Here is a 118,780-nt window from a genome sequence, read left to right as displayed (position 1 = left end):
TGGAGCCCTGCTCTTCCAATGTGACTGAGCGATGGCAAGGAGGGAGCTGGAGCTGAGGATGCTTTGTGCCCAGCAGAACAGAGAGAGAGATCTCTATCAGTCACAGCATACACCGGCAATTCTTTCCTGTAAGAGGAGCCTTTGCTGCTGTGGTTTTCACACTGTGTCACACACACCCCTGGGGTTTTGCTGACTGCTTCCGAAAGGTCCTCAAAATGCAACTATAAAACCCAAGCCAACTAGTGTTATGATTGAAATTCACTATCCAGGGATCAGTATTTCTCTTGGAAAAATATGAAAGCTCCAAAGAAGATGAAATTCATGGATATACACAATGGAATGATACCTACTGTGTAAAGTGAGTCTCACTCTCCCTTCATAAAACCAGCATCAGTCTGGGGAAATTCTGATCACACTGGGAATTACACAGGTGTAGGTATAAAGGGCTGAAACTTTTCCCTGGCCAAACTGCTTCAGCTCACGTTGTATGAAACATTTAGACATTGATTAGTAAAGAATCAAATACATTTTGTCATGCCATTTTGAGGGCAGAGCTATGGCTCAGTCCTAAGTCAGTATAAAGGCAAATTTGAGGAACAGCAAAATCAAGTTGTATCCCAAACAGCAATTCACAGTAAAGATTAAAGTTAAGTAAATTATTAACTCAGTGCTTTTAATAAGATACATTTGAGATTACCAGTCTGTGGAAGGAGTTCCATGAATTTTAGATTTCTCTTTTAAAGCAACATCGCATTACCCAAGTTCATAAACCATCAACCAGATGAAATCTTAGGATAGATTATTTTTGCACCAATGTAATTCTCTGTGCAGTGACAGATACTTCGGACGTGTTTTGTTTGTTGTTGTTGTTGGTTTTTTTCTGAAAACAGATTAAGAGCTCACTTTGCATCGCAGGTATTATGTCATCTGCTTTAAAAAATAAATCTGCAACTCCAGTCACAGGCTGGTAACCTCAAATGTAACATGTCACATATGTCTTAACAGATTCAACACCTTAATAATATTCAGAATTTTAATAATGAATTCGTCTTGGAATTGCAGTTTGGAATATGATTTAAAGTTACTTTCCCTAAAACTTTCCTTTAAGACATTTATTATAAAATTGAGCCATAATTTCCTCAAAATTAAAACAGATGACAAATTATGTTTGGTCCGTTAACAGCCAAACTTAGGGAAGGCTTAATGAAAGGCTTATGTGAGATATCGGAGCGAGAAATAAATTGGGTAGTAAATATATTATTTTTGTACTCAGTTTAAAGTAACGGATTGATCTCATTTTCTGCCCCCCAAAATTGTATTTTCACATATGACTCTATAAAACTTGACAGCTGTGAAGCTTATTTTTACCCTACCACTAATGGGAAAATTGCAACCACAGTAATCTCTGTATTTTCAAGTGGAATTGCAAGGGCCACCCTAACAAACTATGATTCATTGACAGTCTGGGGTAGAACACTTCCTCAGAAAATGAAATTAAATAATGGCTTTGGCTTCTCTTTTGCAACATGTGGAAACAATACATGAGGCTAAAGAAAAGAAAATAATTTGCAATTTGCCTCTATCACTTTGATAAATATTAATGATCTGCAAGAATGTCCACAGGAATAGCAGAGTTTGGCCAATAAAATCTCGTAGATTGTAAAGTTATTACAACACCAGTCTGATTTCCTGCATAATGTCATCCATGGAATGGCATCCAGCAACTCATACATTGAGTCTAATAACTTGTGCTCAGCTCTGGAAAGCATTTCAGGCAATTTCAGCTTGAGGATGGAGAACCCCATGCTTCTCTTGGTAATTTATTTGGGTGTCATCATCATAACTATTAAACACATGTGCTTTTTTCTGGTGGAATAATGTAGCTCAAATTTTCTGGCCATTGGTTCTTAAGTTTTTCCCTATGAGACTGTCCATAGTAGAAGGATCAAGCATGATATTTTATGTATGAAATGCTTATTTTGTGTATAGAAACAGGTTGTGCTCTTTAAATTCATCACTGTAAAGCATTATAACCATTTTGAGTTGTTTTCACTTTCCTCTCTTTCTTCATAGAGGTTTCAGAACAGTACACAATATTCCAGTATCAGCACTATAAACAAAGATAAAATCATTTTCCTGATTCTTCACACTACTTCCCAGTAAGGGTGGCGAAACACTGGCCCACGTTTCCCAGAGAGGTGGTAGATGCCCCGTCCCTGGAGACATTCCAGGACAAGCTGGACGGGGCTCTGAGCAACCTGATCTAGTTGAAGATGTCCCTGCTCATTGCAGGGGGTTGGACTGGATGACCTTTGAAGGTCCCTTCCAACTCAAACTATTCTGTGATTCTACGATTTTACATGAGCATGGATTATAAAAAGTATTACCTAATACTTATCTGTATTTCCACAGTGATGAATGAAACATTTCCCAAGCTGTTGAGGCTACTGCCCCAAAGTGCAAAATTTGCAAGAGTAACAATGTTGTAACAGAACATTAACTGTACTTCTGAATCTCGACATCTGTTCTCCAAATCTGGTTGCTTCTAGGAAGTGGTTAAAAGGTCTGGACTCAAAGATTTTGACAAACTACCAAATATTACATATTCTCACTGTTCTGCTAAAAGTAACCTGAGGTGATGCTCAAGCCTATTCTGTACCACTTTCTTAATTTTCTCTTAGGAAAGGCAGGCTGCTCCCTGTTCAAAAGGAGAGTTGGCTCTTCTGTGTATCAGCTGTGTCCTCAATAGGAACACTAAATCATAACTAGATGTGAGCTTTCCAGTTGTACATAACTTCCTTTTTTCAGATAAGAAGGCCAAAGGTCAGGAGGCCCTTACAGAACGTCATCTTGTGCTAATTCACATATGCTGAAGAAATAGAACTTCTTGTAGGTGTTGATGAAAATCATCCTGTTGCAAATTAGACCATATGGCACTTGAAAGCTCCCTCCAAAACAATTTGTAAATTACACAATGAGGGGGCCTGAATCAATTTAGGATTTTCTTTCATCCTGCCTCCCTCCTTCCTCACAACTCTGCAATCACTAAACATATGCTTGATTTTACTAAGATGAGTAGACCCATAATGACATCTGCTTTCCTCAAGACTAAGCCTCTGCAAAAGTATTTGCAGGATTGGGGCTAATTTGGCTGGCAAGATAGAAAACTTCACTCTGATTTCCATTATACTTGTTACCTGCCAGAGGCTAGAAATGTAAAGAGTTTTAGAAACTGTGTAACCCTCTGTTAAAAAAATTACGGTAGCTTAGCTATGTCAGATTGGAAAGCTATGAATCAGACGTATCCTTCTCTCCTGCTTACTGTTGCCCCGTGACTGGAACAACTTCATTTCACAAAGTACCAGCCTAAGGAAACAGGTCCAGATTTCGAAAAGGAGAGCTACTACAGTGACTGTGATCTGATGTATTTATTTCAGAGAGGGAAACCTGCATGTTGTAAAATGTACTTCAAGAATCTCTCTACTGCAAAGTGCAAAATAAAAGTCTGAGGTAAACATAGACTTTTGCCTGTGACTACATGGAGAAGAGACTGTTTCAAAAGCAGTGTGCTAAGTCCAAGGAGCCAACATTAACTTAGCTCAGCCTTCCCATAGATCTGTTTTCCATTACTGGCTGAATAAAAAGGATAGTTGCAGTGATCTTTTTAAGAATAATAAAGAATAAACAAGATTTTCATGTATCTAGTGACTGAGCCAAATTCTTGTGCAAATTTCAGCCCATGTAGCACTTGGCAGGGTCAGAGCATGAAGAGATAGTAAAATTCCCCTTCTTTTGTAGTGTGCTTAAAAAAAAAATCCACTAGAGGTATCTGCATTATTCCAGCACTGGCCACACCAAATTAAAAAAAATATCTGAAATCCATTGGGAGTGCAGTTAAAAAGTTACTGTGGGGTTTGCTTGTTGAACAGGAGCTATGAGAAAGAAAATGAAAATACTATTTCAGAAAATGCTGGAGGAGGCAAAAGACAGGTATCACCGAATTCCTGGATTCTTTTTCTGTTTCTGTTTCTCCTTAAATGAAAAAAAAAAAAAAGAAAAAAAAGTTCAATGACAGCAAAACCTGTAATATCCTCTGATATTTTAGTGAATACAAATGCACCAATGAAACCTACCTACTAACCTTTCTTTACTCTGAACTTTCATCTAATCCTAGATGCATATTGAGCATGCATTGCTTTGCGCTTGTGATACTGAAGTTAAGATATTTGTTTTCATGGTTGAGAGGGTCCTTTTAACATTTTCTGGTTTATTCCACTTAGTACAAGCTAATGTTTAACTCCTGTCTTTCTTTTCTATCATGATTGTGTTACATGTAATTCTTCCCACCTACATATGGCCGTTTCAAATTAAGTACTCATTCTAAGCCAGTCCCTTCCAGAGGGCCATTTCTTTTACTGGTGATCTTTTAGGGTAAGGTGAACCATTCTGTAGGGTTGTTTACCTCTCTTCAGTGACTATAAAGTCTAAATAACGAGCTCAAACAGCATGTGTCACTTCCACTTATATGAGACTATGCAAGATGACCCCACCATTTTCCAGGTAAACCTGTGAATCCTTTCATTTGGCCTTATGGTTCTGATTTCCCATTTGCATGATTTTGTTTCTAATCTTAAACTGTTGTCCCTAAGTAATTTTGTTTTTATTTTATATTTCACTCCCATTGAAGTACTACATCTAGCACGAACTCTTCCATGAAATTGCAGACTTTTATTGTCCACAGTGGATGGCTATTGTCACAGAATGACCCCCAAGAAAAAAATGTTACCATCAATGTTAACCTTTTGTACTTGGAGGTGTTGTCCAATTTAATGCACTCTCTGTACTCTTCTGTCTGCCAATGCAACATCTTCATTTACATATTTATTTTGAGGCACATTTTGTGTGTGTTCCTCATAGTGGCATTCTTTCTGTTTGGTATGACAAGCATTTATTGGAAACCTGTTCTCTCTGTGCCTTCGCTCTGACCTTATGGTCTGTGTGGATGGGACCCTGATCTTGCCTTTTTCTGTTTTTGTGTGCACTGGATTCCTGTCCAAGAAAGTTTGCCTACAAAAGGTGGAAACTTCTCATTATTTAATTAAGAACATAAGTAATGCCACCTTCAAACTTCATTTCTCAGAGGGAGATCTATACTGTTTGAGCACCATTTTAGGTACCCACACATTCGCACACAAATAAAGCACAGCTGCTAAGCAAAAAATGACATGCTACCTCCAATTAGTGAGATACAAAACCACGTTACCACATCTGAATTTCTTCTGGCATGCAGAGTATTTGATTTAACTCTAGTTGAGTATCTCTATATGATGCTGCTTTACCACAGCAGATCTTTTATAAAAAAATCTATTCAAAACATGGATTTTTCTAAAGTATTCTTAATGGATCTCTGTTTGAGGGAGCAATATAAATCAAGACATGCCAGCATTACCTGCATACAATTTCATAAGACTATACCCACCAGTGAAAGTCAAAAAGCTTTTCCCTGACAAGTTTGACAGATGTGAAACTGCTATAGAGAAGGAACATCCAAAAGGTAGTAATCTCAACATCAATTTTCATTATGATCTGAGTTTGTCCCCACTCTCTGAAATATATGGATTTGGGTCTGCTGCTTTTACTCACCCAAGTGACCATTTCTTATAAGAATAGTCAAATTAGTATAATTACATCCTTAAGTGCAAAGCCACTGTTTGTACACAGACTACTACACAAGTATGAGTTTCTGAAACAAGCATGGCTACCTTTCTATTGATTTTAATGATGTCAAATTTCAGTTTGACAACATCAAATTTTCAAACCCATTAAGAACCTAATCAACTAGCTGCCTAGAGATATTTCAGGAAGCCTTCAGGGCAGACAGACAGACTCACAGCTTTTTTTGCATGGAAACATCCCACCAGTAACAATGTAGGTTTGAACATCCAAGGAGAGGACTCTAGCCTTTGTTTTCAGAATTAATGTCCTTGTAACAATGGCTTGAAAAGAAGTATTGTCAGAAACTCTCATTTAAGGTCCTTGTGTTTGGATTTCTCGTAGACTCCTTATATTTTTAGATCGGTAATCTGGTATAACAAGGAGTTGCAATTAACTGCGAATTCCCTGCTGCTGAAAGATAGTTTTCTTAACAAAAATCTCTTCTCCCTAAGTGCTTGCTTGCTCAGTTACAGCAGTTTTTCAGCTATGGAAGGAATAATGGCCTTGCAGAATTGAGGTCCAGTAAGAAATAATGCCAGAGAGTAACAGCCTGGATCAGAGAAGGCAGCTGGCAGCCTGTGGGGTGATTTTGCTCAGTCTCTAACAGTTCAGACTTCTCCTACCAAGACTGCACATGCTTGGCCCCTTTCTTTGATGAGCAATAATCCCATCTAAATGAGTTGAGAGAGCAGCACAAATGGACAGCAGATGTGCCCAAAACTGGCATCTCTCCCTCCAAACTGTTAAGTAACCCTGATCTAAGTGGTAATGAGCCTCAGTGGCTGACAGTGTCTCACCCTGGTTTTCGTGGGGCTGATACTCCCTTAAAAAAAAAAAAAAAGAAAAAAAATAAATAAAAAAAGTGGTCTTTAATGTAAAATGCAACAGTAATAGCTTCAAGGGCTTGTTTCAGTGTCATTGTGGGGCTTACATTAATCCTTACATACTAACAAGAAAATTAATTACACTTATGAGGGCAGGATGGCATCTTCAGTGTCAAACATTTTGGCTGATCCAACGCATACTGTTCCCTGCAATATGTTTTGGTCTTCCTCGTGATACATCTTTTGCTGGCACAGGCAATCTGCAACAGAGACATAGCTGAAATGAAGAAGTTATTCCTATCTACTGTCCAGGAAAAGTGAATCCAGAGGCAAATTGTTGAGTATTTTATTCCATTCCCTTCCTGGAATAATTTATGCTCTTGAACATTCTTTAACGTAGAGCTAACAAGCAAGCTTCAGACTACATGAGTCTTTATAAATATTGCAGTTGTAGGTAGGCCAAGTGAAGATGCTAATTACTAAAATCAGCACCAGATTAAAGCAAACCAGAAGGAAAATCAGTTGAATACAACACCCTGAAGCACCATCATTTCATATTTCCATCTCTGTCCTTTCTTGTGCTGTAAAAGTGGAAATAAGCGTGCAGGACAAATGAGGGAGCTCTTCAACTGACTGAATGTACATGTTCAAAAAGTTTGGAAAAATAACAGAAAAATTCACACTAGCTCAGATTTCCTTTGCTTCTGTTTTCTGATCTGCTCTTTGAGCTAAACTTCTCCTAGAAGAGCTATAAAAAAATCCACACTGGAAATCTACAACTTTTACACTGCTTTGGGTCAGCCAGCTGGATCACTTGTCTCACACACTTTTCCAGCCATTGAGAAATGTTCTCCCAGAAATTCTGTCTGTCTGTCTTTCCTTACTAGCTTTTCAAGTGGGTGGTGGCCACACTATCATGACCCCACATACCAAATTTGTACAGTAGTCTCGTCTTCCTCCATTTCATCAGCCTACCCAGGTGAAAAATAGGAAAAAAAAGCCATTCTAATATTGTGCACCCCTTGGTTTCATTGCTGCCTATCCGTCACACGTAGTTATGAATATCATGGCTGAGTTTTCCCTATTAGAACTCTCTCAGGATGAACGTTAGTATTGGAAATTGATGTGTGGTCATGTATTCTGAAATAGGCTTACCCAACTCTCTTTTCCAACATAAATCTTCCAATCCCAAACATACTGTGATACTGTGATACTAAAACAAATTGCTCTGAGCCTTGCTGAAAATTGCTGTCATGCTGCTGTAGAAAAATAGAACACATGAATTTTCCTTGCCGATACCCACTCCATCCAACTCACATGGTTCTTTTCCTCACCAAAATGTACTTGCTTCAGGTAAATGGCCATGAGAATTTGAAAAGTTTGTTTTATTTGGCTAATTTGTAAATCAAAATAGTTGACTAACCTGAAGTATTAGCTTTGTTTGAGGAAAAAATAGCCACCTGCAAAAAAAAGTGAAACATTCCAACAAAAGTAATTTAAAACAAATGAGTGACTATTGGGGTTTCTAATGGGAAAGAAAATTTGCTGTCAGCTGCATTATATGACACCAGCAAGAGAATATTGGAGTCTAGCTGGTGAAGGATCTGGGAGAACACTGTTTGTCATATGAAATAGGAGACAGATGCTTGAAGAAAAACTAGAGCAAAGGATTGCAGGACTGTATAGTAAACGCATCCAAGGCATAACTCTTGTATAAAGTTTATGGGACTCTAAAGCAGTTGAAGTGAGTCAGACAAAAATAAATAAATAGTGCCTTATTTGGTAGAGACCGTAAAATTAACAAACACTTAGAAATAGTTTGTATTCAAACACAAACTTTTCTTCATATTTACTCGTTTAAGTACAGCTGAAGTTAATCATGTGCTTCCAAACTCTGAACATAGGATACAAAATCTTAAAATCTTTTAATGATTTGTGTGGTTTATGTCAAAGTGTTATTGTCTTGTATATTTGACTGCAAACATAAACATATCAATACATTTGAAGGCTAATACACAATGAGTTTTACTGAAAACACACAGAAATCAATAGGAAGCTTCTCATTGATTCTGATTGAGCCTGGAGAAGACTCAAAATCTGAAAAGCAGTATGGTAAATCTTGTTCTCATCAAGTTGGTAGTTACACTTTGTAGCCTCCACCAATTGCTTTCTGAAGAGACATTCCCCTCTTCTTCCCTTTATAGTGAATTACTGTTCAGCAAATATTTTTGCAAGCAAATCTGTTTGTAGCACACCTTGGCCCTTCAGACAAAGACTCCTAGGGTTTGTAGGAAACACACCAAGGAGATACATAACTGGAATAAAAAGCCATCCTTGTGCAGGATCAACTAGAAACATGGGGAAAACCAGGATTTGCCTAAGACAGGTGACTGCCAGAGGCAACAAAATTATCATGGCCCTACTGTTTATTTTGCTGGTGCCAGGGCCCAGGAAAGTCTTGCTGGTTGCTGCTGCTGGCAGAGAAGTTCATGGGGCAGCAGTGCTGCTCCGGCAGGGCACGGTGTCCTTGCTCCCCATCACCACCCAGTCCCCGGGAGCCACAAACCCAGCTCCATACAGCTCTCCTTACAGTTTTATAGCTCTTTCCACTCCTTTCTGCCCCTGGCACAGGACACAGCTCCAAATTTTGCTTATCTGGCTCAGACTCCGCAAAACTGGAGAGGCCTTGGACTAGTGCTGCCTTCAGCCACTTGTTCAGGACTTGCCTAACTGATCGTAATGCAAGCACCAATCTAATATCCAAATATAAACCAATAACACAGTCAAAATATTCTGAGTTTTTAGGCCAAAATTATACAGAAGATCCCATTTAATGTTACCAAGAAAATAACATTTAGAAAAAACTGTGTAGGCATTGCCTTGTAATGTTCAGGACCAGGTGACACTGAATTCAGCTTTAACAAAGCTGTACTTAATCTTAAAAGTGAGGAACAAAGTAATAACATGGGGCTCATTCTACTCATTCAGGAAGTCACATGCAGACTACCAGAAGAGATTCTGTGGTTTGGTGAATGTTAGCCAAGTTCACTTAACAAATTTTTGTATTTAAATACTTTTCAACCATCCTCAATAAAAGAAAAGAGCTGAACAGAAAATTGTCAGACTGGAGGGACTGCTCTTCACGTTTCTGAAAAACAGAAGACTGTTTCTTACTTAATTCACTCCCCACTCCCCATTTTATTTGTATGCATTTAGAGCAGTCTTGGTTGCATAACTGAAAATAATTTTGAATGCCCTTAATCATGGCAGAAGAAAAGAATTCCTGAAAGTGTGAGATTAGAGAGATGAGTTTTATTCCTGAGTCCTCCAAAGGCGCAAGAGTGTATTTTAGTATCAAAGCTCTGGAAGCCAGATTAAAGAACATACTTAATTATGCTATTTCTTTGATCTGCTTTCATAAGTGTAGCGTTCTCTCCTGTAATTATTTGCAGGTTTTCTGCACGTGGATCCAGATGCACACATGCTAAAGCAAGTGGCATCATATCATCACAAAACTAGAGTAAGCAAGGAATGAATCAGAATCCACTAAGGGTTGTCAGAGACAGTGTGGCTTAGTGCAAAATGACTTCAGACCGTACGAGTCTGGTATTGACTGGTCATGACACATATCTCAGGGTGTGGCTTTTTTGTGATATATGGCCCTTAATGTGTACCACAGGACTGGCTTGGATTTTGCAGAGGTTCAAAAAGCTTTTGCAGCGAGTACAGTTGTGTTTCTTTGGTGTGGGGAGTGCAGGGAGAAGGGTTGTGTAAGTTCGACTCCGTTCAAATTTATGAGCTTCATTAAAACCAGACAAACATCAACATTATTGAAGGACAAATCTGAAGTAGGCACTCCTTCCCCTGAGGGAGCCAGGGGACAGATTGGTTTCTAAACATCCCCTTTTTGTGCTCAGGGAAAGGAAAGAAACACCACAGCTGCAACTGGGGAAGCAATACCAAGCAGTCCCACCCCTTCCAGGGTAACCAGCTAATTTTCAGTTTGTTTCCTTCATACTATCCTAACATTACTTTCCCAAGTAACTGAGCAACCTCCAGTGCCTCACTGACAGAATAGTTTGAGTCACTGTTCGGTAGCTCTGGGTTCGCCACCAGCTGCAGGAGAAAAGTGCAGAGACGCTTCCATCCCGGGGCTGCACTGCCGCCTGATGGCACGTTTTCCACACAGCTTTCTTTTTACGCTCTAAGACTCCAAAAAGCCCACGATCAACGAATAGCTAGTGATCTGTGATACCGCTGTTAACATAATTCTGGTGAAGTCTCTTCTTGTGCCTGTACTATTCAGTTTTCTTATCAGCAAGGGATAAGGGAACACAGACTTGCCCATTTAATTCTGAGGAGACATAAAACAGAGGGGCAGAGGATGAGAACGCAGAGTTATTTGTAAAATAGGACTGAAAGAGGGGGTGTAAATCAGTGCTTTCTACCTGGAAACAGAGAGCAGAAACCAACAAAGAAAAGTCAGGCAGGGAGCAACGGGGATGGCAACAATCCTGCAGAGAAGAATCTGGAATTGTAGTTGCTCTCAAATGAGTATTATTCAAAAATATTCTGCCAGTGTGAAAAAGGCAGGTGTTACATAGAGCTGTATTGAAAAGAAAGTTGTGTGCAAGGTGCTGTGAAACACAACAGAGCAGAAAAGGGATGCCTATGTATAAAGCCTAAATTAAAAATGGTTTCTTTAAAAATCTTTCTATGTACACAGAGGTTTCACAAAGTATTTGTTTAGAGGGTTTGCTTAAGTCTTGCAGACATAAAGTCTAAGATCTTGATTCTGGATCAAACTATACGTTTATGTGTACCTGAAAGACATATATGATCTCAAAATGCAAAAGGACTGAACTGAATCACAGACATAACATTTCAGTTTTCATACCAATGAGATCCAGCAACAACAGAAAATATGTCTGTTTTCCTCCCAGTTTTCAAACGGATCAATGTTATGTTCAAATAATTCCACGGTAGTTTGGCTTATGCAAGAGAGTAAAATAACAGCTTCTTTTCCCTGGGAGTTTACTATGTAAATGAATACAGCCTCTTCTACAGCAGTGCTTCTCTTTATATTGTAATACTAATTACTCCTGGGACTAAAAAAAATAAAGTAACATAATGGGAGGCACAGAGAGGAATGGCATAAAAAGATAAATAATTCAAGCATGAAAAATGACATTATAACTTTACTGGCATCTTACTCCTTCAGTGTTTTCCAAATGATAATGCGGGAAAGCAATCAGAATGACAAACAAATCATAATTTCTCAATCTATTTTTCTGCAACTGCTAGAAGCAAAACATCTGGAAGATCCTAGAAAACTACTTCTCTTCCAAACTCCAAGAACTCCAAAGAAAACAAATCGCCTGAAGGATTTTGTCAGTGTGATTAATTGTTCTAATTCCCCCATCAATGCTGATTGCATGTGTCTCATTATTAAAAGTGACTTGGGAACAGTGTTGCTGTCTAAATCAGGAGCTACTCGAAAATGTAGGACAGAATGGGAATTAGTCAGAAGGGGTGAGAGGCAAAGGACCAAAATGGGGAGAGAGGTTTTTTTTTGGTGAGAGATGTAGAGGAGCAACATGGACCTGAAAAAAAGAACAGAGGAATAGTTACAAAAGTAACTTTGGCAAGATCTAGGCAAGGCAATCAAATGAGGTAGGGAAGGACACAAAGAAAAATGGGAGGAGATAAAACAAATGAAAATTCAAAAGAAGGAACAATGAGAGAAAAATGATTGTTCCTGCTGAGAAGTTTCAAACAGAGTGTAGTACATTTAGAACTGGAGGATGCATCTGGAGTGAAGCTGCTGATTCAGGTTTTAAAGATGGAAAATGAACTAAGGCTATGTCTGTTCTGTTTGATAGCTTAATTCTTTGGTTCCATTCCAGGACCTGGTCCCCAGTTGTTCACATCTGAATGTGTTCATCCACTTGTGTGCTTTTCTTTGGAGCTAACTGACTGCTTCTCTCTAGGAAGAAGCCAGGGCACAGTCCTGCCCGTGACCAGCAGGGATGAGGCTGTGCCACCACCCTTCCAAGCCAGTCCTCCAAAACAGAGCCAGCTCACCATGCCACCACAGAGATTCCCACACCACCAAGCATGCAGCCCAGTCCCACTGCGCAATGCCATTCAGGTGACACTTGGGTTGCTACACAGCCTCTGTTTACTTCAAGCTTTCGGAACTAAATAAACATGAGGAATAGTTATTTCGATTTAAGGGGCCACCTTACATTGCCACACAGGAGATCTGGGCAAGCGCACCACAGCGTAGATGCCCCCATGGAGAAAACGGGGCTGAACTGCTGTCACCACAAGCTGTTCTGTGGCAGGCGTTAGATCTATGGTGGCATGGGAAGAAGAAAAATCAGACAGAAAGCTTCTGACTCCCAGAATGAGGTGAGAATTGCTTCCATCTGGATGCACACGGATGGTGAGCTGGGGTGAGTCCTGAACACTGGATGCTCTCCTCCATCTTTAACATAACGTCAGACATTTGTAATAGCAGCTGCAGTGTGAAAAATGATAACATTTCAGTATCACACCCAGAACAATAGAAAACAATGAGTTTTGACCAACTGCCACGCACCACACCCTTGATGTGGTAATACTGGAGTCACACATGGGAAGGTGCTCCATTATGAAATATTACATAATCATCTTTCATTAAATTATTTTCTAGTGTTGTTCTCTGTTTATGAGTTTATTATGTTTTCCTTTTCATTGTTTACCTCATTCATGAATTAGCTTTCTGCATTAGTTTGTCTGTGGGACAATTTAATCATTTCAGGATGTTTTAAGAGTTTTTAATGAAGAAAACATATTAACGAAATAACATGAAAAGTAAAATAGTCACAGAGGTAATATAGGTCAATGCTTTACTATATTTCCAGGTAGGACAAAAATGGATCCTTTCCCATGAAAAATAACTATTTCCTATGGCTACTAGAAGTGTTGGAAATGTATCAATCTATAAATGCGTAATTATAAAAAGTGGTCCGCTTTTTTCTTCCACATGGAGAAGGAACAGGTAGATGATATAGAACTGCACTCTTCTGTAATAATAATATTTTTTCCTTTGAGCAGGACCACGTCCACACTTAATTGTTCACAGATCTCTTGAAAAATTTACTTCATTTTGTTGCTTAGTGAATAAGTGGCACATGAGTTTACCACAAGCTTTCTATCTCATGTACAGATACCTATGTGCTTCATTCTCTTGGTCTAAAGCAGATAAGCCTCATCTATAGAATGATAAAACTGCAGAATAACGCGGTGAATCATTGTTCTGACATGTTGTCACGGAGGCACCCCGAGGCTAGTTTAAGGGACAACAGGGTCCAAACCAACTTTTATTAAACCGGTGAGAAACAGGGTTTTAGCACTCCAAAAGTGACTTAAATATAGGTTCGGGTATCAGTTGAGGAAAATTATTAAGGGGCAGCAACTAGTACAACAGGAGGTCCACAGAGTGCATGCACGTGGCTTCACCCAAAACAATGCCGGAACCGCCCCTGAGTCCCAGAGGAGTACACACTTGCCTGAACACGGTGCGGGATTATTCTTAAAGAGATATAGGTACTCGTAGTGAGTACGGAAAGTGTACCCTCGCGATTGTGTGAGGGTAAATTTATAATACACTAGCAATCCTGCGAGGGTTACTTTACTTACACGTGCAAATATGCACGGAATACTACACGTGCTTATATGGAAGCACGGGAGGAAAATACACTCGTGACTGTGCGAGGATAAATTTATAATACACTTGCAATTGTGCAAGGAAATAAAGTTACACTCGCGATCCTGTGAGGAAATAATTTAAAGTACGTATGCAAATGTGCATGGAATATAAATACACCCGCGATTGTGCAAGGAAATAATTTTATACGTGCTTGTATTAAGCACGGGAAGTTACACGTGCATATGTGCACGGAAAGGATAAATATACTCACAATCTTGCAAGAAGTTTTATTCACACACGTGGCTGCAAGGCAAGCGGAGCCTTCATCCTGGGGAGGGGGGCTCTCGGCGGCAGCATCTTCAGCTCGCGCTCTGAGAGACCGGCGACAATGGGCCCAGTCTCGACGAGAGAGTCCCGTTTTTATACTGGCTGATCAGACCTGACTGTAGGCATTCTAGAAGCTTCTCTGCACCCCCACACCGTGTGTGGGGTGCCGCTGAAGCCTCCAAACATCCCCCACACTGGTCACAGGTGCCCAGCGGCTCACTGGCGCCTTGGCAATCCCTTCTCCTAATGGCCCTGGCCAGGGTGCTCTGGGGCCAAACAAAAGAAGCTGTTAGCCTCACACAGAGAGAGAGGGGGATGTGCCTACTCCTTCCATGATGAAGGAGGGAGGGGGAGAAAGGGGGGTTTGCATTCTGCCACACATGTATTGCAGGAAATTCTGACAGCCTTACCACCTCCTGCCAGTGCAAGCTACCTTTGCTGCACATCTCTCCAGCTCTGACCAGAGGCCAGTTTTCCAAATGAGATGTGCTAAAAAAATATGTATTAGCAAGTAAAAAATCTGGGTGCAAAGGATATGGGAGGAGAGGAGGAAATGTTACACGGAGTTAGTGCAATGGAGAAGGTAGGACAAGGAACAGCTTGTTCAAAATGACAGAGAGGGAAGAAACAGCACTGGGAGTCATGGGGAGAGGAAGCAGAGAATTTTGCTCTCAGTAGCGAAAATATATGAGGAAGCTGAACAAGGCCTGAGGATAAGAAAGGGGGTGAGCAGCAGGAAGATTCAGCCATACATACAAAGCACCATGTTCAGAGGTGCTCCTTCTCCTGGTTGGTCAATTTTCCCTCTTCACAGGAAAGCACCAGGGAAAGAAAATAGGTGCTACTGTTGCTGCTGGGGATTTGGGCCCCTTTGGATTCTTCAAATAGATGTTTTTTTTCTGCATATCTCTCCCAAAATGCAGCATCTCCAGTGAAGGGTGTCAGGAAGCTGTTGTCACCAGCCAGGTGGAGCAGTGTTACCATGAGGTGACCTCCAAGGCTCTGCTTCCCCCTGCCCATCTCCTGACTCTGTCCCTGGCAGGTTGGTGACACAGCCTGCTAAGGAATCCTGCCACCTGCAGACAGCAGAAGTCATTCCACCCTGGGTGCCCTTTGGCCTCACTGTAAACCTGAGTAGGCCAGGAGAACATTGGAAGTATTTATGTTTCATGAGTTGCACCAACATAACTGGTGTGTGCATGACCATTACTGGTGCACATGAATCCATCAGTAACCTCTCCAGTCCTGTGCAACACTGGTTGATACAGGTGGAGGTTGTGAACTTCCACACAGAGACAGCTACACCATTCAGAAGGAGCCTGGGACCCCTCTGGCTGTCGCAGTGCCTTGGCAGCCTTGGGGAAACCTTCACACAGACCTTCCGGGTAATGCTTTCTCTAGCTGCAGAACTTCATCTCTAGCAAGTCTGTAATTACTTTCCAAGAAGGGAAGTGCTACAGATTAAAGATACTCCAGGAAAAATGCCTTCTGAAACAACTTATCAATGTTTTTACCCAGCATTTTGTTCTCTTGGAGGCCAGCTGCTGTTGTTGCTCTTGCTGCTTCATGAACGACATCTAAAGCTGCTGGGTAGTGCAGAACTAACTTTAAAAATTCAAGCTTCTTATGAGTTGCATACCAAAAATGACTCCAGAAGAAGCACCTGTGTAGGCTTGCCTTTAGCAGTGTGTTAGCAAGAACTTTGTCCTTAGTGAGAATTGAAAACAGTACTACTTGTCTACTCACAGGTGGATTTCATGATAGCAAGTGACATTATTTTCAGATGTTTTAATCCCTTAGATGTGAAAAGAGGCAGCTTTAAATTGCTTCTTTTATACATTTCACCCTGTGCCAATGCATAGTGTAACCTGGAGTACCTACAGGGTAGCAGCACAAAGGTAGGATGCTGAGCACTGCCAGTGCTCTGCATTGTCACCTGAAGCTGAAGAAAGTCTGGTAATTTTCTGTCTTTCAGCATGCTGGTGCCAACTCTGGGCTTGCTTTTCTAACCAACAACTAACCAAATACATAAAGAGTTAGGCTTCTTTTTAACATGTCTGCAGAGATGGCTACCTGTCTTCCTGACCTCTTCCTACTCTGTGTTATGGAGAAGATGAGGAAAGAATCACATTGGCCGCTGGCATCCTGTGCAACAGAACAAGTAGGTAGCCAAGGAAGGAGGTGAACAGTTCAGTGGGGATCCAGCTGAAGCTGTGTTTCAGAAACAGAAGCCTGCTTTCTGTCCTCTGATGGACGCTGAGGTGTAGTTAGCTTCAGGAACATATTTTCAGTGCTAACTGTGCTTTAAGCATTTATCAGTCGTGCTGCAAATGTGCTGAGCTCTGTGCAACCCTCAGGACTCAGCAAACACAAGCATTTTTGGTGGGGGGGGTCCGAGGGGACAGGGGCAGTGTTGCTACCATTTAGCTGGATCAGTTCAGTGCTCAGCTACAGGGTTATGTGGGTGCTGATGTCAGCCCTGCTCAGGGAAGCAGAGCATGGGCAGGAGCCAACAGCCAGATGTGGAGCCAGGATGGCATGAGGAGCGGTTAACCTGGTTTGGGCACTCCTCTGCAACCCAGCGTGGAACCGCAGTGTGAACCTGTCAGTGGGTGGGAAGGGGAGGCTGGCTTGGAGAGGTCAGCAGATGCAATCTGACCAGAGGACTCCTCAACATTTAGTTAACTTAACTGTTGCACACTTCCCAGGGATGGGATGCCTATGAAATTAAAAGGTACTGTTGTATACTAACACTTTAGTTACTTAATACATGTACAAATGAATTAGGGAATGCTCTTTACGAAGACCGATTCCTGAATAGCACAGTGTAAAATGCTCGGAGCTGTGTCTCTGCCTCCCTATGCTGGAGGGGCTTTGCCAGGCACCAGGCAGAGGTGGGGAAGTGGCAGGGCTGGGGAAGAGGGGGAATGTTCAAAACACTCCTTTTCATGTTCAGCTGGCCAAAGACAGCCTTAATCCAGGTGCACTTGCTAGACTCCAAGTGTTTTGAACAAATTGATCTTTTGCATGTTTAATGATGTGGCCTTTCAGTGCTTAAAAGAGGCCAGCAAGAAATATGGTAATAGACTTTTTAGCAGGGCCTGTTGCAATAGGACAATGGATAATGGTTTTAAACTAAAGGAGGGGAGATTCAGGCCAGACATGAGAAAGAAATTTTTTACAACAAGGGTGGTGAAACACTGGCCCAGGTTGCCCAGAGAGGTGATAGATGCCCCATCCCTGGAGACATTCCAGGCCAGGCTGGACGGGGCTCTGAGCAACCTGATGTAGTTGAAGATGTCCCTGCTCATTGCAGGGGGGTTGGACTAGATGACCTTTCAAGGTCCCTTCCAACCCATACTACTCTGCGATTTCGTGATTCTATGACCGGCTCGTGAGGCCTTCTCGCCGATGAGGGATCCCGCTGACCCCACGTATCGCCCCTCCTCCTGGACACAGCCCACACACTCCCCAGAAAGCACCACGCAGCAGCCCGTGTCGGCCCGTCACTGCCCGCCGTGTCCCAGCTCCCCACCGCGCCAATCAGCTGCCTCGACGCCGCCAGGCCCCCGCGCATGCGCGCCGCCGAGGAGGCACGCAGGGAAAGGCGCCGGTCGGCCCACTGCTCGGAAGCGAGTTTCGGGGAGGCTGTCGGTTGGCCGGGGAGGCGGGCGGTCGGCGGTGGTGGCAGGGGCGGCGGCTGAAGGAGACTCGAGGACGGGGGTGCCGCTCCAGGCGCTGTCGCTCCATGCGCAAGATGCTGCTGGCCGCGTTCTCCCGGGTGCTGCAGGGTCCGGCCGCCGCTACGGCTGCGGCCGCCGGGAGGACGGTGAGTGCGGCCGTTACATGCCCGGCCAGAGAACGGGGCGGGGGGGACCAACGGGCTCGGCGGGGTGGCCCGGGGCTGTCGCGCGCTTCTCTATGGTGGGGGAGCGAGACGCGCGGGGGCGGCGGGCGCTGTCGGCGGGGCCACGCCAGGGCGGCCGGTACCGCCTCAGCTGTTAGCGTGTCGCCCGCTGTCACTCACCGGCACCTGGGCTGGCGCAGGCCCTGCCCGGTCACGGCGTGTCCGGGTACTCAGAGGCCGGGGCAGGGCTGGCGGGGAGCGGCGATTCTGGGCTCCGCCCGCTGGGACCGCACGGCTGCTGCGGCGGGGTCATGGGTTTGTCCTTTGGAAGTAACGCGGGCGTGAGGACTGGCGGCACGCGGGTAACCGGAGCCAGACCGGTTACTTGGTTCCGGCGGCAAATAAAATAAATTTAAAAAAAAAATAAAGCTCTTTATTTATTTTTCACTCAGTGTAAAAAACTGCGTGAAAATAAAACAGTTGCTGGGTGCAGGGTCTCGCTGCATAATCGCCCATTACAGATGCCCGGTACGTAGTGCTTTCCGAGCGCCGCGGCCGCTGCTGCTGCCCACCCGTGGGGTCACTGCAGGGGAAACGGGGGACGAACGTGCCTCCAGCAGCCCCGGCGTTGTGGCGGGAGGGCAGAGCGTTCCCGCGGCGGCGCCGGCCGGAGCCGGGCCGCTGGGAAGAGGCGGCTGCAGCCGCTCTGCCCGGAGACGCTCAGCCGCTTCCGTGCGCAGCCACCTCTTTGCTATCTTCCTCTTTAGTGCACTAAAAAAATATTTTGATTGATTTCTGAAACCCATTTCCTGGCACTTTGCCTAGAGTTATTTTATTTATTTGTATTTTGGCTGTCAGCACAGGTCAGATCCTAAACAGGGGATGAACATACTCTTCTTGTTACATTTGAAATTCAGCCATCTGACCTTTTTAAAGCCACTTCACCTTTATTTGTTTAAGCAATGGTCTCTTTTCACCTTTTCCTAGATTTTCTTTCATTTTCTTCTTTTTTTTTCTGGTGTTAGCATATCATTTGTTGTGTGTTATCTCTCATGTGGAAAAGATCTTTCTATGTGTATTGAGACTATGTAGAATATGTATCTGAAACTATTTACTAATTTACAAATAAGACCTCTATTTAAAATTTTCAAACACGGATGCCTAAAATTAGTTCCTTGCTGCAAGTACTTGGCTGGCTCCTGACATCTGCATTTTCTTGGAAGTCAAAACTAGATTTGGTTTGGATATCTTAACACAGATTTTTGGATCCTAGGGACTACCAAATATGTAAACATTTGTCTTGAATTGTTCCTGTGCATTTATATTGAAAGTGTAAATTAGCAAATAAATAGAAGCAGTCTTAATCTGTGAAGTAGTATTTTATAGCTACTTTGAGCGTATTGCAAAGCATGAAGACCGATTTCGGTGATGCAGAGCTTACCTGTAAGAAAGCTACCTCTTACAGTGTTCTAGTTGGGTAATCATTGGCTGACTTCTCTCCTAATTATTGCAGTCACTTACTCTTGTCTCTTTTTTTCTTTTTTTTCTCCCCTTCAAAATGCTGCCAACCTAGGGAGCTGTTAGTGAGGTAAGGTTTGAATTAGTTATGTAGAGATTTGTTTTTGACATGTGTATTGGCCATCTATTTAGAACTTTTGCTTTTATGTCATATGCAGGATGGGGGGTGGGGGAGTTGGAGCAGGTTGCCCACAAAGGTTCTTTCCAGCCTCAGCCATTCTGTGATTCCCAAACTCTTGATTTACTTCCAACTCTAGAAGTCAAATAGGTTTTTTTTCACTGATAATACTGATGCATTGTGGTAAACAGTGTAGAAACTTGGTTTATATTTAAAACTCTGTTTAATCTGATAATGGAGCAGGGGGAGGAGGGGGATCGGGATTGCTAAATCTAATATGCAACAAAGTAGGTAACTAGGATGGATTGAGAAATTTCTCCTGACTTTTCTCCAAGCTTTCTACCTATCAATCAGGCCTGTTTTGGAGACAGTGACCCAGACATTCTCAGACTTTTGAAATAATGAACCTTCAGTTAAATGTATGTAAATTCCATGGTTGAATGAGCTCCTGAAATGTATGTGTAACTTAAATAGCAATACGATTTTGCCACTAAAGATGTAGTCAGTTCTTTATGCTAGGACCACAGTGCATGCAGGGACACATGAGCATCGAATATGATGCTGCAGTGAAACTTTGTGAAATTATCTAAAAAGACCAGATGTTCATTAGTCAATAGCTTGTGCTTATTTTTTAAGACAGAACAGTAATGTATTTTTAAATGTCCCTCTTATCTCTTCCCTACCATGCTACCTCTTCTGTTCTGTATTTCATGTATACTCGGTGTGTCACCTTTTATGTTTGTAGGTAATTTTTAAGTAGTGGTCATGCTGTTACCCACTTAAGTGATACTCTGTGTTGTTATTGCCTTGCATCTTGAAAAGAAAGAGTGAGAGTAGTTCACATTCCAGAAATCTGCTTTTTGTTTGGTTTAGTTTGGCTTGTGTTTGTTTGGGGTTGTTTTTTTTTAATAAAGCAAATTCCAGTCAGCACAGAGCCATCAAAATCTGCATTGGCTGTCTCTACTTGTATAGATAATCTGGCAGATGAAGGGAAAAATAATTATTTTTGTGACTTTGATGCTCTTCACAATATTTTGAAATTTCTTGGTTTAGATCTAGACAATTAAGGGTACTACAAATATAAAATTGTGTTCTCTTTTTATAATCTTATTTTTAAATACTGTTTTTTAACGTACTTCTAGCACACGTATAAAATAGAAGTTCTCTGGTACTACAAGGATGTGTCACTGATGACTTTTAATTCACACATAATTTGGGAGTACTGTTAGAAATTATTTGAGAATTTACCCATTTTTGCTTGATAATTATAAATAAGTATTTCTCATGTTTTGGTTTTGTCTTTTTTTTTTTTTAAAGGCATCTCGAGTGATGGTAGCATCATCACGTAACTATGCAGACTTTGCAAGTGAAGCTACATTTGAAGTTAAGGTAAAGCAGCTGAATGCTTAATACTGACAGTCTGTGTAAGTGCTTGTAGATCTTGGCATGATGGAATTGCCCCTTTGCCTTTTTAATTAGAAAAATACTGCTTGAATTTCCGGAACCAAACGCCTCACTATTTCACCTGATCCTAAATGTAGCTGGAAGTACAGTGCTAGGCAGTATGTAGTAACATTACTTGTTTCTTAAAAATGTGAAGTCGTGATTCTTTGCAGCTGTGATGCTGCAATGCAGCTGTGAGAATGAAGTCACAGAAGAGCTAAAGAACCTTTCATGTTGTGAAGGGAAGACTATTAATGTTTTCTTACTACTTTTAAAACAAATAGTTGCTGTTGCCTGCCTACACTTCTTTCCATCTCTTTTTTGCTTATGGAGTCATGGGTGCCTGTCCCACATGTGCAGCTGATTGACTTCCATATAGGTTTTGGAGGAAAAAATATGACATAATTTTAATGCTTAACTTGGTGCTGCTTAAAAAATGTGCATTATATTCTGCCGACTTTCCGCATTGGCTATGCCTTAGGAAAAAACAGTGCTTCTATTGACAGTAGCTTTTGTGCTGGCTTTTCATTCAGGAATTTATAAATTCTGAAAGAAACTTTTACCCACTCTGTGTTGGTCCGTGCCTGTAAAGTATTAAAATTGTTTCACAGGCAGAAGGGAGGAAAAATAAGTTTATATGAAGAATCTTTTCTGAGTAGACACAAGGTTTAATGTTTGATCCCGTGCTGATTACAAGACTCCTAAGTTTCTGTTGTTACATGAACTCTGAGGCAGAGCTGTCCCAAGAGTAGCGTGCACATGTTATATCAAATTCATCTAGGTGTCAGTGGATTTGCTCTGGAGAGACTACGCTTAATATAAACCATGTAATATCTATAGCAGTACTTTGGCCATTTAATCTGCACTGACAGAGTGATTTGTTTGTTCTGTTCCACTGAACTCAACTGATTTTTGTTTTGTGTGGGTACCTAAATCGGGCCTAAAGTCCATGGTTTGGGGGGGAAGTTGTACTGGATACATGATTGTTTGACTGGCAAGGTGGCTGGTGCAACAGTGGTTTATGACTGCTCGTTAGAAGTGGTACTAAAAGAGGTGAAGTCCAGTCTTAGGACCAGATCTTACAAGCTGTTTCATGAAGGAAACTGTCTTCTCTCTTCACTAAGCATTCACTAAGCCAATAACTTGGCTCTTATCAGGTATTTGGCATGCAGCAACTGTGCAAATGTACATTTCCAGTATTTTGTTAGGACTTTAGTTCATCTGCTAGTACGAACTGCAAGGCTTCATTTCATGAGTGGAAATCTGTTGTTATTAAAAAGTAAAGCTTTCAATTCCCTGAATTTGGAAATAGTGCACAAACTTGACAGTTATTTTGACCCATGAGTTTAGGTTTTGCTGGCTTTCTCTTTTTAAAAGATATTAAAATCAGAATTTTAAAATAGCACTTCAAAAAAAAAAGTGATATTCATAAATAGGATTAATTACTTTCAAGAAATGACTACTTGTTCAACTTGGCAGAAATGTGACCTCCATCGCCTGGAAGAAGGCCCTAGTACCACAGCAGTGATGACCCGAGATGAGGGGCTCCACTACTACAAGATGATGCAGACCATACGACGCATGGAGCTGAAGTCTGACCAGCTGTACAAGCAGAAGATTATTCGTGGCTTCTGCCACTTATATGATGGTCAGGTAAGAATTTATTTTTTCCAAGAGGTTTTATATTGCCTTAGTTTTCTTAATTTAGGGACTTTATTCAAGTGGAGAATAAATCAGAACAAAGTATCTATGTAAAATGTCTGGTTGTAACTGGATCCATGATTTGCACACAAGGGAATCCCTGAGGTCTTGAGACACCAATAGGAAGAGAGAGAAGGCAAGGTGCAATTGAAGATCAGCTGAAGGTGAGGAATAAGCAACATATTAAGTTCAACACATTTGGAGGCCCACATCCTCCTCCTCAAGCTTCACTGATATTTTTTTGTTCCAGTGTCTCACAGGCCATATGCCCACTAAAAAGCAATAGCCAAGAGAAGGAACTTCATGAATTTGGTGAAACTTTGCCATCTGTCCATTTCCCCGCTTTGTTTTTGAATTGCAGTTACTTAGATGTTTCATTTGGGAGATGGGTGTAGAAAAATTCCACAGATCTTTGCAGCTTCTGGTTCCCCTCCTGGCTGCTTTTGTTAGTTGAAATCAGGACAGGTTGGAATGTAAAGCCCAAGGCTGTTGTGGCTCCAGCTTATGCAAACACAGACCTGCCACACCTTGGGATTTAAGGCAGTCTCCTGTCTCTGTGCTTTTCCTGGTTTCTGCTCATATTTGAAGTACTTGATACCATAACTAGCCTTGCCACACTGCTGACTGTGGAAATCGTGTGCTTTTCTGCATTTTTTTGTAACAGGAGGCTTGCTGTGTAGGGATCGAAGCTGCCATAAAGCCTACAGACCATCTGATAACAGCTTACAGAGCTCATGGCTTTACCTATACACGAGGAGTGCCTGTTCGAGAAATTCTCGCAGAACTGACAGGTTTGTGCTTGGTAAAGTGAGGATTCACATGCTGCTGTACTTGCATCAGAATTTTTAATTCAAATTCAGTTATGTTGGTACATGAAGTATAGTGTATCTTTAGAAGCAGTTTAGAGATGTAGAATAAATTGATTTCATAAAAAGTGGATGCAGCATAAAATTATAATAAAAACATAAGTCACACAGATTGTGCTGGTACTTCTAAAGCACAACTTTTGAAAATTTTTCTTGATACCATATGCGGTATTTGTTGTGCTATGGCAGATTGGGTAGATGGAGCTTGCTAGTGGTCGACGTTTATTCTCAATAAGACAGGGCATTACCTTCCCTAGGAGACAGGCTTGGATTTTCAGAATTAAACTGCTGAAGTCTTAGGAAGACTGGTAAACACTGTCTGTAATGATAAACTGAATTTTTTTGGAAAAATCGACTGTAACAAGAGTCTTAGATGGTGATCTAGACAGAGCTAAGACTTTGCAGAGAGAGAGGGTCATAGATGGAGCAAGGAAGAGAGGAGTGGATCAGCCTCTTGAACTCTTAGAGGTCTGTGAAAGGGTCCCAGAAGTGAAAAATGAACAAGGAGTTTGAAGGCCTTTGTGAATCATTGGTATAAATAACATCTTGATCCTAGAATTGGTATTCTTGAAATGTTAATACAGGAAAACACATTTTGAAGGTATAGAAGAGATATGGTTTCATATACTAAGAATATAAGTGTGTGTTAAGAATACAAGTTAATAACGTGCGTGGAAGCCCATAGTCTAGTGGATGATTGACTTTCCAAGTGTCACTTCATACTGAGAAGAGACTATGTAAGGAGATTGTCATGACTAAAGTCTACTATTGGCACTGAAACTACAAACATCAGTCATGATAATAATTTATTTCTTTTCACAACGTGCATTATCTTCTGCAGCATTGTGCCTAGCGGTCTTTTATTTGGGAAAGAGCATCTGCAGTACAGAGACTGCTGTTCCAAGTACCAACACTTAGGGCAAGTTTCTAGGGAGGAGTGCTGCTAGAGTGGATTTTTGCCAACAAATATCTTCACCGAACATGCCAAACTGAAAGACAGCCTGAGTTCTGATGACCATAAAATTACAGAATTCAAATGTCTTTGAAGGAGCAGGAAGCAGAGTCACCCAAAGACTAGTGGATACAATCCTAAAGGAAACAAACTATAAAGAAGGACTTTTATGGAGAATTGATAATTCCTTGGCAAACAGTTTTGTGGACATCAAGGCAGATCGTTCCAAGAAAAGTAGAAAGTATAGCAGAAAGTGACATTGGTAAAACCAGGAGTTCTTAGCTAAAATACAAGAAAGGATTGTACAAAAAATGGAGGGAGATTACTGAAGTTTAATTACAGTTAAGAGAAACAGTCTTCTGATTAAAATTAGATGATCATTTTTAATTATTATTACTTTTGCTTTACTTTGGCTCTAGCTGGCAGGATCCAAAAAAGCTAACATGAAGCCAATTCGTAAGCATATGAAAGGTAAAGCAAGACCAATAATAAAAAATGATCCACTATGAGAAAGAGAAGTACAAATTCCTGAAAGAGATCAAGCATACATCTTCTAAAAAGCAAAGGCAGAAAAAAAACAACCAAACAAGCTGTGTTTATTAGAAATAAAATAGAAACCTCTGTGGCTATTAACAAGACAGAGTAGAATGAGAAATAGAGTGGGTTGATGAGAAATTTTATGTTTTTTTAGATCAGCTCATTTAATAGGCTTGTTTGTAATGCTTCATGGACCACCAGCTTTCTCCAAACTACAACTTGAATAAATGTGACTTTTTGATGTTTATGATGGGGCAGGGTGGGGAGTGGTTGGTTTGGTTTTGCCTTTTTTTTTTCTATTTTTTTTAAAAAAAAAAAGGTCCTATCTGTAATTTTTACTTCTGGTTATTGTTACAGGGAAGTCAGGTGTACATTATTACAACTAATTTGGAACAGTGTTCATATCTTTTTTGCAGAAGCCAAAAGTAATAAAGACTGTAAATACTGCTTTTTACAGATTCCGTACATGAGAAACAGACCATGTTGGCTATTAAAAAAACCCCATATGCTTATCAGAAAGTGCTTTTTTATAGTAGGACACTGAAACTTCTTGGTTGGTTTTAAAATTTCTTCTAAATCTCATTCTGTATTTCCCAAATTATGTTTTCATTATCATTCTCTTTTTACCCCATCTCTTCATTGTTTTGTGACATATTTAACTGTAAACTCATTTGGGAGAGGCCATTGTGCCTTAACTGCACACAGATCTAATAGCAACAACATGGTCTTAGTGTTATTACCTCTAGGAATTGAATTAGCTGTTCCCATTTGCATAGTATTTTTTCCTCTGGGGAGAAAAATAAATTGCTTGTTCTTCATGTTTCAGGTCGAAAAGGAGGATGTGCAAAGGGAAAAGGAGGATCAATGCATATGTATACCAAAAACTTCTATGGTGGCAATGGTATTGTTGGTGCTCAGGTATATACATAACTTCTACTTTAAATCACAAGCTGAATTTGGCTTTTGTCCAGTGCCAGTGGTTTCCTCTTGTGTTTTGTTGTGTGAGCTTGTAAGGAGATACTGCTACTCTGTGGCTATTAAATCTGTTATGTCTTTATTCTGGTTTGCTCACCGTTTTGTGAACTGTAGCAAAAAAAAAATTGAGAATATAGTTAATGTTTAGATTTTGGCTGTAATACAGATTGGAACTAATCTAAGTGGGTTGCTAACAACTTGTTTGAGCAGATCTCTAGCAGTGTAACCATCACTTTACAGTTCATAAGCCGCCTATCTCCAACTGCTCTAAACGTTGTTCTGAGATGTTGGTTTGTCCTGTACTCTGTTATAGGTTCCTCTTGGAGCTGGGATTGCACTGGCCTGTAAATACTTCGGCAGAAACGAAATCTGTTTGGCTTTATATGGGGATGGTGCAGCCAATCAGGTAAACAAGCTTTGTCTAGTGGGGCTCTGTGAGGAGTGTGACTGTGGGTAATCAGTTTTCCTTCTGGGAGCTGTCAGCTCTGCATTTCCACCACGTGGTGGGAGAGCCCTTTTCACCCAGCCTGTGCAGTACCTGCAACCCAGGCAATGGCTGACATGAAACTTAGACTGAGGTGGTTGTATTGGGCTTCGTGCAGCGAGGATGCTTTATTGAAGGCCACTGGTGCTGAAAAAACAGTCCTGGGGAGAAGAGCCAAGGTACACCACCTGTCCTGCAGCCCACTGCAGTTTTTTTTAGCCTTTTGTTGTGAAGTGCTATTCACTGAGACAAACTTTATTTAGGTGGCTGGGCATCTTGCAAATTTCGGGTGCTAGCACCTCTTACTTGTGTTGTCTTCGGCATTTGAGGAGGAGCGTGTTTCAAGTACTGCGTAGTCTTCAGAAGGGTGATTCAGATCAACAGTTAAAAAGTTAACTGCTAGATACTCTTTCTGTATCAGGAGTGTAGGCCTGATGACCTTGGATTTTTTAACCAAGTTTTGTACCTGTGTAAAATTCTGTCTTTTCCTACCCTCTGTTTTGAACTCTGCCGTTGTTGCTGGAGCAAAGGGAAAGCTGCTCAGCCCTGCAGTGCTCTGGATACTCAGGGAGTGAGTAAGGCTAATGGTTCATTATGTGAACACTGCATGAGTCATGGGAGGAGGGGGTTTCCAGTTACTTTTGTTATCCTCTTTCCCATTACACCCTGAAGTCTCTGTGCTGTAAGGAGAGCTCTGAAGGATGGCAGTGACAATGACAGTGCTGCCAAATGGGGAGAAACATGTAACTTAGATTTCTGAGGATGGAGGCAAAGACAGAGCATCTTGCAGAGTTCTTTTGATATTCTGGCCAGTCTCTTCATGTTATCAGCGGAGATATTAAGCCAGATAAGAAAATGGTGGTTTAGAGTGTGCTGTTGATATAATTTCCCACTTTCAAAACACAGGTGGAGATGTCAGTTCTTGGTTTTCCCTGTCTTTGACTTAGAATAGCAAGGCTGATGCTGGCACTGTGGTCAAACTTTACTTTGCTGTAGTAGCATCCTGCCACGTTAATCAAATGTGAAGGTTTTTATGACTGTTGCTGAAATACTTCACTTAAAGCTGAAGGTTTTGTGCTACCCTAACAGAGATACTGACATAGGTTTAAAAATTAAGTTCTATAAACTGTTAGTTGAGATGGCAATTACCTTGTATAGTGTAGCTTCTCTTTTATTCCTGCTGACCTGCCACAAGGGGCCGGTTTCAGATTGCTTTTAGTATTACACTTTCTCCTAACTAGACCTCTGCAACTGGATGACTTTCAGTAGAGCCTACTGCTTGAAGGCTGAGCTCCCTGTCTAGATGTAACTTGCTCCTTTTCTTTCAGGGGCAGATATTTGAAACATACAATATGGCTGCCTTATGGAAGTTGCCTTGTATTTTTATCTGTGAGAACAATCGATATGGAATGGGAACTTCGGTTGAAAGAGCTGCAGCCAGCACTGACTACTACAAAAGAGGAGACTACATTCCAGGACTCAGGGTGAGGACAACGCCAGGTTTTTTTTTGAGGGTTGGAAGTAGGGGGATGCGTAAGCACACACCCACACAATACATACATACGCATTTCCTTGAATGTATTTATAATTATTTTTTAACTATAGGAAAATTTGAAACTGAATTCCTTTTGCACTTGTGGAAGTACTGGAACTGGAAGTTTAGGGTTTGGCATTTTTTTACTTTAACTTGTAGTTTCTTTTTATCAGGTGGATGGCATGGATATCCTCTGTGTTCGAGAAGCAGTGAAGTTTGCAGCTGAGCACTGTAGATCTGGAAAAGTAAGTCACTAATCATAATTTCTTTTCCATAGGTGAAATTCTTAGCCAGATTATTGCTACATAAAATGTTATTAATCTAGCCCAGTTTCTCCAGTCACTGTTGAAACTTTACTTGACCTTTATTTCCTTTTTTTCTCCACCGTATTGAACCTGTAAGTAATTGAGTGGTTCTTTAATTTTGTTAGAATTTATTAACATGCAATTAGTATTAACCAAGCATTTAAAAAAATATATGTCCTCATACTCTGTCATCTTTTTCCTCATTTCTACCCCAAGTTAATTTCTGTTGTGAAAGGCGTTCTGTCAGGCAGTTGTGTTCTTTGTGAAGAGGTTAATCAGGGAAGTATCAAATGAAGTAGTAATCATCCTGTATTTACAACAAATGGAAAATGAAGTAAAAATTTGTCAGTCAGCATTATTGTCTGTCACCCAAGCCTGCTACACTGGTTTTAAAGGTTTTTAGTAATTGGTGAAATAATGTTTGTGCTGGGAACATAAAACAGAAAAGGAAAAAAATTAATACAGAAGAATAACCGAGTTAAAATCTTAGAGGGAAACAACAGGCAATTTGAAATATTCTGAGTAATGGTGGAGTGTCATTGGAAGGGAAGATGTATAGTGCTGCTCAATTAATTAGAACGGGAAAATAAATGCCTATAATATCAACATATGCTTTCATTTGAAAAGAATTAAGTTTAATTTTACTAGTTGTTATAATGTTATGTAAATTTAATTCAATTTTTTTTCTCAGTTTAAGTCATTCATCACTGGTGCAATTCACCTATAGCAAATACTTGCTGCTCTAACAACAAATCGGTCACTCAAGGTAGTAAGACTCCGTGTTGTTTTTTCTTTTTAAGGGTCCTATTGTGATGGAGCTGCAGACATACCGTTATCATGGCCACAGTATGAGTGACCCTGGAATCAGGTACTGTGACATTCTTGGCATTCACTCAACACAAATAAGTATTGATGGTCAAAATCCTGAAATGGTCATGGATTCACTGTTTCAATCCACTGAAGTCTGTATAAAGGTTATGACCAGTCTGATCACTCATCTCATTGCTCAGCTGATAATTTGTGGTCATGTAAAACACTTGTTTTACTTGCAGTATTAAGAGTTTTAGTTTTAGAACAAGCACAATGTCAGTTAAATTTCTGTGCTTTCTGTTAATGAATTCTACTTTCAGTGTGACTTCATGGTGTGTTCAAGTAGCTTGAACTGAAAAGCAGTGTGGATTTTTTTAGTGGATTTAAAATCCTGCAAACTAAAATCATAGGCACAGTTTGGACTGCCCAGTCAAGTAGAACACTTCTCAAAAATACAAATATCCAGGTGCCAAAAAGACTTGGGCATTGCACCAGCTGACAAGCCTGAATTTATCTACATGAAGTAGAGGTGTATCCCCGTGCTTGGCTAGAAACCCAGAGTGGAAGTGTGCAGCAAGTCACCTAGAATCCCAGTAAGGGGAGGTTGGAAAGAGGCAGTATAGTCCCTTGTAGTGGCTGTCTCAGGCTGGGATTGCTGCCCTTTCCCCACCTACTTTATATTTGAGTTTGCAGCTGCTTCAGCTCAGTTGCCACTTAGAGCTATAAGCAGAGTTCTAGATGTAACTGTGCCACCCTGTGAGTGATGAATGTCACTGTATTTTTGTTGCATCCCTGACAATCCTTGGGTTACACCTTCCTTTAAAAGTGAGCTTGTGTCCAGAACCTCACCTCTATTCAAGGGTACCCCTGAAGAAGTTCATGTCTTTGCTTGTCTTGCTCCTAGCTATCGTACTAGAGAAGAAATTCAAGAAGTGAGAAGCAAAAGCGATCCCATTACTATGCTAAAGGACAGGATGGTAAACAACAACCTTGCTAGCGTTGAGGAATTAAAGGTATGGCTTTTAGTTGCTGTTTAAGCAAGCTCTTGTGCTTTCCAGAGCTCATTAGTGTGGGAATGCTCACCATAGGGCAGTGTGCATCACTTGTTCTTTCAAGTTTGTTTTAACATCACTTTTATTGGTGAAGGTGAGGTTTTGTTGCAGACCAGCTAATCAAGTTGCCCGCAACATTTTTCTGCTTTTGGGTGCCGAGTGTAACTCGGCAGTGCAAGGCTGTGTGTATGTATGACTGTTAGTGTTTCAAGTACCACTCTTGTCATATACTAACAAACATGTAGAAATCAAAACTACCCAGGCTTTCTTGCCTACCTAGGAAGGGGTTAAGTCTCTGAAAGGGAAATTATTGATAGTAAAAAACCCCAGTGCAGGAGTCAGGAGCTCTCTAAGCAAATGTTGTAAATACTTTCATCAACTCTTGTTTAAAAAAAAAAACAAAACACACTTTCACAGAATCAGAATTGAAAATGTTCCACTGGCAGTGAGTTACAAAAGGCAGTAAGGGACAAATGTTTAGTAGGAAGTAAGTTTTAACAGGTTTTTAATGTTTATAGACACAGTGTTAATGCTAATTCTGACCAATACTTAATCACTGCATTTAAATTCAAAACTGTGCTGCTTTTTCTGAGCTGCCTTCTAATAAACATCCATTTTTGGTTTAGGAAATTGATGTAGCAGTAAGGAAAGAGATCGAGGAAGCTGCTCAGTTTGCTACGACTGACCCAGAGCCACCACTGGAAGAACTAGGTCACCACATCTACTACAACGAGCCACCCTTTGAAGTGCGTGGTCCAAACCAGTGGATAAGGTACAAGTCTGTCAACTAAAGGCCTTTTTGTTGGCATAACATTCATAAGAATAAGTGAATGCATTTACAGGAAACACAAGGACTGAGAAACAAACCTTAAGCTTATTTAAAGTTCTTTCCAAAAAGGAAATGTGTAGGGAAATCTGTCTCAATGTGGATTTTCTTAAACATGCTGAATGTTGTTTCAGAAGGAGCTAAACTAAGAGAAAGCAGTGGTTTATTTTAAGTGCTATATGTTTGCTGGCTTTTCTTTGAATTGCTGTATGTGTTCTGTACAGTGGAAAAAAAAAATAAACTTTAACAACATTTATCTAGTAGTCTGTTTGCTTTGTTTCTTGATGACCCAGTTTCCAAAAACCACCAGTAACTAGATGTAAACAACACACCAGCACACACAGTAGTTCAGGGAGTGTAGCTTTAATACAAAAAGCTATATACATTCACCTATGAAGAGGTGACACAGGCTCTAGTATAGCCCCCTCCCTGCTCAAACCATTAGCCAGCAGAACTGTAAGGCATCTTAAGTTCACAGTTTTCACAATGCTGAAGCCAATTCAGATGTGTGGTACCTGTTTTGCAGAAAAGGGTTTTTTTCTCAGCTAATGCTTTTTATGATACTGATAGGCAGTTGACATCTGCAGTAGTATGTTGTAAGTAATTTGAGTGCATTGACACTGGCTTAAAAGCTGTTACTATTCACTGTGTGTTACACTGATGGTCAAACAAGCTACATAACTGTGCAAAACCTGCAAGGCCACTATACATAAATATATACATCTAATAATTTAAGTGGTAGGAATGTATCTCTCATTTGTTTATTCCCATTACATGTTCTCCTTCCAAAGTATTAACCTTCTGCACTGAGGTCTTCCCAGATGTTTGCCGGTAGTTTAATATTGCGTTCCAAATTCGGCAGAGGAGACCACCCCTGTATGAAGAACAATAGAGAACAGTTAGGGAGGACTCCCTCATCTCCATTACTTGAAAGTGAGCAAGAAGTAAATTCTAGGAATGCCAAGGATATACCAGTTATGACAGGACATGGAAAACAAAACACTACACTTCTTTAAGGCTATAGCTAAAATGACTTCTAGGTTAGCAGAATGACAACAAAAGGCCTTGAACCAATGTGTAGGAAAAACAAGTTCTTTAGCCTGTTTTCCATGTGATAACATCATCCTGAATGGTGCCGAAATAGCTCCCAGCCTTGATAAATGCCAAAATGTAGATGGCTTGAAGTACCTGAGGTGGAATAGTTGTGCTGTGTCAGTTAAGATGTGAAAAACTAACAGAAAATCAGGGATGAAATTCACAGTGGTTGCCACTGACCTCCCTGAAAAACTTCTAAAAATGTTTTTTTCCAAGCTACCTTTAATTAAGCTCTTAAGAATGAACTAAAAAGTCCTTTCTTACCGGAGATGAAGATACCGCAAATCATCTTTAGTGATATCATTAAGGACAGCACTTAGTGTATAATCTTCCTCAGCAAACTGGAAGGCAAATTTATTCCTAAATTAATATTCCTTCTTTGAAACCAAACTGCTAATTATGACTACAATGACCTTTTTTTTAAAAAAAAAAGTGATTTTTTTTTTTTTTTATTTTATTACCCTCTTGATGGCATCCAAGTCTGCTCCGTGTTGTGTCAGCCAGTGCATGAGCTCAGGGTCTGCTTTCTCTTTAAAAGTTGCTGCAGACTGTTGGGAACCTTTAATAGAAAACAGAAGTATGGGTTAATACACATCAAAACTAGGACAAAAGTGGTTTTCAGACTACTGAAGCTTAAAATAATAGACCATCCTTTAAACAAGCATATGATCCAATAGATTTGTGTACAACTAACTGTCAAAGTATGCAGTATCTCATACCTTCAGGTTTAAGTTTTAATCGAAGCCAGTGTAATTCCTGAGTTTTTTGTTCCAAAGATTGTCGTAAGAGGGCCTGATAATCTTTCTCCTTCTGAATAAGGTTTTCCAAAAGCCTGTTAGCATGAGAGAAATCAAACACAACCCTACTGTGAATAAATCCAGCGGAAAAAAAAGTATTTATCATTTTTAGTGACTACTAAAGGACAGAAACACTTAAGAGATAGTCTTAAGTAACATATTTTATGGTTTACACATTTCATTTTGGTTGTCTGAGACCCAGTTTAGTGGAGGCATTTCAAGGCTTTCATCTATGCAGAATTTAGTAGGCAGCTTGTAAATTCTGTTCCTGTTGTTTCACAGCCTCCCTGGGCAGAGCTGCTGCGTTTATACTGTAATTTACTGCTGAACAGTGTCATGCTGATGTTCTAGCAGGGACTTTCTGAGTACAGATTTACACCAAATCCATAAAGAATGGGACCTTCAGGTGTTTACACACTGGCAGCAGCCTACAAATGTAACCCATGAGACACGGGATGGGCTCTGCTTATGCTAATTTGTGGGCAGCCTGTCCTGTGAAAGCAGGACAGAGCAGCTTCTGGCCTTTCCTTGCAGGAACAGCTTGGAGGACACTGCCACTGGGTCAGGTGGCATCCAAGGAGCTAAGGAAGTAGGAATGAAATGGGCACAGTTGCACAAGTCTAATTACTTAACAGAAAAATCCAATATGACATTCTGTAATTAATTACACAGAAAAAAAATGTGCTGAAGGCTCTTGAGTTGTCAAACCAGTGCTACCAGCATATTCTGAATGCACCAGTATTCTTAGAAGGCCTGCTTTATCAGGAGGCAGTAAAACCAGGTGAGCAGTATGTATGTTATGTATGTACATGTCACTATAGAAAGCAACATCTGAGAACTTTTCAAAGACCACCTGAACCTAAATCCACAGTCTCTATAGGAGGGTTACCTTAAGGTCTCTTGTTTAAGTCTGCCCAGCTCCAGGCTAAGCTGCTGCTGAGCCTCGTGTGACACCACCGAATTAAGGGTGCTGACTCCTGATGTAACAGCGGTGGGATCCTCAGCCCTGTTTTGTTCAGTGGGCTGGTAACTGTCCTCTGCTTCCTCGCCATCCTTGTCCCCACCTTCAGTTTCTGATGCTGGCTCAAAGTGAGCTCGAAGCTCTGGCAAAATTAAACAGTGTAAGAATAATTTTTTTTTTTTTTTTTTGAGTCTGCCTTCAGGGTACTACAGTTTGTTTTTTATTCCTGTGGGTGGGGGAGTTTCAGCTGAGGACATGCCCTGGCTGCAGAATGTGCTTTCACAATACTGAGCAGGGGAGTAGCAAAGGATGATGTGAGCTGGACCACATATTCTCTGGCGTCAACTGAAAAATGAGTGGCACTGTAATAGCGCAACCATGGCACACCAGTACAGGTAGGTAGCTGTAGATTACAGCTGTAGAGATGAAAAATACATTTATGATTAATGCATTTTATTAAAGATCTTTTAATTAATGTAATGAGAAAAACTTGAAAGCTTGCTTTTTCTAAAAAGTAAAATTTTTTTTAAAAAAGGCTTTTTCCCCCTAATGCTCTGAACCAAAGAATTTATGAAACTTTTCTCTTTTTCAGGTAGAATTTCTAACCTCTAACTTCTCTCAGAACTTGCTGCAGGTGGCCACCCTTCCCAGCAAAGAATAGCTAGCATTCTTCTACAAACAAAGTCCTAAAAAAAAAAATCTTAAAAATTTGGCTGACTTGGCTTGAAAGCTAAAGCAAATTTGGACTGAAAGGGCTCACCATCAGTAAGTGCTCTCAGAACATTCTCATACTGGATGGGGTGCTCAGCACCTCAAAGAGTTATACTTATTCCTAGACAGTTCTTAGTTGTTTGTCCTTCTTGATGCTGGTGATTTTTCCTATTACCAATCTGTAGGCCAAAATCATACTCCTCATATTAATGCACTTCCTTCTCTGTATCTGTTCCATGGCTCAGTAATCCTTTTTCAGAACACAAAACCAGACCTGTGCAGTGTTACCCACCTTGGATTTCATTAAAATGTTATACAGAATCATTTTCTTTCTTACCAGAAAAGCTCCAGCCCATACTGAATTTAATCTGCCCTTTTTTTGTCATGGTTGGACCACACCGGTGGTGCAGCATCACTGGTTATCAGCTCCTCATTATCTGCTTTTGTACTGCAAGTGCTGCATTAATCCTCCAGATCAACACTTCTTTCTGTACAACATTCTGACCCTGTGCCTTTGATATAGTGGCACATGGGATACAGTTAATGGCATGCTGACAGATTAAATGTCTAAACTGTTCCAATCGCTGTAACTCTTTGATATGTGAACAGACACCTCGTTAAAAAAAAAAAAAATATATATATATATTTAATTTTTTTCAGCTGCTTTGATTTACCTGGAATAAGAATAGTGACTGCTGCTTGGACTGCACGGCGAATTATGTTATCCATTGCAAACATCCAGTGGGGCCTTATTAAATGATTTCTTAATACTTTGTTCACCTGTAAATAAATAAGCAAGTGAAAGAGCAGCAAACAACTATTGCATACACCCTCTTATGAGATACAATCTTGTTTTTCAACAGGTAGATGAAATTTTATGAAGTAACAACTGCATCAGTCACTAAAACCTTTTAAAGGTCACTAAGACCTTTGAAAGTCTATGCAATCGATTTTAGGCTAGAGCTTTCAAACCATACCCAGACTGTGACATTCAAGCCCCTCAACAGTACAAGGAGGGACAGCACAGTAAATAAAGGTGAGATCCAGAACAAACACTAGAGCTTGCAGTGAGTACATGGGCAGCCTGTCAAGCACCACTTCCCTTGGCTGCAAGGCCTGTCTGGGAGTGCCCACCTGAAGCTCGCTGAGGCACCAGCACAACAGGGCTGTGTGTCCAGCCCCATCTGCCCCTCTGAAGAGCTCGTCTAATGTCTACGGCCACACCCCAGAGTTCCTCCTAGACCGAGGGAACTTTCAGCACTGGTCCACAAGTTGCCAGGGAAAACCTGATCTTCAAACACCTTCAGTCTTTTCATAGTCTTCCATACAATCAGTCACCAGGGCTTTGTCTGCTCCATACTGCCCACATCCTCCCACCTTCCCCAGCAAGCACAGGTGCTTCTGAGGAACTGGGGAGAAAATGGCTGCTCAGCATGACCAGGGTAAAAAAGAAGGGTGAGGAAGAATAGAGAAGCTGCCCAGGAAGAATTCCCCTCTCTCCCTTCTCTAGGCAAGGGACCCACCGCGTCCTGAAATCCAAACAGCACCAGATGAATCTGATTGATAGAAGCGCTGTCAAAGTCCAAATCCATTTTCAACTTGGAAATGGTAGAAGCCATCACTCTCTGTTCTGGAGAGCGTATGAAGTCCCTTAAAATCCCAATAATTTGCTTGATGTGGGCCACTGAAAGCTGTAGTTCTTCAGAGCTCTGGAGAAAACATAATGAATGTATATCAAGTTAATCCCAGAGTCATTAATCATCTAACGGTCACACTACTATTTTTAGGGTCACAATTTATAGCTTTGCCTATGCATGTTTTACACTGATGTACAGAAATCACAGAACTTTTGTTTCTGGAAAGCCTTTACCTTCTACCTTTTTCTAACTACAATTTTGTATTAGTGATTCATATTTTCCATCAATAAATTAAGTCTGCTGCTATTGTGGCTGTCACAAAGGAAAGGAAGGTGGTTCAGATAACACACATATCTACAATGTACTGCAGAGGGCAGCTCTCCTCTATTAAAACAGCAGAATCAGTAAGAGAAAATTTTTTTTAGATTATATCCTTTTGATAAGGTGAATCTGGACATATATCTAATTATGCAAACATTTTATTTCCTTGAGCAAAAATTATGTTTATATATGCATTTATCATAATTCAGAAAAAGGTCTAAGATTACACACTGATAGGACTCAAGTGTTCATTCTATGATTTGTAGTCTACAAGCCCCACAGTCAAAGCCATCCAAATGCCTGTAAGAACAACAACCTGTATAATTAAAGGGAGAAGTATTACAGAAATTCTGGAAAAGAAATGGTTACAGCAGTGCTGTGAAACAGCTGGAGATTGAGGTAGGGCTCACTGTTACTATATGATCCTTCTTTATCCTGGAAAATATTTAGAGCCTTGGTTATTTCTGACTAAGATCTCACATATGACTTCTAGTCCTCTGTAAAGCTATTTTGCAGTTTAAGCTCAGAGCAGAAATTTACCCCAGTTGCCTCCGCAGCTGGAGCCTGTGGGTTTGAAAAGCTCGACAGGAGCCCCTGGGGTGTGGGCTGAGCCGACCTGCACTCCAGGGCAGCCTCGCAGGGGCAGCAAACCCTGCGCTGTGTGGAGCCGCTGGGCTCTGCTGGAGGTGCCCCAGGAGCCGTAGGACCCGGCAGCGGTGCTGCAAGTGCCTCTGTGCCAGGAGCAAGGGCTTGCTGGGGCATCACAAGAAGAGACAGCAGCCTCTCCTTCATGTACATGCGGTTCAGGGGAAAACCCATGGGCTTGGTAAGAACAGATAATGTCAGTGGAACATTAGAAGCAGATATCAAGAAGAAAAGGCTAAGCAGTCGTTACTGGTGCGTGGTATTGCTTGGCTATGGGTTAATCAAATGCACAATTTTTCTTGCTCCTCTTTACAGTCACTTCCCTCCACAGAAATCTACCGTAGCTTTTTCTAAGATTCATGTACTGTGTTCTTGGTCTCTAGTTTACATATGCTTTGAATTTAAAACTGTTAATAAGTTCCCTACCCTTAAAGCAAATAATATCTCTTACTACCTGGTGTTCCATTTCCATGTCCTTGAAAGCCACAAACAAATCACAACATAAAAACCACCCAACCCACCAACCTCAGCCCCCCAACCCCACATCACACGCCCCAAACCTTCCCCCTCAGAAAAAAAACCAAGAGCCCAGCAGCAGGCAAAAGGTGGAGTTTGCTATGCATTCAGAACAGCAAAGGGATCACACACAGGGCTCAGAGATCGAAGATATTCAGAAGGAAGTGAAATTACCTGTGCAATACAGTCCTGCAAATTGGAAGCAACTTTATTCTGTTCTTCCTTAAGGATTTTATAGAGGATCGCTCGGCGTTCACTGTCCTTCCGCAGCAGAAACAGACCAGAATCCTTATCCTCAAGGGAAGAAGAGGCGCTCCTGTCCTCCAAAGCCGAGCCCTCATCTGGCACACTGGGTCAGCAACCGGGTGCACACACAAGAGAGCTCAGCGTTAGCAACATGGCAGTACTGTCAGAAGCCAGGATGCTTCAGAGGTTAAAAAGTGAGTTGAACTACAGCAGTGTATTGATCAGACTGTTCAACACTCATTCTGAGACACAAGATGGCTCAGATCCTCAGCTGGCAAAAAAAGCCAAAAGCACGAGGCTGATTTCATTCAGCTAAGAAGCTGGCATTAATGTCACCCAGCACTGGTTCACTCTTGGGGAGGAAAGCTGAAAACTCTGGACTGAGATAACTATTATTTTTTTCTGGACGCATACAGTAACATACTAATTTGAAAGTATTGTTTTGTGATCTCTGAGCAGCAAAACTGTCTTTCTGCTGCCTCTTTCCCACATTTTTTCAACTCTTCTGTTAACTCTTGAATCCATATCCATTCAGTCAATTAGACAACTGACATTTCTTTGCTGGGAGCGGAAAAGTATCTAAATATATGGAAATCCTAAGGAGAAAGAATCATTGTTCATAATTAATGAATATAATGTATACAGACAATGCTTAAATTAACTAGTAGCTTGCCTATGTAACTCGCTTGCTGCTTAACATACCTGCTTATCTAGTAATTACGTGCAAAAATTGCCATCATAAAATAAAATGTGAATTAAATCCACATAATCCCTCGTGGGTGTCAAGCAACAAGCAAATGCTTTACCTTAGTAAATGGGAGATGGGATGCTTTGTCTGAATCTCTGAAATGGATCTCTTTGGCCTTTCGAAAAGCATGTCATGCTGTACATCAGAGTCTGGTGAAACGGAGCCATGCTCACTGCTGCTACTGCCTGCCTGTTCTCCATGGATTGGCAGTGGGAGGGATATATTACGATTATAATCTATGAACAGACATTGTAAAACATGTAACAGAACTAGGCAGGAAACAGTAATGTGCTTAAAACAGCTGTGATCAGTGATATCAAGACCTCATTTTGCAAAACGGTTGAGGGAGAAGTAACCTTGCTGATAGAAAGCAGCAATGCAACTGAAAATCATACTATGCATAAGCACTAAAAGGTGTGAACGAGCTAACTGCTGAACCCAAAGACAGCAAAGCAGCTAGATACTCATATGAAATGCCATTTGGGTACCTTTGCTTGCACACACACACACACACACACACACACATACACTCCCCCTTGATGCTGGTCTCACAAAGTGGTACAACTGGATATACAGCTGTTTTAAGAGCCTGAATCAAACCAAGATGTTGTCAGCAGCTGTGCCATCACAGCCTTATCTCTAAGCAGAGAGTAGTCTGCTACCTGCCCTCCTCGCCTCTGCCTGTGTTGACTGATGTATATTTGTTCCCTCTCTGACACCAGAGGCATCTGCCTCGCTCTCATGTCCCCTTGTCCTCAGTAAGGGTGCTCTCTCTCTCAGCATTGGCCTGAAGGAAATCTCTTGTCCCTTTCCAGTTCATCTTGAAAGTAAGAAGAAATAAAAAAGTAACAGATACTGAGAGTTTGCTGTCGCCCTCATTGTCAGTTTGCAGCTGCGTGATAGGAGAGATAAGGAAGAAGTTCTGTCAACTCAGAGTGCACACATCCATGGAGCTAAAATATCACAAAAGTTTTTCATGGTTGTCACTACAAATTATGCAGAGGCAGGGGAGGACGGGACCTAGAAGTTAAAAGTTATTCAGAAAGCTCTGACATACTCCATGGTACATGACTGATGTTCCAATGGCTGAGGTTTAAGCAGTCACAGAAATGAAACAGTGTCACCTTGTGATAATTGATTCAAGGTATCTCAGCAGTACAGAAAATTGAAAGTTGCTGTCTCAGGAGTAAGGGCTGAGATTTGCTCTGGGCTGCCTTTATTATTGAAAAGAAAAAAAATGATAGAGACAGGATGGAAAGATGAGGACAAAGCTGAGGAAACTGGTGGTGAGGGAAACAGCAGAGGGAGGAAACAGTGAACTGCTGCAGCTGAGACTGTGGCAACTGCTGGGCCAGGACCTGCCTTATGCCCCCAAACTCCCCTTGGCAATGGCTGCGGCAGCCAGCACAGCGTTCCCCAGCTCCAGAGCAGCAAAGCGCACACTTGGCTGCAGCTGTTGTTGCCTTTCCCTCCCCTCTCCCAATAGACAGTGTTCGTAACACTTGCCCACTCTGCTCATCTCTCTGGCCAGCACTGAGAATCATAGAATCATAGAATATCCCGAGCTGGAAGTGACTCACAAGGATCATTGAGTCCAACTCCTGTCCCTGCAAATGACAACCCCACAGTTCACACCATGTGTCTGAGGGTATTGTCCAGTCTCTTCTTGAACACTGCCAGGCTTGGGGCCGTGACACCTCCCTGGGGAACCTGTTCCAGTGCTCCACCACCCTCTGGGGGAAGAACTTTTTCCTCACGTCCGACCTAAACCTCCCCTGGCACATCTTCCTGACGTTCCATCGGGTTCTGTCATCAGTCATCAGTGCCTGCCACTTCTCCCCTTGTGAGGAAGCTGTAGCCACCATGAGGTCTCTCCTCAGTCTCCTCTTCTCCTGAGCTTGCTTCTTGCTGCAGCCCAGTGCTTAGCTTTGCAGCACCAGATTCTTGTGCTGTCTGAAGGAGCCCCATAACCACATCAATGAGTGGGAGAAGAGAAGAAGGGAGGAAGGCAGAAGACAGCTGCACTTTCCCTGGTATTTGACAAAGATCCCGTTGCTCCCAGGGCAGCTAGCAAGGCAAGGCCCTTTCTAATGCCATGCAGTTCCTCCAGGAAAATGTCCTCAGCCAAGGGCTGAAAAGGCCACAAGGGTGTGTTCTTGCCGTGGGGCAGAAGGCCGCAGGCTGCTGATAGCTCCTTCCTGTCACTGCCCTGGCTGAGCAGTGTGAGCTCTCCTGCTGCCTGGGTGCGACTACAGAGATGGCAGCTCTCAGTGCCCCTCAGGTCAAGTGATGATGCCCATTTCCTTGTTGAAACCAACTCAGCTAGATGTTATAAATTCTTTGCTATTTTTCTTTCCCATTACAATTCTGTTCCCTTTCTTTCAAATGTTTCCTCCCAGGGGAAAAAAAAAAAAAGCTCAAAAAGGGAAGCAATTCAATTTGCATGGGGAGTGTGTACATGTGTGTATGTGCAGACAGGTGAAAGAAGCAGCAAAATGAATGGTTTTACTTGTTTTAAATAGACAGTGCCTTCAAACACTAATTATTTATTTGGTGAACCTATATTAAGATTTGTAATCTTATCCTTGTGAAAGTGGCTAATATATTGAGAGGGTGGAAGAGCATGCTAGGTAGATACAACACAACAACCTGCTAAGCAGCTGCTTTGGCACCTACGTGCCAAATTTCCAAGTTGCATATGAAGTTTGAAAATGCTGACCCTTGTAGATCCAAACACTTAATAGACCCACATCTTCAGGTGCAGAGCACCTACACTGTAAAACTCAGATCTCTGAAGTGTAGGTAATTATGACTCTAAAATCCAAAATTGCTTTGGAAAGCCCCTCTGTAGACAGATGGGAACAGCTTCACGTTTATAAGCCCTGGTCCTCATGGGGGACTTTAACCACTCCAATACCTGTTGGAGGGACAACATGGGAGGGCATAAGCAAACCAGGAGGTTCCTAGAATGTGTTGATGATAACTTCCATCTCCAAGGGACAGAGGAGTCAACAAGGAGAGGTGCTATGCTGGACCTTGTTCTCACCAGCAAGGAGGGACTGGTGTGGAATGTGAATGCTAGAGGGATGGGACACCATCCAGAAGGACCTTTACAGACTTGAGAGGTGGGCCTGTGCAAACCTCACTAAGTTCAACAAAGCCAAGTGCAAGGTCCTGCACATGTGTTGGGACAGTCCCAAGCACAAATACAGACTGGGCAGATAATGGATTGAGAGCAGCCCTGAGGAGAAAGATATGGGGATGCTGGTTGATGAGAAGCTCAATGTGACCCAGGAATGTGCGCTTGCAGCCCAGAAAGCCAACCATGTCTTGTGCTGCATCAAAAGAAGCGTGACCAGCAGGTCAAGAGAGCTGATTCTGCCTCTATTCCACTCTGGTGAGACCCTACCTGGAGTGGTGCATGGAACTCTGGGGTCTCCAGTACAGGAAAGACATGGACCTGTTGGAGAGGGGCCAGAGGAGGCCACAAAGATGGTCAGAGGGCTGGAACAGCTCTGCTGTGAGGACAAGCTGAGAGAGTTGGGGTTGTTCAGCCTGGAGAAGAGAAGACTCCAGGGAGACCTTATTGCAGCCTTTCAGTACCTAGAGAGGGCCTCTAAGAAAGCTGGAGAAAGACTTTTTACAAGGGCATGTAGTGATAGGACAAGCAGTAATGACTTTAAACTGAAAGAGGGGAGATTTAGATTAGATATAAGGGAGCAATTCTTTACTACATGGGTGGTGAGGCACTGGGACAGATTACCCAGAGAAGTTGCCTCATCCCTGGAAGTGTTCAAGCTGGATGACACTTGGGCAACCTGGTCTAATGGAAGATGTCCCTGTCCAAGGCAGGGGGTTTGGCACCAGATGTTCGTTAAGGTCCCTTCCAACCCAAACCATTCTATGATGCACAGGATGTCATTTTTCTAATTTTAATTTACTATAAATGAGAAACTTATTTGGGGGAGAGGAAAAACAGGGTTGGGAGATTTCAGCAACCAAAACACAAAATAAGCACGTCACCATATTTTGTGGGAATTGTTATATGAAAATACACCTAATTACAAATCACAGGCACTTTCAACAGCTGAGTTCCTGCTGCTTTCCTGGCACAAGTAACATCCTTAGTAAAAGAGAGTGCTTAATGATGGTAATCTTTTATATAACACTTAATGATGATGTTGACTTGCATTTGGCTGGTAATTCCTTACCTGAAGGCTTGAATGCAATTCTGCTTTTCTTGCCCTTGTTTACTTGTTTCAGGAAGGCATCTCTGAGCAAATCAGATGCTGTAACACGTTTGCTAAAATCGGGTTCAAAGCACAGCAAAATAAATGCCCTTGTTTCAGCAGACAGTGATTCTGGAATTTCAGGATGAATCTTAAACATCCCAACCTGCAAGTAAAACACAAATACAAATTATTTTTACTGAGCAACTGCAAGGAGACCATGGGCTAAAGCTTTCTTAGTGTGATCTCTCACACTCTCGCTGACTCTCATGGAAAAGGGGCACTCCAGGTACCCACACAAAGCAGTGAAATGAAAACAAGTCTCTCAGTCTATCTTACTTCATCGTAAGCATGGCATGAATGTCCATGTGGTATTACACAAATGTGAAGTTATCGATGTATCCAACCATCTGCCTTCAGGTAATCTTGGGATCTGGACATTATCCACACCAAGTGCTTCAAATGCTGTGTCTCCTACCAGCCACAAATCCCTCCAGCTACTGCATATGCTTCCCATCACCCCTGCCCCGTTCTGTGTCTCTCCATTGCTGACTCTTCTCCAGCACATTTGTGCCCAGAACAGGAATAACTTCCTCCTCCAGCACCAGCTGCCTGGGGCCTGCACCTGTTCTGCTCCTGCAGCTGCCAAATTTCTATGTACAAATGCTCATGATGACCTTGCCAGACCTTGTCACCACCCCTGGCACTCAGGCTGGATGTCTTCCCTCACCTTTCAGTGGTATTTAACTGAAAAATCACATGATGTCCAAAGGTTTAACAACAGCTTCCACTTTCTTTAAAGCAATGAAAAATGTGCTGCTACAGGTTGCTCCCTAGTGATTTTTCCAGCTCCTTCACGGCCTTCTTATTCTCTAATACCAATCTGGCATATATGTTTTGAAGCAAGAGTTGTGTAACACATGTGCGCTGTATGGCATGTATCTGGCACGATTATGGCTGGTAGTCTCTGCATTTTTGCGTATAAAGGGCTCTGGAGAACAAGCAGACAGATAGTAGCCACAAGGGAGACAGTAGCCCAGCAGTTAAACAAGTGCCAGCTGCTCGCTAAAATGAAGAGTTGTTTAAATAATCTCATTATACAGTTGCATTAACACACTGTGGCACCATTAGGCACTCACAATAGCAGTTCAGCTTCAATGCGAGCTGAAGCAAAAAATGCTGAGCAGTCGTGCTTCTATTAGAATGACAGTGTAGAATGTGAAATGCTAATAATGCATTAACCCCTTCCAAACCATGGCTCTACACACATTCAAAACAGTATTTCCTGCGTGTTACATTTTTAATATATGCATTTTGCTAATCTCTGCAATTAAATTTATGTATTTAATAGAGCAATTGAATAAATACATAAATAAATTGATGTCATGTCCTGCTGGCGGGTTACAACTTCTATATATTTACCTTGTCCGATGGAGCATCTTTAACTGATTTGTAAATTCCCATGCATATTTTGTACAGTGTTTTATAAATGGTGTATACAATTTTGCCATTTCAAAACATCAGCCCGGCAAGATTTTTGCTTTGGAGCAGAGAGAGAAGACAGACCCCTGCTTGCTGTGCTCTGACAACTGCTCTTGACATGCCCATCCCCGTGGTCAGCCCATCGCTCCTTGTGCATCCTGGGGACAGGATCCCTCAGCCAGCGCCAGCTGAGTCAGTGTCACAGGCTGACAGCCCTGGGATGCCATGTTGTACCTTTGTGCACTACACAAAACCCAGGACAGTCCAAACCAGGACCAGGAAATGTGAATGCATCTCTGATCTTATCTTAATCTCTGTGGCTGGAGGGGAATAAGTTCTGTCAGAGGCACCCAGAAACTGTGGAAGCGTTAGTTTACTTTCTCTCTCGTTTGTTCCTTTCACACAGAACCAGACGCACACACACTACTCTCACAGATGGAATACCACACAATGTATACTCAGACAGGAATTATTTCCAGTTCTTGGTTTCTCTCTAGCCCTTTTTCTCTACTTTGTCCAATTCTTTGGTGACTTGCAATTTCTATAGTGACTACACAGTCAGACTCAGACCTCCCTTCTCCTCACCTGCCCTATGTACAACACAATGTAAATGTGGAGGTGGGGACCTCAAATTTTCCATATCCTAAGTTTCCAGGCTTCTGTTCTTTTTACATGCTTGCCCAGCTGGCCTGCTTAATTCCTGGCTTCAAATCTAGCTTTCAGCTTGCTTACTTCTGTTGTACAGCAAAAAGAAACCACAGTTTGCAATTTCCGGCGCCCAGCAAGAAGCAGTTCCAAGCAGGTCCCAGCAAAGCCAAGAAACAGAAAACAAAAACAAATGCCTGACTGTAGCACATTTTGCATTAACAACACTAGAAACTCTGCCACGTCCTTGAAGAAAGAAGTGCAAGAAATGTATTTTAAATATGCCAATTCTGAGACTTCAGAACACAGCTTTATGGCCTGGAAGTGCTTTTGGGCAGGACGTGCACAATCCTGCCAGAGCTCACATCATGAGCCTGTGCAGATCGCATTGAGCACCCAGAACTGAAGCAGCACTTCCTGACAGTTCAATAAACTCCCCTGAAAAATAAGACATGTAGCTCACTGCACAGTTCAACTGTGTGCCAGATCCATAAGATGAAAAGGCATCTGCTGACACAACCGTATCTGACATTTACAGCGATGTGGAAAAAAGTCTCTTTCCACAGGTCCCCCAGGAAAGCTTTAGTGAACCAAACCATGGTCACCCACGCAGCTTCTTCTGACGTAGTGTCACAAGTCGACAGCACCAAGGTGACACATTATACTGTTGAAATAGCTACATCAAAACCCATAACCATCCCTTTCTTTGCCTTTTAGCCGTGGTGCATGGTAAAACTCTCAGGCCTAGTAAGTCACACAGCATTATGTGCCATGCTGAATTGCAGCCCAGCTAACTATACTTATTGATAAATATCTGATTTTGCTACCATGGTTCCAGTAATAATTATACTGGTGTGTGACATACACAAAAGAATTAGCAATATTGATAATTTAAAGCAGTTTGCTGGGTTATGGCTGTGGTATTTTCCCCATTATAAGAACAAGGACTCTGAAGCATAAGTGAAAACTTAATTACTTTACTAAAGGACTACTGCAAGCCGATGGAAGAACCAAAAATTTTCAGTCTGCATATCTGACACATTAGCACTTCATTGCTTTTACACTACTGTTAGTTTTAGAGTTAGAACAAGTAATTTTTTTCAAATACATTTATTATCAAAACTATCTGAGGAATTCTCAAGTAGTAATTTGAGCATTTGAAAACAGATACACCAAGAGAAATAAAGAAATAGAGGCAAGCATTTATCAAGGAGGTAGCTTTGATCCAAAGGATTTAGGATGTAAAATATAGATTATTTTACTCCTTCAGTACATATTAAAAATCCTTGAAAGCGAGCCCTCCACTCCCCTTCTACCATAGCTTGCTACCGTGTTGCAGAGACTGGACCTTTGAAAGACAAGGCAAACCAGATACTCTGGGAGGGAGGCTTACAAAAAATAAAGACTTAAAGGAGCAGAAATAACTTAGTTGTCATTTTTGAGACTGGTTGCCAAGAAGGAAATAATAAACCAAGAGCAGGAGATGATACAAGTATTAGGGTAGAGAATATTGGTTTTCATAAGTCTTCACTCATTTTTCAGGTTGCTGCTCTGAGTCATGACCTATTTCCAGCACAAAAATAAATGATTACCCCCTAGAGCAATACAGCTTTGAGCATGGAAGAATCACTCAGTGAGAGTTAAGAACACAGGTCAGACTGCAGCTTTGTGCAAAATAACCCATTTAACAAAAGGTTACTGCCAATTAATATTAGAAAATTTAGTTAGTATTTGCAGATTTATAAACTCTATAGCAAAAAAGCTGTACTTACTTTAAACATCGCGGCTTGAGGTTCCCCTAGTTCATGAAATGGAGGTTTACCTGTTGCCATTTCAATAATGGTACAGCCCAGCGACCAGATATCAGCTGGAGCACCGTATCCTCGTGGCCCTTTATCGATGATTTCTGGAGCCATGTACTGCAAGGTTCCTAGTCAGGATAAAAGAACAGACAAGTGTTACAGTCTTCATTCTTCTTAAAGAGAATTAACACACAACTGTGCAAGCTAAAAATTGTCCAATGCAACCTGTATAGCCAAAATATTTGATTTCCCATATCAGTGCTGGATACTACACAGAAACTTGTTTTAACATCTTTTCTATAAACTTTTCCTCCTCATTCTGATACAAGACTTCAAACTGCCCAAAGTATATTCACCACATAATCACAAATGCTTCCTCAGAATGTCAAAAATTATCAGACAATTTTTGCAGACACTAAATTGTAAAGATTGTGCATGTAAGAGGTGATGAAAACCTGCAAAGTGACAGATAGTCTTAATGAGAATAATTTTTCATATGTTAACTCCTACAATGAGAAGACTAGTGACAGAGAATTTCAAAAAGTTAGTCTGAAAATAAGCTAGTTTTATTAAAAATAGATAATAAAGATAAGAATGTTTAAAAACAAATTCAAGGTTTACACAAAAACAATCAAGGTTGTAATCAAGCTAAATCAATCATACAATAACTAAAAAATAAGGGAGTTCATTATAAATTGCAATTCCAGGAAGTCTTTTGGATGCCCTTGGGATTTCTCACATCCAAGTTCACCAAAAAAGAAAACAAAAAACTGTTGAAACTTCTAAAGCTATTCGTGTTGGCAAAATATAAGATCCTGCCTAAGCCTATAGTTGGCTGTTAACCAATGAATCTGAATGTGTCTAAAGTTTGCCTGTAGATAATTTTATTTCAATATTAGTTATAATGCTGATAAACAAGAAGAACAGTAGTAATGAAATAAAAGATGGTCAATTTGGAATCACTGATTTTCAATCATATACTAACAGAGCTAGCAAGAGGTCTTTACAGGATGACAGTCCACATCAATGACAGAAACCTATAGACGTTCTGAGTGTTTCAAACACTACAGTACTTTCTCCACCCGAATTCCTACCAGTTCTGACATCTTTAAATTAGATTACTTTTCTTCTTAAGAACGCAATAAAATTACACCGTGGTAAAGCTGTGAACTATAAAGGACATGTGTTGAAGATAAAAGGGATTGGATATTACTATATTCATTAAATACGACTGCTATAGAACAAAAGCTCAAGCCACACAGGCAGAGTGGTTTTCCTCTAATATCTGTTTCAGACACAATAGTGATCAGCCATAATAGTCACTTTCTGAGCCAAAATTAAATTTTGGACTATCACATTAAACAGCCACAAAAGGATCTTTTTCCATCACTTCATCTTTTACCTTACTGTATTTATAAGTTTGTTTGGTTTTCTGCACTTTCAGACATACTTCAATAAAGTGTGCATGGATGAGTTACTGTTATCAAGATTATTAAATGAAAAAGTTGCTGTATTCAAGTATTTGCAGATGTAATTGCAACAAATTAATTGCTACTTAATGAAAAACACTTAGAAGAAAAACTATTACGCCACCACATTGAAGAAGTCTAAAAAACAAAAAAAGGAAGAAAATTACTCAAAAAAAAAAAAGGAGATAGCAAGACTGTGTTTATGGCAACCACACTCCCATTCGTTCTTTCCTGAAAATTGAGATCTAATCTTGTTTTCATCACAAATCCAAAGAGTCCATTGGCTCTAACTCTAAATCTATCATCAAAACCCTCACAAACTCTGCTAAATTAGTCTTACCTGTAAATGTTTCGGTGCATGGATTAATTCCTGCCAGCCTTTTGGAAGTACCAAAATCAGATATCTTTACCACGCCACTGTAGGTGTTCACCAAAACATTATCACCCTGTGGTTTGGATGAGAGAGAGAGGGAACAGGGAGAGGAGACAAATGAGTAGATTCCAAATCCCAATCTCAGTACTCCTTCAAGTTCACAGTTACTTTTTAATATACCTTCCTACCAATGAATTTTCCAGGAGCACTGAGGAGAAGGGGTTGTTTTATTCATTCCTTTTGTCTTAAGCTTCCATGAAATCCTATTAAAATTTCTACTTCGGGTTAGAGTAAACCTAACTGAAATAAATAAGATAAAAAGCAAATCACTCAAGAGACGCTAAAAGAAAATTTACCTTTATATCTCTGTGTACAATCTGGTTCTCATGGAGATATTTAAGACCTTCCAGAATCTGCTTGGTGTAAAATTTAATGGTAGGCTCTTTCATTGGGCCCCATTTAGATCTTAGGAGAGCTGAGAGGCTGCCTAAAAGAGTTAAGAAGGAAGTGCATCAAGATAGAAAAATCTACAAATTAACATGAAACCTTTAAATCTGGATTAAGCCTTTGTTCAATATCCTAATACAAGAGAAATGCAGTACCTATAATTAAGCCAAATTCTTCCTAGATCCCTCAAAACAAATAATTTTATGCTACTTTAGACTGGTTATTCCTTTCTTGTCACCTCAGCTTCTACTCCCATGATGGGAATAAATGTTATGACAGGGCTGGATGCATCTCCCCCACTTTAGTCTAACAACTGTTGAGACTAGGACTAGCAACCATTTAGCCTTTAATGATACAAAGACCAGATAACGCTGTATGATGTCATACGCTATACTTCATGAACCACATGCATGGGCAAAGAGTGACACATGTCAGAGTGTCTCAGCTTTCAGGTGAGAAGGTCACAGAAATTGAAAAAATAAAGAACTTCCCTATGCTCCAGATGTATTTAATCACACCTTGAATGTTTGTGTCTGGACCTTCCCTAGAAAACCTGAACTTTTTTCCCCTGGTTTTCTTATTTCTGTTATTATTTTGCAAATTACATTCTCGCAATGATTTAACACTCATTCTGACACATACTTGACATTGAAGAGCAAACAGCAAAAGGGAGATGGAAATATAACCTGGAGAGGATATAGAGGGAATTTACATCTTAAAATGTGGAGAAGGCTAGAGAAGCAAAGCTGGAAATTATGAGCAAGGGAAGCATATAACTTTTATCTCTAATCTACCTAGAAAATAGCAGTGCTTTGTATATAGCAGTCACAAAATATACTCAATTGCTCAGTCAGTGTTACTGTTCAACAGAAACTTATCCTAGAAGTCCAGTCATCCATTCAGATGTCAGGCTAAATACAGCTCTAACTCCACTATTTTATAACACATGAGTATTTGACACCAAATACTTCTAATGACTTTTATCTGCGTTTATTATTATTACAGAAAGGGGAGAGGATACAGGGACCTGTACACTTCAGATCTATTCTTTACATCAGAAGCGCACCGCCTGTAGTTAATGTCTCAACAGAAAAGCCATATGCGGTGCACAAGCATATTAAGTGCACAACTATTTGCTTTCACTAAGTTTAGAGTCCTGACTGCTCTCAATTTCTTTGAGAGACTAAGCTCAGAATGATACAAACCTCCTGGTACCTGCTCCATAAAAATCTTAATGTATCCATTTTCTGATACAGATCCAAGATACTGGACAATGTTTCGATGCTTTAAATATTTATGCAGTGCTATTTCTTCATGAAGAGGTTGAGAATACCTATTAGAGAAAAAAAAAAAAAAAAAAAAAGAGGAGTATCTCATCATGCAGGAAAAGGTTCTTCATTATGCTTAAATGCCAGTTTGCAAACAGAATGGATTTTAGGGGTACTGATCCAATTCTCAGCAAACATCTTGTCCACAACCTTCAAAATGCAGTGTGACTGGCTGCCTGTTCAGAAAAAGTACAGAGGTAGAACTCAGAGAAACCCCAAAGGAGAAACATGGCCTCAAAGAACTTATACATCCCTTTCTTCTGCATCATTACATAGTACTGTCTTTGCCTCCAAAACTCCTTTTATGCTTTACCCCTTCCCAAAAAGAATACAAATGAGATACAGTTGCAGCTTAAAACCCAAAATATGTCCTATTCTAGAATTTACGATATACATATCATTATCCAACTGCATTATTTATGATATATATCATATCTTTAAAAAAAAAATCCTTATTCTCAAAAGGGTATGTTGAAAAATGGAGGAAATAATTGAATTTTAGTATACTGGGATTTTCTATGGTAACCATATAGAAATACATGCTAAGAAGAGAAAAATTTTCAGCAAACAACTGCAGTTTCTTTAGCAATGTATTTATAACAATAAACTAGGCCTTACCTGCTGTCTCTCTCAGGTATTTCTTTGATGGCTATTCGGACCTGATTGCTAAGGTCTCTTCCAGCATAAACTATTCCGTAAGTACCTTTCCCTAGAACTACCCTGTCACCGTTCTCATCGTAATCATACTCATACTGCAAGCAGAGAAGATAAACACAGCAGCACAGAAATTGTTATCACTAACATTGGACATTACAGAGAGCTTTAACAACAGTTATGTACTATACAGAGTAGCTACTGCAGTACAGCTGCAGTACAGTAGGTTTCCCACCAGCCTGCTGCATTTTATGGCTTGTAAAATTTCCATGTTATTTGCTTTACAAAACAACTTTCCCTAAGCAGCTTCCAAATGCATTCACCCAAAAAAAGGAACTCAGCATTAAACCAAATTCAATGCAACAGTGCTGTGAGAAGAACACATTCAGGTATTATCTCTAAGAATTGCTGACAGAGCCTTCAGAATACATAAATGTATGGCACATAACCTATAATTTTGAAACCAGTGGTTTAATAAATAGATAAAAGTGACATTCTCATTACAATGGGTGGACACTCTTTTAAGACCCTAAACTCTCATTTGAGCTTCACCACAGTAAAATTAATTTCTCACATATTCCCCTCATTATGAGCTTTTCCAAAAGTCAAAAAAAATGCTCATCTTCTCCAAGGACGATGACATATTTGAAGTGGTGGTTTCCACTGCTGCTGAAACCATACAGCGTCATATTGCCAGCTGCATAAGTCACTGCTGGTTCACTGACTTCAGTAAAGCTACACTAGTTTAAACCACCTCATGGTCTTGTCCCATATGGTGATCTTATCACAGAGCTCTCCTACTATAAAGGTCAGTGAAAATCCTATTGATGAATTATGCTTAACCAAAGTATGTTCCGAATTTCTTATGGAAGTTGGATTAAGCAGCACACGCCTGATTCAAATCAGGAAACTGATACAGGATATTGGAAAAGCACTTCTGCAAAGAGTTAGAGGAACTGGACAGTTTCATAGCCTCAGATATTATCAGGAGTACACAGACCTCCCCTAGTATCTTCCCAGATCCAAGAGGATGATGGGAAAACTGCAGAGTACTCTTTGTGGCTTCATATGAATTCTATACTAAAAAACAAACGAACACACCAATAACAACAAACCAAACAAACAAACCCCACCAAACAACACCAGCTTTTTCAATGGCCATAACTATTGACATTTCTGTCAATGACCACTTTTTCTGCTTCATCCAATAAGATAGATGCTCTTATATAGAATGTAGCCTTGAGGTGTATTTCTTTCGGTGTCTTCCCAGCTCATATTGCAGCTCTAGTATTGCAATGTCCATGTGTCACTGATACTCCTCATCATTCATCTCAGCAAAGATGGCAAGTTTCATGCTGCTGTATGGAGGGTGCTAAAGAAAAAACGCCTGTCGTTTATCCTAACAGCATATTCTGCTCAGTGGAACTAAACTTCAGTTAGTGCAGCTTTACTACAGTTTCATTTTCCATGTTTCAGTACTTCGTGGTTCATAACATAATCTTGTTGTTTGATAGGCGTAACTAACCTAAAACGCCATATGTAAAACTTGTCAGGTTCTTTGGCAGGAGGATATCCAGCTTTCACAGTTATCATATGACACAAAACTGTGCAAAAAAAAGACAGCAGTCACATTACAGAACTTAAGATTGACAGCAACCCTATCTGCAACAGGCTGATCCTAAGCCAACTCTATAATTACTGTGGAGAAACCTATATTCTCTAGTCTGTGTCCCATGATACATGAAAATCGTTGAGATTTATAGTTCAGTGCTAGTTAGTAGACAGTTTAATAGACTTGTATATACTTGATGCCACTTCACATTTGCCCCGCCTCCTTCCAACAGCTACAAAGATTGAATAAATTACTGTTGGTTGCCAAAGGTCTGAATATGTGATCCACTGGATGTGCAATTCAACCATTAGATATGAGTAAACAAGTGTTCATAGTTGACCTTCTGTATGAACATGGTGGGGCAGAGTCTGATCTCTAGGGTATTCTATTTGGGGTACAGCAGGTACTCTTAAAGTGACAGGAACTTCTTCAACATCAATATCCAGAAGCAAATACCCTAAGTTTGAAAGGAATGCCAAGCCCACTCTCCTTCCAAATTATAGTCAGCTGTAGAACTAAACTGTACTTGCTAAACTATGTTGCAATCAAAACTGTACAACCCCTTGGGGCAACATTCTCACAAGAATTCTGACTGAAATATTTTCTTCCCGCAAACTGCGCTCAAGGTTATTTCTTTCTCTTCCTCACATATAACCAGTTGTTTTATTATAACAACAGTAAGAACTTTGGCTTTCTCTGTGCTTGTCAAGCCCATCAAGACCATATAAAGCTGCGTTTTCCACGTTGTCTCTTCTTAAACGTGAGATCTCAGGCTGCAGAAAGACATGAATCGTCTTAGCTCATTTATAAGCTAAACAAATTAATCCTCCCCTCTGTACCTTGATTTCTTTCTTTAATGTCCTGACACAAGACAGTAAGTACAAGGTGATAATTGTGAAGACTTTAAGATATGTAGAATGGTAAAGCTTAAAGATTTAAAACTTTAATTTCTGTAGTAATTTCTCCATTGATGCATGCAGGATTGTTTCTTCCTGTGCAATCTCAAGTGACTCTTCCAGCGTGGTTTTTAAAAGGCTCAAGCCACGGTGAGCTGACTTCCTCTGAGAGACTGTCATACCACTGAACAGACTGCGTTGGTTGGAGATTGTCCCACTATTAGCTAATTACAGAAGCATGCAATGTCAAATCAGCAGCTATAGATAATACTCTGCCAAGGCAGAACCCTGATCCTAGGCCAAGACCACAGATGTATGTGTTAAGCAGGGTTTAATAGGTGTGCATATCTTGGCCTTTTCACTCGAGAATTCTGTGGCCACTATGCATAAACTTCTGTGCAAAACCTCATCTTTCCCACCACACACAATTACATTCAACAGTGCAGTAGAGGGTCTTCTACTTTCTTAACCCTCTGTTGAAGCCCCAGGTACCATAAAAGGTTCACTGTCATAAAGAGATGCTCTGAATCATAAGCCTAAGAGAATTGCTGGAATGAGACAGTCAGAAAGATACCCAGCTCAAACAAACCACAATAGGGCTCTTATACACATTAAACAGATTGACTGAATTTGCTCAACCACAAATAAAAGTTACAACCTGCTTTTTATGATGGCTTTTCGAAACAAATGAACAGAAGCACAGGGTATGTACTTAGTGCCATGAATCTGGACATTTGCCATGAGACAGTGTGTCTTATGAACACATGGATTCACCTGCCCTAACCTGACCCCACATAAAATGTAAATAACCCTGTACAAATGCGGGGTTTTTCGTGTGTTCTTGTTTGGTTTCTGGTGGTGTTATGTGTTTGGTGGGGTTTTTTGTTTTTGTTGGGTTTTTTTTCTGCTGTTGCTGTGGTTCTGTGGTTTTTTTTTTTTTTGGGGGGGGGTGTTTTTTTTTTGCTTTGGTTTTGTTTTTGTTGGGGGGGTGAGGGTGGTGCTGTTTTTGTTTGTTGTGGGGTTTTTTTTCCTGTCCCTTCTGTATACTTATTATAAATACAGCCTACAGCCACTAGGTTCCTAACAAGGATGTTTCAGTGATAACCCAAAGGAACAATGAATTAATCTGATCACAAACATCTGCAAAACTCTGTGAAAGAAGAAGCCTGTCAAATGAAATTACTTGGAGAAGTAATAGCACCAGATACCAACTAGAAAAAACAAAGTACTTTCGCTAAATGGTTTTTTCCTAGAATTTATTTAATATCTTATATTTTTTATCTACTTAAGCCAACTGATATCAGATGATTCTCATCTGTAGATTGTTTGCAACATAAATACAAGATCAGTAACACACTTCTTTAGGGATTTATGCAGTTTATAGTAGTGACAGGCTCACTTCATTAAAAATGTGAGTTTTTAAATGAATGAAACTCTTGTGTACAAATCGTTACGTAAGAGTTGACATTTCATATACAATTAAGAAGTTTAAATGCTGTTTATCTTTCTAGTATACTGACATGAAAGTGCAGGAAGGATGGAAGACAAATTTCAGTTTTGGATCTTTTATCCTTGACATACCTCCAATGTGTCTCCATCTATTTCTCCTTCTAATTCCAAAGTACTGCCAACAGCATCAGACAAAATTCCTTTCACCAACCCACAGAATCTAAAAAAAGCAATAAATAGCACAGGATCAAAGAAAAACATCCTTTTGGAAGGAGATTAAACAGATTCTTCACAAGGTGGGCTCTGCTTTCAAGCTAATAAACTGACTAGCATGTTCATGTTTTTTTTCATTACTTACTTTCTCCATATTTATCCTGTCTTAAATGAGGAAGAACATCAAATGCACACTGAAAAGCCTAATTATTTATAAAATTATTTTATTTCCTGTAGCAGGACCAAATGCTTATTATTGAAATTGCAAATTAAAATTTTGGTAGATCAAACTCAGATATTTTTGTTGTACTGTTTGATTGAAAGTGCTTAGTATGGCCTTGACTTTAAAAATATAAAAATAAGTTGAGATGCTATAAAAACCAAGCACTGATTTTCAGTGGTTCAAGAAAGTAGTGCTAAATTTGTGACATCACATTGGGTGGTTCTCCTTCTGTCTAGCAATGAGAACTTTATTAATATTACCTTCAGTTTAATTTAAATGTTCCTATGGAGTTTAGTTACAATTGTGATTACTCAGTATTTCTGAAAACCAGATATTGTGGTTTCTAGTCAGGCATCCAGAAGCCAAGAATATAAAAAGTAGTAACATTTTGAAGAACAGAGCTTTGACTCTTTTCATCTAGTTCTCTGGGATGGAAATCCTTAAGTACAAGACCATCTTCTCATGTAGACCCCTGCCTGAGCCACTTGCTTTTTCCAAATTCCATAACAAATGGTTGACAATTATTAAAAGTTATTGTAAAATATTTACATCTCTTTCAATGAATAATAGAGACACATCTTTGTAATGGACTCCTGTTCTGCACTGAATAAGGCATAAAAAATGTGACAATGTTTCATAATACTAATTGCAATGCCAAATTAAGGCTGAGCAGGTAATATTAATTTTGGTGTTTTCTATTGTTTACACGCTGCACTCTACCAAGCTAGCAATTTTCTTCAATCTGACTTTATTCCATGTAACACATAAATATTAATTATTGCAAGAAAAATAAATATACCATCCAACCCCCAATATTAAGTGTATTAACAAACCACTCCTACTTCATTCAGAAGATTTATATGCCAAATATCACTCCCCAGGAAGAATTAGCTCTGTAAAGATTTAGGCATGAAATCCAGTTAGCATGCTTACTGTTTAGAGGCAACACATCATCAGGAAATAACGGAATACAGGCTCAGACAGTAACAGATATCTCTAAAAAAATATAAGCTAGAAATTCCTATTACATCTAGTTGCTCCTACTTAAATCAAACTGAACAGGTACATAAGGGGATCTAAACCAGAGTACCTTACATAACATGGCCAACACAATGCAAATTAAGATAATAGCTATACGTTAGAACAAGCTACTTAGGCCTTTTCTCAGACCTAATGACTTGTTGGTAAACTGATCAGAACCAGCCAACAACTGTAATGGGACATTGCTCTCATCACCTTCTATATCACTGAGTTTAGGTCATTGCTTCTTCCTCGAGCAAAGAGAAGTGAGGAAATAATTAACTAATTAATTTCTCAAACAAAAATATCAGCTTTCAATCTTTACTAAATAAATTATATTTGGGACATAGATCTCACATGAAATACCCACACAAACTGAACTCACCTACTGCACTGGTTTTCTGTGGAAAAGTAAATTTGAAAGTCATCAGAGTTGTCATGAACATAAAGAAAACAACACCGTTCATCAAATTTGGAAATGCTGTAAAATTCATATTAAGAAAATATTATTTTGGATGTACGTATTAGAAGAAATAGAATAAGAAGTCATCGTTTTGTTGTTTTGTTTTGTTTTTTTATTACGAACACTTAGCAAACATCTTTTTCACAGTTAATTAACTCGGAGAGGCAGAATGCAATTATATTTCTCTTCCTTACAACTAGAAGCTTTGAGCTTGCTTGTATATTCTATAATCCTATCTCCAGTTTGATAAATGCTGTTTATTATCATGTTTATAAATGTTTGATAAATAATACTGCTACACTTATAGACTCTTACAAAACTCATAAACTTACTACACTGATAAAGTCTTACAAAACTATTAGTACACATTTATCACAGTACATACTTTTTATAACTGATAAATGTCTCAGGACAACCAATATTTACTCCAAACTACAGCAATAATTCTGACAAAGTGATTATTTATTGCATATCATGTCTTGCCAGTGTCATATATATTCCATCTAAAGGCACTGAAGTGAAAAGTGGAGAGGTCATAAAGCACATCAATATGAAAGTAAACCTAGGAATCAATCTCTTATCATTCCAAGCACTTGTACTTCAGTATTATTCTACATAAATGCCAAGTTGTTATGCTTGTGAAGGTATTGCCATTATCTTTGTGCATTAAATTATATAGTAAAATCTATTAGATTCTTGCCTGATCTGTTTATTCAAACTGTCAGATTTTGCTTAGCCTCTGTTGAGCCAGTTAGTTAAAATAAATGACAACGGACTACATTAAAGTTGCAGAATGCTAGAAGACCAACTTGCTGTAGCATCATTAAGGGCTACATGGACAAACGTTCCAAAAACTCAGAATTTTGTCAGAAGATTTTTTCAGAAATATAGGAAAATACACTACATCAATCTGTAGCTTGGTTCAGGTATGTCGATTTCTAGTGTAGCAAAGGTGGATTAACCTTGGCACAAGAACTGAGCAACAAAGCAAGATGATTCCTCCAGGAGCAAATATAGGATAGAGAAGACAGTATCAAAATAACAGTACTGTATTGTAAACAGTATAACACATGTGGTATATAAGATGAACTGATTAGCATAAATGCAGTTTAGGGGTTTTGACAGAGTATAAGTGAACTGAGACCACTGTTTTGTTACAGGGTGTTTGGGGTTTTGTTTTTGTTATTTTTGTTTGATTGGTCTGGGTTTTTGTTTGTTTGTTTGTTTCTCCACTATAACTAATGCAAAAGTGCAGCAATTGTCACATATGGTTTTGGTGTTGATTTTTTGGGTTTGCTTTGTTTTTCACTAAAACTAATGCAATTTCAAAAGTACAGCAGCTGTCACATACATAGCAAACATCTAATGCTACTAAGTTTAAAAAGATTGCCTCTTTGAGTTTTGTAATTCCTGGAAGTTATTAAGAATCAAAGCAAATTAATTGCTTGCTTATATTTAATTAAAAGTTACCTTTCTCAAAGATTAATTTCTGTGCAATAGATTGACTGATGGTAATTCATATGTTTCAGAAACATTATGCTGAGTTCTGCTCAGCTCCACTGCCCAGAAACTCTCTGCTTTGAGAATTACAGAAGTCATTAGGTATCTGAATTTATGCTTGTACTTGAATCAAAGGTTTTCAAGCACTTAAGCTTAAGCACTCGCTCAAGTGGCCCCAGCCATCTGTGTCCCTAGAAAGGCAGGATCCACCAACGTGGTGTCTCAGGAGCTCAGAGAGAAGGCAGAACTCACATTCCCTGTGTTCACATCTCCTCTGGTTCTCAGCTCCAGCCTGCACAATGCAGAGAGCAGGAATGCCACAGACACACTGCCGGGCCGTACAGACAGGGTTCATTTTGCTTTCTCTCCTGGTGCCCTGTCTCTCACCTTTCTGGCAGGAAAGTAGTCCAACTTGAGATATAGAAGGTAGATTCTAGATGTAGTTATGTATTTTGCAGTTTTTAATACCTAATGTGATTCTTTTCATCCTTTCAGTTCTCAGAACAAACCACTTCTTTCTCTATAATATTCTGATCTTCTTCTGTGCTATTTAATATTCAGACCCATTTACTTGTCACTGACATTTCCATTAATCTAAGTATCACAAAACAGAACTACTTTACCTATTTAAAGGCTAGTCCTTGAGAAACTCCACTAGCACTCTCCTTCCATCTGAAGAAATCTTTCTTTAGCACAAACTATGTCCTTGCCTCATTTAATATTTCTCTAATAATCCAAGGTTTTACCTAATAGATTTCTAGATAGAGCCATATCAGAAGCATTTCTGAATTCCAAACAGAAAATAGAAACCATGGTTTCTTTTTCTGAAAGGAAAACAGACAAATGGTTCTTTTGCTTATGGAAACAAGAAGAGCTAAGGGCTCTTCTTTACTTCTGCCCTCCATATTTTTTAATCCAGAGATGGCAATAACTTCACTGAAAAATTCAGAAAAACATATAAAAAGCAAGTACACAATTGGAAACAGGGAAGTCAGAGAATACACACATCCACACATCCCCGTTAGATGAGTATTCCTATGAGAAATGTACAGCTCTGCCCATATGTGCAAAGGTTAAGTCTTCTGTGTTGACATTTCAAGGCAGGTTGGACAGAACAAGCTTTTATTATAGGCAATGCAGAGCAGAGATTTAAGGCAGAATCCAGATTTCCCACTAAAGAGAACTATAAAGTATAAACAAAAATCCACTTAACTGTTTTCTGACATACTAACCTTATTCCCCTAATGGAAGAAGCTGTAAAATTCCATTCATGAATCTGTTTCTGAAAGAACAAAAATCTGTAATCAACCACTGTTTAACCTTGGTTTACTATTGAAAACAAAGTCACAGCAGGGTAAGAAAAATAAAATTTTTCAAAAATATGTCTTCCTTCCTCCCTCTTTCTCTATTTCTTTCTCTCTCTCTTTTCTTCTCGCTTTCTTCTGCGTCCCCCCCACCAATTTCAAATAAGATTGCTATATATGTAAAGAAAGTCCATACATTGCCATTTTACTTCTTTGAGGAAAAAGGAAGATAAATGGCACAGGGTGGAAGTAAGGGCCACATTTCCTCATGTAAAATTAAATTTGAAGAACAGATCTCAAAGCACAACTCAACAAATATTATATTTTGACTCAAGACATCAATATTTCATATTAATCATGGAGCAGACTGTGCCATACTGTTATTTGGACACAAAGGGTGGTGTGGTTTAATCCCAGCTGGCAACTAAGCCCCACACAGCTGCTCACTCATTGCCCCCCGTGGGATGGGGGAGAGAATCAGAAGGGTAAAAGTGTGAAAACTCATGGGCTGAGATAAGAACCACTTAATAACAGAAACATAATAGTAATAACAACAACAATAATAAATTTGTAATGAAAAGGAAAATAACAAAAAGAGAGAAATAAAACCCAAGAAAGACAAGTGATGTAAATGAAAACAACTGCTCACCACCAACTGACTGATGCTCAGCCAGTCCCTGAGCATTTTAGTTTTATTGCTGAGCATAATGTCACATGGTATTGAATATCCCTTTGGTCAGTTGAGGTCAGCTGTCCCTGCTGCGTCTCCTCCCAATGTTTTGTGCACCCACAGCCTACTCGCTGGTGGGGTGGTGTGAGAAGCAGAAAAGGCCTTGACCCTGTGCAAGCACTGCTCACCAATAACAAAATATCCCTGTGTTATCTACACCGTTTCCAGCACAAATTCGGAACACAGCCCCATACTAGCTACTATGAAGAAAATTAACTCTATCTCAACCCAAACCAGCACAAAGGGAAAGGAAACTTCATACGTCTTCCTAAGAGGTACTGAGGCAACAGCTTTGGCCCAGGGAGCACACTGGAGGCAAAACGAAGATAGGACAGTCTGTGCCTAGGGCCATAGACCTCCATAAACCTCGAGCTAATAGCTGGATCTTGTTTAGCACTGCCAGATATGCAACAAGAAGTTACTCCATAAAGCAAAGCTGTGTCAGACACATTCACTCAAAGCAGTGAACGTTGTCCTGGAAAATAAGTTACAGATCCAGGTAATTATGTGGTTTTCTCTTGCTATAACATGCTTCTTTTCCAGACTTGGCCTCTCTATGTTTTGAGTCTATTCTCCACTTCTATTGTTCTGATACTAAGAAGGGGTGATAAAATACATTCTAGAGTTCAACTCTTTCAATGCGAAACTGAAATTAATTCTCACTTTTAAGAGATTACACTGTCTGTAACTGTGCCTACTCCTTTCCTAATCTCCTGTACCTCATCCAATAATACAAGACACCAAATATTTAACTTCTTGACACTTATTTGTCACAGGCTACCTTTTTTTTTTCCCAGTTTCTAATCTTATAATTGTAAAACTTCAAAATTTCTAAAACATTAAACACAATACTGAGCTTTATCTTTAGCTTTTATCTATCTTTGAGCTGCATCTTAGTAAAAATCACACAATTATAATGAGAACTATTATGAGCAGATGAAATAACTCAAGCACTTCTAAGAGACATGGTCAGAATAAGTGAAATCTCAACAAGAGGTCAAAACCACTTGAGTTGTTGATCTTTTTACTTTCTCTGTAAGAAGTCAACTTTCATAAATGCACAACAGAGATATTGAGGCTTGTACTTCACAGAAATGTAGTTAACTTTAGATTATCTTAAAGTGCTCCAAAATCTCCATGTAAAAAGGTGACTTTAAGCACAAGGAATTAGAATACATGAAATACATCTGGTGACAGTTTTACCATTTCAGTGGGAGAGACATGCCACAAAGAGAGAGATCTCTCATCTGCTTCATTGTTAATTGAAACATATGCAGGCTGATAGACTTTAGTTGGTTCTATCACCAAAACCTGGAGAGAGAGAACATTTTTCTGTAATAAACCAGCAGCTAACAATAGTATCTTCAGATGCTCTGATACAGACAGTCAAGGCCCAAGTAATTTCCAGGGGGAGAGAGCAAGGCAAGACAAGGCAGGAAGAAGCTGTTCTCCTACATACAACAAAACAGTGTTATCATAATTTGTTGTAGGAGATTTTAAAGTATTTCTTATAATGCTTCTAGGGTGGTTGGTTACATGTTCTTTAGAGCAAAGATTTGCAGAATACAGGAGCTTGATGCATGCAATGAAATAACAAGCAGGTAAGTATGTAAGTATTGTGTTTAGTCTTCCAATTCTTGTTATATCCTATCCAGAAACATAAGACATACAAAACTTGTTTGAATATAACATCTTACTGGAAATCTCAGTCCATTAGTTCTTTCTTTCGTTGCCTCAAAAATTATATCTAGCCAGAAAGTCAATCTTTCTTGTCTAGGAGAATGTTCTATGGTGAGTTTCTTGAAACGCTGAATTAACATCAGATTCTGAACTAATGATTTCAAGTACCTAGAATGTATTGAATTAGTGAGTTAACAGAGAGAAAACAAAATTTTACCAGATTCTAAAAGCACTTAACCGACTTATACATCAAAAAAACTCACTGCAAAATTAAATGTACTTTAAAAGCTACCATAATGGAAATTATTCTGTTGATTTTTAGAGATTTCTGAAGAGAACAGCAAGTTTAGTTAAAACCTTAAATCACAAGTTACATGGATGTTCATGAACGTCTTTTTTGCAAATGGGTATAGTTACATGCTAGTTACATGGTGGTTAGACAGGATATTATGAACTAGTAGATGGTGGGAAAGGGAAGCAGCAACTATCTAAACCCAGAAAAGAATGTTTTCACAATCTTTTCACAATTGTTTCACAAGGAATCATCACTAATTTCCAAATTCTTTCCTAGAAAACGTGTTTCAATGGGATTTAAACCCAATAAAAATGGGTAACTTAATTTATCTTCCCCCTCCCTTCCCAAAATAAAATAACAGACTGTAAACTCAGTTACAAATAATCTAAAATGGAAAAATCCAGTTAAGTTATCCAAGCGTCTACAAGATTTTCTCCAGTTACATATTTTGCCATTGTTGGGTACTTGAGCTACAGTCTTCTATCACATACCATACTGGAGGTTTCAGCTTAAAAAGTTTCTCTGCTGCTTGTACTGCTTTACCAATATCATTAGCCAGCATGCTCACACTGAAGAACTGTCCCACATCCCAGTAATTGTTCATTTTTTCTAGGCTTCCTTTTCTTCCCAATAAACTGTTTAACCGTACACCTGTAAAATTTCAATTAAAAATCACATTTTTCTATCAGTAAAGAACTAGTAAGTGTTTTTTTATGGGTAAGTTTATCAGTAAAAGACTAATAAGACTTGATTAAGCATAACTGATAAAACTAAAGGGAGCAATTTTTCCACAGAAAAAATATTGCCCAGCACAATGGCTGTGTCTACAAATAACATCCCCAATACAGTTCAGACAGTCAGAACTACCACAAATATGTGTTTCAGACAGGATCTGAGTCCAAATATAATTTTCAACTATTTTCTTTCTAGGAAGAACTGTTTATCTGCTTCTATCATACTATTTTTTATAAATGTACAGTGGCGGGGTTTGGTTATCATCTACATGGAAGATCTGAATCTAGGTAGACAATCAGTTATTGTCCTGCTAGATCCTTCCAGGCAATACTTCCTGTGGATCTCGCAGTTCATGGACAACAGAAACCCTGTGGATACCTCCCTGGCATCCCTGAGGAGGGCTGGGCCACCATGTCACTTCTGTCTTTGTCCCCTGTTGGCGATGCAATGGGATAATCTCTGTGGTGCAGTAAAGGCAGTTTACAGATTATGCTAGTCGGTCCTTCCTTGTTCCTCTCCCATCTCTGGGATCCTTTAGTTGGGCCAAGTTACTAGAAAGCTCCTCTGAGGCAACAAGGAGAGAAATGGTCCTTCAAGATCCCTATGTTTTAGACTGCCATCCAAGACTTGTCAGCTAAAAACCCTGAGCCACCTTTCTGTCTATGCAACCCAACACTATAAGAATTTTGATTTCTTCATAGAGAGACAGGCAGAAAACTTGTCTGTGGCACTGTGTGTGGATATTTACCTATTTTTCGCAGTTCAATTGAGCTTTCAAACTGTTGTCCTGCAACAAGTAGCAAAACTGCAAGGTTAATTCCAGAATACAGAGTTGACTGTAGTTCAAATCCTTTCCGATACCTGCAGAGAAGAGTCAAGAGTTCACATTTTGCTGTATAAAAGAACTGAAATACTGAAAGGTTTTGGTAGGTGTTTAAGCTATTAATTTACAGTAAAGACTACTATAGCTAGTTGGTACCAATGGCACTCTTTGCAAAGAGCACTTGAAAGAAAGTAGCTTTTTGTCTTACAAAGATAAACAACTGCAAAACCTTAATGTAGTTTTGTGAAAACACAACTTAAACTGGTTACCGCAAAACTCTTAAATGCAATAGAACATAATTTTAATGTACTATTTACATGAGAGAAGCAATGAAAATATTGGCCTTTAGTGCAAGTTTTACAGATAGGATCCAATTCAAGCCCTTTGTTTTAAAGCTTCACGTTCATTAAAGGTAACTGAGACACAGCTGACAAAGGCTGCATGTGTGCCACTAGCTGGAGCAGAATAAAGAAACCTGTAAGTTCCCTGCTACTCACGTTGCACTGACTATGTTGAGATAATTTGGGGGGAAAAATCAGAAAGATGAGAGATATAGAGAGAGGTATTTTAACAGTTACAATACAAGCCACGCATCGCTAACGTTATTGCACTCCGCACTAGTTTGTATAATTGTACAAAAATATATGTGTCAACAGTATGTCAGTGAGAGCCTGTGTGCACGTGCATGCCTTATTGTCTTAAGAAGATTCATAATGCAATTTATCAATATTTTTCTTATATACAGTAGATCATTGCATTTCCCAGGAATCAAAGGCGGAAACCATCCCTGCACAGAGCACCAATATAACTCCTATGACCTGACTTAGACTTCATTTTGGCCTTGAAGCAGATAAAATGTTTATTTTCTCTACAAAGAGGTGAGTGTCTCCCCCAATAAACTATCATAAATATGGAATGATATATATAGTCTATAAAGCAAGAAACACATATCCAAAGACCTTCTGCTCAGTAAACCAATTACACAAACAGGACCCTGAAAAAAAGAACAAGTAGAACATTTGGTTTCCCACTTCTCACAGCCCCAATTTTCATAACCAGAATGAAAGTCTGAAAAAGTTTTTAAATACAGATTTTTGTTGCTGTTTTCTGTTACCATTCAATGGCATGATCTCGACTATCGGTGTCTTTACAGTCAGAATCAAGAAACATATCCTTGTAGATCCTCCCACATAAGCAAAACATATCTGGAGCAGGGTGATCACATGTCTGCAGGACTTGAAGCATAACTTGTAGTGCCTTCTCCCTGTCACCTGCATTATTTCTTCTGAAATCAAATACAGAGAATAAAATAAATGAGTTCAGATCTGAAACAGTAACTGCAAAATGGTGGAATAACATTACCCCCCACCTATCTCACAACCCATCCATCGTAACTAAAACCAGAATTCATTTTATTTACACTGACATCTGATTGTTGGTTGATTGATAAAAAACAAATATATTCTCCTGTCATGGGAATCTGCCTCTGGACTCACATAAGAGCTGATTTAAGCCTCACAACTCCTCTATGAAAAAAATCTGTCATCTCACTCGATTCCTCCGTGTATAAGTAGACAGACTCTGCACATCCTGCAATGAGAAAGTGCTTGTTTGGTGTTCATTCCTGACAATACTTATACCAAACTGGCCATTTTCAGCATTCAAGCTGACAGCTCATTCAGCTACGCCCAAGATTTGTAATCCGGAATCCAGAGGATCCAGAGCCAATACCAGGCAGTACTGACTAAGTACAGGAGGAGCCAGGTCAATCTTATTTCGGCCAAAGAACAATGGATTTCAATATATGAGACCTTTGAGCTACAACAACAACAAAAGGGCAAAACCAAACTATATTTATTTCTTAGTTAAAATTCTTCATATTAGAGAAAAATTTGAATGAACAGCTGTCATAAAGATTCTTTTGCCAAATATTTAATGACCGTATCAGTAAAAAACCAAACAAACAAAACCCAAACCTGTAATTAAGTAACACTTCAGTTCCTTATTATTAAACATCCAAATTTTTGTCTCCTTTTACCTTGTTGTTTTTGTAAGTTTAGAATTCCCTATTTATTGTGAAAAGTCACTTTGAACAAACAAAAATGTTTATTTGCAAGAGTAATGCAAACACAGCTTAGGAGTTTAATAGCTTCTTCAAGACAACTTTTAATCACTGGAGAGATTTAAAATATTTACTAACCCCTTTTCAGATCTGTTTACCACTTTTTGATCCCTTCCTAGGTATCCAGGAACTGGCTTACACATACTGTGATTACTTTGTCAGCAGTACCAGTAGCAGGTAACGGTTTCTGGTAAATTTATTATTTGCATGCTCTGAAAGGACTAATATTTACTGCAAAGCGGTTTAGTTCCTTAGGTAACCAGCTGATGCAATAAGACCAATTACAACACATCTGTAGCAAAATTCAGGCTTCTGTGCATGTTAGGTGACAGAGAACACCTAATAAGATTAAAGAGATTTGTAGCTAGTTGTGCAGGCTTTATCCTGCCTTTGATGTCACTGGCAGAGAGTAAACTTTCACAGCAAGTACTTGCATATTTTAAAAAGCATTTTTTCGTCAGATTGACTGTTATTCTGAAGTTAATACTGGTCTTCTCTTTTTCAGTTTTACAAGAAATAAACAGAAGTTTAAAAGTGTGAGGGTAAGTTCATTGCACAAGTCAGCATGCTCTAACCAAACCTGTTCTGAAGTAACCAGATTATCTCAGTAATAGTACCTACGTTTCTCTGTTGTCAATATGAACACAGAGAAAGTTCAGTCAGAGCTCAGAACAAAATTAGACCCTAAAATATAAGCCCAACAGCTCCCAGGTCACATGTAACGAGGTCACAGAAGTCGTAATGTGTTCAGGTTTTTGCTGAAAACACAAGAAGTGCACAACTAATACTTAGAGCACTTTGGCATGGAAAGGAAAACGTAAAAAAATTGCTGCTTCCCAGACAAGAGAAACTTTGACTCAAGTCTGCCTTGTTTGAAAACAGGTTAAACATTAATGATAATATAAAGAAGTGCTATGTACTGATTGCAAAAGCATAAAGCAAAACTGCTTAAAATAGGACACTGTGCAGATTAACACTCTGGACATCAAAGGATGAACCTGTACACATCAAATAGAATACCAGGAGCATTTCAAAGCACCAAACCCTAAACAAACAGTGTACTAGAGGACTCAAAGTAAAATTAAAGGTTTCTATCTCTTATAAGGAGGAAAAAAAAAATTAAATCTATTAAAATAAACAAAATCTAGCACTTGGCAATTATACATTAATCTAACAGGATATTATTAAACAAAAAACAGTTTATATAGCTTCATATTAAACTCTGTTTCTCACAGCAGCAGTATGTGATTCCCATTGGGCAATACAAACCCAACATACCATTCATAATGATCTACAAATTTGGGAACAGTTATCGCCTTCTAAAGCAACCCTCAAACAAGAAGGAGAAAAACAAAACAAAACACCCAAGCAAACAAAAGAATCCCAACAAAACAAAAATCACAAAACCAACAAACAAAAAAGCAACAAAGAAATAAAAAATGAAACCAACCAAACAACAACAAAATAAAAACAACAACAAACAAACAAAACCCACACACCACCAAACAGAATAATCACATAATTTAGGCTACAAGCAGCTTCGCTAAATCAATATGAAAATATACTCTTGGATAATATGCAGAACCTGCTATGCTGGACCAAGACAGATTTCATCTCCTTCTTCATACCCCATACTTTGCCAGATCTGCATGTTTGACAGCTTATAATTTGTTTCAAGGTGTCTTGAAACAGGTCTGTAGTGTTACCAATACAGCAAAAGGGTTTGCCTCAAACGCTCAAAGCTGTAGCACTGGCTTCTATTTTTCTTACCCAATATCAAATATATTGGCTTCCACACCCTCCTCAGGCACCATTTAAAGCCACACTAGAACAAATCACAAAGGTGGGGGTTGGAAGGGACTTCTGGACGTCGTGTAATAGAATCTCCTTCTCAGAGCAGGCCCATCTCCCAACACCAGACCATGGTAGCCTTGGCTTTGCCTGAAAAGCTGAATCTATTAAACCTCTGAGGATGGAGACACCACAGCCTCTTGGAACAGGGAAAGCTGAAGTACTGTATGTTATGTTATGAGGAGGAAGGCAGAAATATTCTCTTCAGGGAGTAAACTGGTACACTAGGTGAGACTGATTCTGCAAAGCAAATCCCCTGAATATGAAGTTTTATAAGCCAGAGCAGAATCTTAACAGGCTACTGCAGAAAGGACCCTACCAGTTCATTTTACTGCTCCTTGGTACAGGCCAGCTTGCATTGAAATACAGATGTTCTTCACGGTATCACACAAAGTCGCTTTGGGAATGAAATGAAATTTTGAAATAGGTATTTTTCATCGGCACTCTTCAACATACACTCCATCAGCTTTTTCGCATCTGGGATAAGATGCATCCTAGCTTACACAAGCCTGCATACACATGAAGGTAAAATGAGTTACTCTTCCTTGTTAGTCTGGGTTTGGAGGGAGCAGTTTTGAAAATCACTAATCACGACATGAAAATTCTTTCAATTCTTTTACCTTTACAATATATATTTTATTGGTAAATGAGCTAGGAAAAAAAAAAATAAAAGAAAAGAACACTACTCCAATTGATTTAGAAACTATATTAAAACAAAGCATGTGTCTTGGGAGAGCTGTTAATAATACTATTTTTTTCCCCACTGTTTTCTTTGTTAGCACATTTTAGTTCTCTCCCTACAAACCTTGACTCACAAAATTTTGCACAGAAACCAAACAGAGAAAATCAGTCTAAATTATGTGAACACAATAACTGCAAAAGCTACAACCAGGGAGGAAAGAGATCTTCAAGTTACTTCTAAATACTAGGGCAATTATGAAAATATCCTAGTGCTCAATACAACACTGCCAAGATTCTAACACAAGCAAAATTCTAGGAATTAAAAGGAAATGGACAGAGAGTGAAAATTTAAAACACCAGGATGCATTTTTACAAATACCCAGCACACTAATCTTAAGTATTGTGTACAGTTTTAGGCTGTATTTGAAAAAAAAGAAAGTAAACTATTAGGATTAGGAAAAAAAAAATCAAAGGGAGTAAAGAACAATCAATAGTATAGAATGATTTCTGCATGAAGAAAGCTTGAATAAACTAAGGCTTTTCAGGCAGAAATGACTGTATAGAGATTCTTTTTTTTTCTAAAAAAATGTTGTCCTGTAGGACTTTATAGTCTTTAATCAATTCCTGTAAATTAGTCTCAATGTTCTGTTGCCAGTTTAGTTTTGCATCCTCCAGAAACTGCTCAATGTTTTGTTTTCCAGTTTGCTAATTTGCTTGTTGCAGCGTTGCCACAGTCTATCATGTTTCTTTATCACAAAAGCTTCTCACTGCCCTGTCTACACAAGCCTCTTATCTATTTCCCTGTCCTGCCTAACTATCCACTCCTCCTTTACCCCTCTGAATCATTCTGTAGGGCTGCAAACCTGATGGAAACAGCTTAGCACATAAGAAAAATATTTTTTTAAGCATCTGCATATAAACATGTGTTCTGAACAAAGATAATTAAGATATGATCAAGTTACAGTGCAACATCAGTTTTGTATCACATTCTAATTTGTTGCTCTCTACTCCATCTCGCTTTCATATTTTCTCTTAACCCAGGGTTGGAGTTGGACATTCTTATTCATAAGGATACTCAACTCAAACACTTTCTCCTGAAGCCAAGGCACATGTTGCAAAATGAAGCAATATTGCTTCTTCTAAAAAGCACGACACGTTTAAAAAATTTTTGCTATGATAGGATTTTTTTCTGTCCCTCCACACCCCATCCCCACTTCTCCACACTCTCCCTCTCAGAAAAAAGCTGCTGTTCCATAACTTGGCAACTTCAGCCACCAGAATTGTGGCTTGGATTTAGAAGTCCAGAGGTGCTTGATGCTGCTGAGACATGTTTGCTTGTTCCAGTGGGGGAACAGCTACATCACCAAGCAGTAAGCCCTAAAGGACACGCTCATGCTCTCTCCTTGTGGTGTACTCACAGCATCCTCCTCAGCTATTGATATTTAAGGGACCTGAGATATTCTCAGACTAAAAATTAGCAAACTGCTAATGGCAGCAGAAACACCCCATCTACAAATCAGTCCTGTCCCCATCCACCACCTCCCACAGTTCTCTAGGCCTCTTGTGCTCTAAAGTGTGAGAATAATTTGTTGAGGTTTGCGTCAGTTTGTTCAAGTTTTCTCTGAGTTTGTAGTAATGGAGAGGTTACAAAACCAGTAATCAATCATCATTTGCAGAAAGCAGAATCTCTTTACAAATCTATCCTCCTTGTCCCTTTCCAAATTTACTTGACAAACAAAAATTACCACCACTACCTCAGCAAGTCCCTGAGCCACAAGTTGGTGGAAGCACTGGGAATATTTATGGACATGTATCACTATGCGTTTTCCTATCTTCATTCTCTTCTCCAGGAATATGCTATTGACCACTTCCAGATATGGGAAATCTAGGCTAGAAGGAATGATGCCCTGAGCCAGTATGGCCATCCTTATGCTATTTTTCTCCCCTACCTCTCGAGCATCATCCAGATATCATTTTCTACCACAGTCTCTCACCTGGAATAACACTAACATACAGAAAAAACAACAATCACCAGCACCACCAAACAAACAAACACCCCCCCCCCAAAAAAAAAACAAACAAACAAAACCAAACACCACCACCAAAAAACAACCACAAATTCTCTTTTTTCTCTCTCTCTTTTTGAGTCCATGGTTGCTACCTTCCCCCTCATATCCATTCTCTTCTCTGAATCCTTTTCTCCACTGCAGTCATTATAAGGAGTCCTACGTTTAAATATCCCTAAAACTAACATTCTTCCTGCTTCACAGGCTGGTTTTATTAGCTTTAAAGCACTGGTGTGGTTAAGGAGCCAGAACTACACTCGAATGAATGAAGCCTGTTAACAAAGTTAACAGGAATAGCACGGATTTCACCGGGACAAGAATAAGCTTGCTCTGTAAGTAACAGCTGATATAATCTTTTTCTTTCAGCTTTTTGTTCACATCTTCCCCTGTATGGATTATTTCCATTTATCTAGCTACAGAAACCCATATGCCAGTGAAAAGTAAGTCACTCAAGGGAATCTACCTTTAGTTTCCTTTATATTTCATATTGACTTATTGAGTTGATCTTCTCTTGTTATTTTAAGGCCTCTATAAAGAAATAGATTTCTTAAAGAGCAATACACAGGGGAATAAATCAAACCATTTCAAAGAATTCTGAAAACATTTCCCAAAGAAATGTACATTCAAAAAGAGTAACTTATTTTTTCCACTCTATTCCTGTGTGAATCTTGTTTCTCTTCTGATTTCAGCCTTGAAGTAGCTATCAATAGTTTACTGCACATATTGTGATTAATAAAAACATCTGATCTCATTGTCACATTGCAGAGGAAATGTCAGCGAGGCAACTTAATCAGTTAGTATAAATGCAACCATTCATAAAATAACTGTTCTTCAGTTACAATACTGTGCTCATTTATTATCATGTACAATATTTTCGCTTACAGTACCATGTAATTAATAAAAAATATGTATTTTGAATCTTCTTGTATAAAAATAGGACACAGTTAAGTAAGCCTTAATGACTCTGTAGCAGATGATCTGAACTGCTACTAACTATTCAGAAATCTATAGAAAAAAACCAAAACAAAACCCAACAAAAATTAAAACCAAAATACAACAACATAATCACTGAGGAATACAATAACTAATTTGCATCAGAGTTACTACACTTGCACTCTTGCTTAAAACAATAAATTAATTTGTGAATTAAAACACACTTCACTGAGGATGCAATTTGGTTGTAGAACCTTCAATATTTGAAACAGTGAATGAGGAAAACAAGACCCTAAATTGGGCTTTGAGACTGGACCTAAATTTGCGAGTCTCCAGTTAGATATGACAATGAAAAAAACAGCTTTTTTCCTCCCCCTCATATACACTTCAGGTGCTTCATGGAAGCCACTCATATAAAATGAAGAACCCCATGATGTGTTTTTCACTAAATCTGAGTAATCACAGAATAGAACATTTTAAATAACCCAATGTTTTTTAATGGGAATAATTTCTTATGGCTACTATTATTCACAATTACTAGTGATTTTCTACTTGCACCCTGTTATGCCCTTCACTTGCTAATTGCCCTTTTTTTAATACTGTATTGGAATATGCTGCTTGTTAAAACACAGCATGCTGAGTTAAGTAATAGCACCTGCAGCTGCCCTCATCTTTAATGTAAGTGAAGATAGAACTGCCTTGGAAGGAGACTGAAGTTCTCACAGCTCCGGCTTCATGCCAGGGCTGGGTTTGGTTTTAAAGTCTACCCTGTTTTGCACAGAATTTGGCATACCTTTTGGCCTCTTCTGGATCTTGATAACTCCAGTCCTGGTAAATAAGGCCAATTGGAAATACACAAACATGAGTGTGTTGTGAATCATCAAAAACTTTTCTATGCAGATCCAGATTAGTGAAGTAGATCCTAAGAAAGCAGCCAGCTGACAAGAACACTTAGCATTTGAATTAGCCATAAATATCTGTACTTTATCAATCTACTATATATACTACAGCAACAGAAAATAAAACCACAAGGAACAAACTAGTATCTTCTCTTAACCTGATTACAAGCAAGTGGAATTCACAGAAACGGATTGCAAATCTTTCTTTTCCCGTTGGCTTTGATCATGATTTGTATTGCTCATGTGACTTGCTCAATACATTTAGATAAGTTGATGCAATATAAAACACAGAATAGGAAACGGTTAATTTTATTCTAAAATTATTAAATAACAGAAAATATTCTAGACTTTTTAAATGCAATATTACAGTTATTGCTTTCTACAAAAGACTTGGTAGAAAAAAGAGTGCTTTTAAAAAAAAACTTAAATATCTTATTTTACTGTTTGTTTTGTTGAGGTTTTTTGTGTGTGTTTTGTTGTTGTTAGTGGTGGTGTTTGGTTTGGTTTGGTCTGTTTTTTTTCCCCAGATAGATCAAAAATTTAACTGTTGCTTATAATTAAACCGCATGATACTTTAAAGCATTGAAATATTGTGATGCCAAACACAAAAGGCATGAATATATACATAAAACATTAATAAAGCATATGAAATTACTTTATATATCAATCTCACTTGAGAAGAATCTTGATGTTTTTCATTTTAAAAAAGGGAAGAAAGAGCTGTAATACTAGAGAACCAGTTTTAACACTACATCATACATGCATTTAGTATTTCTACCTTCTCTTCATTAGTAAAGGCCACCATTGCACTAGACAGTAAGAAAAATTACTTATTGGAGAGGGAGCTGTATGTGTTCACACGTCCAGATTCTGTAAGACATCACCCAGGGTGAAAGCTTACACACACACACACAAAAATATTGACCAGCTTCTCTGTGTGTGAATCTAGAAATTAATCAGTAAAAGTACTTGGCAGACCTCAGCTATAGGAGTAGTACATGAAAGAGCTCATCTGGCGAAAGCCAGGTCCTAAGGCCCGCAGTATTAACTACATGAACTACAGCTGTAACTCACACAGGAAAGCAAAATGGACAAAAGTGACAAACATAGTGACATGCAAACCACAGCACAATACACGGGAGCCCTCTTTAAAACTGTAAAATCCTCAACATTTCAGGAAAAAAACAGAAATTCAGGTCATCATTACAATGTAAATTCAGGGTCCATACTTGATAATGTAAAATCAAACTGTGTGATCAAAGCGGGGCGGGGGGAACGGGACGTGGTTTTTGTTTTATTTGTTTGGGGTTTTTTCGTTATTTAAAGGAAACATGATCACTGGTCATCTCGTACAAGAGCTGGTTTTACTGTGAGGTTCTGCCATGCATTTGCTAGCAGTTTTGAGGCCCCTGCCTCGGGAGTTGGGATGCAGGTAGAGGCTGGGAGCTTCAGGAGAAAGGCCAACTGTGCACCTGAGGCAGCTGGAGGCCAATCCTGCATGACTCTCTGCCACCTTCACACAGGTCCCTTCGCCTAAAGGCTCACCAAAGAAATACGCAGTGCTTATTTTATAAGAGTGTTAGCTTGAGAGCCTGAAGGCTAATTAATAAAGGTGCATTTGCATTTACTGCAGAAGACAACAGCATTTTTCAATATGTTTCATCATGCTTTACACTTCGAAAGACATCTCAAGCTAAGAGCCTCTAATTACTGGACTTTGTGTATCTGTGTGTTAGCTCCACATCTGCAAATGTAAGTAAACAGCATTCTTCTGTTTCTCCATGATATGACTATAAACTATCCAGGTATTACAACAAACATGGAAGGACCCGTAAGGAACTAATGATACTTCATGTGTGGGGTGGAGATCTGTGCCATATAATTAATGTGTATTAGTTTATCATACGAAACTCTTGCATCTTTAACAAACAGATCAACACAAAATACAAGATACTGACCAGCTGACCTTCAGCTGCTCCAGTGCACCACCTCAGGCAAAGCTCTCAAGGCAATAAATCAGGCAGCCTTCAATTAGACACACATTTAAAACAGAGGAAATGAAATGGCAACCTTAATGCAGAAATTTCTTGGCTTTCAAGAACCTGGAAGTATGAGAACATTCTTTCACACAGCAGCTCCCATAACTCATCTTCTCCTTACACAGTGGTTGCCTTCCAGGCTAGGTATACCCATGGACTGAAGCAAATAGCCATCTACACCTGAGACACCCAGCCCTCAATCAGACAGTATCTTACTTCATACCGAAGCTGTGAATACAAATACTGAAAACATTCATGTTGCACATTTGGGCTGAAATTATGCTTAAAGATATCTTCCATTCTGTGCCTAAATTAAGATACAAGCAGACCTAAATCTCAACTGGGAAGCAACAAGGAACAATGTCTTAAATCAACCCATGTCTGTATAAAAGAGAGCCCTCTCTGCTCTGCTTGTGTGTGAAGTCAAAACTAATTCGCTTAAGACACAGATAGAGGAATGGTCTTTTGCTGTCTAGGACTTCTAAACAGCCAGGAGGGTGATCTATGCAGACAGCTCACAAGCATGCCATTGCATACATCCATTATTAGCCTCTGTTATTAGATACAAGATGTGACAAATCTAGGATGCTCTTAATGGTCTGCTCTGAAATGGAAACCAAGGAGGAAGACAGTGAGTCAGGAGAGGGACTGTGATTCAAAACCTGCTATGTGAATCAAGGTATCAGGTATCAGCATGAAAATGTCTGTCTCCCCTACGTATGATAACAGTAAATTCTTTAGCACATTTCTGCACAACACCCTGCAGGCAGGCCCAGGCTTGTGTTGCTCCTGATCCAAGCCAGGTCAGACCCAGGCTGGCTCTGACCCAGAAAACACACAGCTAGGCTGGAACGGTACCAAGTCTAAAGTAAGATATCCCTGTCCCTTCCCTTAGCACAACTTGCACCCAGAACTTCACACAACTGTGGTTCAGGTTGGGCTTGTGTCCACATGACATACCAGCAAAGACCTGAGGTCCCCAGGAACAATCCTCGACCACGTGCATGCTACATCACCAGGTCTGTGCAGCACTCAAATAACACTGACTTGAAAATACTAAGGGAAAATAATTGCCAACAGAATTCAGTTACGGAGGCCAAGAGCAAATCAATGAATTACTTTGTTAATTGTGATCATCATTCTGGTACGCACTCACAACAAAACTAAGCAAATTAACTTCTGCAGGGTCAGATATTCTCACAGCTGCTAATTTTGTGTTGCTTACGATGTATTTTGTTCCTAGTAAGCTCAGTCAGTTGTACTAAGCGACATTAATACTGTCCTATATGCTGAAATTAATAGAAAGTGAAAACATTGTTCTGTATTTTTATAAACAGATTCTGACAGAACTCATCAAAAATAATTCAAAACAGAAAAAATATATTATTAAAAAACCTTACAGAAATAAGATGCTAAAAGCAACACCTTAGGGGTCATTTTGAATTAAGTGGACTTGTTCTGAAAAAGTTCGAGTCTTAACCTCTGAATTTTGTCCATTGTTTTGTTTTAAGAAGGCAAAAACACCTGTAGAAGTTAAATTCTGCATTCCTACTGATGGAAAACTGGTCATTAATGTCTGAAAAAACTTTTCCATATAAATGTTAAAATTGTTCATGGAAGAACACAAGGAGTCAGATTGGTTCAGGCTAGTGATTGATTCAATGAAACTTGTTGATGGGGAAAGCAAGTTCATGAGTAATTCATTTTATCTTGTCTTACAAGAGCACTACCGGCATTGCCAAAACAGAATATTTAACAGCATGATGTTCAGATGCTGCTCAAAATACAACGAATTTGAAGACAGAATAAAAAGGAGCTCACCAATTTTATTGTGCACATCTGAATGCAAAAGTTTTAAAAACTCATCAAATCAGGATATTTTCCTAAGGACAAGGCACTGCCCTAGCATTATTCTAACTGGCAAATTTAAACATCTTGAGTCCCATTCCTGAAATAACTAAAAAATGGACAAACTTCTGAAAAAAATAGGGCTAAATCCTTTTTATTGAAACAATTTCTCAAGACATTAGTGTGCTATCTTAAGGAGAATTGAATTTCAGAAGCTTTAAAGGATCCAGCCTGCAATTTTTAGGGGTTGGGGAAAAAAAGCTAGAAAACCATACAATTCAAGAATAACAGTAATAACTACAGCCAGGAACATGGATTATACTCTAAATAATCACAAGAAAAGTCAAAACACTGGTTTCTACTTCAAAATACTGCCTTGTGTTGTACGTGAAAAATTTTATACCAAAAGTGCATTTTTTTCTTCTATTTTTAAGCAGCCTAATGAGAAAATTATGTTTCATTAGGTGTGATAAATACCAGAGCAAACTTCAAGTTATATAAAAGCATTCTCTCTGTCTTTATATATTCAGATTAAAATTTTCTGAAAGATACACCTCAGAGAAAGAAGTTAACAAACTCAGTAGATGTTTACTTAGTTAAGATTTAATGGTCTATGATATCAGGCGTGGAGAATCAAGATAGTCAGTGTTCACTTCCAGTCTTAAAAAAAAAAAAAACAAACAACACTACATAAAGTAAATTATATGTTGGAAGTATATTCACATATCTGGTATCAAGAAGTATGTATTATTAATTTTTCCTTCCTCTTATTAAAAAAGGCTTCATCATCATGTAAATTTGGGTTAAGATTCCAAATATGGGTCTAGTTATCTTTTTCTGTGAGATATTTGGGCATTGTCTCGCACCTGATATTTTTTTTCTTAAAGACATAATTCTCATTGTAACCAATTTATGTCTCAAAACTTACTGTTTCTCTCTCTTAAAAAAAAAAAAAAAACACCAACAAACAAACAAAACAAAAAGCCCAACCAATAATAAGGCATTTTAAATAGGTTTAATTCCACCTGTCAAAAACACCTCTATAGCTAGCTGTCATAAAAACATAGGCATTAGAATTACACGCAATATCAGTCACGCCTATGCTGAATCCTGTATATATTCTGTATTATTCACTCCTACGTTCTTTCAAAGATCACTTCAAGCTACTTGCCAGTGTGTGACTCAGGTGATCACTCAGCCTGTTAACAAACCACCAGATCCTTTTCAAAAATCCTGTTTTCTATTACCTTTCCTGTTGGCATGTGCTTCATTCTTTGTTACTACGTGTATGACCTTGTACCTGGTTGCATAAGAAAGATTTAATTTTTCTTTAGAGGACAGTCTATAAAATGCTGCAAAAAGACTGTTCTTTGACACAGAACTGATCTAGTGATATCCAGTATTTTTCTGAGCAATGATTTTGCATTTACTCCTAAGTCTGATGGAAATGTCAAATGGCACCAGACTTATTACACTTCCCATAAAATGCCACAGGAACTGATTTTCTAGATCTATTGTTAAGCTCTTATCCCTTTGACATACGCCATCCTGACACTGCCTAGTGCTACCTTTTAGGTAGATTGTAGGTCACAATTTTTAATAGCACGTGGATTGCATGTAACCAGTTACTTTTATTATTACATGTGATTTCATTTGTGTAAGATCTATTTTCTGCAGTATAATCTTAACATAAATTCTCTAGAAATCTGTAACTAACTAAAAGAGTTCAATAATATTTCTGTGCTTTCTAGTCTAGTAACATGCCTGTAGGCCCAGATCACCTTTCAGCCTTTCAAGGAAGCGGTAGCCTGAATGCGTATTCATGGATCAAGCAGTGCTTGTTACCTATTACTTTAACAACTCACCCGTAACTCTATTATGCTCAACTTCTCAAGATGTTCAGAAAAATCAGTGACTCAGAATAAACTATCTCAGCCTGACTAAGAACCCAACGGTATCACTGGAGTATTTCACAATTATTCAGGTGGCCTTTGGAACAGATCCACTCTTGTCAGGTTGTTGACAAAATGATGGTTGTTGGAAAATTATGATTTCAAAAGATAAATCTCTCCTGGTGTCCAGGAAGTATGGGACTAAGGAAAGATGACTGTGGCAAATATCAGTGTGTGCAGAAAGGGAAAATAATTTGATATTATCTGCACTATAAATTTATATATCAACCCAGATAGAACAGCAATAAAATGAAACAACTTCAATCGATCATCCTTACCGATTCAACGCAAAAGCGTAATGAAATTTAATGTTGTGTTGATCAGCCAGATCACAAGTAGGAAGCATTTCTAGTGTTTCCACCAGCTTCACCATGGCATCATAGTCCTGGTATGAATTAAGAAAAAAGGAAAAAAGAAAGAAAATAAAAGAACCTGAAAGCAGAGGAAAGGATCACTAAACTAAACTGTATCATGACTGCTAGACAGTATCTCAGCTGACTGGTCCTAGAAGAGTCAGTGAAACAGACACAAACTCTGCGTAAGGAATTAAACAAGGATTTTTTTTCTATCCATGTCAGTACATGGCTCTTCCTCACCTCTGTGCTACTGCCCAAATTACTGAATCCCTCTGGCCAGTTTGATCAATTACATTTCCAGGACCAGGAAGGAGCAGTGATGAGTCTGGCTCTCTCAGGCCTTGTTAAGGACTTCTGATGAATGACAGTTCATCAGGTCATCGCAGGCTTGAGCACAGTTCATTCTGGAGGATGCCAGCAGGCTATGCATTCATTTTGGTTTCTCAGGGGTGACCCACATATACATTGCTGCAGAGGACAGTTTACTGACATCACAAGTGGCCTCACATCACTTAATTTGTTGGTTCAAAACAGGTTTCCAGATCATTACATTCCTGAAGGCAGACCATCTTCAAAAGTATGCAAATGATCAGCAGAGGCAACAAAAATGCAGGATGATCTTGTCACCTACTGCTCTCACAAGCCAATTGTACTTACGAAATAATGAACCTAGTTTCTGATGGAAAAAAATTTTCCATGGCTAGAAGTGTATTTTAAAAGGTATGTCAAACACATAGGCAGTTTGGAAATAGAGTATGCAGGCAGTGTTTTAACAAAAGCAAAACTTATTTAAAAAACAAAATCAAGAAAAAAAGGTTGTATCTTAAAAACAAATAAAGGTTTCTTTGAATTCTAGTTCTCAACTTGGGCACCTCTGGCCAATAAAATGGTCACAGCAATTGCTTTTTCTTCACTTCTAAATATATTTGACTTTGGGGACGGGAGAAAAGGGAAGGAAAGGAAAAGTAAACATCTTGCTCAGTATGGGATTTTTTTCTTTAAATTTTCTTTAATGAGGTTAAAATGACTAAAAAAAAGAGGAGACCTCAGGAAGGCACCTGATCTGTCTCTTCTTCATAGGAAAAATAAAGAAGAGTTTAAAGCCTCTTAAGTTGGTCAACAGACAAGTCAAACTGTTAAACAATGTATGAGTTTACCGTCAGCTTTGAATCACTGTTTAACAAACAATGAAGTGTAGGGAACAAGCAAGAGCCAAAATCCCATGATAAAATAATCTTCCTTAGTCTTTTGGAACATACCTGAATATCTCTATAAGAAAGAAGCAGGTTTATGACAATGTCAGAAGTCAGCACTTCAGTATTATCCATACGAAGCTTAATTCTGGCCAGTTCCTTAGCCAGTTCATCTCCTTGATATTTCTCTCTAGCTTTTCTAATATCATTTAGCAGTGTTTCTTTATAATAGGCACTGAAGAAATAAAAGATAGACATGTGGGAAGAAGACTGTTAGTTATTTGTTATGAAATATGATTATATTTCTTATGAAACATGATTATATTTCTAATAAAAATATAATTTATACTAAACAGTACCACTTCCTCAGAGTGAGATGCACATCAAGTGTTTCCACATTTTTTATTAACTCATTATACATATTCTGTCTTGCCTCACCTCAGACTGTGGGGCTTTGTATCAATACGTTTACAACCAGGATTGTGACATAATTTTATCAACACAGTAAAACTGGGGCATTTCTTTGCTACAATACTGACTGTGATGAATGTGGTAGTTTGCATCCTTAAGAAGGCAGCAACTGGGATAATAAAGTGACACAGAGAGGAAAGATCGGTGTGATGTAAAGAGGAGATACATCACGAAAGCAGTAAAAAGGCTTTCAAATAAACAAACTGAACAAAAACCAAGCCACCGAAAGTTGATTTAGTTGCAATCTGTTCGATCAACATAATACATAATGTGAGCAGGATACACTAAGTGCATTTTCTTTACACTAACATCAGTGCACAATGCAACACCAGCGGTTTTATAGAATATAAAAATCACATATATATTCAGTATGACAGTTATAAATTACCTGGATGGGCTACTTAGAGGTAACTTTATCTGGAGCAGCTTAAGGAGTCTACAGTTTGGAAGTTAGCAAATGTCACCTGACAGATACTCCACTGCACAGAATGTCCTTTTTGGTTACAGATGAGTATTGCAAAGTATTCAACATGGCTCAGCATAAGTCCTACTACATATAGCAAAGAAAACTAAGTTTTCTGTCTAATACACATTACATCTTACATAAGCCATCTAACATATGTTTGTAATGTAAAGCACGAAGGTCACCATAAGCACTATTGGAAAAGTGCTCAGTCTCCCCCAGTGTTTTTCAGAAATACAAACAAAACCAAACTAGCTGCAGAGTACAGGGTGAGCAATCGAGAAGGAGTGACTTCCATCTTCAGCCCAAATTCTCAAAACCCCAACAGTCCCTCACAGAAGTGGCTGAACAGTATCAGATTTATTAGGTGATATCAGGTGGCTAATATTAACAAACAAAAACCAAAGACAGAAGTTACATTTGATTGCCCATTGTTACCTTATGTATATACACACTTATTTGGTGACAGAAAATGACAGTCTTTGGCTTTGAGCTCTATGAAAAGGCTGTGGTCTTATTTCCTATTCCAACTTTATGCACTATAATTTATACTTAAGCATTGTAATTTATACTTAAGCACTTTACCTTATCCATGGACTGCTTTTGCTTACTGTTATTTCAGAAAGTAAACACAAATCATTTTCTAGCGTAACACAGCGTTAACCACAACAGCTGCAGGACATCAATACACAAAGCAGTAAAGTTAGCAGCTTCTTTTAACACTATATTAAGTGCAATGAAAAACAAACAAACAAAAAAATCAATGTTACTAGAGATTTTTGCATCTTTTTTCATAACCTTAATAAGAGACTATCACAGGTTCTGGAGGTATACGTGCTGTAAAATTACCATGATGTAACATGAACATCCTTAAGAAGGCTGATAAACTTGTCCACCAGTGGGACACAAAGAGGCCCCAGGATATTGTCCCAGCTGGGTTGCATATACTCAGAAGCTCTTCGTTGGGCATCACTTTCACAACAAAAGTAGTCAGCAGAAGGAGTGACAATGTATGGAATAAAATAATAATTGCCACTGGAAGCCTAAGGGAAAAACAGACATAGTTTAGAAAACAAATGAATGTAGAAATACACTTGTGTATGCACAGAATCTTTTACTGTCAGAAAATAACAGCTAGAATAAAGCTGGTGCACCCGTGAGCCTTAATGCACTGTTTAACACAAGATTTGCAAGCATCAAATTGAAGGAATTTTCTATAGAAGAGTTACAAATATTAACAATTATCCAGATCTGTTAAGTGACAATACAACAAAACTGTTCATTTTTTTGGTGATGCGTGGACCCTAACAGGGTCTGATAGTCACAAGCTAACCTTCTGCTCCCAGATTTTTGGGGTCAGAAGTGTATTTGCATCCTCCAGGCTCACCCTGTGCTATGAAGGATATGAGGCAGAGCTCCCCACAAAGAGAGTGAGAAACACAGAACCACAGGCATTGGGAGATGTTTAATCCACAGAAGCCTAAAAAACATCTGCTGCATGCTGCCAAACACCAAAGCAGCCAACCAAACTTTGGACCTTTGACACAAAATTCTAGAAGTAAAAACCAAAAAATCCTCAATATGCCACATAAAAAGTGCAAACACGATTGACGCGCTGAAAGGGGAGAGGAAATGCCCTTCAGAGTCCAAACCCAGCAAGTTCAGAGTCTTCAGCTCCTGAGCAAGACCCCAGAAACCAGACAACTGTGAAGTTTTTCACAGCTCTGAGAAGCACCAGTATCCCATTTTGAGCTGCAACAATTCTCTGCTGCTTAAAAGAAAAGCAGACTTCACATTTCAGTTTAACTATGTAGGAGCACTGAAGCATGGTCAGTATCTAACACAATCAGCTACCACTAAATACCCTTAAACTGCCACCTTAGGGATATCAAGGCATTAAACACATACAGCAAAATCATACCTTTCATTTTTTCATATCATCTAAGCCTGCAGTAAAGCTGTAGCCATTTAAAGTCACCTTGAACAATGAGAGAATGCTGAGATGATGGAAAGAATGGATATGAAGATGGCACATTTTTATATGCATTAATGAACTAGACAATAGAAATAAATTGTTCACAGGAAGTAACAATGTAGGGCATGCAGTTACTAAAAATACAGATGGAAAAAAACTGTATCAGTACATACTACTGTTGATCTGAGTCTGTAAGGATTAAGAATTGCAAATTATTTCCAACAGATGAAGATCAAACCACATTCCTTCCTCATAAACCCTACAGTACAGTATCTCTGTTGTAACAACATAATTATCTGTTGCAATGTCAACTTTACTTCCTACTAAAAAAGTCAGAAAAATTGCAACACGAAGCACCAGGATGTTTAAACTATTTAGTCTCAAGTTTAAACAATTTAGTCACAAGTTTATTCAAATAAACACTGAGTTCAGTGGAACACAAAAGCTGCTTGTGCATAAATTCTATGCTTAAAACTGTAACAGTGAAATTAGCTCTTCCCATAATGCGAAAAAAAAATCAAAACAAAACAACAACGAAAACCCGCAACAATTTGAAAGTATGATGTATCGTGTGACGCAAAGAAAGTTGCAGTTACCTATTGAAAAATCAAAGTAATTTTCAGAAAAAAAAGTTAAATGACACCTGTAAAACACTCTGTTACTCTTGTTTGGTCAACATCTCATCTATTTGACTTAGAGTTTCTGTCTCTTTTTGTATAGTGAGATCTATGCAATTAAAAACACATTTTCACCCCCCAAAGACACATTTTTGTGTGCAGAAATCAGGAACCCCGCACATACATGAGCACAAATTCAAGTCTGTGGCCTTTCTAAGAGAGTCTTTCTTATCTTCATTACATAAAAGAAACAGTTTGGTCCATCTACTTTTCTTATGTTATCAAGGGCGAGCGACGGCTGAAAATCCTTGCTGCTTCTGATAATCTACTCAGGATGCTGGTATCTGACACAAAAAGCTAATTATTGTGAAAATTACTGTCATGTCATACACCAACTATTGCTTTGTAAGACAATAAATAAATGGCACAGGTATGTATGAAGTAAAACATATAGCAATTCTAGCAGCAAATATATGTAATCTATAAGTTATGGCATGTAATTGTACTATAATTATAACTTTATACCTTATAAAGATGGTATGCTGAGTTGGTTTATTTCACGATCAGTAGTTAAGCTTTTCTATTGTCTTATTTTGAGAAATTTTAAAGTTAAAAATAAAATAAATTAAAAAAAGCAGACAAGAAAAAAGCTCTCAATAGCTCATCGTCCAGAAAAAAATGTATACCCAGTATGCTAGTAATGAAACTTATGTACTCAATCACAACACTTTAAAATCTACCAGAAAAGTTTAGGAACATAAAAACCACTGGAAGTAAATCCAAGTAAGTTGAGAGAGGGATCTGTTCTTTAGGGGAACACAGTTAAAGGAATTACCCATAGAGCCACGCCTTTGCTGAAGGGCTGAAAGAGGTAGGCCCGCATAGGTCATTTTTAGGCTCTAGGTAAGACAGGCCAAAGGTAGAGTGATTTTTGTCTTGAAATGCTCCTCTAAATATTTTGCTAATGCTGCTAAAAGTAAACTTTTGACCTTAATAACATAAACAGGGTTTTTTTACTTGTACTGCTACAGTTATTCTGGTGCGACTGTAATTTTGTGACAGATAATAAATAATGTTGAGTAAAATCCCTGTATTTTTAGAGGTAATTATGCCTGCACAATTAATAGCACAATTATTTTACTTGAGCCATGCAGCCATTTACTCAAGCATCGAAAGTATAGGAGCGCTTACCCTGCCTTACAAAGTAGAAGTAAAGCACGTAGGATAACAGAAAATGAACTGCATTCACTCAAAGTCATCCAAACTTTTGAGTGTTCAGGGAGTTTGACTGTTGTCTTAAGAATTAAGATTTTTCACAGTAATTGTCTGTGATATCACATTCCTGTCCATCTTGTGATACAGGTGACTCATGTATTATAAACTTTAAAAAAATACTTCCTCTTCTAAAGCTGAATATATGCAGTATTGTTACGTAAAGACTGTGAAGAGAGATTATCAGAAGTCAAACATTCTAAATGCTTTGGATCTAGTTTGCAAGGCACAAATACTCCAAGATTACAGTTACTGTGAAGGAAAGAACCTGCCAAGGACTATTTTTAAAGTGTCCTTGGACATTTTTAAATGCCTAGAAACACAGTAAAAAGATGGTATATCTATTCAACAGAAAGCAGATTTAAAGTGATACATACTTTGCCTATCAGATTACCACTGCAGTATTCAGGAGGTACTTGAACCGGAAGAAAAGTTTTGTGATTGGCAACCTACTCCAAATTGAAATACAAGAACAAAGAGGAAAACACCACCACAAAACAGCAAAACAATCAAAAAGACAGACATGACACATGAATAGAGAAATTATTAAAGAAAGTAACAACAGAAAATGAATGTAGATATTTATAGCAAGTCTGTATTTACAAGACCAAGAACAGTCCAGTACTTTGCCACCCAGACTGTAAGATTTCTGTCTTACATTATTTATTCGGCTATACATCTCCTTGTGTCATCATTAAGATGCTTTCAAGCCTTACTTTTATGAACCTATTAGATTCACTGCCTGATTAGTTAACTGTAATCCATCCACTACAATTACGCATCCCTTGAGATAGCAGTATTTCCATAAAAACTAATTTTCATAAATAAATTTTTAAAGCCTTAGTTTTCACTGTATCAGTAGTAACAGTGACATATTTCATAATTAAAAGCATTAAAAGTAATATTTACTGGGTTGTTCATTGCCTTTGTACTATTCTCCCCTCAAAAGGAAAAATGATTTTTTGTATTTAAGATGTTCCTACTCCTCTTGCATTCTGTGCCCTTGTGCAAACTCTCTTAATATTTCTGCTGCCTCAGGCTTTTCTAGAAACATATTGTTAAATGACCATTTCACACAAACTTTTTTATATTGAAAAATATAATAAAAATAAAAAATGGAAAGCTACTCTGCAATACTACTTCTTCAGATTATTAAATTCATATAATGTAATCATACTTTAGAATCTTGGCTCTCATTTCAATCTATTTGGGATACTAAATTGGAGAATAAGAGTAAGTGTCAAAATCTTTATATTTACTTTTCTTAAGTGTTCATTGCCTTGAAACAGTATATACAGTCTAAATTGTATAGCTACTGAAACTCTGAAGAGACTTTCTTCCAATTACAATAAAAAGTGATTTTTCAACATAAAAATTCCTTGTGGCAAGAATAAATTGCAATCCTGTTCCCTTTAGATCAAGAACTTTTGCTAATGACTTCTCCATGGCCCAGATACTATTCTTTGCTTACTATAAGACTTGCTACAGAATTTAAAATTTAAATCTCAAAAAATATTTCATCAGGCTCACAGGCCTAAGTACACTATAATAATCCTTTTGGTTTAATAGTCAACTTACTTTCCTTTAAATACCTTCTCCAAAAGCAATTAACAGGGTTATTCAAATTTCTTCAGGCACACCATGAACTAAAGAAAAATTAACTATTAATTCTTTCTCCTTATATTCTCTACTTGCCATAGTATTTTTTTGCCAGAGTGGAAAGTTCTAGTTTATATTTTCAATGCCACATTCAAGTAAACTGAATGGGTTGAGTATGTTTTTCAAACTATGTGCAAGAAATGCTAGAACTACTGCCAGAAGGACTGTACATTCAGCTTCCTGGCTAAAGCACCTTGTGCACTATTTTCTTCACTGAATTTTGGACTTTCTAAATGCACCATTCCTTAAAATCCTGTAGAATAAGAGGAAATGTCCCTATTGAAAAGAAACAAACAAGGATAGCAACAAAACGTTGCATCAAAATAGAACAACTTTCCTGTGGATTTTGTCTATTACATTAGTTTGGGGCGAGATTATTTTTCAAGCATTTTTTGCTTCCAAATATCCTTGAAATTTCATTTCTCTAGTAAAATAAGGTTCATCTGACATGTAAAGAAACTCCAAAGCACAAACCCATTTTCCATGGATTTATTTTCCTGTACTCTACGGTTCAATAGCATGCACTGTGCTCTCAAACTTTGATTTTTCCACAATGACACAGGAAATAAACTGTTCTGAAAGACTGCATACTTGTAATTTATTTTCTCAATTATACTTTTGACAGAAACTAGGAAGCTGTGCATATACCCTCAGTAAAATTAGCAGAAAATAGTCCTCAAAGAGAAGCTTACAGAAGGAAACCTAACTGACGGGACACAGAATCTTGACCTTGAATTTCATTCCAGGGCAAATCTTTCTTGGGAACTGAACTCCCACATTCTTTCCTTTTGTATCCAAGTATGTAATAAATTATCAATATAGAATTTTAATTGCTTGTCTGGGGGAGTCAAGTAGAACCAAATCACATTCCCCATCTTAACCCTGAAAATGTCATACCTGGGTGGTAGAGGGAAGGAAGTTTTCCTACTCTTACACTCTTATTTCAGAGACCAGGCTATTAAATCTCTCAGAGTAACACCATCACAGCATGCTACTGTATAATTTTCACTGTTAGGTCAGCTGTACTCAGGCCAAATCTCAAATGAACTGCTGACCTTTTTTCTATTCTTTATTTTCAGCTTTTCCCTCACTCTTGCCTCCTCCTTGATGCTGAATTAGAATAATGTTTTCTTTATAATGAAAAAAAATCCATTTCCTTCATCTGTGGGAGAAAGAATCTGCCAAAAGAAAAGTTTCCAGGCTGCTAATCTGATCTTACGAGGCTGAACTTCCTACCGTCTTCTTTGCCTTTACTCCATCTCTGGAATTATCACCAAATAGCTCAGTCACAATTCTCCCACTTGCTCTGGAGGGGAAGACACATGCTTGTGACATTTTGATCATACACCAGTTGATGGACAGTAGCATTCACAAGCAAATCTGCCTCCTTCTGAAGCCCCCTTTCACAGAGCTACAGACCAGTAAATGCAGTTCACACCCCACAGGTGAAACTAGTTCAAAGATCACCAAGATAGATAGGAAAATGACCGGGATTTACTCATGTGCTCAACCTGATCTGTCTTTAGCCCACGTGCTAACTGCTGTGACTAATACATTATCTCTTCTAGTTCTGTTTTAAATTATTAGCAAACTCTAAGAACATTTTATTAGTTTAGTCCTACTCTGTATTCTCCAGAAGAAAACAGAATTACATGTTGAATGTGGGGAAATGGAAAGGAATAAATGGAAGTTTAAGATATTTGCATATTCAGTAGTCCTCAAAATTATAGTGTAGAGTGTTTAAGGAAAATAACTGCTGGTATGATGTGAAATATAACAAAATATGTGACTATCTAAAATATTGTGGCATATTGCAATAAGCCTAAAATAACCACTGAGTTTTATCTTGGTTCAGGCTTCCTTACTTGTTTGGTTTTCCTTGAATTAGCATAAGAATATTTTTAATTTGGGAAATAAGATTTTGCATTTCTAAGTAAAATACATGGACTTGTGAGGAAGAGGATGGGTATACAGCACCCAAAGCTCTTTGAGATACAAGAGTAAGCCCTATTAAGTGAAAGTGGTAGAGGGAGAAAAAGACTGAATATCTGAATATACTTTTTGATCTATCAACCTACATATATAACATATACCTACTAGAACTCTTCTAGAACCTAAAAATGAATTTGTAAAGAAAAGTAATTTTTTTAATCTAGCTTCACTTTGGAAAGGAAGTCAACAAGATTTCCACTACTTGGAATTGTGTATAGGTTAAACAGATTTCCTTCAATCATATAGAGCATATATATGCTTGACAGTTTTTTTATTAGAGTTGCCTCAAATGTAGTATCCTCATTTTGTGTTTTCAAATGAATGGGGATTTAATACTTACTGTGTTTTTCTGAGATACCATATCCTGAGGAAAAAAAAAAAAACCAAAAAAAATAGATTACAAATTCTCATTCATTTTTTACTGTGAATTATTATTTCCAATAAAAATAACTGGTATACATATAAATATATGAACACATACAGATGCACTCTTTACAGCATATGAATTACGTATTTCCTGCCATGGCAAATTCCAAGTAAAGGGACAGAACAATATTAAGAAAAGTCTTAGTAGTTCAGGATTGGAAAAAAATTAATGATTCAAAGAAGAAACCTATTTCAAGAAGTGCTCAGAAGATGAAGAAAGTTGTACTTGCCAGTAATTGGAGTTTCTCATGCTGAACACTCCACATACCCAGTTGCACATTGGGCATTTGTGAGACAAAATCATCCAAAGCTGGAGATTTTTTTTTCTCTGAAAGAGTACCCTTGAGATACCTAGGCCCCCTTCCTGCCTGGATGGGCACAGGCCAACACATTCCTCCTATGCTCTAATTCTTCTCACCTTGAAGTCTAAAGAGAGATATAGAAACTACGAGGCAGATGATGAACTAATAGGCATGTAAATCAGACCACAAAGATTTTCAGTTGCTGGTAAGTAACCTCATCCTCCTTCTAGTGATGGCCTACATGTCCAACGAACACTGCCTGATGAAACTAAGGAGATCTCCAGGTAAGTCACGCTACAAATGTTATATATAGACTTGTTTCTAAGCACGATTATGCATATAATTTAATTGTATGTGCTCTGACAAGCTAAGATGATTCTGCTTGAGCAAATTCACATCTGAGAGTCTGAAATTCACTTGGACAACCACTGTATAGGAATGATTGTGCACGTTTCCTCAACAACAGACAACATATCAGGGACCATCTAAAAGGTTTAGTTCCGCAAATATGATGCTCTTGAAATCTGGATTATACAGTCTTTTATATGCTTGGAACTAGGTTGTTTTGGAAAGAACACTGGTGAAATGGAAGACACAGCTCTTGGGACAATTTCAGGATAGGTCCTAAGAAATAAGGTTTACTATGTCAGGGTGCCTGAACTTCGCAAATCTTCCCAGTAGAAGCAACAACAGTCATGGGTATGATCTTTCTAACACTTAGGCTAGCCACTCTTAAGAGGCATGCACAGCAACCTGGATCCAAGTAATAAATTCCTGAAGGGAAGGAAAAACTCCTGACCAATTTAGTCATAAACCTGAGAATAAAGAAACACCAGCAGATAGTCAAAAATACATATTAAAGTACCAAAACCTAAACAGAATTACTGATTCACTTAAACTCCTTAGGCCTAATAAAATACCTCTGAACAAAAGGAATGGAAGGCTTAGGCATCTGAAATATCATATATCTGAAAATTGATTTGTCTGGCTGGCTGAGCAAGTATCTCCAGTAGAGCTTTATCTACTGCAGATAAAGAACTTTCTCAGCAGGGAGAAATGAACTTTTCTGAGAACTATGCAGCACCTAGGCCATGAAATGCATCATGAACTGTTCTTCACTGAAAGACCCCAAGAACAATTCCTATCTACCTTCTGAAGCATTCCTAAGAAAGGTATATTAGCATATTTGAATGGTATCCAACACTTAAGTGGAGCTCAATTGCAGAAAGGGTATCAGGGGCATCAGGGTAGGACTGAACCATGTCCCAGTGCCCTGCTTAAACTACTGTAGCACTTGGCCCAGAAGATCTCCTCTACTTGGTTCCAGCAACTTAAATAAAGCCTTCTGATCCCATAGTAAGATATGCTGGGGCCTATATGGGCTGAGGAGGTTATACAAACAACTGGGAGATGAGGAAGAGATCAGTGATGCTGGTAGAGTTCCTAAAAGAAAAGAGATAAAAGCAGATAATAGCTTTTCTAGCTATACATGACCCAGTCATGCTCCAGTGTTCCCAGGTCCACAGACTTGTTCTTGAGCTTTACATTCTTGGGAAAAAAGCCTCAGAACTGGCACTGCAAAGACTTGCAATTTCTGGCACCAAGCTATCTGAAGATCCAACCCATGGATTGCCTAGAACATCTGACCGACAGCATAAAAGAAAGGTGAAAATGTGTTAATGAAAATAAAAATGAAAGATCTCTTTGCAATCAGGTATACTAACAATGCAGAATGACAAGCTGCATGTCTGCCCACCCAGATTAGCTAGAGGAATGGAGGGCATACAAGTATGCCTTAGCACGTATCTGCATGGATAACCTCTTTGAGCTAAGATCATTAGCTACTCAAACACTGTATTCTTGTGACTCCAGGTCACATGGAATGTGCATGTGGACCACCAACTGAAAAAAGGACATACGGGTCAGTAGGCACATCAGAGTAAAATCAATGCTATTGAGTGGAAAAAAGAGGAAAAAGAAGCTGTGGCATAACAGAGCTTTTCTGGGAAAAGAGGAGGAAACATACCAAATTAAGATTAAACTTAATGTTATTATAGGATCAACAGGCTGGAGAATTCCTAAAAGGACTTTTGGTCATTGTGGTGTGAAAAACAAAGTAGTTAGGGGCAATAACTTAAAATAAGGGAAAAAAAAACCACACACAAAGCATGAACAACACTGCTTTCAGTGAAGGCAGCAAGAAAATGTATGTTATTAAAAGCAGCAGTAGGTGATGACACAGATGATAAAAGTAGAATGTAATCTAAACTAAACAGAACCTCCACTGATAAAGACAGAAACATCCGCAATATATGACTAGCACCCAGAACAGCAATTTCAAGACTTAAGTGTATAGCATGTATTATCCTACTAAAAAACGAACATCACGCCTATAAAAAGAATTGATGAGGATTTTATTTTTTTTCCAAGCAGTAATAAAAAGGAAATTCCTGTAGTCTTAGCTACTCAGCACTTAGGAGATACAAGCTTTGTCAGACAGAAGTGTTTCAATAGGAGGAGAAAGTTGCCACACAGCCCTTGTTCAAGTCTTGCTGTTACACCGCTAATAACATTATTTTTCTTTTTTTACATGTACTCTAATTAAAAGAGGGGAAGTAAGGAAAAAAATAAATCAGACCTGCATTCTCACTTCCAAGTCTAACCACCTGAAGTAAAATCAGTACCACACTATGGTTCTTCTCTTATAAACAAGCTTTTGTACTATTCTAATCATTACTGGGTTTGCTAGAAGCTGTTTTTTCCTTAGCACGATTTTGTTATGGAGCCATGAGGAAATCACATTCAACTGAAGTTTCAGAAAAACACAAACATTTGCAGAATCAGGTGTGTAAAGATATTTCAGAAGCAGATTTTGAGAACCTTACTTTGAGAGACTGAGCAGTGTCAGCATCAGTGTCGTGGTAGAGTATAACATTGTTAGCCATGTCAAAGCTTTCACGCACACCAAGGTGGTAGAACAGTGATGGCTGCTTGGAAATATCACTCATGTCCACAACTGCAACATCTGAAATGAGAAAGGGAGGGGGAAAAGTGCTAAAAAAATAACAATCTTAAAACCAATTTTATACTAACACAAGACTTAAAATAAATCCTGAAATTACACAGGACAGACAAAGTCAATATATTCAAACAAGGATCATTTTGCCATGGTAGAAGTGAATGTTACCAGTCATATGAAGAACCTCCTCAGGAAATTATCACAGTGTTACAGTAATTGGGAGACAGAGTTTATGAATTCTGCTTGCTGTTTTGAAATCACTGCATCAGGAATATCTCAGGTAAAGAAGCAGTTCTGTATTTGTTCTCTGAGCCATGTCTGGCAGCCTGATCACCCTATACAATGGAAGGCTCCAGACCTTCAGGTGGAACTTACAAGAACAATAACAGAAAATTAGGGAAAGCTACAAGATCAAGTTTATCTTAAAAGGCTGGGGCTTGAGGAACAGGAAATCGCTAAAAAGGAGAAAAAGAAATTACAGTGAAAGCTGACTCTTAAAAGCTACAAACAAGATGCAGGGTGCAGAAACAAGGGGATTCAACCACACATAGCCAGAGCAATACTTCTGCTGCTTTTAGGTAGCATTCGGGTCAGAAACGGAAGTAAACAAGTATGTCAGTGGAAGATGACCTATACAGAATGCTAAGGAGAAAAATCCCATATTATGCAGAACAGCTGAGATACAGGTAAAAGATTCTGAGTTCGTAATTCAATTTTCATATGCACTTGAAGGTCAGTACAGAGACAAGAGGGAACTGGAAGACATTTAACTGAGTTTTTTCCTTGTTCCTTATATCCTCTATGCTACCTAAGAAAATTTTGTTTTAAAGCTTTTTAAAGGTCTGTATCTATATGTCTGTCTGCTTTTGCCACTATGGGACAGATGGATGAATTTAAACCCAAAGTATTCATAAGACTAGAGCATTGGCATTGAAACTACAGGGGACTCTGAGGTGAAAACAGATTCCAGAAACCCAGTGCAGCTGTGCAGTAAATCCTACATCTCTGAAGGAGTAACAGACAGTGTCTGTACCCACAGGGAATGACAGACAAGGGTGAGCTGCTAATAAACAAGAAATCTAAAAGCAGATCTGATGTATAAGATTCAAACACAGCAGCCAGTTTACCTGAGCTTCACTGAGGTTACACATCACAAGAATCAACACCTCATGCTTAGTATGCAAGTTCTTGGAAAAGCCTGCAATGAATATACTCTCCTGTATAATTCCATCAGGCTATGCTAACACACCACACTGGGGTCAGCCAGTCCCTTTGGTTACTGGCAGACTCTCTGTTAAAGCACAAGAAACGCTTTAAGTCCAAAGACAATTACCTGCCTTAAGACCAAAACATCACCATTCAATAAGAGGAAGAAAAAAAAAAAAAAACAACAACAACCAAACAAAAACCACAAAATCCAAACACAAAAACAAAACCCCACAGAAATCTAAACACAATCCTCTCCCCATCAAAAGAAAAAAAAAAAAACAAAAGACAAAAATACCCCTCACACCAATCATAAAATCATAGCAACATGAGAAAATCCCCATATTCCTGTGGAACTGCAAATCCCACACCATCTACTGATGATCTTGCCAGTTCAGCCAGCTCTCTGCAGCATGGACAAAATTCTTACTATACTGCACACTGCAGGATCACACAAACTGAGTGGGCTTGAAGCAGTAAATCCCAGCTCTGTACACATCCAAATCTAGATGGCCTCAATATTACAAAATCATTTTGGAAAACATAAATAATCTATAAGACAAAAGTTACAACAAACTAACAAGCAGACATAGAATCAAATACCATCTAGAAAAAAAAAAAAAGTCTAAGATCTTGGACTGCTTTTAGCACTTGTATAAACTGCTTTTGTGGAACTAGAGTGCTGTGAGATCAAAATCACCATCCTGGTAAGAGAATTTAGACAATGTATTCACACAGCACATAGATATTGCATTTTACAATACAATGTGAGCAATGATCCATAACAGAGTTTATTGAAACAAGGCTATACACAGTTCATTACCACATGTAGTAGTCTACAACTGAAATTTGTCTTCTATTGACTGCTGCCAGGTAACAATGTAAGCAGCATCAGAAACACATTAAATGGATGTAAGAACAGAAGTAAGCATCTGCATTAAAAAGGGTGATTATTCATCACTTGGATATTCATTCACACTGATAAAAGGAGACTTAGGAGAGCCAGTTTTTCTTATTTATTCACACCTCATGAACACATATATGAATAGATAATAAAAATAAATAATAAAAATAAAAAAAATTGAAAGCTAGCAGAGGAGATGAAGATGGTATCATAAAAATATTCATGCAAGTGAAAAAAAGCCTGAGGAAGATAACTGAATGGATCCAATCAGATCTTGGGAATTGAGGGATGACACAGAAGCAAATGATGACAGACAGAAGTAGAGCATCAGAAGTGCTGGTGGCTGTGGACCAGAGCAGTAATAAGAAGCTGCGTTCCCAGGGAGCTCCCCAAGATCCTTCAGCAGGAACAGCAGCAGACTCAGGGCAGGGAGGAAAGAGATCTATTACAAACAAGCTTTACTAACATGCTAATGCAATGTAGCTTGAGTCCAGTGAGCTTCAGAAATTAATACAAATTCGGGTGGAGAATAGATAACCAACAACAAACACTTATTAAAGAAGCAGAACCCTGAGACCTATCCCATGGCCAGGGTGCTGAGAGGATGGTGTTCAGTGGCCCTGATCATTGAGTCTAAGCACGCTCCCCACTATAATACTACTGCTTTTGGGGTTACATCTCTTCTTCTCGGTGTAGGCAGTTCTGTGAATCTCTCAATGAATAATGCTAATGCGACACCACAAATATTTGTTTCAGTTTTCATGTATTTTTTTTATTATTTAGACTAAAATCTTTCATCTATGCGTCTTTAAACAGAGACATAGGGCCCTGAACTTCAACCACACACTTAATATGGCTGATAAGAAAGATATAAGAATTCCCATGAACTTCCTGAGACAGATAAAAGAAATACTACAACACTAGCATCTGCTTTGCAAAGCTTGATTTATTAATAGAAACATACATCAGTCACACTTCACCCTCATCTCCCATCCTCCATATCAGGAGAGCCTGTTCAGTCAAACATACTTCTAGGCTTCCCCTTCCAAACTTAGGTTCAACCTCCTCTATTATAGACAAGTGTGAAGCAAGAGCTAATGCCAGTTTTGATCAAATCTTTTAATGTATGAGAAATTTTATGCAATAATGAAACATGTCACATAGGTCTAATAGACCAGTGGATATGGTTTTCTCTGTTCAGAAGGGAAGAGAGCAAGGGAAGGTAGAGCCCCTCCATAAGGACAGCTTTCCAAGTGAAGTGCAAAGATCTTTACAATGCTGGGATGTGTTTAATGTTGCACATGACCAATTTTGGATGTCTCTGGAACAGAACATTTAAACTTATTGTTTCATTTCTGCAGCATTCAAAAGAACATACTCATAAAAATGGGTCCTTTCACATTTCTTCTTAGATATAAGAGATCTTTTCAACTTTTTGTTTTCTCATAGTTGCGTATGAAGCTATTTTCATCCTGAAAATACTTCTGTTACAAACCCTAAAACTGATCTCACTTTATTAAGTATCTGATTGCAGTTCATTTGTCTAAGCTTTTCTTCCTGTTGCAAAACAGTTATGCTATGTGAATATTTTTTAGTGCACTAAGGTAATTTATCAGTGTTATTATTATAGTACAATCTTGATTAGGTGTCTGCATTGTTACAGCAGATAACACATAAATAATTTCTTATACTATAGTTTACATATTTTAGCACTAGCTTGCCTTTAAAGACCAGACAGGATAGACAGAAATAGCTATGACAACTGAAATGAATATCAGAGATCATTACCTGTGGTTAAACAGGAGACAATAAAACTAATCACTAATTCAACAGGAACAACATTATTACATAGGTTAAAACCAGAGGACTTATTTCTCAATCTTGAATGAACCCGAAGGCATCATACAATTTAATGATCTAAGCAAATCACAAGTCTTTGTGTGACTGTTGTATGATTTATGGCATAGCTAGCAACAACAAAAGGAAATTTTGGCACCAGATTTTGGGATTTTTAAGTTAAAAGCAGTAAACAAGAGAAATAGCCTGAAATACGCTGAAAGTTAAATGAAATCTAGAAGGCCTAACAGATGAAAGAGCCAGAAAGAGTCCGTACTCCTTTCAACTTCTAATCTAAGACTCACCTCCATCCAGCCTTATCTGTGTGGAAAGCAAGAATCTTAGTCCATTATTATGGATTCATTGTTTTTCAGCATTTGGAATCTGTTATTCACAAGCATCCTGCTAAGTTGTGAACCTTCAGATCACTATTGCTTCAGATTACTGGCTATTTGTATCAGTGTCCTCCATAGTGAGTAAATAAACAAACGTGTTATCCACAAAATCCACTGGAGGAAACTGTCCAAGTTATTCTTCAGAAGACAAAATCCTCGTAACAATCTTCAAGAATCCATAATTTAAGGATAATGTAAGGATACACATTGTTGTGGGTTTTTTTTTTTTTTTGGTTGTGTGTGTGTGTGTGTGTTTTCTGCATGAATGCATGATCCTTTAAAGGAAGTAACACCAAAGTTTTCATAAGGAAACATTCATGGTAAAATTTGAAGTGTATTTGAAAACTAGGAAGCCTTTGAAGCTTTCACTCAGGCTAAAACAAAATGCACAATACTCTCGACTTAAACATACACTGTACTCCCAGAAACCGGGAGAGGGAACAGCTCAAGGCAATAAAGTATAGTAGTAACTACAAACAGAATTGTTAAGGTAGTTTTCCAGCACAGTTTGTTATACAAGCAAACTCTGAGTGCCTTCCATTAGATCCTAAACCCAAGCCCATTCTAGTGTAAAACCACCCACTGTCAACATCCATGGCTGTCACAATGTACTGAGTTTTATTATAATCTCACTGCTCTAAAATAATGCTATGCAATCACAATCACATAGAAAAATACAAAGAAATAAACAGAAGTTACCTTAGAATATAGAAGTCTCATGAGACAAACATGCAAGATTTTTTCAATTGAAGTCCTTCTGCTTGAAACCAAGAGTATCTCAATTCAACCTCATCAAGTTTATAATATAATAGCATGAACTTTGCTGATTTCAGTGGTTTAGTATAGGGCCAGAATTGGTCACAAAAATAAAAAAACAACTAGGTAGCAATGATTTATCCTGCAATACAGATTTGTAGATATAATCACATTAAATACCATTAAAAAAAAAAAAAGTTTTGTGTATTTCAGACTAGGCTTAACTTCTTGTAGATTAAAAGCAAGTGCTGCACTTTTATGTCAATACTAACACTAAAATTCACTGTAATGGTTTAGAAATTGCTCACAAAGTAACTTTAAGAAGGAAGATTTCTCTTATAAGCTGCAATCAACTTGTGCACAAGAATTCAGTTGCAACTGCAGCCTGACAAAAAGTTTCAGCCGACTTCCTACTTCAGAAAAGTAAACACAAACATGCACTGTGGAGGTCTGACACTTTTTGACATAGCAAGGGCACTTCCTTTGGAAAGAGCATTTAGGTCACAGGCCAAAGGAACTTAGAACTCAAAGGACAGGAAATGTAAGAATTAAGTTAGATATGAATACTCAATTTGGGAAAAAAGAAGATTTATTTCTGTTCACATATAGTAAGCACTGAAGAAAAGAGTGAGATTGGGGGGTTTTATTAATGACATCAATCACAAATCGGGGAAAGAAGACAGCTTTAATATTGGCCAAATAATTTTTAATTCACTTTTTTAAAAACTATAATTATATTGGGAAGACAACAGAGAAAATTAGATTCAGATTCTAGTGTATTATCTATCCACAACCACTCTGATTAAAAAATGAAGTAAAATCTAAACAGATACAGCTCACTTTTTACAGCTCTAATGGATTCATTAAGTGTTTTAGGAATTTTGAAAACCCGAGCATCAAATGGCAAAGGTTCTGAAATGTGCTCATCCATCATTTGTCTGTCTGCTGAGGAAAACAAAAAGACAGTTGTAAAGTGGCAATTTCAGGCACACGTTGTTTTATCAAAAACAGTGCAACACCTCTAAATTGTGTTCTCAGACTGAGCTTGTTATTTGCCTTTTACTCAGTTGTGGCTTTAATCTTACCTTCATCTGTCACAGGCTTTATGCTGCAAAATGATCTACTGCTGAGAAAGTTGCATCACACACCAAAATGCAAAAGTTTTGCTTCTCTCACCTAGCAAAATGGAAGACAAGGAAAAAAAATCCTAACAATTGGGGCCCTTAGAATAGCCAGCATTATCAGAACAGCAAACACAAGGGGAAGAGTCAGATCTTTCTTTTGCATTTCTTCCTTCCTCTGTGTCAAATCTTGCTCCAGAAAGCAGTTTTCACATCCTTCCCCATAAAGTTGTTCTACTCTGTGAATGTGAACACTGTGAATGCTGAAGAAGTAATTTTAACTATGTATTAGCTGAGCAGAAGCAGCATTCTTGGCTAAGGAAATTCAGCTGTTAAATAAGTTCCTGAAAGGACCAGGCAAATCCAGAGCCTTGCTGTTGCTAGGAAACTCCAAAACTTTACTTTTCAGATGAGCCTTTCCACTATGTGTCAGCATTACTAACTGCAACAATTAGGACAATTGCTTTGCTCCACATACCACACACCAAAACTGGCAGCACCCCACCTCCAGAGACACATCTGGGAACAGCTGTGTTAAGCAAAGTCAACCAACTGGTACTTCACAGGCTGGATTCAGCTGACCAACTGCCTTTGCTTGGAAAGCAGGCACATCCACATAGAAGGAGAAGGAAGAGGAAGAAAAGCAGGCATCCAGGCTTGTTTCTAACCACAGCATTTGGGTGCATGCTGGAAAGTCCTTTCATGTAGCCTTGCAAGGCATCTCCTCCTTCCTACGCATCTAAAACATTTGGAGCACTCAAACTCAAGCTGGAGTACACTCTGCAAGTGGAGATAAGGAAGCTGGTACACTATTTTTTCATGTATAGATCACAAAAGTGCCTCACAAGTTTCAAATTCAAACCACTGGTAGAACCCCCAGCAGCCTGCAATGGTGCAGGAGCAAGTGCTTTTTGGATAGCTGTCCTGCAGGAGCTGACATGTGAAGTCCAAAGGAGCCAACAGAATAATCCAGTGTGAAAGACACAGAGGCACCAGCAGCTGAAGTCAGTAATGAATGCAACCAGCACAGCAACATGTACACAGAGCCTGAAAGCATTTTAATGTAAGGAATACAAACACTGTATTTAGTTTAGCCATAACCAGAAAGAAATTTCTTGTTCATGAGATCCGTTCTCACCTGTAACCTTTTGTCCCTTCAATTTCAAATACTTGCTTTTGGCAACAACATTTGAAAATTTTAGTCTTAGGCTATTTTCCCAACATATGACATTATAATATTACTTGGCAATTCCCATCCAGCAAAATCAACCTTCAGGATACTGCGAAAATCAGACTAACATCCAAAACAACAGCATAGACAAGACTGAAGGGCCAATGTTGATCTCTGGTTTTCATAATTCTGTATGAGTACCCATTTCGTGTCACAAACTCCACAACAGGGTTACATTCAGACCCAAACACCACAGCCACTGATCATGTTAGCACTGTGGTGTTACTTTCCACTTGTACTCAGATACCGCATCTGTCATCTGTCCTCTGGTACACAGAATACACATTAAAAATAGAACTAGAACATATTTTTCATGCTCCAGTAGCATTTATTGCAATTCAAGAGAACCTAGTATCTAAAACTATTCCTTTTTCTAAACTATGACAAAGTATTTGTGCTATATTTATAATCGATGTATACTCCTTAATATCAAAATAACAATTTGTTAAAAAAATTAAATCACTCAAGGAATTGCACTTTAGTTGAAAGGAACAGAACAAATTACAGCAACACTGCCAGTTCTAAGGGTTGATCTGTAACCTGAGTTCTCATTTATTTTTATGTTTGTGAGTTTCCTTATTCATTAGATACATCACGTGAAGACTTAAATTCTTTCCCCTGCGATTGCATATTAGGAAGTTTTTCGTTAAATGGAAGCAAGGATCCTTACAAAAGCCTTGGATACCAAAAACAAAAGCTTTAAGAAACATTCAGATATTTCTTAAATAAATTCACAGTAAAACTAAGTTTCAAACAAAGCAAGGCACTGCATTAGAATAAGAATGCAGTTCTACTGATCCAGAAAAGCAAAAACTGTGTTGAGAGCATGCATGTGCTAATTATTTCCTTAATTGATCTTTTTCAAGAAAGTCTCTTGGACTCTGCCAAAACAGAATGCAACCAGCACCCACAAGAAGTGGTGTGGGAAGAAAAATAATGCAGTTACAAGCACCTAAACTTAGAATGCATTTTAATGGTTTTGCACTAGTATGAAGGAGAAAAATATTGTAGGATTGAAACAGTGAAATACCTGAAAATAACTTGTCATTCAGAAGACAGCAGAAAACTTTGTTTGTTTTTTGTTGTTTTGTTGTTGTTGTTGTTATTGTTTACAGTTGGCAGTTTGGGGAAAGAAGGAAACACAAAACTAATCCTGAAAGAACTTTCCTTGCACCATTGAATTGCAGAAGTTAGGAAATACATAATTCACTGTAAAGAGCATATGGCTAAGCTTAGAAGTCACTTCATGTTTTCCACAACAAAGCTTTGCTTTCAGTCCTTTTTAATTTTGCCAGCCTTTGCTTCAGGTTGTTTTTTTCATTTCTAAAACATTTAACTAAAACCAACCCAGCCATTGCTGAGACTGTGTTGGAGAACTTCTTTTTCTGGCCCATGTTAAACATCTTCTCAGGACAAATTAAGAAGCCTTAATGCTTCCAAGCACCAAAAGAGAAATTTGTCAGATGAGGCAGGCTGGCTGGAAGTATTCTTGTCAGTCTCATGAAATGATGCTCATTCCAAAGCTAAAATTTCAGCAGTGAGTTGGTCAAAGTCACAGGGGAGATGTTTGGTCTCAGATGAGCCAGTCCTCACTCACTTCATTGCCAAAGCAGAGAGAGGCAAATCACTTTTAAAGCACCATTCATCTGATCTGTCAGAAGTCCACTTTAGGATTAAATAAATTGCAGCCCAGAGGTGCCTGTTTCTCTCCACTAACTACCAAGGGACTCAAACCCAAATGCAGATACCAACATCGAATGTGTTCAGTGCTATGAACCTCCTCCACAGAGCCTCACAGCTCTGCTTTGAAGAATTTTATTAACCATTAGGGCATTTCAGTCAAGAATGAGATCATCTCAGCAGGTATTTCCCTGCCCATGTTTCCACCAGCTGACCAACAAATTGGCGGCCAACAGAAGAGGACTACAGCTCTTTCTCATCACCACTGTACCCACAGTTTCTCTGCCTGTGCGAAGGCAAAGGAAGGACTGTCACAATGCAAACCCTCAGATAAGATTTCCAAAGGAGCCTCTGAAACACCAAACTCTTTCTTGAGTTTTCCATAAATCGAGAGCTCATTTGTGAATCCCAGCTTACGACACTGTTTGTTTTGGCACTCTAGAAATATGATTGTACGATAGCGTGGATGACTATTCTTTAAGAGGTGTTTTTGTATGTACTATCTCAGCTTAGAGTCTTTTCTGCTACTCAAATAATCTGATTGTTTATTTACATTGAAACATTGACTATAAGCTCCTGGCCAATGGATTAAGTTTATACTGAAATTATCACTAAAACTACCTTTAAGCCAAATGTAAGCATTACATTTCTCTGTAAGGCAATGTCATTAATTCTAAAGCTAGTAACAGACTTCACCTTTTTTGTTTGTTTCCATACCATAGCTTGTGAGCTCCTGACAACAACATAGACTCAAGTCTAAGGGAGCTAACTCACAGCAGTATGAGGGATCACAGTGTAAAAAAAGAAAAGAAAAAAAAAAAAGAATGTTCACACACACTGTCACTGGAAACTCACCCAGTTCATACCCCTTTGCCCAGCCACCATTCCTTGAGGAAGGATTGTAAAGATTTACCCACACTGGGCCACAATCATAGTCACTGATCATCTTTAGTTACCAACCACAATCACATCAGATGAGTCTTGCCAAGGTCTGCACACAGCTAATATATGAATTCCAAAAGTTGTGATATGCACAAGAGATCAATATTTCTACCATTTCTTTGTAAAATTTCAGCCTTCAAGCTCCTGGATTAGAAATTGAGACAGAGGCAGATGAATGCTTATGCCTGCCTGCAACTCCTGCTGCTTTCCCATGACCCACAGCTTCTGTTTCTCTCTTCCCATTCTATCCTCCTCTTATCCTTCAATCAATATTTAACTTGCTAATTTCTGCCTTAGTGCTAGCAAGCAGCAGCTAGAAGCTCCATCACTGCAGTCTATCAGTCCTGTGAGTGGCATTGGCTACTGGGCTTCCCGCTAGCCTCCTAGAAAAGCACTTCAAGAAACTTTATAATCTTAATTTCTTCCCATTGTTGTAAACACTTAATTTCAAGAAAACACACCTTTTACATATCATACAATAAAACACAGTTGCATTAGATTCTGTAAGTAGTGGAAAATACTCTGGGCTAAGATAATACACACACAAACACCTCTTAAATAATAGTCATCCACACTGTTGTATAATCATATTTCTTGAGTGCCAAAACAAAGTACTTAAATTTGCACTGGCTGTTATTTAAACCTTGTAAGCATGTACCCAATACAAGTTGTTTGTTTGTTTTGTTGTTGTTGATTTTGTTTTTCTTTTGTTTTTTTAAAAAGGCAAATTAAAGAAATTTGCTATTTCAGTTGGTATCCATCATTTGACTACATATCATGCGAAAACCAACAACCATTAATCACTGCAAGTTTTAGGAAAAATAATCCTTCCTTTCAAAAGCCAACACATAGTGTGAAATACTCTATATTCACTACCTAATTATTGTTGAAATACACTGAAGAATCTCAACATTCTGAGAAATTTTTTTAAACACCACAGCTCATAGCAGACAAGTGACTAGGGGGTGTGTGGTGAACAAAGCAGATCCCAATGGCCTCAGCAGCTGCAGAAGATGAGCAGACACATGGTGACAGAGACTGGCAAGATTGCAGGAAGAGAAAGGGCAGTATCACGGCTTCAGCAGCTGAATGCCTGCAAAACTGTATTCCATTCCTGATTTTTTCTGCCCCATAGCTGCTGCATGATGCTACCCTCGTCACATAAACTGAGATTTCAGAGATGGTCTTGGTGACCATACAGTTATTAGGATTCTGATTTTCACAGGGGGGGTGGGGGGAAGAAATAATCAAAACACCCCACTGGAACCCAAAAAGTGGCTTTGAAAAACAGAGTCCTAATTTTAAATGTAGTTTGTAACAAACCAAATGCCTTTAAATGGAAGAAAATTCCTAATATTTCACCTAAGCTAGTCCATTTTATCATCCAGTTGTACCTCAGCATGAGTAACAGCTCATAGTTTCTGATTTAGCACCTGTAGTCTTCCATTGGTGAAACAGATAAGCATCTACAGAGCAATTAATATGCCTGAATCCTACCTCAAAAAAGACTGATATTTGCACTTCCCATGTGTTCATTCAATCTTTATACTTAAATGAATAATACCAAAGCACCATTCAAAACTTCTCAGAGTATTTAAATAATCTACATTTGTTTCCCTTTCTGTTATTCACATACACTAGGCAAACGAAGATTCCAGAAGTCAGTTCCTTCTTGCTTTCTACCAAATTCATTATCACTGATTGAAAAAGGGTTCCAAATCTACATATCCAGGACACTATGAAAATACTTATTCATCACAGATAATCTGAGGAAGATACCTGTTCAGTTATTTTCCCTGTTTGTGTATTGTTAGTATACTGAAAAATTTGACACAGATGCTAGACAGTCATAATGAGTAGATGTCTCACATCATACACACTTTTCACTATGCCAGGTCATTAAGAATAGCATTACTTCCTAAAATTTCTCTGCAAGCCAAAAAGCCTACTAATTCTATAGAATCTGGATTTTCTCTGCCTTTATTTAATAGCAGAGAAGCAAAGAAACAGTGGAGTAAATTAAAGCCAGGTGCTTCACACTTGTCTGCAGTACTATATGTGTGTCACATGAGAGTATTTCCACTGCACTGTTTACTAAAGCTGAGCGAGCCAGTTAAGCGAGCATACAGAAAAAACACTCTAATCCTGAATCCAATTTGAATCTGGCCTGTAGTTTGGGGAGAAAAATGAGAAAGGTGAACTTTATTCAACTCTTCCTACACCCCTGCACTTCCTTCACTGGGTCATAAAAGGCAGTGAAAGGGGATGAAGTCTCAAAAAAAAAGATTGCTTATGGGATAATCTGGCCTAAGTGACATTAAGAATTCTTGAGTATGAAATTCAACGAAAAAGGATGTTTTCTCCTCTCCAACTGCAGGCAAATCACCTTCTAGGCCAAGGAGATTTAGATAAGCTCCAAAGCTTCAGATATTTATCCAGGCTAAGCCACTTGAGAGTCACCCATCATTTAATGTGAAATATCTTGGCTGGAAAGAACAAAATACCTGCCAAATCTGCACATCTCCAACAGGTCAAACACTGGCCAACGTCCTATACCAAAAACTATTTTCTGCCCAAAGTGATGTAAGAGATAAGAAAAGTAATAAAAATAAAAGGCACTAGAATTGAAAGAAAAAATGTTCAGTACACTAAAGTTCATAAGTCTGGGTTAAGCTAAAACTGTTATTCTTTTCTTTAAGAATTAAAAATATAGCATATGCAGATAAATGAGAATTTCCTACTCTGAATCTTTTTTCCTAAATATTTCTTTAAAAACAAACATCAAGAGCACTGGGAACTTGCATGTACCAAACTGAGGTATCCCATCTTATAACTAGATCACAGATTTCCCCTTTATACTGCTAGACTTCCAGACTTTCATTTAGGACTCACATAAAAGCACAACAAATTATGCACAGGGAAAATGCTAACTGAGAAAAGGCAGTAATACTGAAGTGCAAATCAAAAGAAAGTTTACATAAAGCCACAGCATCCTCCATGAGCCAAGAGACTTGGCACTCACATATAGATACAGAGTTCTCGATTTAATATTCTGGATGCTGGGCAGATATGGATTCAGTCTGCTATATTTAGCTTTCCTGCAAGCAGTACAAGCTTTATGTGCCAGCCTAAGAGATTGCATGCACTAATGAAAAAATCCCTATGCACTACTGTACAGTGTGATTTCAAAAACACACAACATCCTTTAAAAAAAAAAAGAGGAAAATCTATTTCAAGGCATTAAGTAGTGATCAATAAAATCTAGAATTTCAGCAGCAGCTGTCCTTTCCAAAGCAAGTCACAACCACTATCTACCTAACCTTTACCTATCACATAAATACAGTACACTGCTTGTAGGCAAGGAACATTAAACATGAACACAGCTGATGTGTTATCACAGCACATCCATTCTAGATTTCCCTACTTTAACTAAAATTATAACTAAAAGTAAGATACACAAAGCTAATCATCATAGGATCTCTCTAGAGTCAGAGGAACACTAGTACTTTCAAATTGTGATTCATCAGATACAATGAATCACACAAAATTGTGATTTTATAAGCAGCCTCCAAACGTGATTTCCAGCATTTATTAAATGTAGTCTAGCATGGTTTGCCCCAAAACACACATACACAAAGTTGTCACAAGATGAATGCCAGCATGGATGTTGACAATCTAAGCTTAAGCACTCAATGGTGTATTTTTTTCTCTTTTTAATAAATCCCAGAATAGACTGTTTGGTGGGTTTTTTTTTCCTTGTAAATTTAACCCTACAAGTATTGTTTTGAGGTTGATTTCTTGCAACATTGTATTTATCACACAGCTGAAGTTTTTACACTGTTGTTCAAATCAGCAGTCTATGAGTACTTTCATTGTCCAAAGTCCCAAACAGACTTCATGAAATCTCTGGCACTTCTTGCTGGAGCATCCTTTTCTTCTTCTTTTGGGTAAAGACCATAGTCAGATTTGGGGATGATCACCAAAGAAAAAATGAAAACAAATCTAAAAAACCCGAGGCTGCAGAGGCAGTGAGCATCTTTATTAACGTGTAAGTTTTTCTATTAAGCAAATTTTTGCTTTCAAAGATTTCCGAATTCTGTGTATCACACCTTGTGTAGAGAGGATGGGTGCCAAGCCATAAAACTAAGATTGCCCTATCCCAGAGTTGTGCATATTCACCCTAGGTCCACTTCTCTGCATTGCCCCAGTGATCACAGCGTAGTGTATAGTTCACAGACTCAACTTCAGCAGTGAAAAAAACCCTAATGTTTGTTGTATCCACCAATCTGAAAATTAGTTTACAACACTAAACTGGCAAAAAAAACCAATTGCACATGAGTGGAAGAACTTACAGGCCTGTGCCTGTACCTAAGGTTCGAGCCTGGAAGTAAGGTTTGAGCCATGGACCAGGGAGAACACTGAATTTTATACCACTAGAGTCTGCATGCTTGTTTTACTGGCAGTTTCAGGTGCAATGAAGAAAAAATAAATACACTGATTAGTGCAGTGAGGTTTTCAGATGGCAAGCAGTTCCTAAGAAAATGTTTTGGAAATTTTTGTTATCAGGTCATCCAAACACTGTGCAGGCATTTTTGATGCACATGGACTGTGTACTTTCAGCATACGGCAGTGGAATCTTCCTACTACTTCTGATACTGCCTGATTTTACTTGACTAAAGTAGCTCTAATTCAAAGATTAAGTTACCACAATCAGAACAACGATATTAACTGTGATAGACTATATGTAAGAAATTAGCATCACCGGGATGCTATTGTTGAATCCATACCATGATTATGTCATTACCAGCCTGAAAGATACAAGAGAAGGCAGAATGTAGTTCCCTGTGTTATGCTGTCTCCAAAGAAAGGACATTACCAGTCACATCCACATTACCAGTTCCCAGCTCCAGTTTCATCTTGTCACTCTCAGAGCAAACACGAAACTAATAAGAAATCTCTCCCCTCAACACATACACAAATCAGTAGATTTTTTAAAACAACAATAATCTTTTTTCTTTCTCCAGCTGCTGTGAGTGAAAGACAGTAACAGGAGGGTTAATGCAGCTAGTTGCACCTGAGAGAAATTATAACAGAAATAGATTTTTCTGCATTAGACAAAACTACAGCCTTTCTGTGACTGGCAAGTCAAAGATGCTTGATTCAATACAATTTATCCTGGTTGAGCTAGCTACTAAATATTTCTAACAAATTTAAAGGCAGGGGAAGGAGAGAGGACAGCAATCAAGTGGCAAATAAATAATTCTCCCAAGCGTAAACCAAGTAACTCCCCTGTTATTTTCACCACGGTTTCATGAATCCACACCTCTCTTTTTGACAGGTTTGTAGGCAATGGAATACCACAACTCATGGGAAGCACTTCTGATATCACTAGGAAACTGAAGAGTTTTAGGGAAATCTCATTATCGTGCTGATTTACATGGGAGTTTGTTTATTTGCTTTCTAGAACTAATTTCGTTTGCACTTAGATTTCAAAAGCTTTAGATACTATGTGAACAACATTTCTCAAATTGTTGAGAGGCCAATGACCAGTGACTGAGTTACAATGCTCTGCATGAAGGTGTATTTTCCTTAATGGGAGAAGAAGAAACATAAACAGCAGACTCCAGACATTTCCTTCTGTAACTTGATACAAAATGAAACAGAAAAGATTGCACTGAGCAAAACAGGGCTAAAAAGCACTTCAAGATAATTCTATTTAAAACTAACTTTTGTTTCTTACTTTAAAGAGATACTGAAGAATTTTTAAACATAATTTAAGCAAAAAAGTAGTATATACTACAGTAGACATGACTATATGTGTACAAGTTCAGCTATGACAAACTAGAGTACTTCCCTTAATACTGGATTTAGCTGTGCCATCCCAGATCAACAGAAAGCTAGGTATGTAATCCTAGTAGTGCCATTACTGGTTTGGATTTGTGCCTGTCACCAGAGCCCACTTCAGTTAATGAAAGATCATGCTTACCAAGGTGGGGATCATGCACTTGCAATGCAATAAAAGCTGGGGTACATTTTTTAAAGTTGTGAATCCCATTTGGCTTTAAGCTCCAAGGCATTACTGTTGTTGAACTACTGACTTAGACCAAAGTTTGAGTGCTCAGAAGCTTTACCAAAGAATATCTAAGAAGTTTCAGTTCCACCACCTTAAACACCACAGCAAAACCTTTTACCTTGCCAGGCTAAATATTACAAAGGATTAAAAAAGCAAGCACAGTTTATCATGACACAGTGATCCAATACTTTTAACCATCAGAGTTCACGTCCCAGTTTTGGTTCCCTCCTTGCAGGCTACAGTGATGCAGCTTTTGCTCCTGGTGTGCCTCTATAGCCACCCCAATCTCTCAGGAAAAGGTAAAGGTAGTAGCGGCACCTCTGAGAGAAAGAAGGTGCAGTCATACTGTGGGACATGTTTGGGCCATCAGTGGCCAGCTGAATCCCACTGACCTCGGCAGAGACTGGAGCTATGCTGTTTATAGCAAGGCTGTGCCAGGGAGCAGCTCAAAGCAACAGCTGCACTCCCTCTCTTGGCTTGTCTCAGGCACCCACATCACTGCTCAAAGGTACCCTGAGGCTAAAGCAATTCACATCCTGCTGAGAGCAAGGCAGAGACTACCAAGCTCATAAATTTCATCTGCAAGTGGCAAACTACGTTGAAGTTCTCCTAAGACAGACCCTACATCTATCTTGACGGCCTAACTTTCAGATTTAGGACAAGAGAAAGCAGCCTCAAGTTGCTCCAGGGAAGGTTAAGATTGGATATGAGGAAAATTTTCTTCACAGAAAGGGTTGTCAGGCATTGGAACAGGCTGCCCAGGGAAGTGGTTGAGTCACCAACCCTGTAGGTGTTTAAAAGACATGTAGATGTGGTGCTTAGGGACATGGTTTAGTGGTGGACTTGGCAGTGTTAGGCTAACTGTTGGACTTCGTGATCTTAGAATAATTTTGGTTGGAAAAGACCTCTATGATTCTATGTAACATCACTGCAGTGTGAAAAGAGGTAGCAGCCGGACCAAGCAACCACCACTGGGGCTGCTCCCCCATGTGCATGAAAGCAGCGGTTTGCCTGGATTGTTAGCTGAACACAGGTCTGCAGCCAGAGAGTCTGAACTTGGGACCATCTTATAAGCAGAATACAGAGGAAGAGAAAATGTCTGGAGTTCTCGTCCAAGTTCTGCACAAATTCCTTACACATCAGTAGAGCTTTACCTCAAGCTTCTATTCCTACAAGCCAGGAACATTAGTTACTTTTTAACTAGAGAATACATCAACTTCTGGTAACATGCAATTTAATCATTAAAAAAGCCATGTATGATTACACTGATAAAAGCAGGACATGACTGCAGAACATAAAATAAGCTACTGCATATCATAATTCATCTGTTTCATGGAAAGACAGAAATTAAAGCAATGTAATTAACTCACACATAAGTAACTATGTATCTTTTTAAAAAACAAACAAACAAACTTAATTTTGTGACCTCAGGCCTCACGTAAAAGATTCTTAAACCTATGAAGAATATGCTACACACAGCACAGCAAGACTGAAAAAGCATGTAATCACTGCAAAGATGATGAGTGGCCAGGAACCAGCAGGAACCTACAAAAGCAGCCTCGTGTCCCCCGCCCAGGTTGATTCAAGCCTGTCAGCCTCAAGTACAGTTTCTTTTCAGGACCTCTCTGGTATCACTCAAAGTCAACCTGAAATGCAGCAAGGGATTTGCTTGCAAGAAATCTGCTTGCAAACATCTCATGGTTAAACGGCACAGCAGATTCCTCCACAATAACTTAGGAACTATATTTAAAAATGTTTGTATATGATTTTTAAGCAAAATAAAATAAAGGTAACCTTTAGAATTCACTGACTGGTAGGCAGTCAACACTTCATTTTTCTCCTATCAGTAAGCAGAACAACATTTACTTACATGAAGAATTCCAGAAGTGTTTCATTAAAAAACAAAAAACAAAACCCCACAAACAAACAAACAAACAAAACCAAACAAAAACATTTAAGTAAACAAAACAAAAACCACCCTAATTGCTGTGATTTCAAGCTCTGTGTGACAATGGGTCTTCAGATCAATTGCAGCTCAAGATAGATGCAGTAATTCAGAACAACCTGAAATGTTCAGATTTTCTACATCATTCATAATGGTTGTAATGGGCATAAAAGCTTCTGTCTAACTAAGTCTATTTAGTGAGACTCAATAAGACTTTTAATAATAGAATGAAAATTCTTACTTGCAGAGTAAATTACAACAGGAACACACAATTTGTATTATAGTCAGGGAGAAGATTTCTTCCCAGCTGATTCAACACTTAGAAACACCTGTAGTGCTCCCAGCTACAAAATCCAGTGACACAGGGTTCACAGTCAGCCTCAGGAAGAGGTCTCAGATCTAATATTTAAGCTCAGGAGGAGAGGAAGGCAAGCAGAGAAAACTGAAAGTTTTGGGTTGGGTTATTTTTTGGTTTTGTTGCTGTTTTTTCAGGCAAGTGAATCTGAAGCAGAGGAAAGGGGGGGAAAAAAAAAGTGCATGCCTAGCTTTTTTTCGGTTATCCAAAAGTCATGGCACAGAAATGAGCCACTTCAGAGAGACAGTGCATGCATGTGTACATACTCTCACCTTGGAACGACTAAAAAAGTCCAAATTTTGTATGGTTAGCACCAGATTTTTAGAGGTAAAAAAAAAACTTCATTCAAAGCTTCATTCAAAGGTAGGACTCATACTGGGTTTTGGATTGTCAGTATTTCTTTCTGTATTACTCATTACAAATAAAAGAGAAGTTGGTCCAAAAGCAGAAGTAATAAACCAGATTCTCTCTCCATTAGAGAATCAAGTATATTTCTTCTTTTTGTTTTTAACATCTTCATCATTTTCCTAACACAGTTCTGATTGTGCATTTGTCCCATGGCAATATACCAAAGAAAAGTTAATGAATTCCATATAAGCTATTTATGATTATTTATTTATTTCTAAACTTGTTCAACTGACATTAAAGGAGCTATTTTTAGAACACGCACAAGTTGAACCAAAGTAAAGCCTTTAAGGTTACACAAGGAAAAAGCAACAGAGTTGATACAAAGACTTTTTCACAGGTGACAGATAGAAAATAACGTTCTCCACAGTTGAGTTAAGCATGCAAATCTCTGAGTGCAAATAAGTATTTCTGCAAGAAGGCTTCATGTTAGAAACTGACCTCAACTAGTACCATTAAAGGAAAATACATCTCTTGAATGTACCACATGTATTACAGCACCTGAGGTGTATCGTAACATAGTAACACATAGACTTGATGGATTGCCTCAGGCTTGTTACTATCATTTAAAACCCACCTCGCCCGCTTGGATATAAAAGCATTACATTACTGGCATATTACAAGGTCTTGTTATCAGCAAAATCTGGTTCAATGGCACAATGCAGAGCTTTTCTGGCAACACCTGTCATCACTCTAGGTGTGCAGCACCATGCAGAGACAAAAGATCAGGTCCCAATAGCTCTGCTTTTGTATTAAAGCAGCACAATATCCAGCCTAGTTGGTCCCAGCCTCTCAGTCACCACCTTCTCATTCTGAAGATGGTTGGTCTGCTTCTCTTCATGTTTCTGTATTCTAGTGTATATACATCTCCTGAGATTTAAAGCAAATACATGACTAGACATTGAGCCACTTGCAGGGAAAAAGAATGGAAAGAACAAATATTAAGTATTCCTCAGAAAAACAGTAAACTCTGCCTGCTGAGGTAGGCACTGTTCACTGTCACACCCACGGACAAAGATAAATTGCAGCAGGAAGGTTTGTCAAAGTTTATCTAAGAAGTTATTGCCCTCAGCTGTCAATTCTTACTTTCCTGTCAGAGATTACAATCCCTGTGGCAGAGTCAGCAAGACAAGCATATGCCTCCAGATCAGCTACACTACTTACCATGCCACATATTAGCTTAAACTAGTGACAAATATTTACTGTATGCTGACATACTAGCCTTTGGGCCGAAGAAGTTGAAGCATCCCTGTCAATTCTGAAGTGGGGATACTGGGCTGTAGAGGGCTTCAGAGCCAGCAGCTGGGTACAGGCAGCAATAATTCCCTCAGTGGCTGCCAGAGCCTGAAAATCAGGATCCAGAACATGTATTTCCTCCTTCTCATGGTGTAACACAAAGAGTTTCATGGACAAGAAATCAGGGTTAAGGATGGTTAAACTATGGTACAGAAGTAAGAAGGACCCGTTTCAGGCTCTGTCTGGGCCCTCTCCCAAGTCTAACACTGTCTCTGAGTGAGGATGTGGCTGTGGAGACAGGTATCAAACAATGCATTTTGGGGCTGTCTTATCATGCTGTCTTATCATTGGTCAGAGAAGTTTATACTTAGCAAAACAACAGAAGCAAATTTCAAAATATTCCACTGTCCTCACAAATGATCTGACAATAATTTCCTCTCTCGCTTGTCTTCCTTTCAGTCAACTCATCCTGCTGACTTCAGTGATGGCAGCCATCTCTAAACGCTGTGGTCAAGTGGCCAAAGAAATATTCCAAGCCTCAGAACAGATTGCTGCACATCCCTCATGAGGTAAAAGTATTATTAACTACAGAAACAGGATTTCACAGAACCAAAATGGAAACATCTAAAACTCATACAACTGTAGAGGCCACTCCTTTACTCAGCACTGTAGCCACATACTGTGGCACTTGAGGCAATAAGCCTTGACAGAGTTTCAGGTAGACAAGTAAAAGCCACTTCTCGTTCTACCTAGCATCATCTTTCCACTGGTACAGATTAGACATGTAACTCTGACATCATCTTTGCTTTCATAGTAAACACAGAACAGAAAGATCCTTTGCAGCTATAGTAAGAGCACAAAGAGGCTGAATGACTGTAACATCACCAAGCCACACTCACCTTTTTACTACGTCTCTTAAGCTATTTATGAATGCACTATAGTGCCTGTAGTTTGATTTTTTGCATGGGATAATCCTGAAGAATTTTCAAAATCCTCAGTTAGCTCCTAGAGTCACTGTTTCTGTGTAAAATTGCTTTGATGTTGTGCAAAAAAGCTTCACACCAATGCCCAGGATCTGTGGCTTTCAATATAAAAAGATTTTGTCTCTTTCTTCCCAGCAATACAATCAATGTATGCAAGCATCCTTATTACACAGAATCACACAGAATGGTTTGGGTTAGAAGGGACCTCTGGAGATCATCTAGTCCAATCCACCTGCTGAAGCATGTTCACCTAGAGTAGATCTCTATTTCCATCACCCACTTCTGCATAACATGAATTAGTCTGTTGACAGCTTGTTTCTAGCACAGACTGAGCAAAGAGACCTCATCTTTCTGTTATCAAAAGCCCTTATTTTACAGTTTGGTTTGGTCTTGCAAGTGCTGTAGATCTCCTTTAGCAAAGCATCTTAGAAAGTTTAGCGATTTCTTAAGGTAAGGGTCATCTTGCATTGCCTACCAGTCTGCAATAACTATTAATAATTTATGCCTTAAGTCACACTTCCATTCATTATAAGATTTCAGATGATGGAAAGTCAGTAATGAGTATACTCAAGGAGAAAAGAGACATCATACTTTTATCATGGAATACAGGTGTACACAGGTGCAGCATTCTTCTCAGTGGTTTACTGAAAAATCATCTACTAGAAAATCTGCCTGCAGACAGATTTGATCTGTTGATCTTTTTCTTTAGTCTGTCCTTAAAGTTTTGATGTCAAAACCAACAAGGTACCAATTCCAAGAATCATTACATTATAGATTTATACTAAATAAGATAGATAAGCTTGCTGGGGAGGAGGCATGACTTATGACTCTAAGTAAATGGGTACAATTTCCAGCAGAATGGGGGAAAGGGGATAACAGCTAGCACTTTTGACAAAGATCCTGTCACTGCTATTCACAATGACATGGACCTCACTGCTCAGTCTTTAATCATTAGTAGAAACTTACTGGTTAAGGTTCCAACTATCAAACCAAGAGATGGTAATGGGTAAGTATCTTTTAGAACTCCCACTCTCATAACAGAACAAGAGGAAATATTTATCAAGGTTCTGCCCATGGTGCACAGAATGTAAATATATGTTTTAATAGATATCTTTAGTACAGGAAACATCTGTTTGATATCTTTCACAAGCATTAATAAAGCTTCTTTAGGTTGTTATTTGCTGGTTTTTGTTTTTTTAAGTAAACACAGAGTTATTTCCTAACACAGAAAGTTCATTATGAGTCATAAGATTGCTCATATTAAAACTCATTCTTAATATTGTTCTTCATTAAGAACTGAATTGCCAACAATTCCAATCCAACACATTCTGGAAAGAGAATACAGCAACAATGAACTGTAACTATAAAATATAAAACCTTAAAAGGGCCAATTTTTCAAAGACTAGAGAAATTGCAGGGCAGCAGATTAAGACTATTGTATGTAAATGAACAAAAATAAGATTCAGCATTTTTGGATAATAGCTTGATATGTATTCAAAAACATGAGCTGGGGAGAACTCACCAATAAACAACACAGAGCAAGAAAACAAGAAGCACATGACAAAAGTTCTCAAGAATGACAGATCTTTGTACATAAATTGAGAACTGTAGAAGCAACACTTCAAAATCTAAGGTAATGAAAAATCCAAGAAGGAGTTTAGGCCCACTGCTAGCTGATACCAGAAAGAAAAAAAAAAGGGGGAGCAAAAAAAAAAAAAAAGGGGAAATCAAAACAAAAAATGAAAAGTGTAACAGACACTTTTTGGCCCTTTTGCAGAATGAGGCAACTACTCCATATGACACTCTTAAAAAACCAAAAAATTTCCCCATCCCCAGCATGTAGGAGGAGGAAATGAAACAGCAAATACATTATATTTCAATGTGCCAGCATAATTTTATAAGTTTAAATTTTAGAAGTGTAAAGGTTCTCACTGAAGATTTCTCTGAACACTGATTTTAGACATAGCATAGGAACTGGGAAAACTCCAAAGGATGGGGCAAATGTCAGTACAGCACAACTATTGGGGAAAAAAAAAAAAAAAAAAAAAAAAGACTAAAGAGAAGTACGGATATGTCACATATGTTCAGACAGTACCTGCAGCAATGCAAGAACAGAAAACCTATTAAGAATGTTAATGTTACAAGAACTACTTATTCAAATATTAAAATAACAGAAGGGCAAAATAAATACTCCATTCAAATGATGGTTTATACGCAACAGCATTTTTTTTAAATTAAGGATGGTTGCAGTTAATTTGGGGCCCTTGACAATAAAGTAATGCTAAAATACAACTAACACATTCAGCATGGTTTTCAAAAAGAGTATATACAGACATAAATCTCCGCTTCTTCACAGCTTGCAGGTCTGGTTGATAGGTGACTCATGTCAATACACTTGAGTTTCTTTTAATACAGGTAACTTGATTTTAAAGGATGCTTTGACAAAATGCTTACAAAATAAAGGTATACATTGCACAGATTAAAAAGTTGTCCCTCTGGCTCATCTCAAAATTCTAGTACTGGAAAGAAATCCACACAAAGACTATTTTGAACAGCCTCCTTTGGAACAACTCCTACTTCAGCACTATTCAATGAGTTTTCAATGGACATTTAAAACAATATGAAGTATCTGCCGACTAAACCTGGACATCAGTGTGTTACAGTAGTATCCAGTAACAAGGTGCTTTACTATGAGAAAGTATTGTTAATCACCAATAAAATTATCTTGGTCCTACAAGATTACCTGAATGCAAAAGTCTGCAAAGGTAGGCCACACTCTCAGACAAGAGACACCCACTTCAGAATGCAGCAACTTAAGAAAACATTTTAATTAACTGTCTCAAGCTCTCAGTACAATGCAGAGTAGATGAGTGCATAACATATTAGCAGGTCTATTAGTAAGAACAGAGAAATCACTTTGCATTGATGGGACTATAAATACACTGTTATGCTTACCTTCAAAAGTGCTACAAAAATACCGGAGATACACAAAGAAATTGTTAGTTCACGGTTGTGAACTAGGACACACAAAGAATATATTTCTTATACACTTTTCAACCTTGCAAGTAGAGATATAACAGATCCCCTGACTGTAGAAGTTAAAAACCAACAGCAGATGGGACATTCCTCAATATTTGGGTGACTTATAAGGGTATGAAATGAACTCATCATCACATGAGAATTTAAAATAAGATTGAAGTTTTAAGAAGTATTCTTTAACACATCTCATGAGCAAAACAAAGGTCTTCTTCTGAAATAGTCATCAACATGGACTCAACAGTACTGCCTGCTCATACAGATACAAGAAAAAGTATATCTGCACCATGTCCGGCTACTCACCTTGACTAGTTTTAATCATACCTATGGACTCAGGGGCTTGCTCTGCTGGATCACAAAGCTCATTATTCTCTTCAACGCTGCCCAACCAGACAGGTGTTTTGAGTGGAGAAGAGACAGCAGCTTACTTTTGAACCATCAGAGACCAGACACCAACTGGAGCCCAGACAGGGTGGGCAACACTCACAAGTCTTCTTCCTTAGGGTAAGTTTCTACACTCTCTTGTTCAGAGCAATCCTGGATCGCTCTGTGCCTGGCTCTGTGCAAGCCAGTTTGGCTATCCAGGTCTGGAGTTCGAGAACATGAACCATCTGCTCAGAGGCTTCTGCCTGGCCCGTCTTCGTGCACTGTCTTGCTCTGAGCTCCCAGCCAGGCTGGCAGCTGGAAGAGCTCTGGAGAGTCTTAGCAAATCACACTAGCAAGAAGTTTGCTACTCTTTAAGGTTTGGTTGGTACCATAGGATACACAGCCCTGCTGGGGCAACACACTGTGGTGACTGAAAGAGCTGGTGTAAGGGCCTGAATTTTTTCTCGTACCTCTTCCATATGCATGATGCTCCTGAAAAGCAGGCTTTTGTTCCCTTTAGATGAGGTTCCCCTTGCACCCTTTTTCCTGTCTCCAAACTTCTTCTCAAGACCTCCCTCACAGCCTCACATTTGCCCCCTTTTCCCTCTTCTCTGGTCTACGCAGCACCACCTTTATTGAGCCTTTCCCAGTTCAGCCGGCTGTGACCCCAAACAACTCGGTAAGGTGGCACCGGGCAGAGGCAAGCCTGAGCCCCCGCCCCGCGGCCCCGCCTCAGCCCAGCCAGCTCACCCGCGTCGTAGAAGGCGTCCAGCACCGTCGTCTCCCCGAAGTCCAGCTCCCCGAAGTTGACCGTGCCGAGTTGAGCCCCCTCGGCCTCGCAGGCCCGCAGCAGGCACTGCCGCGCCCCGGCCTCGGGGCTCCGCGCCCCGGCGCCCCCCTTGGGCGGGTCGTTCAGCACGTACACGGCCCGCAGGCAGCGCGGCCGCGGGGCTGCCGCTCCGGCTTCTGCCGCCTCCCCACCGCTCGCCGCCGCCGCCTCCGCCTGGCCGGCGGCCGGCAGCTCCGGCTCCGCGCAGGGGTGCGCCGGCTCCGCCGCCCCACTGCTGCCCGCGAGGTTCTCCATAGCGGCGTCGAGGGCTGTGGGGAGCCGGTGCCTGCCGGCAGGTGCTCAGGCAGGGCCGCGCCCCATCGCAAGGAGTTGGGCAAACTTCGGGGGCGCAGAGTGAGGCGGCTCCCGCCCGCGCTGCTCCCCTCGCCTCCGCGGCTGGGCGGCACCGCGCCCCGGCGGGCGGGCACGGAGGCGAGGTGGGACAAGGTGAAGGCAGCCGGCGCGGAGCTCGGCACCGCCCTCCCGGGACGAGACAGAACAACCTGAAGCAGCTGCACGGCGCGGACTTAAGCCCAGCTGCCCCTTCAGCCCGCAGCGACACGGCCTCGCCGTGCCTTCTCAGGGCACACACCCCGCTTTCCTACGCGGTACTGAGAGAGAGGAAGCACCAGCGGGGCGACCGCGCCTCGTTTATTGCTCCCCTTCCCCGCCCCTCGCTGTGCGGGCAGCGGCTCCGCGCACCGCCCGCCGCTCCGCTGTTAAAGCCGAGGCTGTTGTTACTTCACACGGTGGCACCGTGCGCCCG

General features: G+C 39.1%; 2 protein-coding genes across 5 annotated transcripts; one reads left to right on the top strand and one right to left on the bottom strand.

The window, feature by feature from the left end:
* The first annotated feature begins 18,143 nt into the window (after nt 1-18,143).
* On the top strand, nt 18,144-31,786 carry PDHA1 (pyruvate dehydrogenase E1 subunit alpha 1). 2 transcript variants are annotated; one of them, XM_065858748.1, is made up of 12 exons: nt 18,144-18,391; nt 19,983-19,997; nt 21,363-21,434; nt 22,968-23,141; nt 23,854-23,980; nt 26,371-26,462; nt 26,833-26,925; nt 28,332-28,487; nt 28,711-28,782; nt 29,643-29,710; nt 30,557-30,665; nt 31,331-31,786. In XM_065858748.1, exons 1-12 carry the CDS (start codon nt 18,311-18,313, stop codon nt 31,493-31,495), a joined length of 1,224 nt encoding a protein of 407 aa, XP_065714820.1. In that variant the 5' UTR covers nt 18,144-18,310; the 3' UTR covers nt 31,496-31,786. The 2 variants fall into 2 exon arrangements, with proteins under 2 accessions (XP_065714820.1, XP_065714822.1); XM_065858750.1 differs by lacking the exon at nt 19,983-19,997.
* Nucleotides 31,780-118,362, bottom strand: MAP3K15 (mitogen-activated protein kinase kinase kinase 15). 3 transcript variants are annotated; one of them, XM_065840813.2, is made up of 29 exons: nt 117,936-118,360; nt 92,582-92,721; nt 89,309-89,332; nt 82,303-82,496; nt 80,586-80,754; nt 79,249-79,355; nt 65,694-65,864; nt 64,505-64,617; nt 63,513-63,672; nt 62,744-62,894; nt 62,250-62,357; nt 60,245-60,294; nt 57,435-57,530; nt 55,726-55,813; nt 51,601-51,734; nt 50,860-50,987; nt 49,564-49,694; nt 49,175-49,280; nt 47,336-47,493; nt 43,419-43,602; nt 39,266-39,443; nt 38,388-38,562; nt 36,618-36,803; nt 35,769-35,874; nt 34,312-34,525; nt 33,345-33,457; nt 33,087-33,184; nt 32,890-32,966; nt 31,780-32,404 (listed from the first exon to the last, which is right to left on the bottom strand). In XM_065840813.2, exons 1-29 carry the CDS (start codon nt 118,267-118,269, stop codon nt 32,284-32,286), a joined length of 4,014 nt encoding a protein of 1,337 aa, XP_065696885.1. In that variant the 5' UTR covers nt 118,270-118,360; the 3' UTR covers nt 31,780-32,283. The 3 variants fall into 3 exon arrangements, 2 of the variants coding, with proteins under 2 accessions (XP_065696885.1, XP_071668621.1); XM_071812520.1 differs by lacking the exon at nt 89,309-89,332; XR_010651548.2 differs by lacking the exons at nt 31,780-32,404; nt 34,312-34,525 and having other exon boundaries at nt 32,947-32,966; nt 117,936-118,362.
* Nucleotides 118,363-118,780: the final 418 nt, after the last annotated feature.

Source organism: Patagioenas fasciata, chromosome 1, assembly GCF_037038585.1.
Source record: "Patagioenas fasciata isolate bPatFas1 chromosome 1, bPatFas1.hap1, whole genome shotgun sequence".
Lineage (NCBI taxonomy): Eukaryota > Metazoa > Chordata > Aves > Columbiformes > Columbidae > Patagioenas > Patagioenas fasciata.
Note: the sequence above shows the minus strand (reverse complement) of the source record. Positions and strands in the feature narration are given on the sequence as shown.

Bases quoted from the DNA above. Each gene is read 5' to 3' on its own strand.
- PDHA1 (XM_065858748.1), top strand. From the start codon at position 18,311: ATGCGCAAGATGCTGCTGGCCGCGTTCTCCCGGGTGCTGCAGGGTCCG. The intron at 21,435-22,967 runs GTAAAGCAGCTG...TCAACTTGGCAG, and splicing joins AAGCTACATTTGAAGTTAAG to AAATGTGACCTCCATCGCCT. The intron at 29,711-30,556 runs GTACTGTGACAT...TCTTGCTCCTAG, and splicing joins ATGAGTGACCCTGGAATCAG to CTATCGTACTAGAGAAGAAA.
- MAP3K15 (XM_065840813.2), bottom strand. From the start codon at position 118,269: ATGGAGAACCTCGCGGGCAGCAGTGGGGCGGCGGAGCCGGCGCACCCC. The intron at 63,673-64,504 runs GTAAATATCCAC...GAAATTTTACAG, and splicing joins AATTGAACTGCGAAAAATAG to GTGTACGGTTAAACAGTTTA. The intron at 39,444-43,418 runs GTAAGGAATTAC...GTCTGTTCATAG, and splicing joins AATTGCATTCAAGCCTTCAG to ATTATAATCGTAATATATCC.